This window comes from Artibeus jamaicensis, unplaced genomic scaffold, assembly GCF_021234435.1.
Source record: "Artibeus jamaicensis isolate MK-2021 breed Jamaican fruit bat unplaced genomic scaffold, CSHL_Jam_final scaffold_2375, whole genome shotgun sequence".
Taxonomy (NCBI): domain Eukaryota; kingdom Metazoa; phylum Chordata; class Mammalia; order Chiroptera; family Phyllostomidae; genus Artibeus; species Artibeus jamaicensis.
The window spans coordinates 520,647-664,825 of record NW_026522032.1 but is presented as its reverse complement, the minus strand read 5'-3'; the positions used below and the strand labels follow the sequence as shown (position 1 = coordinate 664,825).

The following is a 144,179-nucleotide window of genomic DNA, read 5'->3' as shown; positions in this document are numbered from 1 at the left end:
TCTATGAAAGCGAAGAAAAGTTTGGAAAGATCGCAAGTGAAGGAGAGAGAAGAAAACCAAGTTCAAGACTTTTCCTGCTGCCCTGCCCTCGCCGAATCCCTAGGAAACTGACGACTCTCGGACAGGCTCACAGTCGGGGCAGGACTCTCACCCATTCCCACACTAAAGGCTTCAGGGACGGGGAAGAAATCGTAAGTCAGCATGTCTGTAGCTAAACCCGTGGGCGATGCTTGCAACCAGGGAACGGGCCTGTACCGAAATCTCCACTCGCACGAGTGTTAAGGCACGATGCCTCCAAGTTTGGAGAATGGCCCTAAATTGAACAATTCGCAAACCTTCCCGCGTCTGCCCTCACAAACCCCTTTTCTAATTCAATGTAGTGCTGTGACACTGCTTCCCAAACTCACATGGGTTTGAAGAATAAAATCCAATAAAGGGCCCTAGCCGGTCTGCCTCGGTGGATTCAGTGCTGGCCTGTGCACCTCAGTCACGGGGCCTGTGCACCTCCGTGGTAAGCTTCCAAGCCTCAGACTCGGTCCTGGGTTGTGGGGCCAGGCCCCAGGCACAGACCATGTGACAGGCAGCCACATTTTCAGGTTTGTCTCCCTCTCTTTCCCCCTCCCATCCCCTCCCCTCTCTCTAAATATGAATACATAAATGAAATCTTTCAAAAGAATACCAAGGAAGCACCCTCCGCACACTGCATCGGCTCCTATGGCCCCGGGAACACCCTCTTTCTGTACCCATTGCCCAATTCTACCTATGCCCACCTCGGACCACACTCTCGTCTCCCCTCTCTCTACGTGTCTCATATATTTAATGTTATTTACCTATTTTCTCACTCATCCCTTCACCTTGCTTTATCCAGTCTTTTAAGCCTGAGGCACCTGGGTCAAGCCTTAGGTTGAGATGACAAAGAAGATGAAGCAGAGAGATTGTAACCTCGGTTCTGGGAACCCACAGACTTCCCTCCTGACCCTGAGAGCCTCAGAGGCAGGCAGTCACTCTTTATCATGGGAAAGATGGGGGTTTCTAAACATAATTTTCCTTCCCTCTCCAAAGTTTTCAGCCCCTCGGTCTCACAGCCCAGTGAGGAAAAAGGGAAAAACGGAGAAAGCCCTGCACTTAACGCCCCTTCCTTTGCACACGACAATAGGGTCCTCATTTCCACGGGGAAGGCCCAGTGGAGTGCCCCAGGAGCTCCCTGACTCTCCAGGCACCACATACTGTGCCTTCTGGTGCCAGCTAGCTCCTGAAGACTCTCAGCAGATCAATGTCCTCGTCCGTAAAGGGGGAATACAAGTGCTTCTAGGCTTGCGGTTCAATGCAATACTGCAAATTAAGCGCCTAGAACAGTGGCTGACACACAGCAGATACTTACCACGTGGTAGTTCCCGTCATCATTTCCTGGTTGGCAAACTCAGATACCCGACTTCCATCGTCCCTCCCAAGCCCTCTGCTTGGTGGATGAGCAGATGAACGAAAAGGGCAATAATTCAAGATTTCTTTGCTTTCATTTTACTTTTTTCGGAGAGAAGAGAAGGGAGGGAGAAAACGAGGGAGACAAACGTCGAAGGGGGAGAGGAACACTGATGGCTGCCTCTCAAAATGTCACCGACTGAGGAATGAGCTCCCAACCCAGACATGTGGCCAGACCGGGAATCGAACCGGGCAGTTTTCCCTTGGCGGGACGGCGCCCAACACACTGACGCGGACCAGTCCGCACCTTATGCCTTCTATAAGCCTTAAAAAAAAAAAAACCTGTCTTTTCCCCTCGTCCTTCACCTGACTGAGTCACCTACGGCAGTCCCCCATTTCACAAGCAGTGCCTCCGAGTGACTCAAAAAACTCCTAACTTAATGGCCAAGTCTCAGTCTAGCAACCCCACCCCCCCCACTCACGCGCGCATGGGTACCGCAAACTCCTGGACCCTTCGTATTGTAGTAAATCACTCACCGCCCGCAGCCGCAAGCCGCAAGCCCCGTCGCAGAACCTCCCCGCTAACAGTTGACCGCGTGCGCGCAACCACCCGCGCGCGCAGCGACCCGGGAATCCGCCTGGATACCAGGGCTTGGCAGCGCGCCCAGCCGCCTGGTGACCGCACCCCCGCCCCCCGCCAGGGCAGTGACGTCAGTCCAAGACCACGCCCACTCGCCATCTAAGGCCTCTGCCGCACCGCTAAACTTGGGCGCCAAGTTCTTAGCACGCTGGCCCTTAAGTCCGGGGGACGCGCTGCCCAGGGTCAGGGTGAGAAGCACTCAGATGAAGGCACTAGGGCGCATAATACAATTACAGGGGGAAGATGGCAGGCAGACAGGGTAACGGGAGAGAAGACGGCAGCCTGGCAAAAGAAAGAGAATGGACGGACGGATGGAGGGAAAGGAACGGAAGAGAGGAAAAGGTCTAAGCGATGTTGCCCACTGGTTATTCGAGAGTGGCAAAGGTTCGGCCCTGGCTGCTGTGGCTCGGTGGCTTGGTTTCATTTTACTTTTCTCGGAGAAAAGAAAGGGAGAAACGACGAGAGAAACACTAATGGCTTCCTCTTGCAAAATATTCAACAGTGGACAAAGCCCGATATCCAGGCAGGTGCCCACACAGGAAATGAACTGGAGAACTTTGGCCTGGTGGGACAGGCCGCAACCCACTGAGCCACACCAGTCAGCACCTCAAGTCTTACCTAAGTGAAAAAAAAAAGCACAAAAAACCTTGTCTTTGGCCATCTTCCGTCGCCTTAGAGTGAGTCAACTTCGGCAGTTCCCCAGTTCCAAACCATTGCCTAGGGGACTCTAAAAAGTGATCATGTAATGGCCAGGTCTCATGCTAGTTATAAACCTCCCTACTCACGCTCATCAGTACCGGACCCTCCTCTACCCTTCTTATTTTACTAAATCACTCACCTCTGCACAGGCTGCCCTCACGGAATCCTCTCCAACTGTCCACAGCTCACATGACCCGGGAATCCTTCTTAATACCAGGGGTCACTGTGCCCTTCTCAGTCTTGGGAGGTTCCTCCCAGGTGCACGGATGTCCATCAAACGCCACACCCACTTGCCCTTCAGTCACTACTGCATTGGCTAAACCTTAGAGTGAGGTCTGGCGCAATCCAGCCCTTAAATCCTGGGACTGCCTTGCAGAGGGTCAGGGTCAGAAGCACTCAGTGTAAGGAACTATGGCCCTTCATACAATTACAGGGGAAGATCGCAGGGGGCTAGAATAACAGGAGAAAAGACCTCAGGCTTTGAAAAGATAAAAAAAAAAAGGACAGAGAGATAGAGTAAAAGAAAATGAAGGGAGGAAAAGAAAATGAGCCAAGTGGCCCACTGCTTATTCGAGAGTGGCAAAGGGTCGGCCCTGGCTGCTGTGGCTCAGTGGCTTGGTTTCCTCCCGAGAAAGTAAAAAAGGTTGCCGGTTCCAATCCGCTCAGGGCATAAGCCTGCTTTGCCCTTTGGTCCCGTCGGGCGCGTGTGGCAGGCCACGGGACCCAGGTTGCTCTTGCACATTGACCTTTCTCTTCCTCTCTTTCTCACTCCATTCCCCCCTCTCTAAAAATAAAACAAATGAAACCCTTTTTCTATGAAAGCGAAGAAAAGTTTGGAAAGATCGCAAGTGAAGGAGAGAAGAAAACCAAGTTCAAGACTCTTCCTGCTGCCCTGCCCTCGCCGAATCCCTAGGAAACTGACAACTCTTGGACAGGCTCACAGTAGGGGCAGGACTCTCACCCATTCCCACACTAAAGGCTTCAGGGACGGGGAAGAAATCGTAAGTCAGCATGTCTGTCGCTAAACCCGTGGGCGATGCTTGCAACCAGGGAACGGGCCTGTACCGAAATCTCCACTCGCACGAGTGTTAAGGCACGATGCCTCCAAGTTTGGAGAATGGCTCTAATTGAACAATTCGCAAACCTTCCCGCGTCTGCCCTCACAAACCCCTTTTCTAATTCAATGTAGTGCTGTGACACTGCTTCCCAAACTCACATGGGTTTGAAGAATAAAATCCAATAAAGGGCCCTAGCCGGTCTGCCTCGGTGGATTCAGTGCTGGCCTGTGCACCTCAGTCACGGGGCCTGTGCACCTCCGTGGTAAGCTTCCAAGCCTCAGACACGGTCCTGGGTTGTGGGGCCAGGTCCCAGGCACAGGCCATGTGACAGGCAGCCACATTTTGAGGTTTGTCTCCCTCTCTTTCCCCCTCCCCTCCCCCTCTCTCTAAATATGAATACATAAATGAAATCTTTCAAAAGAATACCAATGAAGCACCCTCCGCACGCTGCATCGGCTCCTATGCCCCCGGGAACACCCTCTTTCTGTACCCATTGCCCAATTCTACCTATGCCCACCCCCTCTCCTCTGGCCACCACCACACTCTCGTCTCCCCCTCTCTACGTGTCTCATATATTTAATTTTATTTACCTATTTTCTCACTCGTCCCTTCACCTTGCTTTATCCAGGCTTTTAAGCCTGAGGCACCTCGGTCAAGCCATAGGTGGAGATGACTAAGAAGATGAAGCAGAGAGATTGTAACCTCGGTTCTGGGAACCCACAGACTTCCCTCCTGACCCTGAGAGCCCCAGAGGCAGGCAGTCACTCTTTATCATGGGAAAGATGGGGGTTTCTAAACATAATTTTCCTTCCCTCTCCAAAGTTTTCAGCCCCTCGGTCTCATAGCCCAGTGAGGAAAAAGGGAAAAACGGAGAAAGCCCTGCACTTATCGCCCCTTCCTTTGCACACGACAATAGGGTCCTCATTTCCACGGGGAAGGCCCAGTGGAGTCCCCCGGAGCTCCCTGACTCTCCAGGCACCACATACTGTGCCTTCTGGTGCCAGCTAGCTCCTGAAGACTCTCAGCAGATCAATGTCCTCGTCCGTAAAGGGGGAATACAAGTGCTTCTAGGCTTGCGGTTCAATGCAATACTGCAAATTAAGCGTCTAGAACAGTGGCTGACACACAGCAGATACTTACCTCGTGGTAGTTCCCGTCATCATTTCCTAGTTGGCAAACTCAGATACCAGACTTCCATCGTCCCTCCCAAGCCCTCTGCTTGGTGGATGAGCAGATGAACGAAAAGGGCAATAATTCAAGATTTCTTTGCTTTCATTTTACTTTTTTCGGAGAGAAGAGAAGGGAGGGAGCAAACGAGGGAGACAAACGTCGAAGGGGGAGAGGAACACTGATGGCTGCCTCTCAAAATGTCGCCGACCGAGGAACGAGCTCCCAACCCAGACATGTGGCCAGACCGAGAATCGAACCGGGCAGTTTTCTCTTTGCGGGACGGCGCCCAACACCCTGACGCGGACCAGTCCTCACCTTATGCCTTCTATAAGCCTTAAAAAAAAACAAACCTGTCTTTTCCCCTCGTCCTTCACCTGACTGAGTCACCTACGGCAGTCCCCCATTTCACAAGCAGTGCCTCCCAGTGACTCAAAAAACTCCTAACTTAATGGCCAAGTCTCAGTCTAGCAACCCCACCCCCTCCACTCACGCGCGCACCGGTACCGCAAACTCCTGGACCCTTCGTATTGTTATAAATCACTCACCGCCCCGCAAGCCGCAAGCCGCCTTCGCAGAACCTCCCCGCTAACAGTTGACCGCGTGCGCGCAACCACCCGCGCGCGCAGCGACCCGGGAATCCGCCTGGATACCAGGGCTTGGCAGCGCGCCCAGCCGCCTGGAGACCGCACCCCCGCCCCCGCCAGGGCAGTGACGTCAGTCCAAGACCACGCCCACTCGCCATCTAAGGCCTCTGCCGCACCGCTAAACTTGGGCGCCAAGTTCTTCGCACGCTGGCCCTTAAGTCCTGGGGACGCGCTGCCCAGGGTCAGGGTGAGAAGCACTCAGACGAAGGCACTAGGGCGCATAATACAATTACAGGGGGAGGATGGCAGGCAGACAGGGTAACGGGAGAGAAGATGGCAGCCTGGCAAAAGAAAGAGAATGGACGGACGGATGGAGGGAAAGGAAAGGAAGAGAGGAAAAGGCCTAAGCGATGTTGCCCACTGGTTATTCGAGAGTGGCAAAGGTTCGGCCCTGGCTGCTGTGGCGCGGTGGCTTGGTTTCATTTTACTTTTCTCAGAGAAAAGAAAGGGAGAAACGACGAGAGAAACACTAGTGGCTTCCTCTTGCAAAATATTCAACAGTGGACAAAGCCCGATATCCAGGCATGTGCCCACACAGGAAATGAACTGGAGAACTTTGGCCTGGTGGGACAGGCCCCAACCCACTGAGCCACACCAGTCAGCACCTCAAGTCTTACCTAAGTGAAAAAAAAAAGCACAAAAAACTTGTCTTTGGCCATCTTCCGTCACCTTAGAGTGAGTCAACTTCGGCAGTTCCCCAGTTCCAAACCATTGCCTAGGGGACTCTAAAAAGTGATCATGTAATGGCCAGGTCTCATGCTAGTTATAAGCCTCCCTGCTCACGCTCATCGGTGCCGGACCCTCCTCTACCCTTCTTATTTTACTAAATCACTCACCTCTGCACAGGCTGCCCTCACGGAATCCTCTCCAACTGTCCACAGCTCACATGACCCGGGAATCCTTCTTAATACCAGGGGTCACTGTGCCCTTCTCAGTCTTGGGAGGTTCCTCCCAGGTGCAGGGATGTCCATCAAACGCCACACCCACTTGCCCTTCAGTCACTACTGCTTTGGCTAAACCTTAGAGTGAGGTCTGGCGCAATCCAGCCCTTAAATCCTGGGACTGCCTTGCAGAGGGTCAGGGTCAGAAGCACTCAGTGTAAGGAACTATGGCCCTTCATACAATTACAGGGGAAGATTGCAGGGGGCTAGGATAACAGGAGAAAAGACCTCAGGCTTTGAAAAGATAAAAAAAAGGACAGAGAGATAGAGTAAAAGAAAATGAAGGGAGGAAAAGAAAATGAGCCAAGTGGCCCACTGCTTATTCCAGAGTGGCAAAGGGTCGGCCCTGGCTGCTGTGGCTCAGTGGCTTGGTTTCCTCCCGAGAAAGTAAAAAAGGTTGCCGGTTCCAATCCGCTCAGGGCACAAGCCTGCTTTGCCCTTTGGTCCCGTCGGGCGCGTGAGGCAGGCCAAGGGACCCAGGTTGCTCTTGCACATTGACCTTTCTCTCCCTCTCTTTCTCACTCCATTCCCCCCTCTCTAAAAATAAAACAAATGAAACCCTTTTTCTATGAAAGCGAAGAAAAGTTTGGAAAGATCGCAAGTGAAGGAGAGAGAAGAAAACCAAGTTCAAGACTTTTCCTGCTGCCCTGCCCTCGCCGAAGCCCTAGGAAACTGACGACTCTCGGGCAGGCTCACAGTCGGGGCAGGACTCTCACCCATTCCCACACTAAAGGCTTCGGGGACGGGGAAGAAATCGTAAGTCAGCATGTCTGTCGCTAAACCCGTGGGCGATGCTTGCAACCAGGGAACGGGCCTGTACCGAAATCTCCACTCGCACGAGTGTTAAGGCACGATGCCTCCAAGTTTGGAGAATGGCCCTAAATTGAACAATTCGCAAACCTTCCCGCGTCTGCCCTCACAAACCCCTTTTCTAATTCAATGTAGTGCTGTGACACTGCTTCCCAAACTCACATGGGTTTGAAGAATAAAATCCAATAAAGGGCCCTAGCCCGTCTGCCTCGGTGGATTCAGTGCTGGCCTGTGCACCTCAGTCACGGGGCCTGTGCACCTCCGTGGTAAGCTTCCAAGCCTCAGACTCGGTCCTGGGTTGTGGGGCCAGGTCCCAGGCACAGACCATGTGACAGGCAGCCACATTTTGAGGTTTGTCTCCCTCTCTTTCCCCCTCCCCTCCCCTCCCCTCTCTCTAAATATGAATACATAAATGAAATCTTTAAAAAGAATACCAATGAAGCACCCTCCGCACGCTTCATGGGCTCCTATGGCCCCGGGAACACCCTCTTTCTGTACCCATTGCCCAATTCTACCTATGCCCACCCCCTCTCCTCTGCCCACCACCACACTCTCGTCTCCCTCTCTCTACGTGTCTCATATATTTAATTTTATTTACCTATTTTCTCACTTGTCCCTTCACCTTGCTTTATCCAGTCTTTTAAGCCTGAGGCACCTCGGTCAAGCCATAGGTGGAGATGACTAAGAAGATGAAGCAGAGAGATTGTAACCTCGGTTCTGGGAACCCACAGACTTCCCTCCTGACCCTGAGAGCCTCAGAGGCAGGCAGTCACTCTTTATCATGGGAAAGATGGGGGTTTCTAAACATAATTTTCCTTCCCTCTCCAAAGTTTTCAGCCCCTCGGTCTCACAGCCCAGTGAGGAAAAAGGGAAAAACGGAGAAAGCCCTGCACTTATCGCCCCTTCCTTTGCACACGACAATAGGGTCCTCATTTCCACGGGGAAGGCCCAGTGGAGTGCCCCTGAGCTCCCTGACTCTCCAGGCACCACATACTGTGCCTTCTGGTGCCAGCTAGCTCCTGAAGAGTCTCAGCAGAGCAATGTCCTCGTCCGTAAAGGGGGAATACAAGTGCTTCTAGGCTTGCGGTTCAATGCAATACTGCAAATTAAGCGTCTAGAACAGTGGCTGACACACAGCAGATACTTACCACGTGGTAGTTCCCGTCATCATTTCCTGGTTGGCAAACTCAGATACCCGAATTCCATCGTCCCTCCCAAGCCCTCTGCTTGGTGGATGAACAGATGAACGAAAAGGGCAATAATTCAAGATTTCTTTGCTTTCATTTTACTTTTTTCGGAGAGAAGAGAAGGGAGGGAGCAAACGAGGGAGACAAACATCGAAGGGGGAGAGGAACACTGATGGCTGCCTCTCAAAATGTCGCCGACCGAGGAACGAGCTCCCAACCCAGACATGTGGCCAGACCGGGAATCGAACCGGGCAGTTTTCTCTTGCGGGACGGCGCCCAACACCCTGACGCGGACCAGTCCGCACCTTATGCCTTCTATAAGCCTTAAAAAAAAACAAACCTGTCTTTTCCCCTCGTCCTTCACCTGACTGAGTCACCTAAGGCAGTCCCCCATTTCACAAGCAGTGCCTCCGAGTGACTCAAAAAACTCCTAACTTAATGGCCAAGTCTCAGTCTAGCAACCCCACCCCCCCCACTCACGCGCGCATGGGTACCGCAAACTCCTGGACCCTTCGTATTGTAGTAAATCACTCACCGCCCTGCAAGCCACAAGCCGCCTTCACAGAACCTTCCCGCTAACAGTTGACCGCGTGCGCGCAACCACCCGCGCGCGCAGCGACCCGGGAATCCGCCTGGATACCAGGGCTTGGCAGCGCGCCCAGCCGCCTGGTGACCGCACCCCCGCCCCCCGCCTGTGCAGTGACCTCAGTCCAAGACCACGCCCACTCGTCATCTAAGGCCTCTGCCGCACCGCTAAACTTGGGCGCCAAGTTCTTCGCACGCTGGCCCTTAAGTCCTGGGGACGCGCTGCCCAGGGTCAGGGTGAGAAGCACTCAGAGGAAGGCACTAGGGCGCATAATACACTTACAGGGGGAAGATGGCAGGCAGACAGGGTAACGGGAGAGAAGACGGCAGCCTGGCAAAAGAAAGAGAATGGACGGACGGATGGAGGGAAAGGAACGGAAGAGAGGAAAAGGCCTAAGCCATGTTGCCCACTGGTTATTCGAGAGTGGCAAAGGTTCGGCCCTGGCTGCTGTGGCTCGGTGGCTTGGTTTCATTTTACTTTTCTGGGAGAAAAGAAAGGGGAGAAACGACGAGAGAAACACTAATGGCTTCCTCTCGCAAAATATTCAACAGTGGACAAAGCCCGATATCCCGGCATGTGCCCACACAGGAAATGAACTGGAGAACTTTGGCCTGGTGGGACAGGACCCAACCCACTGAGCCACACCAGTCAGCACCTCAAGTCTTACCTAAGTGAAAAAAAAAAGCACAAAAAACTTGTCTTTGGCCATCTTCCGTCGCCTTAGAGTGAGTCAACTTCGGCAGTTCCCCAGTTCCAAACCATTCATTGCCTAGGGGACTCTAAAAAGTGATCATGTAATGGCCAGGTCTCATGCTAGTTATAAGCCTCCCTACTCACGCTCATCGGTGCCGGACCCTCCTCTACCCTTCTTATTTTACTAAATCACTCACCTCTGCAGAAGCTGCCCTCACGGAATCCTCTCCAACTGTCCACAGCTCACATGACCCGGGAATCCTTCTTAATACCAGGGGTCACTGTGCCCTTCTCAGTCTTGGGAGGTATCTCCCAGGTGCACGGATGTCCATCAAACGCCACACCCACTTGCCCTTCAGTCACTACTGCATTGGCTAAACCTTAGAGTGAGGTCTGGCGCAATCCAGCCCTTAAATCCTGGGACTGCCTTGCAGAGGGTCAGGGTCAGAAGCACTCAGTGTAAGGAACTATGGCCCTTTATACAATTACAGGGGAAGATTGCAGGGGGCTAGGATAAAAGGAGAAAAGACCTCAGGCTTTGAAAAGATTAAAAAAAGGACAGAGAGATAGAGTAAAAGAAAATGAAGGGAGGAAAAGAAAATGAGCCAAGTGGCCCACTGCTTATTCGAGAGTGGCAAAGGGTCGGCCCTGGCTGCTGTGGCTCAGTGGCTTGGTTTCCTCCCGAGAAAGTAAAAAGGTTGCCGGTTCCAATCCGCTCAGGGCACAAGCCTGCTTTGCCCTTTGGTCCCGTCGGGCGCGTGTGGCAGGCCACGGGACCCAGGTTGCTCTTTCACATTGACCTTTCTCTCCCTCTCTTTCTCACTCCATTCCCCCTCTCTAAAAATAAAACAAATGAAACCCTTTTTCTATGAAAGCGAAGAAAAGTTTGGAAAGATAGCAAGTGAAGGAGAGAGAAGAAAACCAAGTTCAAGACTCTTCCTGCTGCCCTGCCCTCGACGAATCCCTAGGAAACTGACAACTCTCGGACAGGCTCACAGTCGGGGCAGGACTCTCACCCATTCCCACACTAAAGGCTTCAGGGACGGGGAAGAAATCGTAAGTCAGCATGTCTGTCGCTAAACCCGTGGGCGATGCTTGCAACCAGGGAGCGGGCCTGTACCGAAATCTCCACTCGCACGAGTGTTAAGGCACGATGCCTCCAAGTTTGGAGAATGGCCCTAAATTGAACAATTCGCAAACCTTCCCGCGTCTGCCCTCACAAACCCCTTTTCTAATTCAATGTAGTGCTGTGACACTGCTTCCCAAACTCACATGGGTTTGAAGAATAAAATCCAATAAAGGACCCTAGCCGGTCTGCCTCGGTGGATTCAGTGCTGGCCTGTGCACCTCAGTCACGGGGCCTGTGCACCTCCGTGGTAAGCTTCCAAGCCTCAGACCCGGTCCTGGGTTGTGGGGCCAGGTCCCAGGCACAGGCCATGTGACAGGCAGCCACATTTTCAGGATTGTCTCCCTCTCTTTCCCCCTCCCCTCCCCTCCCCTCTCTCTAAATATGAATACATAAATGAAATCTTTCAAAAGAATACCAATGAAGCACCCTCCGCACGCTGCATCGGCTCCTATGGCCCCAGGAACACCCTCTTTCTGTACCCATTGCCCAATTCTACCTATGCCCACCCCCTCTCCTCTGGCCACCACCACACTCTCGTCTCCCCCTCTCTACGTGTCTCATATATTTAATTTTATTTACCTATTTTCTCACTCGTCCCTTCACCTTGCTTTATCCAGTCTTTTAAGCCTGAGGCACCTGGGTCAAGCCATAGGTGGAGATGACTAAGAAGATGAAGTAGAGAGATTGTAACCTCGGTTCTGGGAACCCACAGACTTCCCTCCTGACCCTGAGAGCCTCAGAGGCAGGCAGTCACTCTTTATCATGGGAAAGATGGGGGTTTGTAAACATAATTTTCCTTCCCTCTCCAAAGTTTTCAGCCCCTCGGTCTCATAGCCCAGTGAGGAAAAAGGGAAAAACGGAGAAAGCCCTGCACTTAACGCCCCTTCCTTTGCGCACGACAATAGGGTCCTCATTTCCACGGGGAAGGCCCAGTGGAGTCCCCAGGAGCTCCCTGACTCTCCAGGCACCACATACTGTGCCTTCTGGTGCCAGCTAGCTCCTGAAGACTCTCAGCAGATCAATGTCCTCGTCCGTAAAGGGGGAATACAAGTGCTTCTAGGCTTGCGGTTCAATGCAATACTGCAAATTAAGCGTCTAGAACAGTGGCTGACACACAGCAGACACTTACCACGTGGTAGTTCCCGTCATCATTTCCTGGTTGGCAAACTCAGATACCCGACTTCCATCGTCCCTCCCAAGCCCCTCTGCTTGGTGGATGAGCAGATGAACGAAAAGGGCAATAATTCAAGATTTCTTTGCTTTCATTTTACGTTTTTTCGGAGAGAAGAGAAGGGAGGGAGAAAACGAGGGAGACAAACGTCGAAGAGGGAGAGGAACACTGATGGCTGCCTCTCAAAATGTCGCCGACCGAGGAACGAGCTCCCAACCCAGACATGTGGCCAGACCGGGAATCGAACCGGGCAGTTTTCCCTAGGCGGGACGGCGCCCAACACACTGACGCGGACCAGTCCGCACCTTATGCCTTCTATAAGCCTTAAAAAAAAAAAAAACCTGTCTTTTCCCCTCGTCCTTCACCTGACTGAGTCACCTACGGCAGTCCCCCATTTCACAAGCAGTGCCTCCGAGTGACTCAAAAAACTCCTAACTTAATGGCCAAGTCTCAGTCTAGCAACCCCACCCCCTCCACTCACGCGCGCACGGGTACCGCAAACCCCTGGACCGTTCGTATTGTAGTAAATCACTCACCGCCCTGCAAGCCGCAAGCCGCAAGCCGCCTTCGCAGAACCTCCCCGCTAACAGTTGACCGCGTGCGCGCAACCACCCGCGCGCGCAGCGACCCGGGAATCCGCCTGGATACCAGGGCTTGGCAGCGCGCCCAGCCGCCTGGTGACCGCACCCCCGCCCCCCGCCAGGGCACTGACGTCAGTCCAAGACCACGCCCACTCGCCATCTAAGGCCTCTGCCGCACCGCTAAACTTGGGCGCCAAGTTCTTCGCACTCTGGCCCTTAAGTCCTGGGGACGCGCTGCCCAGGGTCAGGGTGAGAAGCACTCAGACGAAGGGACTGGGGCGCATAATACAATTATAGGGGGAAGATGGCAGGCAGACAGGGTAACGGGAGAGAAGACGGCAGCCTGGCAAAAGAAAGAGAATGGACGGACGGATGGAGGGAAAGGAACGGAAGAGAGGAAAAGGCCTAAGCCATGTTGCCCACTGGTTATTCGAGAGTGGCAAAGGTTCGGCCCTGGCTGCTGTGGCTCGGTGGCTTGGTTTCATTTTACTTTTCTCGGAGAAAAGAAAGGGAGAAACGACGAGACAAACACTAATGGCTTCCTCTTGCAAAATATTCAACAGTGGACAAAGCCCGATATCCAGGCATGTGCCCACACAGGAAATGAACTGGAGAACTTTGGCCTGGTGGGACAGGACCCAACCCACTGAGCCGCACCAGTCAGCACCTCAAGTCTTACCTAAGTGAAAAAAAGAAAAAGCACAAAAAACTTGTCTTTGGCCATCTTCCGTCACCTTAGAGTGAGTCAACTTCGGCAGTTCCCCAGTTCCAAACCATTCATTGCCTAGGGGACTCTAAAAAGTGATCATGTAATGGCCAGGTCTCATGCTAGTTATAAGCCTCCCCACTCACGCTCATCGGTGCCGGACCCTCCTCTACCCTTCTTATTTTACTAAATCACTCACCTCTGCACAAGCTGCCCTCACGGAATCCTCTCCAACTGTCCACAGCTCACATGACCCTGGAATCCTTCTTAATACCAGGGGTCACTGTGCCCTTCTCAGTCTTGGGAGGTTCCTCCCAGGTTCAGGGATGTCCATCAAACGCCACACCCACTTGCCCTTCAGTCACTACTGCATTGGCTAAACCTTAGACTGAGGTCTGGCCCAATCCAGCCCTTAAATCCTGGGACTGCCTTGCAGAGGGTCAGGGTCAGAAGCACTCAGTGTAAGGAACTATGGCCCTTCATACAATTACAGGGGAAGATCGCAGGGGGCTAGGATAACAGGAGAAAAGACCTCAGGCTTTGAAAAGATAGAAAAAGGACAGACAGATAGAGTAAAAGAAAATGAAGGGAGGAAAAGAAAATGAGCCAAGTGGCCCACTGCTTATTCGAGAGTGGCAAAGGGTCAGCCCTGGCTGCTGTGGCTCAGTGGCTTGGTTTCCTCCCGAGAAAGTAAAAAAGGTTGCCGGTTCCAATCCGCTCAGGGCACAAGCCTGCTTTGCCCTTTGGTCCCGTCGGGCGCGTGAGGCAGGCCACGGGACCCAGGTTGCTCTTGCACATTGACCTTTCTCTCCCTCTCTTTCTCACTCCATTCCCCCTCTCTTAAAATAAAACAAATGAAACCTTTTTTCTATGAAAGCGAAGAAAAATTTGGAAAGGTCGCAAGTGAAGGAGAGAGAAGAAAACCAAGTCCAAGACTCTCCCTGCTGCCCTGCCCTCGACGAAGCCCTAGGAAACTGACGACTCTTGGACAGGCTCACAGTCGGGGCAGGACTCTCACCCATTCCCACACTAAAGGCTTCAGGGACGGGGAAGAAATCGTTAGTCAGCATGTCTGTCGCTAAACCCGTGGGCGATGCTTGCAACCAGGGAACGGGCCTGTACCGAAATCTCCACTCACACGAGTGTTAAGGCACGATGCCTCCAAGTTTGGAGAATGGCCCTAAATTGAACAATTCGCAAACCTTCCCGCGTCTTCCCTCACAAACCCCTTTTCTAATTCAATGTAGTGCTGTGACACTGCTTCCCAAACTCACATGGGTTTGAAGAATAAAATCCAATAAAGGGCCCTAGCCCGTCTGCCTCGGTGGATTCAGTGCTGGCCTGTGCACCTCAGTCACGGGGCCTGTGCACCTCCGTGGTAAGCTTCCAAGCCTCAGACACGGTCCTGGGTTGTGGGGCCAGGTCCCAGGCACAGGCCATGTGACAGGCAGCCACATTTTCAGGATTGTCTCCCTCTCTTTCCCCCTCCCATCCCCTCCCCTCCCCTCTCTCTAAATATGAATACATAAATGAAATCTTTCAAAAGAATACCAATGAAGCACCCTCCGCACGCTGCATCGGCTCCTATGCCCCCGGGAACACCCTCTTTCTGTACCCATTGCCCAATTCTACCTATGCCCACCCCCTCTCCTCTGGCCACCACCACACTCTCGTCTCCCCCTCTCTACGTGTCTCATATATTTAATTTTATTTACCTATTTTCTCACTCGTCCCTTCACCTTGCTTTATCCAGTCTTTTAAGCCTGAGGCACCTGGGTCAAGCCATAGGTGGAGATGACTAAGAAGATGAAGCAGAGAGATTGTAACCTCGGTTCTGGGAACCCACAGACTTCCCTCCTGACCCTGAGAGCCTCAGAGGCAGGCAGTCACTCTTTATCATGGGAAAGATGGGGGTTTCTAAACATAATTTTCCTTCCCTCTCCAAAGTTTTCAGCCCCTCGGTCTCACAGCCCAGTGAGGAAAAAGGGAAAAACGGAGAAAGCCCTGCACTTAACGCCCCTTCCTTTGCACACGACAATAGGGTCCTCATTTCCACGGGGAAGGCCCAGTGGAGTGCCCCTGAGCTCCCTGACTCTCCAGGCACCACATACTGTGCCTTCTGGTGCCAGCTAGCTCCTGAAGACTCTCAGCAGATCAATGTCCTCGTCCGTAAAGGGGGAATACAAGTGCTTCTAGGCTTGCGGTTCAATGCAATACTGCAAATTAAGCGTCTAGAACAGTGGCTGACACACAGCAGACACTTACCACGTGGTAGTTCCCGTCATCATTTCCTGGTTGGCAAACTCAGATACCCGACTTCCATCGTCCCTCCCAAGCCCTCTGCTTGGTGGATGAGCAGATGAATGAAAAGGGCAATAATTCAAGATTTCTTTGCTTTCATTTTACTTTTTTCGGAGAGAAGAGAAGGGAGGGAGAAAACGAGGGAGACAAACGTCGAAGGGGGAGAGGAACACTGATGGCTGCCTCTCAAAATGTCGCCGACCGAGGAACGAGCTCCCAACCCAGACATGTGGCCAGACCGGGAATCGAACCGGGCAGTTTTCTCTTGGCGGGACGGCGCCCAACACCCTGGCGCGGACCAGTCCGCACCTTATGCCTTCTATAAGCCTTAAAAAAAAAAAAAAAAAACCTGTCTTTTCCCCTCGTCCTTCACCTGACTGAGTCACCTACCGCAGTCCCCCATTTCACAAGCAGTGCCTCCGAGTGACTCAAAAAACTCCTAACTTAATGGCCAAGTCTCAGTCTAGCAACCCCATCCCCCCCACTCACGCGCGCACCGGTACCGCAAACCCCTGGACCCTTCGTATTGTAGTAAATCACTCACCGCCCTGCAAGCCGCAAGCCGCCGTCGCAGAACCTCCCCGCTAACAGTTGACCGCGTGAGCGCAACGACCCGCGCGCGCAGCGACCCGGGAATCCGCCTGGATACCAGGGCTTGGCAGCGCGCCCAGCCGCCTGGTGACCGCACCCCCGCCCCCCGCCAGGGCACTGACGTCAGTCCAAGACCACGCCCACTCGCCATCTAAGGCCTCTGCCGCACCGCTAAACTTGGGCGCCAAGTTCTTCGCACTCTGGCCCTTAAGTCCTGGGGACGCGCTGCCCAGGGTCAGGGTGAGAAGCACTCAGACGAAGGCACTAGGGCGCATAATACACTTACAGGAGGAAGATGGCAGGCAGACAGGGTAACGGGAGAGAAGACGGCAGCCTGGCAAAAGAAAGAGAATGGACGGACGGATGGAGGGAAAGGAACGGAAGAGAGGAAAAGGTCTAAGCGATGTTGCCCACTGGTTATTCGAGAGTGGCAAAGGTTCGGCCCTGGCTGCTGTGGCTCGGTGGCTTGGTTTCATTTTACTTTTCTCGGAGAAAAGAAAGGGGAGAAACGACAGAGAGAAACACTAATGGCTTCCTCTTGCAAAACATTCAACAGTGGACAAAGCCCGATATCCCGGCATGTGCCCACACAGGAAATGAACTGGAGAACTTTGGCCTGGTGGGACAGGACCCAACCCACTGAGCCACACCAGTCAGCACCTCAAGTCTTACCTAAGTGAAAAAAAGAAAAAGCACAAAAGACTTGTCTTTGGCCATCTTCCGTCGCCTTACAGTGAGTCAACTTCGGCAGTTCCCCAGTTCCAAACCATTGCCTAGGGGACTCTAAAAAGTGATCATGTAATGGCCAGGTCTCCTGCTAGTTATAAACCTCCCTACTCACGCTCATCGGTGCCGGACCCTCCTCTACCCTTCTTATTTTACTAAATCACTCACCTCTGCAGAAGCTGCCCTCACGGAATCCTCTCCAACTGTCCACAGCTCACATGACCCGGGAATCCTTCTTAATACCAGGGGTCACTGTGCCCTTCTCAGTCTTGGGAGGTATCTCCCAGGTGCACGGATGTCCATCAAACGCCACACCCACTTGCCCTTCAGTCACTACTGCATTGGCTAAACCTTAGACTGAGGTCTGGCGCAATCCAGCCCTTAAATCCTTGTACTGTCTTGCAGAGGGTCAGGGTCAGAAGCACTCAGTGTAAGGAACTATGGCCCTTCATACAATTACAGGGGAAGATCGCAGGGGGCTAGGATAACAGGAGAAAAGACCTCAGGCTTTGAAAAGATAAAAAAAAGGACAGAGAGATCGAGTAAAAGAAAATGAAGGGAGGAAAAGAAAATGAGCCAAGTGGCCCACTGCTTATTCGAGAGTGGCAAAGGGTCGGCCCTGGCTGCTGTGGCTCAGTGGCTTGGTTTCCTCCCGAGAAAGTAAAAAAGGTTGCCGGTTCCAATCCGCTCAGGGCACAAGCCTGTATTGCCCTTCGTTCCGGTCGGGCGGGTGTGGCAGGCCAGGGGACCCAGGTTGCTCTTGTACATTGACGTTTCTCTCCCTCTTTTTCTCACTCCCTTCCCCCTCTCTAAAAATAAAACAAATGAAACCTTTTTTTCTATGAAAGCGAAGAAAAGTTTGGAAAAATCGCAAGTGAAGGAGAGAGAAGAAAACCAAGTCCAAGACTCCTTCTGCTGCCCTGCCCTCGCTGAATCCATAGGAAATTGACGACTCTCAGACAGGCTCACAGTAGGGGCAGGAATCTCAGCCATTCCCACACTAAGGGCTTCAGGGTTGGGGAAGAAATAGTAAGTCAGCACGTCTGTAGCTAAACCTGTGGGCGATGCTTGCAACCAGGGAACTGGCCTGTACCGAAATCTCCTCTCAGACAAAGGTTAATTTGAGATGCTTCCAAATTTGGTGAATACCCTAAATAAGACAACAAGTCTTCCCACTTCTCTCAGAATCCCCATTTTTCACTGAATGTATTGGGGCAACACCGTTCACAAAGCCAGACAGGTTTTAGTAATTAAGTGAATAAAGCATTATCTGCATAGTGCATCGTGCTTAAGTCACGCCAAATAAACTCTCATTTTGTCCCTATTGCCTATTTCTACCTATCCCCACCCCCGTTTCTTCTGTCCATCACCAAGCACACTCTTGTCTGTGTCTATGTGTTTTGTTTTTTTTCATATCCTTTTTGCTTAATAGTTTCACCCCATTTCATCCATTGTTTTAAGCCTTAGGCACCTCGTGTAAAATGTGCCCAGACCAGTAATTATACTGGTCATCTTTCAGACTATGAAATGTATTCCAACCAAGCTGGTGTGCATTAGACCTCACTTTTCAAGCCATCATGGTCCTTTTCATGCATCTTACAGCTCTATGATGAATAATGTCTGTAGTAGAATGGATATTCTATTATCCAAGATTATAGTAGTCAGGGAGAAATCAAATGACTGTATTGATTAATGCCGATTTTAAATGTCACTGCAAAGTCAGGCTTACTGAGTCAACGCTATTACATTGAGAAGTCTAGTGAATAAATGCAAATATGCAGAAGAGGTGAAAACCCTAATGTTGTATGGGTATTTGCAATGTTTTTTTTTTTTTTTGCTCAATGCCCTCCCTAAATAGTACAAGTAAGTGAGAATAAAAGAGACCAGAAAAAGGAAAAAGAGGATAAAAGATGAAAGACGATAATAAAAGAAGCAGGTGCATATCGAGGAGGATATGCAAGAATGACTAGTACAACGCCATTAAGTGGCACTCAACATGCTGGAGATTATTTCCCCTTACCCTCACATAAACTACAAATGTTCTGCTCCTTCCTTTTAACAAATTGATGCAAAAATGGTGAAATACATAGTACATAAGGCATGGGAACAGCTTGGACTCTAATGAGAGCTTATTAAGACTCTCATTAATAGAATGGATTAAAACACAGTAAGCAACCAAGAATGCAGATTAGTTAATAAGGTAGCACTATACCTTGTTAAAAGAAGAAAAACTTTCAGAATAAATATGCAATTATAGTCAGAAAATTTCTAAAAAACGTACTAACAATGGAGTCAGGCAGAGGGGCCTGTTCTACCAGATTTTAAAACCATCATAAATAAAATTGTATGGTAATAAGGCAGATAAAGGGAAGAAGATAGAGTCCAGAAACAGACATATATATATATATAAATGATTCCAATTAGTGGGCCAAAGAATTATTCCAGAAAAAGTGGTGAAACAACTGAATAGCCATTTTAAGAAATAAAACTAGATCAATGCTCCACTTCATATACAAAAATGAATTCTGGATTAATCAAAGATTAAATTGAATCATTAAATTTTTAAAAGAAAATGTAGGTGAATATTTTATAAACTCAATCACAAGATTTAACCCTGATCTGAAAACCAGAATCAAAAGGGAAAAATAGTAAGTTTTACAACACAAAAATTGAAGTCTTCCGAATGGCACTAAAAGTATGGTTGAAAGACACACCACAGGGTAGAAACAAATCTTTTCAACATGTGTAATGGATAAAGAGTTAACACATGTAACATAGAAAGATCTCTTAACATTAAAACGAAAAAGACAAATGCTCTAACAAATAAATCCACAAAAGACATGATTGGACAATTTTCACAGGAAGAAATATAAATAGCCAATAAACACATGAAAAGATATTCAACCTCACTAGTTATCAAAGAAATGCAAATTACACCACAGTAAATGGGGTTTTTTTTTCATTTATCAGATTGGCAAAGGTTAAAAGATTAACAAAACCTCAAATTGGCAAGATACACAAAGCAGGCACTCTTGTACACTGTTGGTAGGAGTACCCATTATTGCGACTTTTCTGGAGGGCAGTCTGGCAATATGTAATCAAAATCTTAAATGTGTCTATCCTGTTACCCAACAATTCCTTTTCTAAGAACTCTCCGAAAGAAAAAATTGGAAAAATTTGCAAAGATAGGCTAACAGAAGCGTTCACTGAAGCACTGTAAACCATTTAAATGTTCACCTAGTTAAATGTGGACTAGTTATACAATTAGGATACATTGGTAACATACCGTGGAATACTTATGCAGCCTTTAAAAACTTTGCTGTGAACCCTGGCTGGTGTAGTTCAGTGGATTGAGCCTGGGAGGGCTGCAAACCAAAAGGTCACAGGTTCGATTCCCAGTCAGGGCACAAGCCTGGGTTCCAGGCCAAGTCCCCAGTGGGGGCCATGTGAAAGGTAACCACACATTGATGTTTCTCTCTCTCTCTCTCTTTGTACCTCTTTAAAAATAAGTAAAATCTTTTTTAAAGTGGCTTGAGAAGTTTCTTGGTACTATTAAAAAAAAACTTTGCCGTAAAAACAATCGAAAGGTATAAAACAGGGAAATGCCTATATTCGACCATTGGGTTTAAAAAGAAAAAAAGTTAGCAACTGTTCCAAAAGGTGTAATTATATAGTAATTTTTAAAAAACTCTTAGAATGGTTTCCACCTTCGTATGAGTAAAGAGTGATACAAATGGTTACAGGGACCAACTAATCCCACCAATATCCAAATTCTAAAAAAACAAAACAAATCAAAACATAGAAGCCCTGGCTGGTGTAGCTCAGTGGCTTGAGCGCAGGCCTGTGAACCACATGATCGTGGTTTGATTCCCAGTCAGGGCACATGCCTGGGTTGCAGGCCAGTTCCCAGCAGGGGACTCAGGAGAGGAAATCATACATCGGTATTTCTCTCCTTCTCTCCTTCCCTCCTCTCTAAAGATAAATAAATAAAATCTTTTTTAAAAACATGGAAAAAGAAGGTATATAATTGTGTTAAATTACATGCATATTTGGACAAAAATGGCTAGAAGATTATTTACTAAAATGGTAGTAATGTTTATCTTTGAGTAGTGGGGATTTTGGAAGATCTTCACTTCTTTTTCGTTTCTTTTTTTTTAAAGATGAAAGATATAAGGCAAGTTTTTTTTAAAGATTTTATTTATTTATCTTTAGAGGGGAAGGGTAGAGGAAGAGAAATATCAATGTATGGTTGCCTCTCGTGAGTCCCCTACCGGGAACCGGCCTGCAACCCAGGCATGTGCCCTTACTGGGAATCGAACCGCGATCCTCTGGTTCGCAGGCCCGCACTCAATCCACTGAGCTACACCAGCCAGGGCTACTTTTTTCTTTATATTTTTTGAGTTTTTCAGTTTCCTACAATGAACACATTTTTTATCATTGGGGGGAAAAAAGAGAACCTATTTTCTTTTTTAAAACATCCACAGGAAGAGGAGGGATTTTTTTTATCTGATGGGCATGTGTTTCTGCAATAAAGTATGAGGCAAAGTCAACAGCAGAGAGTAGGAGGGACAGATTTGGAGAACATGAATAAGGAGTTTCTCCTGCAAGCAGAAGAATCTGAGAAAAAGGGACTTCAGGCAGTGTTGAGGGTCTAGTGGAGGTTGATGATCTTTAGTTAACCTGCACAGCTATATGATTACCTCCACCAATCTTGAACCCACAAGTCAAAGTATGGAAATATCTGGATTCCTCTGGGTTGAGGGACAATAGTACTCTGGAGTATTGCCTACAGAAGTGAGGGTATTTGCAAGAGAGGTAATGGTAAGAAATTCAGGCATTAAAGTGGGAAAGTGAGCCAGCAAAGATTGGAGGAAAGTGACAGAAAGATGGAAAATATATGTGGGAGGGGGAAGAGTGAATTAGAGGATTCACGAGGTCAAGAAATTGTGGCTGTGGGATTACTTGAGCAAGTGAGCTTGGGGAAGCTTGGGAAGTTGTAGATAAGAGAACTTGAACTAGTGATTTCAGACATGTACATTTTTACAAGACCTGGGGTGTGACCACGTGACTAAGTAAGTGAGGTGTTAACAGATTGAACTAAGTCACAGAACCACTCTCTCCTTCACATATTATAACACTCTCAGCCACACACCTCTTGCCTGTTAGTTGCAGGCTCTGGAATTAACAGCCTTCAGGACGGATTGGAATCTACCTTTCCTGACTTATTTTTCCACTTCACCCCTTCCAAGTCCTAGGCTCTGGGCAAACTTAATTATAACTTCCCCATTTTTTACCTTTGCACACAAGGCCCCCTCTTCCTTTCTGAACTTAAACATTTTACCTATCCTTTAAGTACAGCTTAAAAGCCTTGACCTCCACTAAAGACTTCCCAGAAGTTCCTTGTGATTCTCATACTTCATGCATACCTCTTAGAACACATTATTTCCTACTTTGTCTTTATATATATTTTGGCCAATTTTATATGACTCCTTGAGATTAAGATTAGACCATGCCTAAAGCAATTTTCTCCTCCATTTTCAAGCATAGCGCCCTATAGATATTATTCATTATGTTAAATGCCTAAGTGTTTCCAAAATGTGGTGTATATATAATTATTTTGAGTGGTTCACAGCCAAACATTTAACAGTTGGATATTTCTTTTAATGTGTAGTAGGAAAATACTTTGTTTTCCATTTATTTTATTAATAAAATGTTTTGTCTTTAAAATGAATTTATTTGCCCTGGCTGGTGTGGCTCAGTGGATTGAGTGCCCACCTGCATACTGCAAACAAAGTGGCCAGTTCGATTGCCCGCCAGGGCAGGGCCAGATTCCCAGCTGGAGGTGTGTGAGAGGCAACCAATTGATGTATCTCTCACATATCGATGTTTCCCTCCTTCTCATTCTCTCTGCCTTCCCCTCTCTCTAAAAAATAAAATAAAGTAAAATAAAATATAATAAAATAAAATAAAATTGCATTTAAGTCGTGGCTGGTGTTGCTCAGTGGATTGAGCACGGGCTTGCGGACCAAAAGGTCACCAGTTTGATTCCCAAAAGGTCGCCAGTTTGGTTCCCAGTCCTAGGGCATAGGCCTGGGTTGCAGGCCAGGTCCCCTGTGGGGGTTTCGCCAGAGGCAACCACACAAGGATGTTTCTCTCCCTCTTTCTCCCTTCCTTCCCCTGTCTCTGTAAAAATAAATTAATCAAAAACTTAAATAAGTGCATTTAAGCTAAACAAAAAATTGTTTTAAAAATAGTATAGGAATTACACAAATAGAGAATTTATAAAGGTGGTATTAACCTGTCTGAGGCCTGGCAAGCAATGCACTAAATGAAAAAAAGACTAGAGAAGCAAATCTATAGAACTACTCCCTCCTTCACAAATGGTTTATTTAAACAGTAGTACCAGAATTTATCCACTCTCCTTTGATAATCTTTAAGCATATAAATACAAGAATTGCCCAGCTTTAAAAACAAAAAACCCTCCCTCAACTTCCTCCAGCTGTTGTTCTGAAATGCTTGCCTAAAGTCCATGTCCACTTCCTCATCCTCTACTCAACCCACTCGAACATGGCTCCTGCCCCCACCATTTGACCAAAACTGCTTTCGAAATGACCTATTACCTACTGACAAAATCAACGAGCCCTTTTCTGCTCTATTTCATGTAACCTGGCTCTCCAGGCAGTGCTGGACATTGTTGACTGCATCGGAAAAGTTCTTTCCTCCCTGGACTTCCACGCCACTCTCTTCACTCATTCCTTCTCCATCTCCTGCAGAGTCCTCCTTCACCATCCCTTAATATTCCCCCAATATTCTACTCTTATGATTATAAAAGGAATGAAAAAATAAAGTTTGTACCTGCTTTAAAAAAAACTGCAAAGGTACAGAAGAGAAACCAGAGACTACCAATTTGTCTATTTTTTGCAGAAAAAGAAGAACAAGTGAATATATCCTTTTTTATTCTTCCGCACAAATGTTTTGTATCTTGGGGTTTTGATTCCATTTTGTTGTTTCTAGTTAAGTGTGTCTTTCAGATGTTTCCATATTACCTCTTGGCACATATTAAGTCCATTTAGTTTTTTTAAAAGCTGTATAAATATTCCAATGAATCAATGTATTGTAACTTATTTAACTACTTCCTTCATGATGTCCATTAAGTAGCTTCCAAGTTTTGAGATTATAATGTCGAAGTAGATACTGATATTGAGATTTTTGAAATTTTTATTTATTTTTAGAGAGAGGGGAAGGGAGAGAAACATCAATGTGTGATTGCCTCACATGTCCCCTATCAAGGACCTGGCCTGCAACCCAGGCTTGTGCCCTGACTGGTAATTAAACCAGTAACTCTTTGCTTTGCAGTCTGGCCAGCACTCAATCCACTGAATTATACCAGCCAGGGCCTGATATTGAGATTTTTTTTCAAAAAGTCCTATAAGTGAAATTGTCAGATCAAAAGTAATGTTTTTAATTCTTGGGTCATCAAATTACTCTCCACAAGTTATGAGAACATGTATCCCCATCATGCATAATAAGCCTGCCTGCTCACCCTTACTTTTGCCCATGCCTAGTCTTTGAAATTTGTTTTTCCAGTCTATAAAGAACTGAGATCTCATGGTTCCTCTGATTTGCATTTCTTTAATGTGTGAGGTTGAGTATTTTTCTTACACTTGTGTTTTATATTCTCTTCCTGAAAACTATTTTACATCCTTTATTCCCTTTTTCTATTAGATATTAATTTCTTTCTTACTGATTTGTGAGTTTTTGCATAAAGGAAATTATGTAATTTGTACTCGTTTATTTTGTTTTCCTCCAAGGCAGGCTTTAGGCCCTCACACTTCTTCTGTCACATACATATACATCATCTGAGTTGATGACCCCAAAACCTAACCCTAGCCCAGACCTTTAGACCGGCTCTAAGTTCCAATTGGTGATTATATATCTTCACCAATATGTAGGCTAAACTCATGTGTGTTTATAAAGTCAGCATATCTGGAACTAAATTCATCTTTCCATAAATATGCCCTTCCTGCCCTAGCCTGAATAACTCACTGAATTGAGCACAGGTCTGCAAACCAAAGAGAGGGTCGCTGGTTTGATTCCCAGTCAGGGCACATGCCTGGGTTGCAGGCCAGGTCTCCAGTAGGGGGCGCGCAAGAGGCAGCTACACATGGATATTTCTTTTTTCTTTCCCTTTCTCCCTCCCTTCCCCTCACTCTAAAAATAAAAAATCTTTTAAAAAAGTTATAAATATGCTCTTCCTCTTATGCTCTCTATCTTGGCTAATAATTTGATCACTCACCCAAAAATCTTCTAAATCATGTTTTTTACTGTGTACATGCAACTGACTCAAAACCCTGAAATACTTTGCCCAAATGACTGCAGCGCCCTCCTAACTAAGGACTACTGAGCAATGTCACACTGTGGTTAAAGAGCACAAGCTGCAGCCAGATACAACTATGTGACCTAGAACATATTTCTTACCCACAACCTGTTCCCTCGACTGTAAAAGATAATTATCATGACATCATGTTTTAGTGCCCAATTATCATGCTTCACAGGGTTATTGCAAGAACTAAGTGAGCTTATATGTACACTATCGGGCATATAATACTCGATAAATGGTAGCTATTATTTCACTGCTCTAGCTTCCTCCACCCTCTTCCAATCCACCCTCTCTGCAGACAGACTAAGAAATCCAACCATCCCCTTGCTTGGAATCCTTCAGTGACTCCTCCCTTCACTCTATATACACACACTCCTTTTCAAAATAATTCCTTAGTAGGGTATACAAGGCCATTCCCATGGTCTGTTACTGTTCACCACAACCCATATGTGCTACCCTTCAACCACATTAAGCTACATGCTATCTCCTCAAATATAATATGATTTTTTAAAATATCCTCACCCAAGGATATGTTCCAATTGATTTTAGAGAGAAACATGAATGTGGAAGAGAAATATCAGATTGGTCACCTCCCATACTAGTCCTGGGCAGGAACTGAACTCACCACCTAGGTCTGTGCCCTGACTAGGGATTGAACCAGCAACCTTTTGGTGTATGGGACTATGCTCCAACCAACTCAGACACCGAACTAGCGTATTACAATGTGCTTTTCCACACTTCCATGGTTTGGGGCACACTTTTCACTGACAGAGAAGCCCTCCCCTCAGTCTACTTCATAAATTCGGATTCAAGATTCAGTCGAATATGTCCTTTATGCTCCTGTAGCACTCAGCACTTATCTCTTCCCTGCTATAAATCATACTGTGTCCTGTTGACCTGCTTGTTTCTCACACTGGACTGTGAATTCCTTGAGGCCAGGGATATTTTATTCACCCTTGTATTCCCAGCACCCAGCAAGGGACCTAGTTATTTTATAAGAGCGTGGCGTGTTTGTTGAACAGAATGAATGTTTGGTCTGAGCAGAGCTCTGACCTCTCCATTCCCTTATTACTTCCGTAGCAATCAACGTCTATACACATTCGTAATCCTTTACCAATCCCTACCAACTGTCCACTTTTTCCAGTGGTGCCAAACCCCCAGTCAAAATTTCTGTTACTCAGGCAGGCACAGGAGCCTGGGACTGGTCCAACTAGAAGAGATAGAATGAAAGACAGTGGTCTCCCCATGGGCCCTGACAAATGCCAGTACTGAGATCAGAGTCCACCCCAAACCCCGGAGATGAGTGTTGCTCTGTTACTTATTCAGAACCTTACCTTTGGTATAGCAAGGGGTAAACACATGTCAAGATCATTCCTTTAAAGTGTGACTAGACTGGATGGCAGCTTACACCACTCTCCTCAAACCCTGATCCAACAAGAAACACACGCAGGCACAACAGATACTTATGTGGTGACTGGAGCAAACAAAGTACGCTCATCTGGAGCTTTCCACACTGAACAGGCTTCACACCATCTCTAGCAAGCAAAAAAAAAAAAACAAGACATAATTTCTTTTCCTAGATTCTTTTAATATTCTTGAAAAGCCAATAAGCAGCTACAGATGCAATTAAAAAGTAGACGAGTTACAAAAAGGAGAAGAGAAACAGCAAAGACACATCCTTCATTCTAAGAAGCAGAGCTCTATTAGTGTTCCCCCACCAACACCCCAGTGGAGGCCTAGCTCCCGTGTGGTCAGGAGTTCCCTCCATTGTTATGTAGGGACACCAGACAGCATTCAGGTACCGCTGAGATCAAAGTCTACAGTTCGGGTCCTAGACTTGAGTGGGGGTTCGTCACTCTTAATCTGTTCCAGGCTGTGCTGGATTCCATAGCCGAAGTAGATAGCAAACCCTAGTGCGGAAAGGCAACCGTAAGGTAAGGAAATAGCGACCTGTGAAGGCTTAATAGGTACCCTGTATGAGACCAAGAGGAAAAGGAGTTGGGATGGGATACCCAAGAGGCCTATTTTTCCCAAGTGGATACCTACCAATCACCATCCAGACTCCGAATCGGGCCCAGGTGCCAGCTGTCATCTGCATCATGAGGTAAATGTTCACAAAGATGCTCATCAGTGGGAGAAGAGGCAAAGCAGGTACCTGGGAACAAAGCAAAACCTTTTCTTTTTCTGTACATACCACAAGGTGACCTAGAAAGAGATCCCTAACCTTAACCTACTCAGGCCAGGAGTGAGAGAGTGCAACTCCTACCCAATTGTGTATTTCAGTGCCCACTCATTTAGTGTACCTCATACAGGGCTGTAAGAATACTCAGAATTTGCCCTGGCTGGTGCGGCTCAGTGGATCGAGTGCCAGCCTGCGAACTGAAAGGTTGCTGGTTCAATTCCCAGTCAGGGCACACGCCTGGGTTGTGAGCCAGGTCCCCAGCAGTGGGGTACGCGAGAGGCAACCACACGCTGATGTTTCTCTTCCTCTCTTCCTCCCTTCCCTTCCCTTCTCTCTAAAAATAAATAAATCAAATCTTAAAAAAAAAAAGAGCCCTGGCTGGTATAGCTCAGTGGATTGAGCCCGGGCCTGCGAACCATGCAATCGCGGTTCGATTCCCAGTCAGGGCACATGCCTGGGTTGCAGGCCAGTTCCCAGTGGGGGACATATGAGAGGCAACCACGCACTGATGTTTCTCTCCCTCTCTTTCTCCTTCCCTTCCCCTCTCTCTGAAAATGAATAAATAAATTAAAAAAAAAAAAGAATACTCAGAATTTGAGAAAATGGAACTGGAAAGGAACTAAAGAGGGTCAGCAAAGAAGTCTTTGCTATAGGTATCTCCTGTAGCTTTCCTTTCTTGTCCAATTAAAGAATGCCTATGAACCTTATTAGACTGCAAGGTACCCAAAGCCTATTTTCTTTCAAGATGGGTTGGTAGGGGTAAAGAGAGAGGTCATTTACCTTAAAGTGAAGGGGAGTGGAGCTCTGTGGTTGCCTCCAGATGACCCCAGTGATCCCAATAATGAGCAGCAGCAGCAGCACAACCGCTGCGATCCACACCGGATCTCCAGAAAACAGCGGAACTGACCACTGGGCCAACACCAGGCAGAGGACACTCAGCAACACCGCTTGAAGAATCAAGGTGAGAAACATCAAAACCAACTCCTGAGACTAACACATGAAGACATTAGGCACCCCATTCCAAGGAGAGTCACCTTCTCTCTCTAGTGCTTCCCCAGCCACCAAATGCCACACACTTCTCCCTATATCCTGCTGACCCCAGCCGCCCTACCCCCACCAGAGGAAAATCCCACTGCTCACCTAGCAGGGAGGAACAAACATAGACAACTTGGCCTGAGAGTGGACTGGGGGTGGAGTGGTGTGGACAAAATAGTGCCTCTAAGGTCAGCTTTTGGGTTTCATGTGTCATCTCCTCCTGCAAATCCATTTCATCTTCCTCAATTCTCATCTCCTGGCCAGGCTGATACCTGAGGAAAGGGAAAGAAGAACAGATCTTGATCATTTTAAAATCTCTCAGGCAGCTTAATCTTCCCGGTCACCACGAAGGGCAGCTCTTTTTGGCAGATGGGGTTAGGGTTCTCCATACTCCTCAAAGAGAGTCAAGATGACGAGGGCAGAGGAGGAAGGAAGAGGAGTGGATCCCCAACATTGTCCCTCCAAGACTAAGAATCCAAATCTCAGTATGTCGGGGATGGGAATCTCACCTGAGAATGAGAACACAAATAGACACCAGGGAGTAAGCAAGCAGGGTCCCGATTGACATGAGGTCCACGAGATCGGCAAGCTCAAAGAGGAATGCCATTAATGCTGAAATCAATGGGCAGAAACCAAAAAACATAAGAAAAGAGCAAAGTTAAGGGAGTTAGTGAAACAACTAGAGGAAAGGCAAAAACGATTTTTCACCTGCAATAATGCCAGAGACCACAGTGGCTACAATGGGGGTGCGTGTGCTGCTGTGGATCCGGGCAAGGAAACGGAACAGGAGGCCATCTTCCGCCATTGCGTAGATCACCCGAGGCATGGGAAACATAGAGCCCAAAAGGCTGGAGAGAAGAATGTCCAGAGTGGCATGAGTTGGATGCCATTTCTCTCCTCCGAAGCCTGTGAGGTTAAGGAGTCTCCACCTTCTCCTCAAGGCCCCTTTTAAAGGGGTATTCTGTAGTACTGACTGCTATAACCTGAAACTGACAGTAGAGGGCGACACACGTTTGACACTGACCTGGTAGAAAGGGCACAGAGGGACCCAATAGCCACAACATAGCGGGCAGGGGCCCATCCAACATGGAGAAATGCCTCAGGCAAGGGACTCTCAGGCTGAAGCTGATAGTAAGGCATCATTAGCGTGAGCGCCGAAGAAACACCAAAATACGCCAAAAAGCAGACGGACAGTGAGATCACAATGCCCAGGGGGATGGAACGCTCGGGATTCTTGGCCTCTTCCCCTGCAGGAAGGGGCACAATGTTCTGAATCAGTAAAGCAGACTCACTCCTTCACCTCCGCCAATCTGCAGGCAGCCTGAGCACATACTGTGCCCCAGCCTCGGCCCCAGCCCCAGCCCCAGACAGAAGGGAATGGCCCTGTTACCAGTGGTAGCAATACAGTCGAAACCAACAAAGGCATAAAAACAGGTAGCTGCTCCACGGAGAATCCCCTCAATGCCGAAAGGCACAAATCCTCCAGAGCCCAGAGGGCCCAAGCTAAAGTAGAAGAAAGGATGGAAAACGTAAGGGTGTCCAGCCAACTCTACCTTTTCCCTGGTGCCAAACTACTTAGGTCTGCAAGGCCTAGGCTCCCATTCCTCCCACTCCCAACCCAGAATCCCTTAGCATGGAGGCCCCCTTCTCCCCCTATCATGTTCCCACCTCTGCATCTCCTGTGGATGAAATCTTCTAACCTTTGAGTATTATTAAGCCTACGCATGGTAAATTCGTAGTCCTCTTCTGTGAGCTTCCAGTTGTGCGAGTTCCCCTTAATGAAGCCAGAGATGATGACGAAACCAAGAACCAAAAGGTTCACCCCTGTAAACACTTTGGTAACGAAGGCCGACTCACTAGCCCCCAGAGCCAGCAATCCTGTGGGAAAGAAGTATTCAGAATTCTCTAGGAAAGTCCTCAGTCCACGTTTTGTTCCCTCCCCTCTGGGTGCAGACTGCTCCTTCCCAGCATCTTTTCTCAGACCATTCTCACCTATGCCCAAGCCCTTATCAGGGGTAGTCCCTCGGAGCCCCACCCCCATCCTTGTCCCCCGTCAGTCAGTCGTCCTCACCAGTGAGCAACAACACAAGGCCCAAAGCAAAAAAGTCTGGATACTCTGCGAGGACCTGGGGAAAATGCAGTGAGATGCTCCCCTGCAGGGTCTGAGAGATACGATTCCCAATCAGGTTGTCAAAAGCTAAGCTCCAGGCCCGGGCCACACTGGCGGTACCTGGTGGAGCAAAGAGAGAAACACGGGGTCAAGTTTCCTCCTCCCTCCCCCCCCTCCACCATAGCAGTCTCACAAGAATCCCTGCTGTTTTCACCTGCACTTACTTTTTAAAAACCAAAACTAGTCAATCTAAGAAAACCAGGTGCAAGTTAAGTAGAACACACAATTTCTCCACACCTTGAACCCTCCCAGCCCACTAGCAAACACGCACATTTAGAGTATTCCTGTGAGTGACTTCGCCATTCCACCCAGACTTCCTGACTCGAAAGTCCCTTCATGGGCTGTGCAGTTTCCTCCCCGCCCCAACATCTCACCGATGACATAGGAGAGGATGAGGTTCCAGCCAGTGGTGAAGGCCCAGAGTTCACCCACAGTGACATAGCTGTAGAGATATGCAGAACCAGACCGGGGAACCCGGGCACCAAACTCTGCATAGCACAGCCCAGCCAACACAGAAGATAGAGCGGCCACCAAAAAGCAGATCACAATGGATGGTCCTGCTTTATCTTTGGCCACCTCGCCAGCCAGGACATACACGCCTGCACCCAATGTGCTGCCCACACCCAGGGCCACTAAATCCAGAGTGCTCAGGCATCTGGAAAGGCGAGTCTCAGCCATGTCTGGCTCCAGTGTACGTCTGCGTGCCAGCTTATGACCAAATCTTCGAAGTTTCTGCAATGGCATTGTAGCTGGGATTGAAGAGGATGCTAGGATCTGGTGAAAAACAAGACAAAAGCTCTTAAGTAGGGTTCAATGTCCCCAGGCTTTAGGAATGAATTACAATAGCCACCCCACCAAGCACAGGTGCTGGGGGGGGGGGGACGGGGAGGAAGCTGTCGAAGAAACAAAGGCAAGTCACTACTCTATCCTCAGTTTCTTCCCACACAGGTGGAATAATACCTCACAGGTCCGTGGAAGGGCTAATTTCAGAAAAGGCATATGAAAGCCCCTTATACTAAGTACAGTGGCCTGGCACCTTGTAGATGCTCCTCAACATTAGCCTCCTATTTCTCTGGTGGGGAAACTACCGGGTTTATCCTAGACCCCAACCCAGGAACCATGGAGCTCAATATGTCTGTCTCCTGGCCTGTAGATTCTTGGGAATTAAACAGACCTTGACTCAGGAGGGGCAGCAACTCGGGGAGGAAGCTCAATACCTACAATCCTTCTCTTGCTCGCCCCCAGGGCCACTCAATAGGTGTGGTTCCCACACAGCCAGGAGGCAGGAGGAAAATGACCTGCGCTGCATATCAAAAGTGAGCAGAGCCTCAATCCATCCCTCCTTACCAAGCCCACACCGCAGAACTGCGTGGCCACGAATCAGGGGAGTAAGCAAATGTTCCCCCATTTCCTCCCGCCGGGCTAGGCTGACCAGCAAGCATCAACAGTGGGGCGGGGCTTCCACATCTAAAGACTCGGAGATACGCCTTGAGAGGGGGTCATGGGCAGCCCGAAATTGCTCACACCAGAGAGATGGGGCTCTGCACTAGGTCCCCCGACTCAGCTCCCAGATTCTTATGCCCCCATCTAGAAACAGTCTGGGGCTGAGGTGGAGATGAGAGCCTTGCTCCCGGGGCCGGGGTCTCGGTCTCGCTAGCAACAGGTCACGGCCGCGTTGATGCAACTGCAAGCCATGGTTACAGAGAATCCTAGGCATGCCCGGACCCTTGCCATCCCCCTCCGACGCACGTGTTTGCCCCCCCCCCCAGGCTTACCAGGGAGCGGTTAGTCTTGGGTCAGCTTCAGCGAGGCTGAGTTAAGCTGAGTTGGTTTGGAGATGCCGAGTTTGCTTGCTCAGGCTTCAAAGCTGCTGCTTGGGGTCGTTGCGCGCCAAGCACCCCTTATATACACCCAGAGGCGGGGCCGGTAACGTCATGGAATCCCGCCCCCAGCCCTCCTCCCTACACACAACACACACACACACAAACACGCACGCACACACACTCCTCCGCTATGCAAAAAGGATTGCGTGGGGCCTGAGACTGTTTCCCACTTGCAAACAGCAAGACCAGCATGGCCAGGAGACAGAAATGGGGGAGGGCAGCCTTCCCTCCTCGCTTACCTCCAAGCAGGACAATGAGAGGCTTCCAGGGGAGAGACCCCCTGGGGTTTTCTACCTTTGTGCCTTGATAGTCGGAATCAGTGATTGGCGGTGTGGGGGAGGGGATAGAGGTGGAGGGGAAATAACACCGCAGTCTCCAACTCTCCCTCGGTCTTCCTTAGATCTAGTTTCCACACGAGGTTCCCGCACCCCGAAAATTTTTCCCAAGGACCAGATTATGGACAACCATCTGACGCCGACCCCTCAGCTCTCACCCTCAACTGTAGGTGTTTCTTTTTATAATTTATTATTAATGTAGAGTTGATTATGTGGGTGTTTTTAATAGTCAGCAAGAGCATGGAAGATGATATTTTCAACCTCCACCTGTATGCATAACTAGTCCTATCTAGGTTTCCAGGCCCCAGTCTCACCATAGTGTATCTCCAGCTACCTCTAAAATGTTAAACTCTTAAATATGAAATTCTGACTATTAAAATATTGGAGGAAGGAGAGAACTCATTTAATTCCATTTTACCGACGAGTAAACTGAGGCTCAGAGGTATGACTTGCTTGACATCACGCTATAAATATTTGTTCACCACCTCCCTGACGAAACCTGGCCGGGCTGACTTAAATACTGGCCTCAGAAAAGTGCCATACCTCATTTAAAAGCGGGAGAAGAGGAGGTGTAGCCACAGGCAAAGCCAAACAGGCAGAAGTACCAGCTTGGAGACAGGCCTTTTTAGGCTAGGAGTTTCTGGAACACAGAAGAGGAGGTGAGGAATCAAAAAAATGATCACACCTGGTGTGAAACCCACAATGCCATCCAGCCCAATCAGTTCTTTGTCATAATGGAGCCACCAGGGTTGTGAAAGAGTGCTTCTTCCACAGCAAAGCACCTCAGGGGGTAAGGATACACTCAAGCATTCCTTGTTTCCTTTCAATAATCCATTATGGAGGGGGGAGGGGCTAATGGGGGAGGGGGAAGGAATTTCAATATTTCAGGGCCACATGGGAAGTATTCAAGAAAAACTTTGCTCATATTCAGAATAATAAATTTGTATATGTGATGAGGATTTGGTTGCTTAGAGTAGGTGATTGACTCAGTTATGACATTAATTGACAAATTGAATTCTTCGTTTTTATTATCAAACAACTTAGTAGTAACGCAAGCTTGCAGAAAAGTAACCCATAATTCCTAACAAACCAACTATGTGTTTTTGCGTATTCTGTTCATGGTCTTTGTTTATATATATGTATATACAGGGGTTGGCAAAAGTAGGTCTACAGTTGTAATATAAATAATACAATAATTGATTACACAAGAATAAACTGTGTTTTGCATGCTCACAACTGCAAATCTACTTCTGCCCACCCCTATACAGCATATATTAAATTATCATAATTGTACATTGTCCTTTTTTCATGATGAAATATTTTCTCAAATTACTACTAGAAGTATTAAAGATAAAAAAGATTGTTCAGTTTGAAAATGTAAATGTTGCTGTGGTCTATGGGGCTCAGTTAGTTGAAGCATTGTCCCATACACTGAAAGGTCTCAGCTTTGATTCCCAGTCAGGGCACATACCTAGGTTGAGGGTTCAATCCCCAGTCAGGGAACCTATGAGAGGCAACAAATAGATGTTTCTCTCTTTACATAGATGTCTTTCTCTCCCCTTCCTCTCTTACTAAAACCAATAAAAAAATGTCCTCAGATGTGGAATAAATAAATAAGTAAATAAATGTTTAATCATTCTGCAAAAATAAAATCAGTAGAACAAATGTGTATGAACAATCAGAAAATAAAAATGAAATCATTCATATGCTCATAGTGATCATTTTAAAAGGAAAGGAAAGCTGTTCTCTATAAAAGAATGCCAGCTAATAAATCTACGAGAAATGCTAGAATTATAAAATCACCATCTTGTACTCACCAAAGTAATAACTGATTCAGACAAGGATAATCAACAGATAAAGTGTTGGGAAACAGGATATTCACATGATCTCAAAGTACCGCCCCCAGTTACATATTAATTACAAAGGGAAAGGAACTTATATTAGTTTTCTATTTCTGCCATAATAAATCACTACAAACATCAGCTTAAAACACCACAAATTTATTATTACAGTTTATATGGGTCAGGTGTGTGGCACTGCATGGCTGGATTCTTTGCTCAGTGTCTCATGCAGATAAAATAAAAGTATCTGCATTCCATTTATTTTTGTAATTTTTTTAAATTTATTGATTTTAGAGTCTCTCTCTGAGGAAGGAAAGGAGAGAGAGAGAGAGAGAGAGAGAGAGAGAGAGAAACATCGATTTGTTGCTCCACTTATTTATGCATTCATTTATTGATTCCTGTATGTGCCCTGATGGGGAATCTAACCCACAACCTTGGCACCTTGGCTTATCTGGGGCGATGCCCTAACCAATCCAGCTACCCGACCAGGGCTGCATTTCTTTTTAGATGCTCTGGGGAAGAATGCACTTCCAAACTAATTCAAGTTGTTGTCAGAATTTCGTTCCATGCAGTTGGAGGACTGAGGTCCCCATTTCCTTAACATGTGGTCTTGTCCATCTCCAAGCCACAGTGCATCAAATCCTTCTCCTGCTTTGACTTTCTCTGACTCCCCATCTAGTACTTTTAAGGGTTCATGTGACCACATTGAACTCACTGAGATAATCCAAGACAATCTTCCTGTTTTAAGAATTGGTAAATTTCATTATATCTACAAAGTCCTTTTTGCCATGTAATGGCAAAAGGGGGAGAGATTTACTTTTAGAGAGAAGGGAAAGGAGGGAGAAAGAGAGGGAGAGAAATGTCACTGTGTGATTGCCTCTCTTCATGGGGAGAGAAGGGCGTAGGGATGAAAATTCTGCCTAAAACATAATGTTTATGGTAAAGAGATGTCAGGGGAACCACCTTAGCCAAATAACCAAATTTGGCATCACAAATAATGGGACAAACTGACATTATGTATTCTACTTGTGCTATAATAAGAAGTACATATTATACGTGACATATTCTTGTCAAAAAATTTTAACCTTAATCTATCAGGAAGAAATCATCAAAAAAAAAAATCCAGATTGTGAAACATCCTACAAGACAAATGACAACTAGCCAGAAACCTGCAAATGTCTTGAAAGACAAAAGAAAAAAATTTAGGAGAACTATTTTAGATCAATGGAGACTAAAGAGGCATCATAAAGTGCATAGTCTTCAATCAGAACTTGGAAATTAAAAAAACAGCTATAAAGGATATTATAGGGGGCTATTGAGGAAATTTGAATGTGTGTTTAGATGATAATATAATATGGACCACCCACATTGTATCAGTATTAATTTCTTGTGCATGATAACGGTATTGAGGTTATATAGGAGAATGTCCTTGTTCTTAGCAGATTTGTGCTGAGTAATCGGGGATGAAGAGTCAGGAGCTCACAAACTGTTCAGCCATTAATAATGTATGTGCATGTAGAGAGACAGAATTGCAAATGTGGCAAATGCTGGCAATTGGCAAATCTAAGTGAACATATATAGGTATTCATTATACTACTCAAATTATCCATAGGTTTGAATTTTTTTCATTAAAAGTTTAATAATGATCGCCATTTGGGGAATGTAAAGCATAGGAAATACAGTCAATAATATTGTAATAACTTGCATGGTGCCAGGCATAGTTATTTTGTAAAGTACATGACTGTTTAACTGCTATGCTGTACATCTAAAACTAATACAAAATAATGTGGAATGCAAACTATAATTGAAAAACAATTTCTTTTAGCCATGGCTGGTGTGGCTCAGTGGATTGACCACCGGCCTGTGAACGAGTCACTGGTTCAATTCCCAGTCAGGGCACGTGCCTGGTTGTGTGCGGGTCAGATCCCCAGTTGGGGCACACGACAGGCAATCACACAGTGCCATTTCTGTCCCTCTCTTTCTCCCTCCTTCCCCTTCTTTCTAAAAGTAAATAAATAAAGTCTTTTTAAAAAATAAAAACAATTTTTTTAATCCCCAAAAAATCATCACCATTTTATAGATGATATTTCACTTTTTTGAAATCACTAATCCATTTGGAATTCACTTTGGCTTTTCAAATATGATTTATATATATTACATGTGTATATAATGGATATATAGAAATGGGTATATATGACATATATTATATCAGTATATGACATATATAATATATAAATAACTTGAACCCTCAGAATACAAATCAGTCAGCCCAATAGAATGTATTAGTCACTTTTTTCTTGGCTGATGATCATACTATCACACAGTAAATTCTTAAATATACTAGTATATAGTTCTGGATTTTCTATTTTTCAATGAATTTATATCCACTTTTATGTCAGCACATTAAATTTAGTTTTAATTTAAAAATTATAAAAGCAAAACATGTTCACGAAAAAGTCAAAGCCCACTTCTATCCAATGCGATGATACTGTTAAGTGTCTTTTGCTTTCTTTCAGATTCTATGCCTATACAAGAAAAAAATATGTATAATACAAACACATGGATCATTTTTTTAAATATTTTATTTATTTATCTTTAGAGAGAAAGAGGAGGAGAGAAGGAGAGAAACATCAATGTATGGTTGCTTCTCGTGAGTCCCCTGCTGGGAACTGGCCTGCAACCCAGGCATGTGCCCTGACTGGGAATCGAACCGCGATCATGTGGTTCGCAGGCCCAAGCTCAATCCACTGAGCTACACCAGCCAGGGCCATTTTTAAAAGATTTTTATTTATTTACTTTTAGAGAGAAGGCAAGGGAGGGAGAAGGAGAGGGAAAGAAACATCGATCAGCTGCCTGTTGTATGTGCCCAAGGGACTGAACCCACAGCCTGGGCAAGTGTCCAGACTGGAAATCAAACCAAGGACCCCTCCCCTGCCTCATGGGACAACTCCCAACCAAGTGAGCCACACTGGTCAGGGCAACGCATATATATTTTTAAAAATATAAAATATGTTTACGCTGCACTTTTTTCTTCTTTTTACTTTTTTTATTAAAGTATATTTTGGACTGCTTTCCAGATCAGTACCGTGGACCCCCATTCATTCTTTTAAATGGCCTGTAGTGTTCCACAGAATGGATGGCCCGTGATTTCACCCATGTCCTGTTTAAGCACCTTTATGCAGTTTCCAGTTTGTTTTCCCAGCACAACATTTAAAAGCCTAGGTGCTTTACCATATTTTAACATTTGTTAAGGCAAGCCTTGTTCCTTTTGCAAAGTGGTACTCCAAGCAGTTTATTTTTCAAAGTGGAAGTTATTTTCCAGTCACTTCTGCTGTGATGTTTGTTTTGAAAATGAGAATTGGTTCCAAAGCAATGGATAGATACATCAGGCAACAATTAGAGCAGAATGTAGATTTTACCTTTCCTTATGTACAATTTCATCTGCAGGAGACAAATGCAGAAAACCACCCATTTAAACCAAGCTATGCAGCAATACACCTCACAAACACATTTGACTACATTGCACAAACACATTTTGTGTGCAATACACTGCACGAAGACATTTGCATACACCACAAACAGCTACCAGCTACATCAGCTCACGGGGTGTGTTATGAGTCACACCCATCCACATCTGGTGTTACAACTTTAGTAACATTCTCACCACCACTTTACAATAATTCACAAGCTAAAGACACTCAATGCCCACTTCCACAAGCAAACTTTAGGTCTTTTGCAAGATAAAATGTCCTATTTATTGTAGTGCTCATGTATTTCTCTTCGTTTAACACGTGTAAAACTGATAATGCTTTTTACTAACATCCTATTTTTTTCTTGTCACTAAGAGAGATTTTTAGTGTTGTGTCTCTGCAATAATTTGATTTATAGGAAATATTTAGTCATTCGAATAACATACATATATATATAGAGAGAGATATATCGATATCGATATCTATATCTATATCTATATCTATATCTATATATATGGTCTACCACAATTCCTTGCTCACAGCTTCCAAAATCCTTGGAATTTCTCAAGACTTGAGTGATAAAGGTGTCTTTTGTTATGTTAACAATATGACAGTTGGAAAGCTCCTAAGCTTGGGGGTTGCTTGCCAATGCAGCCCACTATATGATTAAAGGATTGAAACTTCCCGTACCACCCCCCACCTCCTCTGGTGAGAGGAGATGGGCAACAGCTTGAATCAATCTGCTAATGGCCAAAGTTTTAATCAATGATGACTTTGTAATGAAGCTTCCATAAAAAATTTTAAATGACAAGCTGCAGAGAGCTTCAGGGCTGGTGAACACGTGGACATGCGGGGAGACTGGTGCCTGAAGAGTGCGTGGAAGCTCTTATCCCATCCCACATACTTTGCCCTATGTACTTCTTCTATCTGGCTGTCCCTGAGTTAGCCTTTTTTTTTTTTTAACAGCAAACCAGAGATCTAGCCTGTTTCTCAGAGTTCTATGAGCCCCTCTAGCAAATTAATCAAAAGCAAGGAGGGAGTTTCGGGGAAGTTTTGTTTATAACAAATTGGTCCGAAGTGCAGGTGCCAACCCAGACTAGCAATTGGCATTCTGAGTTGCAGGGGGTCGTTACAACCTCTAATCTATACCCCTTGGTGAGAAGCACAATTAAGAAGTGCTTCCGCTAGACACTGGTGTCTGAAGCCTGCGGGGGTGGGGTGGAGGGATAGGGCAGTCTCGTAGGACTGAGCCCTCAACCTGTGGCATCTGATGCTATCTCCAGATAGATAGACTCAACATCCAAATTGTAGAGAATCTTTTATGAGCCACACAGAGGAGACACCTGGAAGCAAGATCTCAACCGACTGAGATAAATGCTTCCTAGAACAAAGAGCCTGCAGTTCCTTTCAAACATTTGAGATTAAGGAAGGAAGGTAAGGAAGATTACATGAAGATGAGAGAAAACAAGACAGGGATCAGATTACAGGTTAGTTAAGACTGTGCTTTCTTGAGGGTGTTTGCTTAACAAGGAGGGGTGTGAAAGGGCGCATTTCAAAAATGTGTTAACTTAGACGCACAGAAACAATGGAAGGGGCTTATTTAAGGCGAAGATAAGCCTTTTAGAAAAGAAGTTATATTCCTGGGACCTACCCTGTCCTTCACAGGTAAAAATTTACATTCAGATCACCCTGTGAGGTTACTTTCAATAAACCCCCCTTTTTTTCTGTCCACAACAGTGTCACATTGAATGAGTTTTGGACACCCTGCTGGTGACCAAGAATGGCTTGTTGGTGTGGGAACTCCCAATCAAGTCGGAACTGAATCTCAAAACACAATTTAGCCCCTAGCCCCATTTTACACATAAGCCATGTGGCTTTTATTGCACAATTTTGCATAGCTGGGTGATTTTTACAAATGCATATGTTGCTTATAGCAAAAATAACAGTACTGAGTTGCAAGAAAAATTGTGTTGAGGTTCTGAAGAGAATCACAATAAATTAATTCATTTTAAAACGTGGACAAAAAGGGGGTTCTATAGAAAGTAACCTCACAGGGTGATCTGATCATTAATTCCTAACTGGGCAGGTCAGGGTCGGTAGTCATGCCCATGACCTATAACTTCTTTATTGAAAGGTTTTAAACCATCCCTGTCCAACATTCTTGTGCATCTAAGTTAACACACCTTTAAAATGCCAGAAGTAATACCCTTGGTAGAGGGTAATAATCCGCAAGAAAGCACACAATCTTGTTAGCTATCCTGAAATCCAGTCCCTGCCTTGCTTTCTCCCATGTCCGTGTAATCTTCCTTATGTACCCTCCTTAATCTCAAATGAATAGAGAAACTGCAAAACTGTTATTCTCTGGAGCATTTGAGGTCTTGCTTCCTGGCATGTCGGTTTGGTGCACATAAACACTTATAAAAATTTTCTGCAGCTTTGGACATTTCTTAGGTCAACTAAAACTAATATATTTTTTAAAGATTTTATTTATTTTTAGAGAGAGGGGAAGGGAGGGAGAAAGAGAGGGAGAGAAAAATCGGATCTGTTGCCTCTTGCATGTGCCTAACCTGGGACCTGGCCCACTACTCACACGTGTGCCCTGACTGGGTATCAAACTGGCAACCTTTTGGCTTGTGGGACAACACCCAACCCACTGAACCACCCTGGCCAGGGCATAATGTAATATCCTTAATATTTCATTTTTCTATCCAGAAACAGAAGATGTCTCTTTATTAAAGGCATTTTATATTTCTCAGTTAAGTTTTGGAATTTTTCTTAGGTCATATATATATATATACCTTTCACTGAGTTTATTTTAAAATGTTTCTTGCTAGCATGCATAGGAAATCCTTTATTGTATTTTTAACTGGTTATGTATGGTATACAAGATTGCTACTGATTTTTGTATATTTCCCTTACCTGGGGAATACTTAGGCATATGACCACCTCATCTGCAAGTAATATTTTTGTCTCTTTTCAAATATTTTATTTATTTATTTATTTTTACAGAAGGGAAGGGAGGAAGAAAGAGGGAGAGAAACATCAGTGTGTGGTTGCCTTGTGCACGCCCCCAACTGGGGACCTGGCCCACAACCCAGGCATGTGCCCTGACTGGGAATTGAAGCAGAAACCCTTTGGTTTGCAGGCCGGCACTCAATCCACTGAGCCACACCAGCCAGGGCTCTTTACATATATTGGTTTTCTTACTTCTATTTCAAATCTTATTTCACTAGCCAGAACACCAAAGACCATATTAAATAATAATGACAATAACAGGCATCCTTATTTTATTTTCAATTTAAAGGGGACTAAGTATGGTCACTGTGGTTTGGGATCCTTTTTACCACATTAAGAACATGTCCTATTTCCATTTTTTAAAACTTTTTGATTAGAAATGTACGTTACACCGTTGTTTCAGGTAAGCTGTTTTCTTTTCTTTTTCCTTCTCTTTTGTCTGTCATTACGTTAACCACAACATCCCAAGCCTCTAGGCTTTTGCCCAAGCTGTGTCTCTTATCTGAAATGCCCATCCTTTCTCAGTGTCAAAATGCCAGCTCATGTTTTAAGGCTGTATTACACAGCTTTATTACGAGGGACATAAATCTTTTTTTTTAATTATTTTTCCTTCCTTCTCTCTCTCTTTTTTTTTAAGATTTTATTTATTTATCTTTAGAGGGGAAGGGGGGAAGGAGAGAGGGAGAGAATCATCAACGTATGGTTGCCTTAGTGCATCCCCTGCTGGGAACTGGCCTGCAACCCAGGCATGTGCCCTGACTGGGAATCGAACCGCGATTGTATGGTTCGCAGGCCCGCACTCAATCCACTGAGCTACACCAGCCAGGGCACGGGGGACAGAAATCTTATAAAACTAGTATAAGCAAAATAAGGGAACATTTTGGTTCCTATAACTGGGATGTGCAAGAAAAGATCTCGCTTTAAGAACCAGGTTCAAACTATGTCATCAGGGCTACGTCTCTGCAGGCCCTGTTTCTCGTTGCTTATCTCCTGCCATAGGTTCTCTTCATGTGGCAACGTTGTGAGAATGTGTGTGCATAGGTTCTTGAAAGAACCTATGTGTGTGTGTACGTATAACATCCTTACGACTGTGATCCAAAAAAGACCCTCAAGATCCCAGTGTCTTTGTCCAGATATCAATTTCTTTTTTTAATTTTTAAAAAAGATTTTATTTAGCCCTGGCTGGTGTAGCTCAGTGCATTGAGCGCGGGCTGCGAACCAAAGGGTCACCAGTTCAATTCCCAGTCAGGGCACATGCCTGGGTTGTGGGCCAGGTCCCCAGTGGGGGCCACATAAAAGGCAAGCACACATGGATGTTTCTCTCTCTCTTTCTCCCTCCCTTTCCCTCTCTCTAAAAATAAATAAATAAATAAATAAAATCTTTTAATTTTTTTTAATTTATTTACCTTTAGAGAGAGGGGAAGGGAGGAAGAAAGAGAGGGAAAGAAACATCAATGTGTGGTTGCTTCTCATGTGTCCCCAATTGGGGACCTAGCCTTGTCCTGACTGGGAATCGAACCTGTGACCCTTTGGTTCACAGGCCGGCACTCAATCCACTGAGCCACACCAGCCAGGGCCATATAGCAATTTCATATGATGAGTCTGTCTGTCCCTACTTAATACCTGCCCACCTCAGAGTTATGGGTACCATGAATGGTCAAACATGGATCATCTGCCCACTGCTGCACTCAGGGGTAGAGCGGAACGCTTATGTACCATCCCAAGCGAACCGTATATGACACAGAGGGGCAGGTATCCACAGGTCAGAGCAGGCGGATGTCTGCTGTTAGTGAACTTCTTTTCTCTTTCTGTCCCCTCACTACTCTGTAGGAAGAAAATTGAATAACTTGACTATGAGAGAAGTTACTAAGAATATATGGCTCGGGTCTTCCTGGGTCCCCATTTACAAAGCCACCCTGCCTGCAGAGAGGGTGCAGTCTAATTTGCACTCTGTGAGGGTCACATAGGTTGCTCAACTAGGCTCAGTCTCTCTAATCCAGGGTAGAGGGTATTTAAAAAGTCCACTTGGCCACAAAGCTAAAACTATTTCTGCTCAACAGCGTCATCAGTAAGAATGCTGATATTTTGATCTCTATTTCCTTACTTCCTATGCCTGATGTCTGAATTGGTTAGAAACTGTGAAGAGGGAGAAGCAAACATTGTCTACTGACTCCTTAAAACCTTAATATCTACCACAAAGTGCGGTCTCAGAGATCACTTCGGTGAAGCCTTCCTCCTATTCCTCAAATAGTGTTCATCTCTTGTTCTTCTGTTTATACATGTAACACAGTATTTCTTACATAAAAGAACAACCGTGTTCCCATTTTTTTGTTGTTTCCCCCTTAAGTAGGCCTTCTCAAATGTAGAGACTATTTTATTCTTCTTCTAACCCCAGCACTTAGTATTTTGCTAAGTTGCTGATGTTTATAAGGGAAAAAAAAAGCTCACTCTTCGTTCCATTATTTGTATTTTTCTCATAGAACGCCAACTTTCTGGGAACCTCAAACATTATAATACGGTTAAGTGAATTTGTTTTTTTTACAGTGGTTACATTCCAGATGTGAGGATTAGTCCTGGTCCCCTCCATTGGCTCTGAGAATTACTCTGTGCTCTTCTTTACATTAGGATACTCCGGTTTCCTTGATAAAAACTTGAGGGATGGCCATGTCTCATAATTAATATACAAAACTTCATCTTGAATCGATTCCTAACTGTTGGGGGTTCACTGTCCCAAAGCAGGAAACAAGCACGGGTATAGATTTGAGAAACAGGAGGAGCTGGCCAGGATCCCCCACCCTGTGAACTATATTTAGCCTATCGCACTTGTGACTCAGGTGCTCAGGCTCCATTTTCTTTATGCTCTGAGAGAGTCTCTGTGATATTGTGATTTGTAAGAAGAAATATATATAGTTGATCTTCATTTTTTTTCTGGCGCAGAGCTTCAAAAATTCTTGGAATTTCCTAAGTGATGAGAGTGATAAAGGTGTCTTTGTTATGTTAATGAGATGACTTTTGGATCTCACCTAAGCATGGGGATTGGTTGCCAGGAGAAGCAGCCATGTGTTTAGAAGGTTGGAATTTTCAGTCCTACCCCTTGACCTATGGGGGAGAGGAAAGGGCTGAGTGAAAGGTAAATCAATCAGCAACGGCCGATCATTTAATCAATCACACCTATATACTAAAGCCACCATAAAAACTCCAAACAACAGCTTTTAAAGAGCTTTCAGATTAGTGAACACGTGGAGATTTTGGGGAGAGCAGCACACATCCCAGGGGCATGGGAGCACCATGCCCTTCCCCTTATCATGCCCTGCGCATCTCTTCCATCTGGCTATCCCTGAGTCACAGCCCTTTATAATAAACCGGTGATCTAGTAAGTAAAGTGTTTCTCTGAGTTCTGTTATCTACTCTAGCAAATTAATTGAACTCAAGGAGAGGGTTGTTGGAACCTCCAGTCTAGGGCTGGTAGGTCAGAAGCACAAGTGCCTCCCTGGACTTGGAATTAGACCCTGAAAGGGCAAAGTGGGGCAGTCTCGTATGACTGGGCCTGTGAGATCTGATGCCATCTCCAGATAGACAGTGTTACAACGGTGTTAAACAGCTGGCATCCAAGAATTGCTTGGTGATGTGGGGACAATCCCACACACATTGTAATTGGGTGCAGAATAGTAGTATGGAACTATATGTACCTGTCACGAACAGGTAGGTCAGGGAAGGAGCCACTGTAAATTTCAATGGACATAGGAAGGTCTATGATCTATGCTCATGAGTCTATTCCTAAGTGAGCAAATATGGCCAAAACTCACCTCAAAAGGGGCTTGAATTTTTCATGGACACCTCAATCATATTTTCCTTAGACATCTACTGCTTGAGACTTCTGATGCATTTCTTGTTATTTCATTACCTTTTCTTCTTTTTAAAAGATTTTATTTATTTATTTTTTATTTTTATTTTGGTTTTTTGAAGGCTGAGGTGACCGTTTATTTTTTAATTTATTTAATTATTGTTCAAGTACAGTTTTCTGCCTTTTACTCCTGTCCCAGCCCATCCCCCCTAGTGCTCCCCACCTCCCTCCCATTTCCACCACTGTTAGTTTTTGTCCATGTGTCCTTTATACTTGTTCCTGTGAATCCTTCCCCTTTTCCCCTGAAAATCACTCCCCCCCTTTGGTCCTTGTTAGCCTGTTCTCTATTTCAGTGTCTTTGGTTATATTTTGCTTGCTTGTTTGTTTTGTTGTTTAGGTTCCTGTTAAAGGTGAGATCATATGGTTTTTGTCCTTGTCTATTTATTTATTTTTAAAGAGAGGGGAAAGGAAGAAAAAAGAGAGGGAGAGAAACATCCATGTGTGGTTGCCTCTTACGTGCCCCCTACTGGAGACCGGGCATGTGCCATAGTGTTATAAGAAAACGAAGCAACCAGACGCCGAGGGATTCTGGAGTACGAGGTTTATTAACATGTATGGGCCCAGAGGAGTCAGTCTCCAAATTCTGAGCCTAGAACAAAGGATTCTTGGGGTTTATACAGTCTATGGGGTCTTCCCGTCTATGTAGCAAAGCGAGATACAGAAGCGGAATGCGGTAATTAGTTCTATCTACCGGGCAGAAGCAGAGTACAAAGGCTAAATGTGAAAATTAGTTCTATCAGTGGGGGTGCTAGCCTCAGTCCTTGTGACTATCCTGCTGTTTGCTTTTCCCAGGGCACCTGGGGTTTTGGGTGAACAAAGGTTTTCTAAAGCTTCCCACATCAATAGACTGGGAATCAAACCAGCAATCCTTTGGTTGGAAACCTGCATTCAATCCACTGAGCTACACCAGCCAGGGCAGAAGGTGATTTTTTTTTTAATATTTTTTATTTATTTTTACAGAGAGGGGAAGTGAGGGAGAAAGAGAGGGAGAGAAATACCACTGTGTGGCTGCCTCTCATGTGCCCCCTACTGGGGACCTGGCCCACAACCCAGGCATGTGCCCTGACTGGGAAATCAAACCAGTAACTCTGGTTTGCTGGTGTGGCCCAATCCACTGAGCCATACCAGCCTGGGCAGAAGGTAAGATTTAATGGTAACATATATTTAAAAACTCATATATTCAGCCCTGGCTGGTGTGACTCAGTGAGTTGAGTGTCCTCCCGAAAACCAAAAGGTCTCCAGTTCAATTCCCTGTAAGAGCACATGCCTAACTTGTAAGCCAGAGCAAGGACCTGGTTGGGGGCATGCAAGAGGCAACCAATCGATGTTTCTCTTGCTCTCTTTCTCCCTCTCTTCTCTTTTCTCTAAAAGTAAAGAAATAAAATCTTTTTCAAAAAGTCATATGTGCCCTGGCTGGTATAGCTCAAGGATTGGGCACGGGCCTACAAACCGGAGGATTGAGGTTCGATTCCCAGTCAGGGCACATGCCTTGGTTGTGGGCCAGTTCCTGGCAGGGGACACACAAGAGACAACCATACATTGATATTTCTCTCTTTCTCTCCTTCCTTTCCTCTCTAAAGATAAATAAATAAAATCTTTAAAACAAAAGTCATATGTTAAGTTTAAAAAGCTGATCTCCAAGGGATAATATGGACTGAACTAACTTAAAATGATATGAAGTACATCTGGAAGTATTCTATTCACTGATAACAAGTTCTAAATGGGTCAACAATTGAAGTGTATTACCTTTCTATGGCTGTGTAACAAATTACCACAAGTTTAGCAACTTAAAACAATTCCATTTATTATCTCACAGTTTCTGTGGATCAGAAATCCCAGCACATATTAGCTAGGTCTTCTGCTTGGGATCTCACAATCAATGGCTAAAATCAAAGTAAAGGCCAGGGTTGGGGTCTCATCTAGAGTTCAGGATGCTCTTCGAAGGTCACATATTTGTCAGCAGAATCCAGTTTCCTGGTTGTAGGACCGAGACTCAGCTCCCAAGAGGCCATCAGCAGCTCCCTGACACATGGTCCTGTATACAGGCAGTTTATTGCATAGTAGTTTGCTTCTTCATGGCTAGCAGGAGCGTTTCTCTCATCATAGTCTGTTGAGATACAGTCTTATATCACCTAATGTAAGCATGAGAGTAATACACCATTACCTTTGCTATAGAGTATGGATTGCAAGTAAGTCACGGATTCTACTGTACTCGAGGAAGGGATTGTATAGGATGAGATAAACTGGGCATCATTTTAGGGTATGTCTACCACAGCAAGACAGGTGCTAAATATGATAAGAGAAGTAGAGTGTCCATATTGTTCATTCAAACAACATTACAGGTGACCTACAATGGACAAGGAACTATGTTAGGCATACAAAGGCGATACAAAGATAAAGAAAATATCATCCCAACCCTTGAGGACAAACGAGTGACTATCTAGAAATAAGTAAGTTGGATTCATAGATGAGTTGGATCTTACACCAAAATAAATTCCATGTGGATAAAAAAAATTCAATATAAAAAAATGAAACCGTAATTAATGGTACTAGGCAGAATAATGGAATTTTTTATTATTTCAGAGTAGGGAGGTGTGATGCCCTTCTAAGTATGACTTAAACCTAGAACTCATATAAGAAAATACTGAACCCTGGCTGGTGTGGCTCAATGGATTGAGCTCGGGCCTGGGAACCAAGCAACCATGGTTCGATTCCCAGTCAGGGCACATGCCTGGGTTGCAGGCCAGTTCCCAGCAGGGGACACATGAGAGGCAACCATACATTGATATTTCTCTCCCTCTCTCCTTCCCTTCCCCTCTAAAGATAAATTAATAAAAAATTTTTTTAAAAGAGACCTAAAAAAAACTTAAAGAAAAAGAAAATATTGATAAGTTTGGTCACATAAAAATAAATTTTAGCTCTGGCTGGTGTGGCTCACTGGATTGAGCGCTCACTGGCGAACCAAAAGGTTACCAGTTCAATTCCCAATCAGGGCTTGTGTCTGGGTTGCAGACCAGGTCCCCAAGTGGAGGCACATGAGAAGCAACCACATATTGATGTTTCTCTCCCTTACTTTCTCCCTGCACTCCCCTCTGTCTAAAAATAATAAATAACCCTGGCTGGTGTATCTCAGTGGATTGAGCGCAGGCCTGCAAACCAGTGTCGCTGGTTAGATTCCCAGTCAGGGCACATGCCTGGGTTGCAGGCCAGTTCCCAGCAGAGGACGCATGAGAGGCAACCATACATTGATATTTCTCTCATTCTCTTCTTCCTTTCTCCTCTAAAGATAAATAAATAAAATATTTAAAATTAAATAAATAAATATAATAAATAAATAAAATATTTTTTAAAAACTCTAAATGGCAAAATCCCCCCCCAAAATCACAGAACATACTGAAGGAAACAATTTTCAATTCATATGGCAAAGGTCTAATTTTACTAATAAAGAACACTTACAATTCAATAAAAAAAAGACTATCATCCCAATGTTAAAATGAATGAAAGATATAAATAGAGCAAAGGAAAGGGATGCTCATAAGCATATGAATGGTCTTTAATTTCACATATAGCATAAAAATATTAATTAAAACCACATTTAAAATCATTATAGAATTGTATACTTGAAACTTATACATTGGCACCTCAGTGCTTGTCGTCAATTCATTCTGGAACTCATAAGTGCTGAAACTAACAAGTCCTGAGCAAGCACTGAGCGTTAAAATTTTTGCTTATCAAAATGCAACGAGTACAGGGTTTGACAAGTTCTGAAGTTGACAAGTACCGAGGTATGACTGTATATGGTATTAATCAATGTCACCCCAATAAATTTAATAAAAAAGAAAAATAATTCCAAGTTATGGCCTCAAAATTGTGTACTGAAATCAATACATCTTTATTTTAGTCATTTATTGATATAGTGCAAAATGTTTTGATCAAAAATTCAAGAGCCCTGATCTTTTTAGCAGTGATCAATAGAAAATGCTAAGGACTTTTGCTATTATGTCTGTCTGAACTTATTGCTCTTCTTAAAAAAATATTGTAAAAAATTTTATCTTTCAATTACAGTTGACGTTCACTATTAGTTTCAAGTGTATAGTATAGTGGTTAGACATTTATATAGCTTACAAATAATCCCCCCAATAAGTCTAGTACCTCACATAGTTATTACAATATTATTCTTTAAAAGATTTTACTTATTCATTCCTAGACAGAAGGAAAGGGAGGGAGAAAGATAGGTAGAGAAACATTGATGTGTGAGAGAAACATCAATTGGTTGCTTCTCTCATGCCCTCAGCTGGGGGCCTGGCCCACACCCAGGCATGTGCCCTGACTGGAAATGTAACCAGCACCCCTTCAGTTTGCAGACCAGTGCTCAACCCACTGAATTACACTGGTGAGGGCTCATGTCAATCATTGTTGACCTACAAAGTTTCTGTTGAGAAATCACCTGACAGTCTTATCAAAGCTCCCTTGTAAATAACCAACTGCTTTCGTCTTGCTGTCATTTAAGATTCTCTCTTTGTCATAACCTTTGACATTTTAATTATGACATGAGTTGGTGTGGGCCTCTTTGAGTTGGTCTGTGGTTCCTAGATTTGTATGACTATTTCCCTTGCCAAGTGCGGAAGTTTTCAGTCTTTATTTTTTTAAAATAAGTTTTCAATTATTTTCTCTTTTCTCTTCCTGGTACCCCTATGATGTGAATGTTATTATGCTTAATGTTGTCCCAGAGGTCACTCAAACTGGCTTCATTTATTGATTCTTCTTTCTTTTTGCTGTTCTGATTGGGTGTTTTCTGCTTCCTTGTCTTCCACATCACTGATTTGATCCACTCCTTCATCTAATCTACTATTGATTCCATCTAGTATATTCTTCATTTTGGTTAATATATACTTCATTTCTGTCTGGTTCTTTTTATGGTCTCTATTTCCTTTTTTATATTTCCTATCTCTTTGTTGAAGTTCTCATTGAGTTCATCCATTCTTCTGTAAAGTTCATTGAGCCTGCTTGTAACTAGTGTTTTGAACTCTGCATCTGGTAGATTGCTTGCCTCTCTTTTGCTTAGTTCTTTTTCTGGACTTTTGTCCTATTTTTGCATTTAGACATGTTTATTTGTCTCCTCATTTTGGCTGCTTCCATATATTTCTTCCTCTATACTGGGTAGATTTTCTATGTCTCCCAGTCTTGGTGGGTGGCCTTCTGTAGTGGGTGGCCTTCTGTAGTAGTTGTCCTATGGGGGCTAGTGGTGCAGTCTCCTGGGTCACCTGACTGGGTGCTCCAGGGATACCCTTGTGTAGGCTGTGTGTGCCCTCCTGTTGTTGTTGAGCCTTGACTGCTGTAAGCATGTCAATGAGTGGGATTGACCCTCAGGCTAATGGGCTGTGAAGGCTGACCTTGACAGCAATGGATAAGCCATTGTGCAGGGACTGATCCCACGAAGCAGGGTTCACTTTAGTGGGGCTCTGTTACAGACTGCCAAGTCCACCTTTTGGGTGTGCTATTTGTGGTGCTGAGTATTGCTCTGGTGGACTGAAGCAAGCTCCCAGGTATGCTGTTCAGGAGCTTCTTGGGAGGGGCTCTGGTGCAGGCCCAGGGCAGCCACCCTCTTTGCCTATCCCAGGACCACCTGGTAGGAGTGATTGCTTCATAGCTGCCTATGCCAGGCTTGCAACCACTTAGCAAGAGGTAAGGTCAGTTGCTACTTATTTGGGTTTTGTGGACCTTTGACAGTTATTAGAAAGGTCCACAGCATTGTCTGAGTCCAGCTGTGTGTAAGGAACAGCCACTGAGAAAGGTTTGTGCTAGCGTGCAAGTTGGGTGGAGCAGGGTCTCAGTGAATTACCAGGGCAGGGTGAGTGCTGTTAGTCAAAGTAACAGAGAGCTCAGATTTGGTGCCTACCAGTACTTCTGTCCAGATGGAGACCTGCCTCCCCAGCCCTGGCCCTGAAGCCAGACAATTCCGTTCCTTCCTGTATGTCCTTGTCACTTTTTGAAGCTGCTGTCCCTTTGCTGAAGCCTAGGGCAAATGTTTGTGAGCAAGTGAGTCTGTGCTTGGGTCTTTAAGAGCTTACCTGCCTGGGTCCACAGCAGCCCTCCATCTCACGCCGACAGGATCCCCACTGATTTTCGCAATTTATTGTGGTGGACTCCTCTTCCTAGCACTGGGAGCCTTGGCTGGCAGGCCTGGTGTGTGGGTGCGACCCCTCGCACCTCAGGGGGACCTCCACAGCTAAGATATTCCTCCCAATACTTAACTGCCACATGTGGGTGTGGGACCAGCCTGTTCTGTACCTCTGCCCCTCCTACCCGTCTCGACATGGCTTCTTCTTTATATCCGTAGTTACAGAAGTTCTGTTTAGCTAGTCTTCATGTAGTTCCTAAGAGTGGTTATTGTATCATTTAGTTCTAATTTTGATGTGACTGTGGGAGGAGGTGTGCACAGCCTTTACCTATGCCACCATTAACACCGAAAGCTCACCATGTCCTTAAAGTGAGAAAACAAATCATGATTTTTTTTTATATTTTATTTATTTTTAGAGAGAGGGGAAGGGAAGGAGAAAGAGAGGGAGAGAAACATCAATGTGTGGTTGCCTCTCACATGCCCCCCACTGGGGACCCAGCCCACAACCCAGGCATGTGCCCTGACTGGGAATCAAACCAGCGACCCTTTGGTTCACAGCCCACACTCAATCCACTGAGCTACACCAGCCAGGGATAATTTTTTTAAAGATTTTATTTATTTACCTTTAGAGGGTAAGGGAAGGAGATAGGGAGAGAAATATCAATGTATGGTTGCCTCTTGTGAGTCCCCTGCTAGGAACTGGCCCACAACCCAGGCATGTGCCCTGACTGGGAATCAAACTGCAGTCCTTTGGTTTGCGGGTGCGCGCTCAATCCATTGAGCTACGCCAGCCAGCCAGGGCTAAATTTTTTTAAATGATTTTTCATGTAATAAGGTTAGCAAAGGACAAAAATCTTTATACTATCATGGCCAGAGTACAAATAAATAGGTGCTTCCTTATATTACTGGTAGAAGCCCTCAACAGAAAGCAAGTTGGCAATATCAAGCAAAGATATTTATATTCATATTATTCTACTAACAATTGATATTTATCTTACAGATATACTAGCACATATAATGGGTTATTAATTACAGCACCACTTTTAATGGTAAAGTATTGGAAATAACCTAGCCCCAGCTGGTGCGCCTGAGTGGACTGAGTGCCAGCCTTTGAACCAAAGAGTCACTGGTTTGATTCCTAGTCAGGGCACATGCCTGGGTTGTGGGCCAGGTCCCCAGGTGGGGGCGTGTGAGAGGTGACCACACATAGATGTTTCTCTCCCTCTCTTTCTCCCTCCCTTCCCCTCTGTTTAAAAATAAATTTAAAAAATTTTAAAGATAAATAAATAAATAAATAACCTAAATGTCAATCGTTATGGAACTGGTTGAATAAAGTGTGGTCCTTTCAGTGGACTACAAGATGGTTATATAAAAAATGAAAGAGGTTTCACACCAAATAGCAATATGGGAAGTTCTGCCAATACATTCCCAAATCAAACACCTATACCTGGTGAAATTCTGTTTTAAACACTCAACCATTTAAACTCTCTGGAAATTGTCCTAAGGGCATAATGCTTTAAAAAACATTCATTCAAGATCCCCTAAATCAGTAGGACCAGTACGAGCCCGTGACACTTGAGCAACAGCGCACAAGCTCCCCCACCCCTATTCAGCATGACTGAAGCTCCACTCCTGGCAGGTGTGGCCAAGAACACAGGACATTCTCTTCCATCAGGTGCCAAAGTTTATTGTACTTCCCAGGGTGGGGCAGGCCTCCAGCATTTCTCAACACCACTTGCTCTAGCAGCAGAAGCTGAATTCCCGGTGATTGAGGACAAGAGACTGAGGGCTCCCTTCTTCTATCCAGCCCACAATCATAGAAAGGACACTCTACTCAAGGTGTACCAGAAAAAAGATACTGCAGCCCTGAAGGCTCTTGCCCAGCTAACTCGTAGAACATAGATTTCACACTGGCAAGCTAAGACCAAAGGCTTCCAGACCTTTCTGGTGCTCTACTCATAAAACAAGGATGTTACTCAAAAGGCCACTGTCCTTGCCCCAATTTCCAGAGTAGAGGCTCAGAGTTAGCATAGGAGGAGAGGCAGTCTTCAAGAACTATAAAAAAATCCAGTTAACATCATACTTAATGGTGAAAAACTGAATGCTTTCCATCTGTGGTCATAAGACAAGGATGTTCATCCTTGTCACTTCTATTTAGCATTGGAAATTTGAGCTGGAATAATTAGTCAAGGAAAAACAATAAGTTGCACCCGGATTGGAAAGGAAGAACTAAATGATCTATACTTGCATATTACGTGATCTTGCATGTAGGAAATTCTAATAAATCCACTCACAACCTGAAGAACTAATAAGAAGTTCAGCCAGGTTACAGGATACGAAATCAGTACACAAAAATCAATTGTATTTCTATACAGGAGCAATAAATAAACTGAAAGTAAAAATTTTTTATTGTTGTTCAAGTACAGTTGTCTCCATTCCCCCCCCACTCCAGCCACAGCCACCTCCTTCCCCTGATCCCACCCCCATTGGTTTTGTCCATGTGTCCTTTATAGATGTTCCTGATAACCCTTCCCTTTTTCTCCCCATTACCCCCTCCCACCTCCCCTCTGGGTACTATCAGATTGTTCTTAATTTCAATGTCTCTGGTTCTATTTTGCTTGCTTGTTTCTTTTGTTGTTTAGGTTCCACCTAAAAGTGAGAGCATATGGTATTTGTCTTTCACCACCTGGCTTATTTGACTTAGCATAATGCTTTCCAGTTCCATCCATGCTGTTACAAAGGATAAGAGCTCCTTCTTTCTCTCTGCTATGTAGTATTCCATTGTGTAAATGTACCATAGTTTTTTGATCTATTCATGTACTGGTGGGCACTTAGGTTGCTTCCAGCACTTGGCTATTGTAAATTGTGCTGCTATGAACATTGGGGTGCATACGTTCTTTTGGATTGGTGGTTCAGGATCCTTAGGGTATAATCCCAGCAGTGAAATTGCCAGGTTAAAAGGCAGTTCCATTTTTAGTTTTCTGAGGAAATTCCATACTATTTTACACAGTGGCTGCACCAGTCTGCATTCCCACCAACAGTGCACCAGGGTTCCCTTTTCTCTACATCTTCTCCAACGCTTGTTTGTTGTTTATGATGGCCATTTTCACCAGTGTGAAGTGGTATCTCACTGTGGTTTTAATTTGCCTCTCTCTGATGGCTAGCGATACCGAGCATCTTTTTATATGTCTCTGGTTCTATATGTCTCTGGGCCCTCTGTATGTCCTTCTTGGACAAGTGTCTCTTCATGCAAAAAAATGAAACTCGAGCACCAACTTACCATACACAAAAATAAATTCAAGGTGGATGAAAGATTTAAATATAAGTTGTGACACCATAAAAGTCCTTCACGAGAACAGAGGCAGGAAAATCTAAGGTATTCCACACAGCAATATTTTCACTGATACGTCCCCTAGAGCAAGGGACATAAAGGAAAGACTAAACAAATGGGATACCATCAAAATAAAAAGCTTCCACACACCTAAAACAGTATTAAAATGAAAAGAGAACCAACCATATGGGAAAATATATTTGCCAGTGATATCTCGGACAAGGGCCAGATCTCAAAAATATATAAAGAACTCACATGACTCCACTCCAGGAAGACAAACAACCCAATGAAAAAATGGGCAAAGGACTTGAAAGTAAATATTTTTTTAATTGTATTTATAACAACACAGAAAATGAAATATTTAGGAATAAATTCATGAAAAGAGGTGCAAAACTTACACTCTGAGAACTACACAATATTATTTATTTATTTACTTATTTATTTATTTATTTTTACTTTTATTGATCATGCCATTACAGTTGTTCTATTTCCCCCCTTCATTCCCCTCCACCCTGCACCCCCCTCCCACCTGTCTATTTTCTACCTACCGTCTATGCTACTTATTTTCTGTACCTTCTCCCCCCTTCTCCTCCTCCCACTCTCCTGTTGCTAACCCTCCATGTGATCTCCATTTCTATGGTTCTGCTCCTGATCTAGCTGTCCTCTTAGATTGCTTTTGTTTTAGATGTGGTTGTTAATAACTGTGAGTTTGCTGTCCTTTCACTGTTCATATTTTTTTACCTTCTTTTTCTTAGAGAAGTCCCTTTAACATTTCATATACTAAGGGCTTGGTGATGATGAACTTCTTAAATTTGATCTTATCTGAAAAGCACTTTATCTGTCCTTCCATTCTAAATGAAAGTTTTGCTGGATAGAGCAATCTTGGTTGTAGGTCTTTGGATGTCATGATTTGGAATACTTTCCAGCCCCTTCTTGCCTGTAAGGTGTCTTTTGAGAAATCCACTGACATTCTGGTGGGAACTCCTTTGTAGGTGACTGTCCCCTTAGCTCTTGTTGCTTCTAGGATTCTCTCCTTCATTTTAATCTTGGCTAATGTAATGATGATGTGCCTTGGTGTGTTTCTCCTTGGGTCCAAATTCTTTGGGACTCTCTGTGCTCCCTGGATTTCCTGGAAGTCTATTTCCTTTGCCAGATTGGGGAAGTTCTCCTTTATTATTTGTTCGAATAAGTTTTCCACCCATGGCCGTTCCTCTTCCCCTTCTGGTACCCCTATAATTAGGATGTTGGAGCGTTTAAAGATGTCCTGGAGGTTCCTAAGCCTCTCTTCATTTTTTTGAATTCTTATTTCTTCATCCTTTTCTGTTTGGTCATTTTTTCTTCCTTCTGTTCCACTCCCTTGATTTGAGTCCCGGTTTCCTTTTCATCACTATTGGTTTCCTGTGCATTTCCCTTCATTTCACTTAGTTTAGCCTTCATACGTTCCTCTAATTTGTGACTAAAATTAACCAGTTCTGTGAGCATCCTAATCACCAGTGTTTTGAACTGTGCATCTGAAAGTTTGACTATTTCTTGGTCGCTTAGAGTTATGGACTCTGGGGCTTTGAGTCCTTCTTGAGCCATGTTTGGTCTGTTCACGCCTGTTACGTATGAGGGGCAGAGCCTTCATTGTTCACCAGGGCGGGGCCACCCAGTTGCTGGGTTGTGATGCTGTACGTGGGGGCAGGGTCAAAGGGGGGCAATAGAACTCCCCTCTGCTGCTTCCAGACGCTGGGGCCTGTGCAATCTGTCTCACTGTTAGCTCCTTTGCCTGGTTAACTGCACGCAAATGTGTGACCGTGGTCAGCCTGCCGCCTTGTGCCCTCACTGGGTCTGCCCATCGCAACCCCACACCTGGGATCTGCCAACGGCCACCTGCACGCACCTGGGGCCTGGGTCTGGGTTGATCTGACCGAGTTTTCCTGCGCAACCCTGCTCCACCAGTCGCTGGCTCCACCCCTCTTACCAGTCTGGCTGAAGGGTTCATTGTTGTCGGACTTCCATTTAGTTCAATTTCTGTTTTGGTTGCGTATTTTGTTACTAAAATTTTGTTGTCTTTAAACTTGCTTGTGCAAGAAGGTACTGTGTTTCCACCTACGCCTCCATCTTGGCAGAAGTCTGCAAAATATTTTTGAAAATAACTAAAAAAGGCCACAAAAATGGACAGGTATTCCATGTTTATGAATTAGATGGAATAAAATTGAGGGTCCAGAGATACACATAAAGCTTTACATTTATGTCAATTGATTTTTGGCAAGGTTGCCAAGATCATTCAATGAGACAGAATAATCTCTTCAACAAATTGTTGTTGAATACCTCGATATTCTAATGCAAAAGACTGTCTTCGGACTCCTACCCGACACTGTGTGCAAATTTAACTTGAAAATAGATCAAAGACCTACATGTAAGCACTAACAATACAAAACTCTGGCCCTGGCTGGTGTAGCTCAGTGGATTGAGCACGGGCATGCGAACCAGACAATCACGGTTCGATTCCCAGTCAGGGCACATGCCTGGGTTGCAGACCAGTTCCCTGCAGGCCAGTTCCCAGCAGGGGACGCAGGAAAGGCAACCATACATTGATGTTTCTCTCCCTCTCTCTTTCCCTTCCCCTCTAAAGATAAATAAATAAAATATTTAAAAAAAAAAAAACCTCTGATAAGAAAACATAGGCGTAGATGAGGTGGCAGACTGCACGTGCAGGGCTGGCTGAACAGGAAACTGATACCCAGAGCTGACTGTGCATTGTGGCAGGGGTTGCCTCTGTGGGGGAACTCCCAGTCTCACATGAGAGTTTGTTGGAAAGTGAGGCTACATTCAAGCAAGTGAGCTGCATTGTTCCCTGTCTGGCCACTCCCCACCCCACAGTCAGCACCCACAGGGCAGCAATGAGGATTGTCCTGCCCTGGCAAATACCTAAGGCCCCACCCCTTACAACTGAACAGGTGAGCCCAGACAAAGAAATATGGCCCAAATGAAAGAACAGATCAAAACTTCAGAGAGAGAGAGCTAGGTGGTTAAGGGATAGCCAACCTATCTGATGCAGAGTTTAAAACACTGGTAATTAGGATGTTCACAGAACTTATTGAGCTCAGTCACAAATGAAGGAACAAATGAAGGATAGATACCCCAAGTGAAACAAAGGAAAATATTCAGGGAACCACCAGTGACAAGAAGGAAACCAGGAGTGAAATCAATTATTTGGAACAAAAGAGAAAAATAAATATCTAACGGAAACAAAATGAAGAAACAAGAATTCAAAAAAATTATGAGAGGCTTAGGAAATTCTGGGACAACTTTAAACATTCCAATATCTGAATTACAGGGGTGCCAGGAGAAGAACGAGAGCAAGAAATTGAAAACTTATTTGAACAAATAATGAAGGAAAACTTTCCCAATCTGGTAAAGGAAATAGACTTCCAGGAAGTCCAGGAAATCCAGAGTCCCAAAGAAGTTGGACCCAGAGAGCAACATACCAAACCACATCGTAATTACATTACCCAAGATGAAAGAAAGATAGAGAATCCCAAAAGGAGCATGAGGAAAAGAGAGAGTTACCTACAAAGGAGTTCCCATCAGACTATCATCTGATTTCTCAAAAGAAACCTTACAGGGAAGAAGGGGCTAGAAAGAAGTATTTGAAGTCATGAAAGGCAAGGACTTACATCCAAGATGACTCTATTGACTCTATCCAGCAAGGCTATCATTTACAATGGAAGGGCAGATAAAGTACTTCCCAGATAAGATCAAGTTAAAGGAGTTCATCATCACCAAGCCCTCATTATATGGAATGTTAAAGGGATATATCTAGGAAATTGAAGATCAAAAACTATGAACAGTAAAATGACAACAAACTCACAACTATCAACAATTCAACCTAAAAAAATGAAAACAAATACTAAGCAAACAACTAGAACAGGAACAGAATCAGAGAAATGGAGATCACATGGAGGGTTATCAGTGGGGAGGTGGTGGGGGAAGAATAGGGGGGCAGGTACAGGGAGTAAGAAGCATAGTTGGTAGGCATAAAATAGATGGGGAGAGTTTTAAGAATAGTATGGGAACAGAGGACTCAAAGAACTTAAATGTACAACCCATGGACATGAACTAAGGGGGGGAATGCTAGGGGGTTAGGAGGTACAGGGCAAAGGGGGAAAAGGGGGGAAATAGATCCCTGGCTGGTGTGGCTGAATGGATTGAACTCTTCCCTGTGAACTAAATGGTTGCCAGTTTCATTCCCAGTCAGGGCATATGCCTGAGTTGCGGGCCAGATCCCTAGTAAGGGGCTGTGAGAGGCAACCACACATTGATGTTTCTCTCCCTCCCTTCCCCTCTGTCTAAAAATAAATAAATAAATAAATAAATAAATAAATAAATAAATAAATAAATAAAATTTAAAGGGGGGATTGGAAAAACTGTAAGAGCATAATCAATAAAATATACTAAAAAAACAGAAAACATAAGTGTAAATATTCATGACCTTGTATTTGGCAAAGGATTCTTTTTTTTTAATATTTTATTTATTTATCTTTAGAGGGGCAGGGAAGGAGAGAGAGAGAGAAACATCAATGTATGGTTGCCTTTCGTGCATCCCCTGCTGGGAACTGGCCTGCAGGGAACTGGTCTGCAACCCAGGCATGTGCCCTGACTGGGAATCGAACCTCGATTGTATGGTTCGCAGGCCCGCACTCAATCCACTGAGCTACACCAGCCAGGGCAAGGATTCTTAGATATCACACCAAAAGCATGAACAACAGATTTAGGAAGAATAGATGAATCAGCTGTTTTACTAGGGGCTCACCAAGATGGGGTGATATGCACCAAGACCATGAAGAAAGTGACCGGGTCAACACCAAGAAGTACTACATGTGCCTGGGCAAAGACTTCCACACCAACAAGCGCGTGTGCGAGGCTACGCCATTATCTCCAGAAGAAGCTCTGTAGCATGATAGCAGACTGTGTTATACATCTGATGAAGTGGATTCAGAGAGGCCCCATCAAGCTGCAGGAAGAGGAGAAAGAGAGGAGAGATAATTATATTTCTGAGGTCTCAGCCCTGATCAGATCTCTGCAGTTGTTTCTGACACTTTGGCAGCCTGTCCAACCCGTAGGTCACTCAGCCTACAGCTGGGATGAATTTCAAAACACCATATGGAGCCATTTGAATCTTTCTGCTGTGCTGTAATATTTTCAACAAACCATGGGCAACCTTTAAGAAAAAGAATAGATAAATTAGACTTCATCAAAATTAAAAACTTTTGTTCTTCAAATGATACCATCAAAAATGAAAAGACAATCTATAGGAGTAAATATTTCCAAGTCATTTATCTGATAAAATGGATATATAAAGTACTCTCACAATCCAATAATAAAAATAATAGTCTCTAGGATGACTATTATTAAAAACCCAAACTAGAAAATAACTTGTATTGGAAAGAATATGAAGAAATTGAAACATTTGTGCATTGCTGGTAGGAATGTAAAATGGTGTAGCCACCATGAAAAAAATATGGAGGCCCTGGCTGGTGTGGCTCAGTGGATTGAGTGCCAGCATGAGAACCAAAGGGTAGCTGGTTCAATGCCTTGTTAGGGTACATGCCTGGGTTTCAGGCTGGTTAGGAGCATGTGAGAGGGATTCAATTGATGTATCTCTCACACATTGATGTTTCTCTCCATCTCTTTCTCCCTCCCTTCCTCTCACTCTGAAAAGCAATAAAATCTTTAAAAAATATGTACTATATGACCTACTAAATCTATACCTAGATGTATACCCAAGAGAAATAAAAACATGTATCCATGAGCAAATTGTACACAAATGTTCAAATATTGGTAGCAGCATTAGTCATAATAGCCAAAAATAGAAACCACGCAAATTTCCATCCATTGATAAATAAATAAAATGTGGCATTTCCATATAATCAAATATTATTTACCAATATAAAGAAATGAAGTAGTGATATATGTCATAACATGAACCTTGAAAACTGCACTAAGTATAAGAAACCTGTCACAAAAGTTGTGTGGTTTCATTCATATGAAATATCCAAAGGAAGCAAATCTATACATATAGAAAGTAGATTTGTGGATGCCAGGGGCTGAGTGGGTTGAGAGAAAATGGGGAATAACTGCTAATGGGTACAGTGTTTCTTTTTTTATTATTGATTTTAGAGACAGGAAGGGAAAGAGAGAGGGGAGAGAGGGAGACATTGACTTGTTATTCCACTTACTTATGCATTCATTGGTTGCTTCTTTATTTTAAGATTTTATGTATTTATTTATAGACAGAGAGGAAAGGAAGGAGAGAAACAGAGGGAAAGAAACATTAATGTGTGGTTGCTTCTCACATGCCCTCTGCTGGGGACTTGGCCTGCAACCCAGGCATGTGCCCTGACTGGGAATCGAATCAAAGACCCCTTTGGTTTATACAGGCCAGTGCTCAATCCACTGAGCCACAGCAGCCAGGGCCATTGGTTGCTTCTTATATGTACCCTGACTGGGGTTCAAGCCCACAACCCTGGCATATCAGGATGATGCTCTAAGCAACTCAGCTACCTGGCAAGGTCCAATGCCCACAACCCAGACATGTGCCCCAACTGGGAATTGAACAAGCCACCCTTTGGTTCACAGGCTAGCATTCAATCTACTGAGCTACACCAGTCAAGACTAAAGTACACCAGTCAAGACTAAAGCTGTTATTTTAAAGATGCAGTTATTTTTTAAAGATTTTATTTATTTATCTTTAGAGGGGAAGGGAAGGAGAGAGGGAGAGAAACATCAATGTATGGTTGCCTTTCATGTGTCCCCTGCTGGGAATTGGCCTGCAGGGAACTGGTCTGCAACCCAGGCCTGTGACCTGACTGGGAATCGAACCGCGATTGTCTGGTTCGCAGGCCCGTGCTCAATCCACTGAGCTACACCAGCCAGGTAAAGATGCAGTTATTTTTTTTTAATAAGGGATCTCTTCAGGTTTGGAGATACATATATATATCTCCAATAGATAGGTGATAGTTGAAAGGAAGGAAAGAAGGAAAGGGGAAAGAAAGAAAAAGAAAGGAAGGAAGGAAGGAAGGAAGGAAGGAAGGAAGGAAGGAAGGAAGGAAGGAAGGAAGGAAGGAAGGAAGGGGAAAGAAAGAGAAGGAAGGAAGGAAAGAAAGAAAAGAAACAAAGAAGGAAGGAAAGAAAGAAGGAAAGGAGAGATGTAGATATATAAATAGATCTCCAATGCATATTGTTAAATGAATAAAAATACAAGGTGGTGGGTAAAATCACATAGTTTCTCTAAGAAAGAAGAAAATTTTATACATACACAGTTGCGTATATGTATATGTGTGTATGTATATATGTATACATATATGTATACATATATGTGTATATATACACACATATACATATATGCATGTATATCTCTACATCTTTCCTCAACCAGGGTTTAGAAATTAATGTTCTATGGAAAATTATTTGTGAGATTATTTTCTCAATTCTCCCAAGAATTGCACATAATTATGCCTCCCAGATGCATGGGTGATCAGTTTATTCATTACATCCAATGGATGCATTAGGGCACTAGGGCTTGGCTGTAAACAGATACACAAGACACTAGTTACCACTGGAATTGGGATGGGAGGGTAATTTTTCCTGGCATGCCCTTTTATAACTTTTGAATTTTGAACCGAAAAGAAATATTATTAAAAAAATTAAATGATGTTTAGCTATGAAAAAAGAAAGAAAATAAATTTAACTAAAGATGGGTGAGAAATTAATGAAGTAGACTTTTTTCCTCACAAAGCACTGGATACTAAATTATGCCTACTAGCCGAGAGTGAGAATCTGTAATGGATATAGAAAGGCTGAAGAAATAGGACTTCTGGCCAAGATGGAGGCGTAGGTGGAAACACAGTGCCTCCTCGCACAACCAAGTGTAAAGACAACAAAGTTTTAGTAACAAAAATGCAACCAAAACACAGAAAATTGAATGTATGGAAGTCCGACAACAAAAAACCATTCAGCCAGACCGGTAAGAGGGGCAGAGTCAGCGGCTGGCAGAGTGGGGTTGTGCAGGAAAAAGTGACCAGACCCACCCAGGAGCTCAGGCAGTGATTGGCAGATCCCAGGTGTGGGGTGGCAACAACCAGACCCAGTGGGGGTGCAAGGTGCAGCCACACTTTCACACTCAGATAAACCAGGCCAAGGAGCAAGCAGTGAGACAGACCTCGCAGGCTAGGGCCCTACCAATGGGAATTAAAGCCTAAAAGCACCAACTGGAAAAACTTTCGGGGTTGAGGAGCCGGGAGAAGCTCCCAGGCTCACAGAAAGTTTGTTGGAGAGACCCACAGGGTCCTGGAGGATGCACAGGCCCACACACCCCGGAGCCAGCACCAGGGGGGCCCAGTTTACTTGCAGGAAGCAGTGGAGGGGACCGAGATCCAAGAGAGGACTGAACAAGTGCCATTGCCCCTCTCTGACCCCGCCCCCACATACAGCATCACACCCAGCAACTGGGTGGCCCAGCCCTGGTGAACACCTAGGGCTCTGCCCCTCATATGTAATAGGCGGGAACAGACCAAAACATTATGGCTCAAGAAGAACAGCTCAAAGCCCCAGAGCCAATACTTCTAAGTGACCAAGAGATAGCCAACCTATCAGATGCACAGTTCAAAACACTGGTGATCAGGATGCTCACAGAACTGGTTGATTTTAGTCACAAATTAGAGGAACATATGAAGGCTGCACTAAGTGAAATGAAGGAAATGCACAGGAAAGCAATAGTGATGAAAAGGAAACTGGGACTCAAATCAAGGGAGTGGAACAGAAGGAAGAAAAAAATGACCAAACAGAAAAGGATGAAGAAACAAGAATTCAAAAAAAATGAGGAGAGGCTTAGGAACCTCCAGGACATCTTTAAACGCTCCAACATCCTAATTATAGGGTTACCAGAAGGGGAAGAGGAACGGCCATGGGTGGAAAACTTATTTGAACAAATAATAAAGGAGAACTTCCCCAATATGGCAAAGGCAATAGACTTCCAGGAGATCCAGGAAGCACAGAGAGTCCCAAAGAAGTTGGACCCAAGGAGAAACACACCAAGGCACATCATCATTACATTAGCCAAGATTAAAATGAAGGAGAGAATCCTAGAAGCAGCAAGAGATAAGGGGACAGTCACCTACAAAGGAGTTCCCATCAGACTGTCAGTAGATTTCTTAAAAGAGACCTTCCAGGCAAGAAGGGGCGGGAAAGAAGTATTCCAAATCATGAAATCCAAAGACCTACAACCAAGATTGCTCTATCCAGCAAAACTTTCATTTAGAATGGAAGGACAGATAAAGTGCTTTTCAGATAAGGTCAAGTTCAAGGAGTTCATCAGCACCAAGCCCTTATTTTATGAAATGTTAAAGAGACTTATCTAAGAAAAAGAAGGTAAAAAAATATGAACAGTGAAAGGACATCAAACTCATGGTTATTAAGAACCACACCTAAAATAAAAGCAAACTAAGAGGACAGCTAGATCAGGAGCAGAACCATAGAAATGGAGATCACATGGAGGGTTAGCAACAGAGGAGTGGGAGGAGGAAAAGGGGGGAGAAGGTACAGAAAATAAGTAGCATAGACGGTAGGTAGAAAATAGATAGGGGGGAGGGCAAGAATAGTATGGGAAATGTAGAAGCTAAAGAACTTGTGACACAGGAACATGAACTAAAGGGGGGAGAGGAGGGGGTGCAGGGTGGAGGGGAATGAAGGGGGAAATGGGACACCTGTAATGGCATAATCAATAAAACATATTAAAAAGGAAAAAAAGAAAGGTTGAAGAAATAAAAAAGAGAAGAAATAATAGTGGTCTCTCCAGGACCTTGTAGTGATGGGAGGATATAGGAGGACTCTGAGTACTGGAGGAAAGATGAACTTTTCACATTTGGAGGGAAACAGGAAAGGCTGGACAGAAATTTAAGTTGAAGTAGAGAAGCTGATGTTTGGCTCAGTTTTCTTTAAGAAGGGGAAGCAAGGGCATCTTCAGAATGGGAGGGAACACATGGGCTGCAAACCAAAGGTTGCTGTTTTGATTCCCAGTCAGGGCACATGCCTGGGTTGTGGGCCAGGTCCGAGTAGAGGGCATGTGAGAGGCAACCACACATTGATGTTTCTTTCCCTCTCTTTCTCCCCTCCTTCCCCTTTCTCTAAAAATCAATAAATAAAATCTTTAAAAAAATAAAGAATGGGAGGGAACTGGGACAAAGCCGGCAGTTCCAGGTGAAGGAAGGTTTGGAGCAGCATGTATGGGGAATGGGAACAAAAGCTGCCTAGTGACAGCAAAGGGAGGGCTATGTGTTGCGGTTCAACTGGATTTCATTGGGGGTGTCCTGCATTTCACTTGGAGCTCCACATGGGAGGACAGTCACCGCCAACTACAGTGTAAGTTCAGGTCTAGGCAATGAACACGGGAAGTTTTCTGGAGACCTTATCACATGACAGTGGGCTGAAAAAACTAAAACTATTGAACTTAAAATGAATCTTTTTAGGCAGACATGAAAAAGGAGCCACAGACAATAGGTCAAATATTTGATTGTTTGCCATCTAAATGGGCGCAGATTTAGGAACGCTTCTAGTTCTAAGGTTCTGAGATTTGTTCCTTAGCATTGTGATTTTCCCAAATGGACTATAAGCATTTGCTGATTGGTGAAAGAATCTGTAGGACTGAAAACGGACCACCACTGGAGTGTCGGCGGTATAAGGAGTGAACGAGAGGGGAGGAAAGGGAGGGAGTAGATCTAAAGGGCACGGTGAAAATATCTAATGCCATATTTGACTGATTCAAACATGCACATTTCTTCATGCTTTTAAGACTTCTGAAATCGAGAGGCATCTTACCAGGAATGCAACCTCAAAACTGCTCTTTGCCAGCAGCGGTGGTGATGTAGCTGTCATTGCCTGACACCTTGTGGTAAGATCAGGGAAGCGCACTTGCAGAACGGTTGTCGGCAACTTGGAAGAAAATCCTGGATTATAATAATACAACACTCCTCCCTCCACAGAAATACTGCATGAATACTGCCTTCATGACAAAGACAGTAATAGTATGTGCCAAATCTGGAACAGGTCGACTGAGCCAAAAGGTAGCTCGGAAGAGTCCGATTCTAAATCTAAAGATATCTTAGCAATACCTTAACCAATTTATTTCTATTCAGTGTCCTTTGTAAAGTATGCATGAGTGATATATGGCAAAAATTCATTTCTAAGTAGGTCTTAAAGAACATTCTCCATAGTAATAAAGTGTAAATTTTAAAAGCTAAAATAATGTTTGATCATTGAATGGGCAATATTTTGCTCTTAGTGGTGCATAAAATCAGGATATGTCTTATAGTCAGTCGATGATGTAGCAGATTAGATGAAATACAGTAATTGTACATGTGAACAATACCTACTAGAGTCCCATGTATTAGGTACAAAACATGTTCATCTACTGAGCATTAACTGATGTATTCATTCATTTATGCCACAAATATTTACTTAGAGTCCACAACATGCCAGGTACCAGATGCTGGGTGCACAATGGTAAATAGGACAGACAGAGCCTTCCCTCTCATGGAGCTTCATTACCAGACGAGGCAGTAGTTCCCAAACTGGTCCCTCAAAATTAGTTCCTCAAGATACTCCAGACAAAAGTTAGTTCTGTGGTCAGATTAGTTTGAGAAATGTTGTATACTAAAGTCATTTTGTCAGAATTTACATGATCTCATTAAAGCTTTTACTTTTATTCATTTTTTTAATATTTGTTTTTCATACCTGTTCTCTTTTTTTTTAAAGATTTTATTTATTTATCTTTAGAGGGGAAGGGAAGGAGAGAGGGAGAGAAACATCAATGTATGGTTGCCTTTTGTGTGTCCCCTGCTGGGAACTGGCCTACAGGGAACCAGCATGCAACCCAGGCATGTGCCCTGTATGGGAATCAAACTAGTGATCTTTGGTTTGCAGGTCAGTGCTCAGTCCACTGAGCCAAACCAGCCAGGGCACATTAAAGCTTTTTTAAATCCTGTGGTAAAGCAGCTTGCTTAATTTTGTGTCACTCTGCATATTCCAAACTTATAAATGATATAAAAAATACCCAGAGTCACAATTGTGATACTTAATACAAAAATAACTCTTACAAACCGGTTGGAAAAACACAAAACAATATGGGCAAAGGACATTAACAGGCGATTTACGGAAAAAATTACATCTAACAAATGCTCCACCTCACTCACATTTCAGAAATACAAATTAAAACAATGGGAGGGCAGACTTCTGTCGACCTGACTGGCAAAGACAGAAAAAGATTAATGATAGTGTTATGAAGATTTAGGGAAGGAGATGCTCCCATTTACTGCTGCAGTGGGAAGTGAGTCAATGCTTGAAGAGTACAACATGGCAACAGCTACCAATTTTGCTTCTATTAAAATACTTGCACAGGTGCCCAAGATGTGTGTACAAAGGCTGTCCACTCTAGCATTGTTTAAATAGTGAAAAACTGGGAAGAACCCAAATGTCCATCAATTGGGCATTTAACCAACTATACTACATCCACACAAAGGTCTACCATGAAGTCATTTTAAAGATAAGAGAGTTCTCATTGAGGATATCTGACTAAAGATGTGTGCTTATCTCCTTCCCTTTTGACATCCCATTAAAATGGTAATAAAGAAGTAAGCCCTTAACGGTGAATAAAATGGGTTTAACAAATTTCTGGAAGATTGGAAATATGTCGACTGATCAAACAGAATGGGACTAACCAATGTACCTGGCAGAATCTCAGAAAGGCTCCCATTTTAGAGCTGGCAAGTATTCAAGGTCAAAGTAAGAAGGGATTCTGAAAACTGGGAGTAAATTGGAAGCCTGTCTATGCAACCAATGTCCCCATTAGCTCTGCATGATTCCCCCAACCATCACCTCCATACTCAGCATAATTAACCCAATCTTTACTGAGTTAAGAAAAGAAACAGCTGTGGCTGGCATGGCTCAATGGATTGAATGCCAACCTTCGAACCAAAGGGTCTCCGGTCTGATTCCCAGTCAGGTCACATGCCTGCGTTGCAGGCCAGCTCCCCAGGTCCCCAGTTGGAGGCACATGAGAGGCAACCACACATTGATGTTTCTCTCCCTCTCTTTTGCCCTCCCTTCCCCTCTCTAAAAGTAAATTTTAAACAATCTTTAAAAATAAAAATAACAAATAAACCAAGAAAAGAAACAGAAAAAAAGAACAGGACTCGGTAGAAATAGAATAAATGCCAGGAGAAAATTAAAAAGTAGTATACGTATTGGTGCCCTACAGCAAATAAAAACTTAACTCTTTTATATCTGGCATTTGGAGTCGTGCAGCCCAAAGGCAGGTTCCAAACCCAAGTCTAAAGAGAAGGCTGCTAGTCACAAGCCCTGACCAGTTACATAGACAGTCTAACTCTGTATTCAGGGCAGAGATCTAGTGAGAAAATGCATCTACATACTTAAAGTAGAGGGACCTATATCAACGACCTATTCTTCCATTTATAAATATGAAGAAACAACCCAATACCATCAGAAATATGAAGAAACCCTCCCTGGTGTGGCTCAGTAGATTGAGTGTTGGCCTGCAAACCAAAGGGTCATTGGTTCAATTCCCAGTCAGGGCACATGCCTGGGTTGTGGGCCAGGTCTCCAGTAGGGGGTGCGCGAGAGGCAACCACACGTTGATGTTTCCCTCCCTCTCTTTCTCTCTTCCTTCCCCTGTGTCTAAAAATAATTAAATTAAATCTTTAAAAAAAGAAATAAAAAGAAAAACAGCATTGTGGGAGAAAAAAACAGACAAGATAAACAGAACTAACCCCAGAGGAATAGATAATTCAGAGAAGAGAAGATGTTAAGGGCTTACTAAGACCAAAGAGGGGAAAAAAAGGACAATACTTAGACACTATATCATTTTTATACTATCAGAAATAGAGAGGCCCTGTCCAGTGTGGATCAGTTGGTTGGCCATTGATCCGCAAAGCAAAAGGTCGCTGGTTCGATTTGCCATCAGGGCACATGCCTGGGCCACAGCCTGGTCCCCAGTTGGTCGGGGTGTGTCTGAGAAGCAACCGATCCCAATCGATGTTTCCCTCCCTCTCTTTTTCCCTCTCTTCTCCCTCTCTAGCAATTAATAAATAAAATCTTTTCAAAAGAAATAAAGAAAATTGTAGATGCTTGCATAAAGAAAAAGTAGATTACCCATAAAGAAACACAAATCAGATTTGTCACTAGCAATATTGGATGCTGGAATAACACTAATACTCTTAGAAAAAGTGATTCTGAACCTAGAATTTAAAACCTAGCCAAATCACTAATCAACTATGAGTACAAGAAGATATTTTTAGAAATGTAAGAACTCAAAATAATATCTCTTGCACAGCCTTTCTTAGTATATTACTTGGAGATATACTCCAACAAAACCAGGGTAAATCCAAGAAAGAAAACAACATGACAAACAAGAAACAGTACACTTAACTCATGAATCCAGTGACAAAAAAACTCCAGGATTAAAACTGTAAAGTAGGTCTGGAAAGCAATGAGTCCAATTTAGAAAAAGAAACCAGGGTGCTACAGAAAGAATATCTTCAAGAAGAATGAAAGAGGTTCCGAACAAAGCAACAAACAACAAATGTTGGAGAGGGTGTGGGGAAAAGGGGTCCTTAGTTCACTGTTGGTGGGATTGCAGACTGGTACAACCATTATGGAAAACAGTATGGAATTTTCTCAGAAAAATAAAAATTGACCTGCCTTTTGACCCAGCAATTCCACTGCTAGGATTATACCCCAAGAATCCTAAAACATCAATTTCAAAGAACCTATGCACCACAATGTTCATAGCAGCACAATTTACAATAGCCAAGAGTTGGAAGCAACCTAGGTGCCCATCAGTAAATGAATGGATCAAAAAATTGTGGTACATATACACCATGGAATTCTATGCAGCAGAGAGAAAGAAGGGAGCTACTACCTTTTGCAACAACATGGATGGAACTGGAAAGCATTATGCTGAGTGAAATAGGCCAGGCATTGAAGGACAAATACCATATGATCTCACCTTTGACAGGAAGCTAAAGAATAAAACAAACAAGCAAACAGAATAAAAACAAAGACGCTGAAATAGAGAACAAGTGGGCAGCGACCAGAGGGGAGAGGGAAGGGAAGTTAAGGGGAAAAAAGGGGGAGGGATTTTGAGGAACAAGTATGAAAGACACAGAGATGAGGACTGGGGGGGAATGGGAGGGAGGGGGAGACCGGGCGGGGGGGTGGGGTGGGATGGGAGAAATAGATAAAAAAAAATGTACTTGAAAAGTAACTAAATAAAATTTAATATTAAAAAAAAAGAAGCTGGAGCATATTTATGATTTCATTAAGTCGTTATTATAAAATATAAAAGGCAATTGGAAACTTCAGCAAGAGCAAACAAAAACTATACAAGAAAATAATGACAGAAATATGAAGCAAGATTTCCATTCCTGGTTCTATGGTGGACCAAGGATCTGAACCAGCTCTCCCACAGGAAAAAAAAAAACATTTAAAAGACTGGATAAAACATGCCTTGGCTGGCGTGACTCAGTGGATTGAGCACTTGACCTGTGAACCAAAGGGTCTCGGGTTCAATTCCTAGTCAGGGCACATGCCTAGGTTGCAGGCCAGGTTCCCAGTAGGGGACGCATGAGAGGCAACCACACATTGATATTTCTCTCCCTCTCTTTTTCCCTCACTTCCCCTCTCTGTAAAAATAAATCAATAAAATATTTTAAAAGGCCAGATAAAACATAAAACACCTATTAAAAGCATCAAAGAACTGGTAAGATAGGAAGAAATTATTATGATAAAATAAAAGGGAACCCAGAAAGGCATGTGGTGCACTGAAGCTGCCTTTGCCCTGGGAGTATTTGCAAAACCTAGTGACCTTCAGCTAAAATATTTGTGGACTCCTAGGTCCATCTAAGGTAGAAAGTACTGGGAGTGGGAAAGACCCTCTTTCTGCAGCCCTGGCTTTTAGCTGGGTCCTGAAAGGACTATAACCTCAAATAAGGGCAAATGAGAAAGCAGTCTCACCACACCCCACTTCCCCAGCTCCAGGGGACTGAAGGAAAAGTTGTTTTGCTGCTCTGAACAGAGTAGGGGAGAGAACCATGCCCCTGAGAAACTGAACCATCAATCACTTGGTCCTTGCTCAAATTACAGCTCAAATATACATCATCTAATGGTAAAAAAAAAAAAAAACCCACTGGACTTAAATGCCTAGCAGAAGGAAACAAATGCTTTCAGAAAGAATGCCCTTTTACTCAAAGCCTCAAAAAATTCGCACAAATAATTTTCTAAGGAAAATGAGCAGCTCACTACCAAAAAATACTTCAACATACTTCTGTCTCACCAGAAAGACAATTTAAAAAAATATTTTAAAATACCAATTTTTGACAAGGATGTGGCACAATCTGAAATTCTGGTAATCACTAATTGCAATGTACAACTGCTTTGGGAAACTATTTACCAGTATCTAATAAAGACAAACACACATTTACTCCAGGACCAGCAATTCCAATCCTAGGTAAACATTCAACAGAAATTTGTGCATGTAACAAGAATATTCATAGCATCTTTTTTGTAATAGTCAAACATTAAAATATGGCCCCAATGTCCATCCCCAGGAGAATAAATGAATAAATAGTGGCATATAGTCAGCATTAAAAGGGAACAAATTTTTTTTAAGATTTTATTTATTTATTTTTAGACAAAGGGGAAGGGAGGGAGGGAGAGAAGGAGAGAAATATCAATGTGTGGTTGCCTCTCACATGCCCCCCACCGGGGACTTGGCCTGCAACCCAGGCATGTATCCTGACTGGGAAGTGAACCAGCGACCCTTCGGTTTACAGGCTAGCACTCAATCCACCGAGCCTCACCAGCCAGGGCAAAAGGGAACAAACTTTTGATACTGGCAACAACATGAACGAATCTCAAAAACTATGCTAAGGAAAAGAATGCAGACAGAAGAAAAGTTCATTCATTTATCAAAACTCTTCAAACTGTACATGTAAAATAGGTACATTTTTTTAAAGATTTTATTTATTTATCTTTAGAGGGGAAGGGAAGCAGAGAGAGAGAAATATCAGTGTATGGTTGCCTCTCGTGCGTCCCCTGCTGGGAACTGACCTGCAATCCAGGCATGTGCCCTGACTGGGAATCAAACCGCGATTGCGTGGTTCGCAGGCTCAATTGACTGAGCTACACCAGCCAGGGCTTGTACATGTAAAATAGGTACATTTTTAAAAGATGATTAAGCCCTGGCTGGTGTGGCTCAGTTGGTCAGAGTATCGTCCTGTACATCAAAAGGTTAGGGGCTTGATCTCTGGTTGGGGAATGCATAGGAGGCAACCAATTGATGTCTCTCTCTTCCTTCCTCTCTCTCTCTTCCTCTCTCTCTAAAATCAATAAGCATATATTTTTTAAATATTTTCTTTATTTATTTTTCGAGAGAGGGGAAGGGAAGGAGAAAGAGAGGGAGAGAAACATCAATGTGTGGTTGCCTCTCATGTGTCCCCTGCCGGGAACTGGCCTGCAACCCAGGCATGTGCCCTGACTGGGAATCGAACCGCGATACTCTGGTTCACAGGCCTGCGCTCAATCCACTGAGCTACACCAGCCAGGGCTATAATAAACATATTTTTAAAATATGATTAAACTGGTTTTAAAGCCTATGAAAATGAGAAACAAAATAATTACAATAAAAATTTAATGGCCAAGATGATTCTTGGAAGGTGGTGAGGTGGCATAGCTTTTTAATATCCCACCCCCACAAATTCCTCTATAAAAACCAAGAAAATAGGATAGAAAAGCCAAAGGCCCATGGATAATATCTGCAATAAAACTAGGTATCAAGAAACGCCCTGGCTGGTGTGGCAGCATGGAATGAACACCGGCCTGCAAAGCAAAGGGTTGCTAGTTTGATTCCCAGTCAGTGCGCATGTCAGGGTTGTGGACCAGGACCCCAGTGGATGGTGCAAGAGGCAACCACATATTGATGTTTTTCTTCCTCTCATTCTCCCTCCCTTCCCCTCTGTCTAAAAATAAATAAATAAAATATTTATTAAAAATATATCTTCATGAGCCCTAAAATATGAAGAAGGGTGACAAATTACTAATAGCTAGAAGACATGAGTGAGATCAACAACTGTATAAAAGGAAGAAGAGAGGCGCTCACAGGTGTGGTGGAGGCGCTGGCAATACTGGAGCAGCATGGGCTCCATGGACACCACGAGATTCAAGGTGGCAGCCTCTAGCTCCAGAGGTGCCGGATCACATCTGTCACTGCCCTATGGAACTTCCTCAGAGACCACTGCTGCTGAGCAGCCAAAGAGCCTCACACCATGGAGACCTTCGATCTAGTACCTGGAGGTGCTAAGTGGATCAGAACTGGAAGCCTAGATGTGACTTCAGAGGCCTCTTGACTGTGGATGTGTTTGTATGTGTCTTTCACTACAGCTGGAACCTGGGGGTGGCCAGCAAACTTCTAGATCACAGGGGGCCTTTGGGTTTCTGCATGCTGTAGGACTTTAGTGACCCATTTGAAAGTGTCAAGACTATCTGCACAGTTCCGGGATGGGGGGTGGGGAGTGCCAGCCAGTTTCGCTGTGCAAGCCATGACACACTTCCCCAACAATAAATCCAATGCAGAAGATGAAAAGCACGAGGAAGAAACTGAGACCTCTGGCCTTCAGTACCAGGAGGCAGAAGGTTCAGTGAAAAATGGCTCAGGAGGAACAGGCAGAGACCAACTGACACACTCGGGACAGACCTGGAGGACACAGTGGCCTCGGTGCTAAGGGTCCACTCCCACACAGTGACTTTCCCATACAGGAGGGTGCTGAGTGTGCCTCATCCAAATAAATGGGGTCTCCCTCCCACGCTAGACCTGCCTCACATGCACTCTTGGGGACAGCTGTGTCAGGTCACTTGGATGTACAGGGGTAGGGGGCTGATATGACTATCTCTGGCCAGCATTCCATTCATAGCAAGAACCCAGCTCTCACTTTTCCTTCCCCTGGTGACTCACTCTGTTTCAGGGCATCCGTGCCTACCTTTGAGAAAAGATTCTTGGGCTGAGAGAAGCTTTGTGTCAACATGGGTTTCAGGTAGGACCAACTTTCACAGCACATTCAGCATAGTCACAGAGCCCAGCAAATGACCAACTACTCCAATAGAGATTAACAACCCATCCACACCTGTCATTTAACTTGAGACTCGTTGTTGAGTTATTTCTGCTTTACTAAAATCAGGGCTGATGTGTTTACTTAGTATCATTCTGGAAAAAAAGAAAAATAAACAAAACAGTGATTCTTGTAAAAATAATAGAAATAAAAAGATATGGATTTCTACAGGACAGTTAGAGATAAAAATGTACACTGGGTTGTCTAAAGGCTGTGCATATGAATGGAGAGAAGAACTTTAAGTTGGAGACTGCTTTGGTCTTGTTACATGACTAATACTGTTTTCTTTTTTTTTAAGATTTTCTTTATTTATCTTTAGAGGGGAAGGAAAGGAGAGAGGGTGAGAAACATCAATGTATGGTTGCCTCTCATGAGTTCCCTGCTGGAACTGGCCTGCAACCCAGGCATGTGCCCTTACTGGGAATGGAACTGCGATCCTCTGGTTTGCAAGCCCGTGCTCAATCCACTGAGCTACACCAGCCAGGGCCTATTTTCAATCAAAGTATCTAATGTAAAATTATTTTCACTGTTTTAATATTTGGATGGCCAAATCAGTGTATTCCTCAAGGTTTTTTTACTTAACTATCTTACATGCAGTGTCTTCCCATAACCGTACATTATATAATTTTTGACTTTTTTTATAAGATTTTATTTATTTATCTTTAGAGGGGAAGGAAAGGAGAGAGGGAGAGAAATATCAGTGTATGGTTGTCTCTCACGTGTCCCCTGCTGGGAACTGGCCAGCACCCCAGGCATGTGCCCTGACCAGGAATCGAACCGCGATCCTCTGGTTTGCAAGCCCGTGCTCAATCCACTGAGCTACACCAGCCAGGGCAATTTTTGACTTTTTAAAAAGATTGTATTTATTTACTTTTAGAGAGAGGGAAAGGGAGGGAGAAGGGGAGCAAGAGAAACATCAATGTGTAGTTGCCTCTCACCTGGCCCCCACTGGGGACCTGGCCTGTAACCCAGGCATGAGCCCTGACTAGGAATTGAACCGGCAACCCTTCAGTTTGCAGGCCGGTGCCCAACCCACTGAGCCACACCAGCCAGGGTTATAAGTTTCAACTTTAATTAAATATTTTGAAAGAAAAAAAAAGTAAGCAGACAAAAGCAATGGGTCATCTGACAAACCAAAGAATCCCCAAATAGCCAAAATTATTCACTGAGAAATTCAAAGGGCCAATTTGAGGACAGCAGCTAAAAGTGGGAGAGGTTTTGTATATTCCAGTAGCAGAGCAGTGGTAAGATGTAAAGGAGCTACAATAATCTGAGCCTGGGGCAGCATGAGTCCCATGAACTCTCAAAACTAACCAGTTAATGTTCCTTTCCAGGACAAAGTCCCACAATGAACAGAAACTACTGGGAGTAGAATCCAAACTAAGCTGTGCAGCAAGAGAACATCCAGGTCAAAGTAGGCGAGGGGAGCAGCACCAGGATATCATTTTTTTAATTTTATACAAATGCAACAGAAGAGGGAGCTCAAAAGCCATAAAATTGGAAAACCTACTCTAAATCCACCCTCCTAAAATTTAAAAGAAAACTTACATAAACATTAGTAACAGAAAAGGATCAAGGTTACATATATCATTATAAAAAAGAGAACAAGAATAACATTTCTTGACAATGAAAGCATGAACAAAATACAACACCACAAAAAGATGAAAATTACAACCTATTATTTTTAAAAAAGTAAAAAGACATTAAGAAAGAATAGAACCCTGGCTGGTGTGGCTCAGTGGATTGAGTGCCAGCCTGTGAACCAAAGTGTTGCTGGTTCAATTCCCAGCCAGGGCAGATGCCTGGGTTGTGGGCCAGATCCCCGGTAGGGGGTACATGAGAAGCAACCACACACTGATGTTTCTCTCCCTCTCTTCCCGTCTCTCTAAAAATAAATAAAATATTTTTTGAAAAAAGAAAAAAAGACAAGATATGAAATAATACAAATCAGAATTACAAAAACTCAAAAGTTCTAGCCCTGGCTGGTGTGGCTCAGTGGATTGAGTACCACCCTGCTAACCAAAACGGTAGCCAATTCAAGCCAAGGACAGAGGCCACAGAAGGAATCATACTGACTTTCTACAACAGAGGTTACAAACTATTGTCAACACGTAATCATTCAGGAAGATTGTTCTCATGATCCCTTCCTGAGGAATGTACTAGAGAATAAATTTTAGAAAACCAAAATAACTAGAAAGACATTGACATAAGCACCAGTAGTGAGCATTAAATAAATATGAACATACACACAAACTCATAGAACTTAGAATCACTGATGGTTCTGACTAAAAGACTATAGTGTACTGTTGCCATAAAGAGGGGGAGTGGAGAGAGGATATGCAAAATACATATTTTGGTATTTATAATCATACTGGTGGTGGCATTATTGTTGTTCTGAGACAGTTGTGCATGTGAGTGGGATAAAGCAAATGACTCATTACATGGTATTCTAATCCTACTGGGTTGGCCAACAAATCCTTTTAGTTTTCCCTGTAAAATAAGAGATACATGTTTCATTTTCATCAATAACTTTATTAATTTTGATATTTGGAGTATATCAGCTATCTCCCACATTCTGTAATGTTGATGTTCTCAGTTAAAGTCTCAATTTGATCACTGTGAACTTCAACTGGTCCACCTGACCGTGGGGCATTGTCCAGTGAGAACTCTCTGACACAAAACTTCACAAACCACTTCTGACACCTTTGATCATTCACAGCGCCTTCTCCATGCATTGTACAAATATTTTTTTTACATTTCAGCGGCATTTTTAGCTTTCCTGAAATAATAAAGCATAATATACCAAAATGTTCCATATTCTCTTCCATCTTCCATATTAAAATGGCTACAAAAATTCACCAATTTTGATAAATTTTTAAAAATGCATGCTGATATGACAGCTGTCACAAAACAATCTAACAAAATTGTTTTGAATGAAGTTAAAGACAACTAAGTGTTACTAGAGCCAACTTCTGGTGAAAAAATGAACTTTTTGGTCAACCCAATATTATCCCCTATATTTTCTGGAACTGTGATTCTTAAGTATAAAAGAAAGGAGATTCGGATGTAGGATAGAAGTTTAGGAAATCTCTGTAGGCTGAATGGCTGTAACTATGAGCATTGCTAGCATCCAAATTGTTGTCTTGAAATACCATTTCCCATTAAGAAGAATCCAGGGCTTTTTTGAAAAGTGGCTGATTCCAGATCTGGGGAAGGAAATGTACAAGATAAGTGTGAAATATCAAATGTGTTCAAATCTATGAGTTCACAATCTTTCAATCTTTGTTAAAAAATAAATAAAACTATACATATTAAGACTATGCAAAGGGTGTCTAAAATTATACAGCAAAGAGTTAACAGTTTATGTCTTGGGACTAGGATTATGGAGCATTTTTCTCTCAAAGTCGCAACTTTCTAGATTGTTTAGAATTAAATAAGTGTATGTGAATTTTGTAATTAGCAAAAATGGTGATTAAAAATCAAAAAGGGAGCCCTGGCTGGTGTGGCTCAAGTGGATTGAGTGCCAGCCTGAGAACCAAAGGGTCGCCAGTACGATTCCCAGTCAGGGCACATGCCTGGGTTGCGGGCCGGGTCCCCAGTAGGGGGCACATGAAAGACAACCATACACTGATGTTCCTCTCCCTCTTTTTCTCCTTCCCTTCTCCTCTCTCTACAAATAAATACATAAAATCTTTTTTAAAAATCAAAAAGATAAAGAACTGTGATAATAGCATAGTTCTCAAGAACAAGTTATAAAATGAGGCATTCTCATGGACTGAATCAAAATGGAGCAATGACTAACCCTAGACTTTGCTATATGATCAGAATAAAGTTTCCTGCCTTGGCTGGTATGGCTTGGTGGATTGTGCATGGGCCTGTGAAGCAGAAGGTCACAGGTTTGGTTCTCAGTCAGGGTGCAAGCCTGGGTTGCAGTCCAGGTCCCCAGTGGGGGACACATGGGAGGCAACCACACATTGGTGTTTCTCTCTTGCTCTTTCTCCTTCCCTTCCCCTCTCCCTAAAAATAAACAAATAAAATATTTAATTAAAAAATAATAAAGTTTCCTAAACTGACTTTGAGACTGGTTTTGAATTATTGCTCAAAATTCATTGTGTTGAATAGCTAGCAGGCTGTTATTAGTAATAAAACTTCATGTATCTCTACACATGGTTCAGTACATCAGAAAAAGAAGAGTAGAAGCATGTTTTAAGGTTGAGCCATTTTGTTGCCTTCTACTTTGGTGGGGTGCAAGGATCAGAGGGGAAGGCTTCACAGAGGGATCAGTCCGATGTTTCACCATTTAACCTTTAGGTCACGAATGTCCAGTGTGACTCCCAGAGGAGCATGGCAAACTCTCAGGCCCCATCCAGACCCATCAAATCGGCATCTCTGGGGGAAAGGGTCCAGCCATATGTGTTTCAGGAAAGCCTTCTAGGCAAGGTTGCCAGATAAAACACAGGATGCTCCAGTTAAATTTCAATTTCAGACAAATAACAAATGTTAGTGTAAGTATTTGCGATAATGGGACATACATTCAAATTCATGTTTCACTGGGCATCTAGGGGTTTTTCTCTGTTTTTAGCTGTGTGGGTTTTTTAATTTATTCTGTTTTTCATGAACCTGTCAACCTGCTGTCCAGGTTGATCTATGCTGAACTTCGTAAACAATGGGCGTAAAGGTTGAGAGGATGGCACCTTGATGGAGAGAGATCTAACTGCACAACATTTTAAAGCATGGATGGAATCCCACAGATATGACTGGCATCTCCATGTGACAAAGGAGATTGAGAGGCATGAGCCAAAGAGCCTAAGGGTGTAGAGTAAAGTTTGGTAGCAGAAAGGGCCTGTGTTTTCCCAGGAACTTCGAGCACATTGTGTGACTGCTACTCTAGTGCCCATGGGGTACTGTTCTGTGAGCCCCTGAAGCAGTGGTTCTCAACCAGGGGTAACTGCTACCCTGGCCATGTCTGGAGACATTGTGGTTGTCACAACATAGTGGACTACAGGAAGGTGGACTACTGAGTAGAGGATGGAGATACTGGTGAACATGATACAGAGCACAAGGCGGCCCCTCTCATCCCCACAATAAAGAATTATCTATCTGCAAACATCAAGTTCCAGGACTGAGAAACCCTGCTGGAAAGCACATCATTGTGGAGAAAGAATTTCTTCGCCATAGCCTCACCCTTAACCCCAACCCTGTGACTCTGCTCTTGAAGGAGGCCTTTGCATTGCATTGCAGAGATTTTATACCTAAACATTTCATAAGTCTGGACATGGCCATGCCACTAAATTCTCCAAGCTTTTATATCCTAACCTGTACAATTTGGGTAAAATTATGTACCTCCTGTGGTTATTGCAGGGATTTTTTTTTTAATTCTGGCTTTACAGATGTTATCTATTCATTTATTAGCAAGAGGGGAAGAGAGGGAGAGCAAGATAGATCTCTTGCCTCTTATATCTGGGACCAAACCCCCAACCCAGGCATGTGTTCTGACTGGGAATCAAACGTGACTTTTCGCTTTGTGGGATGATGCCCAGGCAAGTTGGTCACACGGGCCAGGGCTATTGCTGGAATTAGGTGAAGTAAATTTCACAGTTTAGATTCAAACATTTATTGAACACCTATACTCCTCTGTCTGCTGCTTAAATGCTTCATTTACAGGGGTTCTATTCAGCTCTTCTTTCACTTTACACTATTTTCAAGAATGATCCCATTTCTAGATTCCACGTAGATGATGCTGGCTATCATCTCTAAGTTGTTAACCCCCATTCCATCATCCCCTGACTTTAACTGTCCTTGGAACTAAGGCTCATATCTTGAGTTGCTTACTAGATGGGTCATCTAGATGCTCCTAGATACCCCAAACTTAACAAGTTCTGAATTCAATTCTAATTAAGGTGATCTACAGAAGAAATTCAAGTTGCTACAAACATATGAAAAGAAGCCCAAACTCGCTTAGCCATCAGGAAAATGCAACATTTCTCATAAAGGTTGGCAGGAATTAATGAGAAGGATAACATCCGGTATTGGTGAAGATTACAGTAAACAGTCACTTTGATACAATGGTGATACAAGTATGACTTGTTAGCCCCGCTGGTATGGCTCAGTGGATTGAGTGGCAGCCTGTGAACCAGAGGGTCACTGATTTGATTCCCAGTCAGGGCACATGCCTGGGTTGAGGGCCAGGTTCCTGGTAGGGGGTGCATGGGAGCAACCACACATGGATGTTTCCCTCTCTCCCTCCATTCCCCTCTGTAAAAAATAAATAAGTAAAATCTTTAAAAAAAGAAATATGACTTGTTATAACCTCTTAGGAAAGAAATGAGGCAATATCTATTAATATATAAAATACTTATATGTCCCCTATATGCCAAGGAATTTGCCACACAGGTCCATAGGGTGCATGTATAAGGATGTTTATCACATTGTTGTTTGTGTTAAAGTTGGAGGTAATCTGCTTACCTACCTCTGGAGAAATGGATGGGAACAATGTGGTAGTACTATGCAAAGACAGAGGAATGCCTTAGATGTATATACATAGCAACATAAATATTGGAATGGTTTTGATAATATGTAAAACATAGGAATGGTTTTTCCAACAGGGTGCTGCTGAGTGAAAAATAAGCCATTGGAATGTCTAACACAATGCAATTTATGTAATTTAGATAATACATGAATGAAACAACAATTTGCCTTTTATAAGAATACATTAGAACAGAAGGATATACATGAAGGAAGGGTTGACTGTGAGCTAAAGAGGGCATGGGAGTGGGGAATGGAGCTAAAAAATAATACACAAACAAACTAGTGGAAAATCTTACATGGGCCAATGGTGATAATGTGCTACACACTAAAGAATATGATTGACTCAACCCACAACTCGGAGGATCTCCCCCAAATTCATAATAACATATCGTGTGATCCTACGGTCTGTTCTCATCTTTTGCAACTAACAATAATGCTGCAATAAATATTCTTTATATGTATATTTTATATTGGTGATTATATTTTCATATCATACATTTTTAATTGTGATAGCTCCACATATAGAATATTATACAATTATTAGAAGGGATGGGTTACAAAGAAATCTGTGCCAAGACACATCATAATTAAACTTCTGAAAATGATAGAAAAAATGTTGAAGTCAGCCAAAGTGAAAAGATGCATTACTTATAGGGGAACATCGATTTGAATGATAGTAGATTTCTTTTTTTTTTTTAATCCTCACCTGAAGATATGTTTTTATTGATTTTAAAGAGAGAGGAAGGGAGAGAGAAAGAGAGAGAAACATCAATGTGAGAGAGAAACATCAATTGGCAGCCTCCCATAAGAACCCTGACTGGGTATTGAACCTGCAACCTAGGTATGTACCCTGACTGAAAGTCAAACCTGCAACCTTCTGGTGTACAGGACAACACCACAACCAATTGAGCCTCCTGGCCAGGGCAATAGCAGATTTCTTATATGAAACCATGCAGGCCAGAAAGAAGAGGCTCAATGTTATTCAAGTACAGAAAGAAATTAACTGTCAGATTAGGGCAGTGATATACAAGATGAGCCTGGATCTTCTGGTAGTGTCAGAAAGTAAGGAAGTGTTAAAAAGAAGGAAGGAAGGAAGGAAGGAAGGAAGGAAGGAAGGAAGGAAGGAAGGAAGGAAGGAAGGAAGGAGGGAGGGAGGGAGGGAGGGAGGGAGGGAGGGAGGGAGGGAGGGAGGGAGGGAGGGAAGGAAACCAGAAGGATGAGGGAAAGTCAAGGGGACACAGAGGCCAACTAAAAAGATTTCCTAATGGCCAAAGCTACAGCAATTTGAGCAACACAATAAAGTGATACGGGGTTATAACCTGAAATAGAAAATAAATATCCATGAGTCTATAGTGATATAAATAAATAATTGATTGGATAGGTATAACATTCATACAGATATACATGGGGGAAAAGAGACAAATTTTCCCCAGTGCAAAATTCTAAATAATTTTATATGGATACTTGGCTCTCAAGGAGGTAGAGCATAACTCTAGTCCTTAAATTTGGGTGCAGACAGTGATTTCTAAGAGTACAATACGGAAAAGGTATGGAATAAAGGAATAACTTTCCAGTGGAGAAACCTGACAAACACATCTCAACCAGGTGTTCAAGGTGAATATCAAAAGTTAACGTTGCAGCCTTATTTACAATCCCCAAGATATGGAAGCCGCCCAAATGTCCATCAGTACATGAGTGGATAAAACAACTATGGGATATTTACTCATTGGAATACCACTCAGACACTCAATAAAAAAGAAGAAAATTTTACCCTTTGCAACAGTATGGTTGGACCTGGAGAACATTATGCTAAGTGAAATAAGCCAGTCAGAGAAAGACAACTACCACATGCTCTCACTCATATGTGAATCTAATGAACAAAGTGGACTAACAAGGAAAATGGATACAAACTCATAGATGGAGAGCCGGGTGGTGGGGGGAGGTTAGGGGATGGAGGGATTGCACAAAAATGAAAAAAGACTCATGGATATGGACAGCAGTGTGGTGATTTCAGGGGAAGGGGAGGATAGGGAGGTCAAATAGTAATGGAAAAATACAATAATTTTTTTAAAGAGGTGCTGTCATTTTGATAGTATGTACCCTTGACATGATGTGATGAAAATGGTACTTTATCACTATGGTCTTCCTCCCTGAACCCCCTAATCCCAGTTTAATCATATCAGACAAATCCAATAGAGGGACATTTTATGAAATAGGTGACCAGTATCTCTCAAAACTATCAAGGTCATCAAAAGCAGTAAAAGTCTGACAAATAGCCTAAGGAGACATGATGACTAAATATAGTGTGATGTCTTGCATGATCCTGAAACTCACAAAAGACATTAGGTAAAAAGTAAGAAAACCTGAATAAAATATGGACGTTAATAATAAGGTGTCAGTATTACTTCATTAATTATAACAAACAATAGGGGAAAATGGGTGTGGGGTCTATGGGAACTCTGTACTTCTCAATTTTGCTGTCAATCTAAAACAGTTCTAAAAATAAAGATTAATTTTTTAAAACTGTGAACAACATATCCTATTTGGCAAGCTAGCCTTCAGATAGAGGAAAATTGAGAGAATTAGTTGCTAGCTAACCTGCTGTTAAAGAATGGTTAAAGCAAATTCTCTAACTAGAAAGAAAATGATATAAGAAGGCCTAGAACTTCAGAAAGGAAAGAACATCAGGATGAGCAAAAATACGTGTATAGCATCCTTTTCATGAGTTTCTTAAATCATATTTGATGGTTAAAGCAAAAATATACCTTCATCTGCCCTGGCCAGGTGGCTTGGTTGGTTGGAGTGTCATCTCATAGTCCAAAAAGACTCAATCCCTGGTCAGGGCACATACCTAGGTTGAGGGTTAGATCCCCAGTTGGAACACATTCTAGAGGCAACAGATCAATATTTCTGTCTCACTCTCTCCCCTTTCTTGTCTCTTTAAAATCAATAAACATGTTCTTGGGTGAGGATTAAAACAAATTATACCACCATCTGATGTGGTGGCTCAATATATGTAAATACTTAAGACTCTTGTTCTTAAAGTGGAGGAGGTAAAGGGATCTAAATAGAAGTAAGATCTCTATACTTCACTTGAAGTGGGATAACATCAATACCTGTAGATTGTAATAAGTAATATTTCTATGTTGTAATACCTCCCAGAGCAACTAAGAAAGTTATACAAATCAGTGTTCAAAACTACTATAAATAAATCAAGATATAGTCCTAAAATTGTTTAAGTAACCACAGGAAGAGAAGAAAAGAAAAAGAGAATAAGAAACAGAGGAAACAAACAGAAAACAAATAATAAAATGGCAGATTCAAGCCTTAACGTATCAGTAATTACTGTTATAGGGTGAATGCTCACCCCTCTAAAAGACATACTGAAGTCCTAACCTCTGGTAACCAGTAAATTGACCTTATTTGGAAATCGGGTTGTGTTAGTCAGCTCTGGCTGCTATTACAAAGTATTGTAAAGTGGGTGGCTTGTAAACAACAGAAATTTATTTCTCACATTTCAGGAGGCTAGAAGTCTAAGATCAGGGTGCCAATACAGTGGAGTTCTGTTCAGAGCCCTCGTCCAGGTTGCAGACTGCTGACTTCTCGTTGTGTCTTCACATGGCAGAAAGGGCAAGGAAGCTCTCTGGGGCCTGTTTTAAAAGGAAAAGGGACTTATGGGCATGGCAAGAGTGTAGTGATAGTGGGGGGAAGGGAGTATATAGGGGATAAATGGTAATGGAAAACAATACACTAGAAGGACGGATATAACCCATGTAGGCTGTATATCCAAAGGACATGGAAACAAAGAGAAAAAGCAAATGGCAATGTTGTTGCTCATTATTGTTATGACCGTTAGTATTAATATTAATCCTATTATTTAGTTTTATTATCACTCTGAAAAAAGGGGCACTAATCTCCCGCTCCCAATTCAAGAGGACTCTACCTCGCAAAGGCCCCACCTCCAAAAACCATCACATTAGAAACTAGATCTCACCATATGATGGGGTTAACACATTCAGTCTAGACCAACTGTCTTTGTAGCAATAAAGAATAGTCAAGGATAAGGCCATTAGGGCGGACTCTAACACAACATAACAGTATCCTTATAACGAGAGTGAAACATGGACACAGATACAAAGAGAAAGGAGAATACCATGACGCATAAACATAGACACAGAGGTAAGAGGGCCATGTGAAGACAGAAGCAGAGATTGGAATTATGCTACTACAAGCCAAGGGGTGCATGAGGCCACCAGGAGTCGGAAGAGGCAAAGAAGGATTCTTTTCTAGGGACTTTGGAGGGAGCACAGCCCTGCTAATACCTTGATTTCAGACTCCTTAACAAATTTGGGGGGCACATAAATGTTTATAACAGAAGCAAGTAAGATGTCTTGCAGTAAGTCAATGGCTAAACGATTCTGAAACCACTATACATGTAGACTGGAATTGAACAATTGAGGAGCCGGATGGTGGGTTGGAAAGCCAGGTTTCTCACTTTTGGAGGGGGAGGGTACATGTCAGCAAGGGGAAGAGGCCAAAATAATCCATGCAGTAGGAATGAAGAATTGGAGCATCAGTATATACTAATGTTTAGCTTAATACAGATATATTTATAAATATTTATACATATGTTGTTAAATTGAGTAAACAAGGAGGCCATTAGACTGCTGTGGCTTTAATGCGACGGTGGCCTATGGAAGCAGGCCAAAATCTAAGGCCATAAATGTGTCAATGTTATGAAATCACAATTCTAGGAACAAACAAGAACAAATAGCCAACTAGGCTTTAAGTTATACCAAGTAATTTCTTTACTTCCCTTCTGCCTTTTCTCCACAAAATCCCCTCCCACAGCTCCTGTTGTTGGTGGAGCCCCCCTAACCACCTCTAGTCTGGCACTACCTGATTGGAGTAGGGTTTTGTTCAAAAACAGCCACCCCAGGTTTTAATATGCCTTAGCTCATTTTCCAACAACAGCCAGGTGTGAGAAGAGGAAAGTGAGGGAGACCCCTACAGCTCCCAGGATCAAGGAGTGACCGGGCAAAGCCACCCACTGAGCCCCCTCGCTGCTTCCAGAGGTGGAGGGCAAGCCCTCCAACACACCTCAGCTCCTCAGCCTTTGTACTATGAACTTCCAGATTCCACCTGAACATTGATTTCTTCAGAGTAGGTATGAAACCAGCCAGAGTCAGGCTGAGTCTGACCTAGAAACCAGACTGGCATGAGAATTTTTTTGTGACAGCGCTCCCATAGCACCTCTATTATACAGTGCTTGTACTTCATAATATGGTGACTGTTTGCTCATATTTTTGTGTTCCCCATCACATTATGACCTCTTCCTGGACAGTAGAAAAATCTTACCCAACTTCTTATTTCACAAAATGCCTAGCATAAGTACTCATAAAATGTAAGTTCAGTGAAAACACTGAAGTCTGGAATCTAGACTCAAGGACTGCATTCCCCAAAGGCTAATCAGCTTTGCGTGTTACTGCAGCTTTCTGTCTTCTTTCAGACCCCACCCTGGTTACCTGGAAAATAACACAAAGGTCAGAGTCATGGAGGTTTCAGGGGTAGGAACAAAACAGAATAGAAAGGTTTAAGGTGAGGCCCAGGTTCCCCAATCTGGCACTAAGTTGACTATTCTGCCCAACCACTTCAGTCTCTGTGGAACAAGTCTTCCCATCTTCTCTGTCTATCTGGTTTCTGACTTGTTGGGGTGAGTAAACTGAAGAATTATGTCTTCAGCTTACTTCTGGGATCAGCAAAAAGTGTCCTGGGCATAAGGCAACAGAATGGACACTGCTCTGCTGAGGTTTCATTTCTCTGTTGGAGTTTGGAGGTCTCTAGACTGGTATTTCACTTCTAGATAAGGCACAGTAAGTTGTGAAAAGTTGTTCACAGTGGTGGGGGAAGAGATGTAGGTGAGGGCAGAGAAGAAGAACTAGACTGACTATCATCATATGAATCTAACATGGAAACTATTCAAACAATTTGGTTTAAGGTCAGCCCTAATGATAGTCATTTTCTTTAGGAATGCTCACTGGGCAGGCAGAGAGAACCAGAAAAAGGTTGCCAGTCCCTTATCTGACAGACTCAGAGCTTTCTCTCCATATTCCCTTTTCACTAAGGGAATATGTACTAAGTGCATAAAAGTTTAATGTTTCTAGCTCACTAGAGGCTCTGCGTCTTGGGAAACCCATGGCTACAGCTCCCACAATCCATGAATAGGTGATATGGCACTGATCTGCCATGAAACTGTTAAATAAAATGGTTTGTACTGAAAATTAGTTTTTGATTTTACTTATTGTTTGGGGAATGGGGAAATGGTGCCCATAAAGAAGCAGCAGATAAAAAGAGACCTGAAGTCCCTTTATTAAGCATTTCCTCCTTTAGCTACTTGATTCTGAAAGCCAGATAGGATTGGGCAGATACAGGGGCACTGGGGGAAGGCAAGATGGCTCATACAGAAAAGTAATGTAAAGGTATATGGTATGTAGAGGAAACCTGAGTTTCCTAAAGGAACCCGAGTTTACTAAAAATTGATATCTAACATTTTAAAAGATGTTTTCAATGTAAAATGATACATGTTTATGATGAAAATATGGAAAATGAAGTCTTCTAGGTGACTCTATCTGTATTCAATCCCTAAAGCAGGCTCTCTCACACATTCATGTGCATAATATCATGAGAAACTATAACAATGTAACATAGATACTGTTACAGTGTAAGTACCTAGATTCTAACCCAAGAAATAGATTAAGTAGATCTGGGAATCTGTATTTTAAATAAGCATACCAGGTAATGCAGAGAGTCCATACTTTGAGAACACGAGCCTTATTCTCAGTATATGGACCAATGATTCTTATTCCATCTTGCCTTCCTTTAGCAATCTTATCCGTTGATGTAAATAAACACAGTCTCACTTATGTGAACATTGCAACTACATCAATGGATAAGATTGCTAAAGGCTACTGAACATTTATTTCTACCCTCCACCTCTCTGGGTTTATAACTGCTTGCAAGGTACTGTGTGCCTTGCCAGCACCTCAAACTCAACATGTTCAGAACTGAAGTCATTAGTCATTCACAGAATAGTGACTTCTTACTGTGTACTTGTAAGTATGCTGAAGACCTGGGATAGAAACATGAATTAAAATACAGTTTTTGTCAGAGGGGAGGAGGGTTGAGGGGCTGGGTAAAAAAGGTGAAGGGATTAAGAAAAAACAAAAATACAAAATCTTAAAGACTTTACAAAAAACTGTTAGAACTGATAAACAAATTCAGTAAAGGTACAGGACACAAAATCAACAGATTTTGCAAAGTAAAAGTGCAGGATACAGAAATCAGTTGTGTTCCTACACACTAACAATGAAACATCTGAAAAGAAATAAAGATAACAATCCAATTCACAACAGCACTAAAAACAATAAAGTACTTATAGATAAATTTAATCAAGGAGATGAAAGATCTCTACATTAAAAACCACAAGATTTTGAAGAAATTGAAGACACAAACAAATGGAACGATATCACATATTCAAGGATCAGGAGAATTAATATTATTAAAATGTCTGTACTACCCAAAACCATCTATAAAATCAACACAATCCCTATGAAAATACCAATGACATTTATTGCAGAGATAGAAAAATATTAAAATTAGTATGACACTGCAAAAGATCTTGACTAGCCAAAGCGATCTTGAGAAAGAAGAACTAAGCTAGAAATTTCACATGCTCTCATTTCAAACTATACTACAGGGCTACAGTAATCAAAATGATATAGTATTGGTATAAAAATAAACACATAGAACAATGAAACAATACCAAAAATCCTGAATAAACCCCTACATATAGTCAATTGGGGTTGACTATATGTCAAGGGGCCAAGAAGACACAATGGGGAAATGATAGTCTCTTCAATAAACGGTGCTAGAAAAACTGGATACCCACATACAGAAAAATGAAATTGGACCTTTATCTTATACCAGTCACAAAAATCAATTCAAAGTCAATTAAGGTCTTAAGCATAAGACCTGAAACCATAAAACTCCTAGAAGAAAACATAGAGAAAAAGTTCCTTGACATTGGTCTTGGCGATCATTTCTTGGATATGACACCAAAAGCACAAACAACAAAAGCAAAAATTATTAAGTGGGACTACATAAGTGAACCCAAAAGGCTCTGCAGAACAAAAGAAACAATCAACAAAATAAAAAGTCAACCCCAACCTATCAAACGGGAGAGAATTTTTGCAAATCATATATTGGATAAGGGGATAAAACCTGAAAAACATAAAAAACTCATACAACTCCATAGTGAAACAAACGATTTTAAAAATGGTAAGAGTAACTGAATCTAATATACAGCATTTTTTTGAAAACCCTGAGTTTACAGCATTTTGATAATAGTTTATAATACTCTGTTATATAATTAAAAGTTCCTAAGACAGTAAGATCTTAAATATTATTACCACAAGAAAGGGTGGTAATTATGTGACATGTTAGCTATGAAAGTATTAGTTATCACTATAGTGGTGATCATTTTGCAAAATATACATGTATGAAATCAACACATTGTACACCTTAAACTTACACAAAGTTATATGGCAATAATATTTCAATAAAACTGGGAGGGGTAGTTACCAAGAACCTTCTATAACAAAGTAACAGAATTAAACAGACCCAGAGAGAGACCGATTGTACTTTATGATAAGTGTTCTCTAAAATATAAAAGGAAGTAATAAACAGGAGTCCAAGCTTTGTTCTCTGTGTCTCTCTCCCTCTTACCTCCTCTCTGGTTTTGTTGCACACTCTGAGCATCTTAAGTCAAATTGTATGTCGTAATCACCAGAAAAATCTATAAGGAAGATTGTCTCTCTAGACTCTGGCTCTATCAGTTATCCCCTTTCTCCTCTATTTTCAACATTTTCTTGTCTATCTATAGACTTAGCTCTCCACACTCTAAAACAAACTTAAAACATGTGTATCCACCCTATCTTCATTACAAACTTCCATCCTTTTATTTCCTCCTTCCTCTTCGGGAAGGATTAATCTACATCCACTGTCTGTACTTTCTGTTTTCCTTTTATTCAACTCACTACAGTCTGGCTTCTGCCATGATTTTGTGAAACTATAAAGGAAAGCTTCCTAGCTACTGGATTCACTGGCCTATATTCACATAGCTTAACCCTATTAATTGCTCTTATTTCTAAAAAGTTCCTCTTCTTGGCCTCTGGAATACTACTGTCTCCTAATTTTTCTTTTTTAAAAAGATTTTTAATTTATTCATTTGTAGAGGGGAAAGGAGGGAGAAGGAGAGGAAGAGAAACATTAATGTGTAGTTATCTCGTGTGTGCCCCCTACTGGGGACCTGGCCCACAACCAAGACATGTGCCCCAGTGGGGAATTGAACCAGACCCTTTGGCTCTCAGGCCAGCACTCAATGCACTGTCTCCTCATTCTTCTATCTTCCTTATCTTTATGTTAGAAGCTCCTCTTCTGTCCAGCCCTTATTTGTTGGGCTTCCCTAGGATTATGTGCTAGTCTCTCATATTTTCACACCACATGGGAAGTTTGTCTACTTAAGTATCTTCAACTATCACCTATAGTTGATAAATCCCAAACTTTTATTACTAGTCCCAAACTCCTGCTTAAGCTCAAGACCTCTATTTCTAAATTACTTTAAGCATCTCTCCCTACAGGTGACAAGGGTACCTTAGGCTCTATCTGCCTAACATTTTACCTGTTCTACTACCCCAGTCACACATAATCTATATTGGATTCTTGGATTATATTCTCATTCTCAATCATAAGCCAGATTCCCAAACTAGAAACTCTTCCTCTTGCCCTGACTACCTCTCCTCCCTAACCCTTTAATCAGTCAGGGTGCAATTCTATTGATTCTACTTCATAAATATCATTTGGTCAAATCCAGCCTTTCCTTTGCACTACCACGAGCTGGGCTCAAACTCTTAAAATATCAGTTAGCATTATTTACAATACTTGCTAACTAGTCCTGCCACCATTCTCTCCCCATTCCAGACTGTTGTAGCTTCTGAATGCTTTCAAAATGATGTTTATGCCCTGACCAGCACAGCTCGTTTTGTTGGAGTGTCATCCCATAACTGAAAGGGTGTGGGTACAATTCCTGGTCAGGGCACATACCTAGGTTGTGGGTTCAATCCCCAAACAGGGTGCATATGGGAGGCAATCAATTGATGTTTCTCTCTCTCCCTTCCTCTTTCTCTAAAAGCAATGAAAAAAATGTCCACAGGTAAGGATAAAACACACACATACACACAAGGTGATGTTTACAAAACAAAAGAAAAACCACTCTGACTCCCCAGTGCCTACGAGATGAAACTCAAAGTCCTTGGTGTAGCATATTAGGATCCAGTACAGCTTATGAGCCTCACTTTCTACCCTACCCCCTAACTCCTGCTTACTAAACTTCTCATCTTTCCACAAATGCACCAGGCCCTTTTATGTCTCCATGTCTTAACATAGTGTATTCCCTTTTTGGAATGTCCTTCTCTGTCTTTCTCACTTGACTATGTCCTAGATGTCTGAAAAGATGGCACTTGCCTTTTTTCCCCTATAGCATCCTCCACGTGTGTGACACATGGATTGAATAAGCCATGATTGAATAAGAGAGATTTCATCACTTAACCTCCCCCGATATTAGCCACACAATTTCAATCCTTATTATCTCCATTTCTTTGCACATACTGACTCTTCTAAATCTCAGGGGGAAACATACCTATGTGACTTCTCAGGAAAAAGAAACTAGCTATTATGTATTGAGCAGTTTTGCTAAGCAATTTATGTTCATTAGCTTATTGTAATCCTCAATCAATTCTATGAGGTAAGTACAATTATCATCATTTTACAGATTTAAAAAACCTTGAGATTTAGAGGGGTTAAATCACTTTTCCATCTTATAAATGGTGGGATTTAAATGCAGGTCTTCAAAGCCAGAACCTGTAACCACCGTGCCCAGACGATGTCTATTCCACACAAATGATGGTTGTGTCCTCTATGTTCCCAAAGCACTCTCTTCACTTCTCTGTAATGGCAGTTATCACAGGAGAATGCAATATTTATGTTTACAAATTATCCCCCACTAGACTATAAAATCCATAGTGATAACAACAAAGTCTCACGAATGTTTGTATCCCCCATGGGTTTAGCACATTCCGTGTTCAGTAAACGTTCATTGTATATATGAAATCCAAAACCTCTCTCTCACACTAGCCTTTTGGTTGCTGCCTTGATTTTCTTCTTGCTGTATCCTTTCACTATTCATTCAACTACAAGCACTAAACGCTGACAATTTGGCAGTATTTAAGAAGGAATGCTTTCCACATGCTAAGTGAATTTGTATGAAGTAATCAGCAGGGGAATAGATCAGGAGTGCTTCTTTATTTTGGGGGGAACTTTATTCTGTAGCATTATTGTCCATTTAATATTGTATTAAACCATTTCTTGTATTAGATAAGCATAGAACTCTAGATATGTACTATTTTAGGAATCAAGGTTTATAGTATAGCAGAAAAGGAAGTACAATCACAGAATCAAGAATTTAGGAACATCATTAAGCAAAACCGTTGAGCATGTTAATCATGTTGATACTAACTCTCTTATTGGTATCATGAAGAATATAGAAACTGTTAAAGATAGCATTTAGGAGACATTTTCTGACTCAAGAGGAATATTAGTAGAATAGACCTATAAGTCCTGAACTTGAGTCAGGTGAAATATCCAACATCCAACTGAATCTAGTTTTAAGGATCCTTAAGATTTATGAATATGAAAGAATTCACAATTCCATCAGGCCTTATGTCTTTAAAGAAAATGCCAGGGACATTACTATGGAACATCAAGTCTAAGAGTCTCTAGAGACCCCAACACTGATCAGAGCCTTCAGAGATTGGAGGTCTTCACAAAAGCCCCCATGACTTCCCTTTCCTAACCAGTGTTAGGAGATGTGACTTGCTAACAGCCCCTCTCTCACTGTAGCCTTTAGCACTTTGTTCCCTGTCCTATGTTAGAGCACTGAGCTCCACCCTTTTCTGAGAAAGTTGTGGACTGAAGACAGTTTAATTGTTTTAAATTATATATCTTTTTGTTTGATAAACTATATTTTGTACTTAACCAAATGTATTTTCACCCCAAGTAGGGGTATTCTTTTGTAAAAAACAAATAAAAATAAAGGTTTTTTAGTGGCAAAAAAAAGAGTCTCTAGAGATGTTTATGTATCTTTATTTATTAAGGTAAAGAAATGGACATATCTTAAGATATTTACATATATTTCTTAAGATTTCTTCTTTTAAAAATTTTTATTTATGTCCAGAGAGAGGGGGAGGGAGGGAGAAAGAGAGGGAGAGAAACATCCATGAGTGGTTGCCTCTCGTACGCCCCCTACTGGGGACCTGGCCTGCAACCCAGGCATGTGCCCTAGACTGCGAATAGAATGGGTGACCCTTTGGTTTTCAGGCTGGCACTCAATCCACTGAGCTGCACCAACCAGGGCTGTATCTTAAGATTTCAAAGCTCAATCAATTGATCAACTTGGATAGAAGCTGTAGACTTTTAGAGAGAAAAAATATATAATATGAAAATAGAATCCAAGGTGACAGCTGGGTGGGGGAAAGTTAGGGGGTGGAGGGATTAAGCAAAAAGGAAAAAGGACTCATGGACATGGGCAACACTGTGCTGATTGTTGGGTGAAGGGGGCTATAAGGGGACTAAATGGTAATTAAAAATGCAATAAAGATTAATTAAAAAGTAATGTGCTTTAGAAAAATGCAGGATCTTTATTACAGCATTTACAGAGTTAAATACAAATTGCCCTGATGAGTGTAATCACTGTATAAACCATGTGTAGTTTTAAAAAGCTTCACTAACTTGTTCAGTTTACCAGTGTTTTTCCTTAATGTCACAAATTTAATGTCCTATAAAGCAGGATCCTGCTGATTTTACACTACCAAGAAATATTCAGTTCATCCAATTATTTGTTCTTTCCAGTATTGGGGATCTAGGGAATTCACAAGAAAATTTAATCCATGGGGAACACAAACGTCTGCTTTAGCCAATAGTTTCAGTATCTTCCTCACAAAATCGTTTACAGATCTGCTGCAAGGCAGACAAATGTGAGCTTCACCTTGTCTCATTTGTACCTTCTAGTCATGGGGCTAATGAACTGTACAGCAGGTTCAGCTGAGCAGCAGCAGGGATAAGGAACAAAATGAACTTGGTAATAATCCATTTACATAATTGGACCTTGAAAAAACAATCAAGCTTAAATGGTCATTTTTGACAGCGTTGGTAGCCCTCAGCTTCCACAATGGGAAGACACAGTAAATTACATATTTATTTATAGTCAACTACCACCTCATTTTAAATAGAAATCTGCAAAATTGAACTAGATTGATGTCTTAATTAGAGTTATCTGTATAATGCCTAACTAAATCTGTCTACTTGGATCATCGGCAATGGCTCTTTTGGCCCTTATGAAAATGAAAGAAAAACATAGATTCCACACTGGGTGGTGTGGCTCAGTGGATTGAGTGCTGGCCTGTAAACCAAAGGGTCACCTGTTCATTTCCCAGTCAGAGCACATGCCTGGGTTGCGGGCTGGGTCCCCAGCTGGGGGCATGTGAGAGGCAACCATACACTGATGTTTTTCTCTCTCTTTCTCTCTCCGTTCCCCTCTCTAAAAATAAATAAATAAAACAAGGGAGGGAGATGGGGAGGGCTGGGGTGGTGGAAAAGGGTGGGGAGAAAAGGCAGAAAATTGTACTTGAACAACAATAAAAATGCTTTAAAAATTAATTAATTAATTAATTAATTAATTAAAAGAATAGAATCCAAGGAAATACACTAGGTGATCACTCCCCTATTTATATATGTAGGCATATATTGATATATTCCTTTTACTTTTTTTGTCTGGAGTATTTTAAAGACAATCCCAGATATCACATCATTTCACCCAGTTATTCCTCCCTTGAAGTGAGGGAATCATTAACATAATCATATACAGAGTTCAGTATGGCACATGGGGCTCCAAAACAAGATATCTCAGTCTCCCAACACCAGTGTCTGCTAGTAAACAGCTACAGTTAACTGGTATTGTAACTGCTTTATGAGCTGGGTAAGTGTCTTTTAACATAGGAAACTTTACAATAAGCACAGAAATATTTAAGAGACCCCTCCTATGAATATTTTTCATGTTAAAGGGTCACTGTGTATTTGATATTTTATATATTTATCACTTGAGCTATTCTGGTAAAATGACATCTTTGTAACCAATTTGAAATGTGTGAGCAATTTAAATTTTTACTTTAAGGTAAAATCTTACTAAATTATTCTTTTTTTAATTCAGCTTCATTGAAGTATGATTGACAAACTGTATATATTTAAAGTGTCCAACATGATAATTTGATATATGTATATTTTTTGAAATGCTTACTACTATCGGGTTAGTTAACACACCTAACACTTCATATAGTTGCCTTTTTAAAAAGAGTTATTTATTTATTTATTCTTATAGAGAGGGGAAGGAATGGAAAAAGAGAGAGAGAAACATGAATATGTGGTTGCCTCTCACATGCACCTTCTGTGGACCTGGCCCACAACCCAGGCATGTGCCCTGAGTGGGAATTGAACTGGTGACCCTTTGGTTCTCAGGCCAGCACTCCATCCACTGAGCCACACCAGCCAGGGCTGCCTTTTTGTTTTTGGTGCGGTGAGAACATTTAACATCTACTCTCAGCAAATTTCAAGTACACAATACAGTATTAATAACTATAATTACCACACTGGCTGTGTAGCTCAGTGGATTGAGCATGGACTGCAAACCAAGGGGTCACTGGTTTAATTCCCAGTCAGGGCACATGCCTGGGTTGTGGGCCAGGTCCCCAGTAGGAGGTGCACAAGAGGCAACCACACATTCATGTTTCTCTTTCTCTCTTTCTCCCTCCCTTCCTTCTCTCTAAAAATAAATAAAATCTTTAAAAAATAACTATACTTATCATGTTTTATATTAGATCCCCAGAACTTATTCATCTTATAACTGAATAACTGAAGGCTTGTACCCTTTGACCAACATCTCCCATCTCCTCCACCTCCCAGCCTCTGGTAACTACCATTCTGCTCTGTTTCTATGAGTTTGAGGGTGATTTTATTTTTTAACATTCCACATATATGTGAGATCCTACAGTATTTGTCTTTCTCTTGTCTGGACCATACTTAACATAATGTCACAAAAGGTAGAATTTCCTTTCTCATACCTGAATATTTCATTGTGTATGCGTATATCACATCTTTTTTATCCATTTATGTGTCAATGGATACTTGGGTTGTTACCATATCTTGGCTACTGTCAATATGGCTACAATGAACAGATATTTCTTTGGGAAACTGATTTCTCTTCCTTCACACATATACCCAGGAGAGGGATTTCTGGATCATATGATAGTTCCAATTTTTTTTTTTTTGCAGAAACTCCATATTGTTTTTTACAGTGGTTTACATTCCCATCAACAGTGTACAAGGGTTCCCTTTTCTTCACATCCTTGCCTATATTTATCTCTTGCTTTTTGAGAAAAGCCAGGAGTAATTATTGAATTAACTTTCTCTTTTAGCAGCCTAATCCACTGACACCTTCTCTTCAACTTATTAATGTTCTCAAGCTTTTACCTGTCTTAAAAAATTAGTGCTCTAGTCAAGAAAATCGGAATCATATCAAGCGTCTTCTCAGATCACAATGGCTTGAAACTAGAAACCAACCTCAAGGAAAAAACTAAAAAACAATTAAATCCATGGAGACTGAATAACATGTTATTAAACGATGAATAGCTACACAACAAGATCAAGGAAGAACCCCAAGTTTCTGGAAACAAATGAAAGTGAACACACAACAGCCCAGAACCTATGGGACTCAGTGAAGGCAGTCCGGAGAGGGAAGTTCAAAGCAATACAAGCCTACCTAAAGAAGATAAAAACATTTCAAATAAACAACCTAATCTGACATCTAGGAGAACTGGAGGAACAACAACAAACAAAGCCCAGAGCAGTAGAAGAAAGGAATAATCAAGATCAGAGGAGAATTAAATGATGCAGAGACTAAAAGAAGAATTCAAAGAATCAATAAACCTAGGAGCTGGTTCTTTGAAAAGATAAACAAAATTGACAACATTTAACAAGATTCATCAAGAAAAAAAGAGAGAGGAGACCCAAATAAACACAATCAGAAATGAAAGAGGAGAAATTACAACTGATACTACAGAAATAGAAGTGATTGTAAGAAATTACCACGAACAACTATATGCCAAGAGATTGGACAACCTGGACAAAATGAACATGCAGGCCGTGTGTGTCAATATTTTTCTGTCACATTGATGTCTCTCTCTCTCTCAAAGCAATGGAAAAATGTCCCCAGGTGAGGGAAAAAAAAGAAATAAATAAAACATTACTGCTACATATTAAGTATCATGTGTACCTATCATTTCCCCATTCCTCTTCCTACTTCCCCAGAGATAACCACTATTCAGACTTTGATATCTCTTATTTGTGCACATGTTTTGATATTTATACTACATATATGTTTCCCTAAAAATACACAGTCATGGGAAATGTGGGCTCAATAGCCCCTAGTGAATCATGTCTCCTTGAATCCACACCCATGGGTAGTCTCCTTCCACACTGACTCTGGCCTTGGCCATGTGATTTGTTTTGGCCAATGTAACATCTACAAAAGTGATACAGGCAGAAACTTGAAAAGCATTTGTACCTTGGCACTTGCCATCATCCAAACAGTTTCAAACCTTCTGGAGAGACCACATGGAAGAAAATCTAGGCACCCTGGCTGATAGCTTGCCAATTACCAGACATGAGTAAGGTCATCTTAAATCACCCAGCCCCCACCATACTGCCAGCTGACTGACACAACATGAGGCAGCCTAGGCAAGAGCAGCAGAAGAAATGCCCAACTAAGTCTAGTCCAAATTGTCTACAGATTTCTTTTTTTTAATATTTTATTTATTTATTTTTCGAGAGAGGGGAAGGGAAGGAGAAAGAGTGGGAGAGAAATATCAATGTATGGTTGCCTCTCATGCGTCCTCTGCTGGGAACTGGCCTGCAACCCAGGCATGTGCCCTGACTGGGAATTGAACCGCGATACTGTGGTTCGCAGGCCCGCGCTCAATCCACTGAGCTACGCCAGCCAGGTGTCTACAGATTTCTGAGCAAATTCATGTTTTAAGTGACAAAGTTTTGGGATGGTTTAGCTTTATGATGAAGGTATCGCATTATATGTGGCATATCAGAAGCACATATCACAATTTGCATTTTTGCTTCATCATATCGAGATTTTTTCATGTTTATACATATAGTTATAGTTCATTCAGTTTTAACTAACTTGAATAAATAATTCTTTTATATGAGTGTACCATAATTTACTTATCTATTCACTTACTCATGAACATTATACTTGTAGTTTTTCACTACTATCCACAGTACTGCAATGAACATTCTTGTATGAGTCTTTTTGTACTAGGGGTGGAATTACTGGTTGAAAGATGACATTTTCAACCTTACTGTATGAGGGGGGACCCAAAAGAAACAGAATTATCCTCTGGAGAGTGGTCCCTTGTAATACAGGCTTCACCCATTAGGTAAGTGTTCTAGGAACCCATCTGTACCAGTGTACCAGCTGGTGTTATTGTGAAAGGCTGTGTTCAGCTTCAGTGAATTTGGCTTGAAGACTCTTTCAACACATTTGCCCCTTTCATGATGGGTGATTTACGAGTGCACCTGCCCACACCACTGAGTGCTCAGCGGTTTTTGACCAAAAAATGGCATGACCCCTGTGCCCTACCCTCCGTATTCACCTGATCTTGATCAATTTTTTTTCCTGGATAAAAGAAAAAGTCCTCAAAGGGAAACATTTTGTCAATATGGAAGAGGTGAAACAAAAAACAGCAGAAGCACTAAAAGGCATCAAAATCGATGAGTTCAAAAACTGTTTTGAGCACTGGAAAAAACATCTCGATAGATGTATTAGATCAAATGGAAAGTACTTTGAAGGTGAATTAAGTTTAAACATGTAAGAATAAATACACATTTTTTAATAAATAAATTCCAGTTTTTGGCCTGGCTGGTGTGGCTCAGTGGGTTGAGTGTCAGCCTGCGAGCCAAAGGGTCGCTGCTTCGATTTCCAGTTAGGGCACAGGCCTGGGTTGCAGGCCAGGTCCCCAAGTAGGGGATGTGCAAGAGGCAACCACACATTGGTGTTTCTCTCCCTCTCTTTCTCCCTCCCTTCTCCTCTCTCTAAAAATAAATAAATAAAATCTTTTTAAACATTCCAGTTTTGGGAGGTCCCCCCTTGTATATCACCAAATTGCTTTCCAAAGAGGTTGTACAGGTGCTTAAACCCTTATCTATAATTTTTCAATAAAAATTCTATAAAAACAGAAGTATTTCTCATAAGTTGGCCTTTTCACTTTGTTCAGGATGTTTTAGTATGTTCTGTTATTTACAAGTGTTTCATTTGAATGTAGTCAAGGTTATCAATGATTTCCTTTGTGGTTGTCCTGTATCTCACTACTCAGCCCAAAACAGACTGGCTTCTCAACCGTACCACTCCAATAACACTGCTCAATAAGGTCACAAACTACAGTGAACCTTGGTTTTTAAACTTAATTCATTCTGGAAGGCTGTTCAAGACACGACTTGCTCAAAAACTGAATCACACCTGATAGATGCATGACTGATCATATATGTATCAGTATGAAAGGATTGTCAGGTGGGGGATCCAAAGTTTTGTTCCATAACTGGGACATCTCTTCCATGAACAACTTGGTTGAGAGCCAAATTGTTTGAGAGGGAAGATGTTTGAGAACTAATGTTCGACTGTATTTCTTGAAAGTCAAATCTCATGGACATTTTTTAATACAGCTGAATAAGTAGTTGACTTCTGCAGCCTTTGATATTCATCTTTTCTACCCAAGAAATTTCACCTCCCTTAGCTTCTTTCATACCACTATCTTCTTCTTATCTCTCTAAATCTCCCTCTCAACCAGCAGTCTATACACCTTTAGTGGGATACAGCAGTATGTAGTGGGACTCAGAGTTTTAATCAAAATTACCAGGAACCTGCCATGGCTGGTGTAGCTCAGTGGATTGAGCTCGAGCCTGTGAACCAAAGGATTGCGGTTCAATTCCCAGACAGGGCACATGCCTGGGCTGCAGGCCAGTTCCCGGCAGAGGACTCACGAGAGGCAACCATACATTGATATTTCTCACCCTCTCTCCTTTCCTTACCCTCTAAAGGTAAATAAGTAAAATCTTTTTAAAAATTACCAGGAACCTGAGTTCCCTTATGTGCATCCCTATAATTCGTGCTATGTATAGTAGGTGTGATTTATCACTAAAAAGTTACTGTGCAATAATGTTAATGAGTAGTTTCCAAATGGATTCTACACAACAGTGATGTTACATGAATGCCAATGAACCTAGGAGATAAATTAGGTATCTGCTTCCTAAAATTGTTACTTTTTTTCCTCCAAGACCCTAAATATTCCTTAGACTAGCATGGAGTTATCTGCTGATTAAGATGTACCTTCTCAAGAAGTTCAGCTTCATCATAGCAGTCACAGTATCAACGAGAAATAAAAGTCAGGTACTGAAGAAAAGACTTGTGCCATGGTTTAGGCAAGAATCATCAATGTTAAAACTAGGAAGTGAAAGTGTGATGAGAAACAAGATAGTTTCAAAATATCCCTCTATGAATTATTAGTTGAATAAGGAAGAATAGTGACTTTACAGTAGAGAAACCTGGCCAACTTGACTTTAACCAACTGATCAAAGTTAACATTACCAGTAATGGCACAAATGGATAGCATGTGTCATATGATATGATGTATGAAGGAAACAAATTACTTCTGTGGTATTCTTATCCAAAATGTGTAACTGGAATCTAATAATGTGGAAACACCAGAAAAATTCAAAACGAGGGGCATTATATGGAATAATTGGTCTGTACTCTTAAAAAAATACCAATGTTGCCCTGGCCAGGTTGCTCAGTTGGTTAGAGCATTGTCCTAACATACAAAGTTTGCATGTTCAATCCCCAGTCAGGGCACATACAGGAATCACCCAATGAAGACATAATCAAGTGGAATAACAAATCTCTCTCTCTCTCCTTTCCTCTCCACTTCCTCTCTCTCGTATCAATAAATTAAAAAATACCAATGATAAACTGTTCCAGATCAAAAAAAAAACTAAACTAGATGATCCCTCACAAATTTAAACCTAGAATTATTGTATGACCCAGCAAAAGCACTTCTAGATAAATAACCAAAAGAACTGAAAATAGGTATTCAAACAAAACATTGAGCACATATGCTCAAAGCAGCACTAGTCACAATAACTAAAAGATGGAAACAACCCAAATGTCCCTCAACAGATGAAAGAAAAACAAAATATGGTATATCCATACAATGCATTATTATTCAGCATAAAAAGGAATGAAGTACTGATATACGCTACGATGTGGATGGACCTTGAAAACATCATGCTAAAAAAAAAATCATAGTATGTGAAAGAAGCCAGACACAAAATTTTACATATTGTATGATTCCATTTGTATGAAATATCTGAAATAGGCAAATCCACAGAGACAGAAAGCAGACTGGTGTTTGTCAGGGGCTAATAAGCACTGGAAGTAGGGAAAAGATACTGCCTAAAGTATATGGAGTTTTACTTAGGGGAAATGACAATCTTTTGGAATTTTATAGAAGTGGTAGTTGCATAGCATTGTGAATATACTAAATGCCATTGGATCATTCACTTTAAAATAGTGTTATGTGAATTGTACCTCAATTCTTTTTTTTTTAAAATGATTTTTTTTAATATTTATTTATTTATTTATCTTTAGAGGAGAAGGAGAGAGGGAGAGAAACATCAATGTATGGTTGCCTCTAATGCATCCCCTGCTGGGAGCTGGCCTGCAGGGAACTTGCTTGCAACCCAGGCATGTGCCCTGACTGGGAATTGAACTGCGATCCTCTGGTTCGCAGGCCAGTGCTCAATCCACTGAGCTATACCAGCTAGGGCGTACCTCAATTCTTAAAAAGGCAACCAAATGAGAAATGTAAACTCAGTGCAACCTATTATCCTGAACTAGACATTTTGTTGTTTTCTATAAAGGGCATTAGTATAATAAGTGGTAAATTTTGAATAAGACCTGTTGGTTAAATAGTAATATTGCATTGATGTTAATTTCCTGATTTTGACCATCGTACTGTAGTTATATAAGAGAATGTCGTTGTTTTTAGAAAAAAATATTCTGTAATATTTAGGGGTAGAAGGGCATTATGTCTACAATTTGTGTGATTCAGAAATAAATGGAGAGAAGGAAGGAGAGAAGAGAGAAGGAAAAAAAGAGGAAGAGGAGAATGGGGGATAATAAAGCAAATGTGGTAAATAAAATTTTGCATTTAGGAAATTTGGGTGAAAATATAAGGTAATTACATCTACAGACAATCCCTGACTTACAATGGTTCAACTTACAATTTTTTGATTTTACAAGGAGTGAAAGTGATATGCATGATAATTTACATGAGATACTCAATATTTTATTATGAAATAGGCTCTATGTTAGATGATTTTGCCCAAATGTAGGCTAATATAAGTGTCCTGAGCACATTTAAGGTAGGCTAGGCTAAGCTATGATTTTGGTAGGTTAAGTGTATTAAATGGCATTCACTGACATTGCACAGATTCAAGCTCAGGAAATATTTTTAACTGAATTACTCTAACTGATTTTCATGCTTCCAGTTTTGTCTCTTCTACCAATCTAGCTTTCACATGGCCACCAGAGTGAATTCTCTAAAGAGAAAATTTGACCATGAGTGCTCTACTTAAGATCTAACTGATCTCCTTGCCTTGACTTATTTCTTTCCAATCCATTTTCTACACTGCCACCAGGATAGCACTTTCTAAAATATACATGTAGCCCTAGCTGGTGTAGCTCAGTGGATTGAGCATGGGCTGTGAAAAAAGGGGTCGCAAGTACGATTCCCAGTCAGGGTACATGCCTGGGTTGCAGGTCAGGTCCCTGGTACAGGGAGCACAAGAGGCAACCAAACATTGATGATCCTCTCCCTCTCATTCTCCTTCCCTTCCCCTTTCTCAAAAAATAAATAAATAAAATATTTTAAAAAATAAGAAATATCTCTCTAAATCTATCACTTCCTCTCATTTGTCCAGACATCATTTCTCCCTTGAGACATTTCCACAGTCTTCTAAACTAGTCTCTCTTCTATTGGTCTTTTCCTCTACCAGCCTATTCTTCATGCTGTAATCAGATGTTTAAACACAGTTCACTTTCTCCTTTAAAACTCTTCAGTGGCTACCCATCATACAACATGGTCTGGCATGCAAGGCCTGTTTGTGCTCTGACTCCTGCCTACCTATCCAACTTTATCCTATATCAGTTATAGTTCAGCTATACCAGTCTATTTTCAGTCAAGAATGGGTCATACTATTTGACCACAGCATGCCTGGGTAATTTAATATTTTCCTGGAATGCTCTTCATAACCTTGATCACTTAGTAAATGCTTATTCATTCTCTGTCTCTATTTAATTTCCTTCTCTGTAAAGATATCACTAATCTCACTCTCCTTTCTTATACTTTAGTACATATTCATTAAAAATATATTGCATTTTTCCCATTACCCTTTAGCTCTTTTGCCTGCCTCCCAATCACTACTCTGTTGTCCATGTCCACAAGTTCTTTATCCTTTGTGCTTGATCCCTCCACACCATCTCCTCCCCCCAACTAGCTGTCATCCTGCTCTCCATCTATGAGTCTGTCCCCATTTTGCTTGTTAGTTCAGTTTGTTCTTTAGATTCCACATCTGAGTAAAAATGTATGGTATTTGTCTTTCTCTGACTGACTTATTTCACTTATTCACTTACCATAATGTTCTTCAGGTCCATCTATACTATGGCAAAGGGTAAAATTTTCTTCTTTTTTTATGGCAGAGTAGTATTCAATTCTGTAAATGTCCTATACTTGTCCTATCCACTCATCTACTGATGGACACTTGGGCTGCTTCCATATTTTGGCAACTGTAAATAATGCTGCAATGAACATAGGGATGCTTATATCCTTTTGAATTAGTGTTTTGGGCTACTTTGGATACATTTCCAGAAATGGGACTGCTGGGTCAAAAAGCAGATCCATTTTTAGTTTTCTGAGGAAATTCCATACTGTTTCCCACAGGGGCTGCACCAGTCCGTATTCCCACCAACAGTGCACTAGAGTTCCTCTTTCTCCCAATCCCTACCAGCACTTGTTTGTTGATTTACTAATGATAGCCATTCTGATAAGTGTGAGGTGATATCTCATTGTGGACTTAATTTGCATTTCTCTGATGATTAGTGACACTGAGCATCTTTTCATATGTCCATTAGCCATCTGTATGTCCTCTTTGGAGAAGTGTCTATTCAGGTCCTTTGCTCATTTTTAAACTAGGTTATTTGTTATTTTTAATGTTGAGCTTTATAAGTTCCTTATAAGTTTTGTATATTAACCCCATTCAGATGCTTTAGTAAATATGTTCTCCCTTCCATGAATTGTCTTTTTATTTTGTTGATGGGTTTTTTTGGTGTGCATAAACTTTTTAGTTTGATGTAGTCTCATTTATTTATTTTTTATTTTGTTTCCCTTGCCTGGAGAGATATGTCAAGTTAAATTTTGCTATGAGTAAAGTCCAAGATTTTACTGCCTATGTTTTCTTCTAGGACTTTTATAGTTTTGGATCCAACATTTAAGTCCTTAATCCATTTTGAGTTTATTCTTGTCTGTGGTGTAAGGAGGTGGTCTAGTTTCATTTTCTGCATGCACCTGTCCAATTTTCCCAATACCATTTATTGAATAAACTATCTTTAGCCCATTGCAGGTACTTGCTTCCTCTGTCAAATATTAATTGACTATAAAAGTGTGGGGTTATTTTTGAACTCTCTACTATCACATTTTCTCTGTTTTTATTTCCCCTACTACTAGAATATCTTTATTCCTTAAAAGCAGAAGCCACATCTTGTTCATATTTTTATTCTCAATGTGTCACATAGTGTCTAGTACATGTAGTAAGAGGGCAATAGCTATTTAATGATGAAATAAACCTCTTCTCTAGCCATACTTCCTACTATCCTGCCAGTCCTATCAATACACATTGCACTTCCTAGCCTCCTTCCCTTGCTTCTGCCAATCTCTGTTCTGTGCCTGCAGTGTTTACCATCTTATCTCAGCCCACTGAAAACTTACCTATCTGCCAAGGGCCGGATCATTTTCATCTCCTGTTGCTACCTTTCCTCATCACCATGGCTGGAAAGGATCCCTTTCTTGTCCTGTTCTTTATTATAACATGAGATTTTAGGATCAATAAGATTCAAAGATTAATGAGATCCACTCTTGCCCTTAATAAATTTCTGTTGCCTGAGGGGGTCCTTAACCTAGGACAGTGGTTCTCAAAGTCTGGTTAATAAAAGTATCATCTAGGGGGATTTTTCAAATTATTTGGGATTCACCTCCAAAGACCCTGATTCAATAACTGGGAGTAGGATCAGAAAATTGGCTTTTGAAACAAGCAGTCCAGGTGATTCTAATGCATATGTGTGGGTCTATACCTGCCTCTTAGGAGGTTCTGGACCCCATGAAATTACATGAAAATTGTATAAGTATATGCATATATGCATTTGCCTAGAAAGAATCCATGATTTGTATTATATCATCTATGACCTCCAAAAACAAGTTTAAAACCCACTGATCAAATGGGAAACGGATATACTAACTGACTAGTTACAAAACAATTAAGCTAAATGCTGGAACAGAAATATAAATAAAATGATATGGGAGCATAGACCAAGGAGCAAGTAAGTGTACCTGGGGTAGCTAGGGAAAGCTTTGCTTGAGGATAACATTTTAGCAGGAACTTCCAAAATGAAAACAAGTTTGCTAAGTGGAATAGAATAATACTAGTATTCTAGGCAGAGGGGAGACCCTGTGTAAAGACACAGGGATACAAAAGGGAAGCTGTATATTCAATATGTTTAGAATATTTGTGAGAGGAAGTGTATGCATGTTATGAGACTAGAGATCTTGTATGCCAAACTAAAGAATTTGAACTTTATCTTGTAAATAACAGAGAAACAACAGTTTTTTTTCATTGAAGTAAAATTCACAAAAGATACAATTTACCATTGTAGCCAACTTAAGGTGTACAGTTCAGTGGCTTCCAGTACATTCACGTTGTTGTGCAACCATACCGGCTCTCTAATTTCAGAACACTTAATCACTCAAAAAAGAAACCATGTGCCCATTAAGCAGTCGCTCACAAGCCCCAGGCAACCACTAATCTGCTTTCTACCTCTAAGGATTTGTCCACTCTGGACGTTTCATATAAATAGAATCATACAGTATGATGCTTTTTCTGCCTGGCATCTTTCACTTAGAATTATGTTCCGTTCACCCATGTTGTGGCATGCATCAGCACTTCATTCGTCCTCGTTTTGCTTAATAGTATTCCATAGTATGGATATACCACATTTTGTTTAACCAGTCACCAGTTGATGGGCATTTGGGTTGCTTCCACTTTTGGGCTCTTATGAATAATGCTGCTATGAACATTCCTGTATGAGTTTCCATTTGAAAATCTGCTTTTAATTGTCTTGGATGTATACCTAGGAGTGTAAGTGTTGAGTCATGCGGTCATTCTGAGTTTAACTTTTACGGGAACCCCAACAGAGACATTTAAGCAAAGAAATGATCGGTAGGATATTAACTACAGCAAAGTGTAGGAGAAAACTGGAATAGGGAAGAGACAGGAGGCAGGAAGATCACAGAAGGGGCTATTGTAATAGTGTAAGAGTACATACGGGTTTAAATCAAAAAGAGGCTAGAGAAGAGGCAAAATAAGTGTGTGTAATATTCAGGACCAAAAATAGGATATCAAGGAATTGTGTAGATATAAATGCCTATATTTAAAAAAAGAAAGATCTGCCCTGGCTGGTATGGCTCAGTAGATTGAGCACCGGTCTGCGAACCAAAGTGTCACTGGTTCGATTCCCAGCAAGGGCACATGCCTGGGTTGCTGGCCAGGTCCCCAGTATGGGGTATATTTGAGGCAACCACACATTGATGTTTCTCTCCCTCCTTCTCTCTTCCTTCCCCTCTCTCTAAAAATAAATAAGTAAAATCTTTTTAAAAAGAAAGAAAGATCTCACCCTGCCTAGTATGGCTCAGTGGGTTGGAGCGTCATCCTATAACCGAAAAGTTGTGAGTTCAATTCCTGGTTCAGGGCACATGCCTCAGTTGCAGGATTGATGCCCAGTCAGGGCATACATGGAAGGCAATTGATTGATGTTTCTCTCTCTCCTTTCCTCTCTCTCTAAAAGCAATGAAAAAAATGTCCTTCAGGATTCTTAGGGTATTTCTTCAAATTTGTGGTATATCAAGACCTGAGCCACACTTATAAAAAGGCAATTCAGTGAGGAACTTTTTTTTTTAGTGAGGAACTATTTTTAAAGCACAAAAGTTTACTTGGAAAAAAAGAAAAATAAGATAAGTTAAAAAAAGAAAAAAATTTTCTTTGGGGAGCAGAATTCAGAGGACAATTTATTTAGAAAATTATTTGCACCCTGGTTGGTGTAGCTCAGTGGATTGAGCACAGGCCTGTGAAGCTAAGTGTTGCTGGTTCTATTCCCAGTCAAGGTACATGCCTGGGTTGCAGGCCAGGTCCCCAGTAGGGGACACATGAGAGGCAAACACACATTCATGTTTCTCTCCCTCTCTTTCTCCTTCCCTTCCCATCTCTCTAAAAATAAATAAATAAAATACTTAAAAAAAAAAGAAAATTATTTGTGGTTTATTTTCTGCATTCTAAACTAGTGGCCACACCACGTGTCCAGAACCTAGGCTCCCTAACCCAAGGACCTTAATGACTGTTACGTGACAGAATCTAAAGTAAAAAGTTACCAAACACTTGAAAGACAAAAAAACCCAGTTCCTGTTATAAGATCTTGTTTACGAGATGGTAGCACATCAGCAAGTGTTGGTATTGAAAGTGTTTCAAGGATACAGGAGGAAAGTGACTCAAACTTGGAAGAGATAGTTGAGCTTCACTAGGACAGTGAGGAAAGAAGGTACTAGACTTCCAGGGAGTAAGAAAAAAAAAAAGAAACTAAAAAACCAACTCATAGGATGGGAGAAAATATTGTAATATATGTTAAGGGACTTGTATTTAAAATATATAAATTCTTACAACTTGATAATAAGACAAATGATCCAATTTAAAAATGGACAAAGGACACTTCTAGTTTCCTGTCCATCATATAAGGAGCTTAGAAGTTACCAATTCAGCCTAACAAGTAAAAAGCCTAACAAATTGAAAAATCAACACTACTTCCTAGGTTTGTCAGAGAAGTGAAGTCACAAGGCAAACCTCTGTTCCCAAAACTGGAGAGACAGCCAGGCAGATACAGATAATCACATTACTAGAGCAGAAAACCACAAGCACACATCTCCACCAGAATCAGTACCAGGGCAGAAAAACCTGAACTGTAATTGACAAAATGCTAGAGGTTCAGGGTGGACAAGTCTGAGAGAGTAAAAATCCAGGGAGACCCAGTCATGGGGGAGCTCCACACTTTTGTGAGTTTCACCTCCAGGTTATTACAGAGAAGACTGATTTTAAAAATCCTCCTCAGAATTCTAGTAGGAAGAGGGGAAAGTGATCATTTTGAAATATGTCAGACCATTCTGTTCTACCCAACAAGCCATCCCCAAGAGAAAGTATTTTACCAGAGCCTAACCTATTGGGACTTTATAGGAGCCTAACCAACCTGGGGGAAGGAAAACACTCTAACCCTACCCCTTCTAGCCGCACTGAACCAGCTAAGGGGAGAGAGAAAAAGCTGAGAGATGCTTTTGAAGTTCATAGCCTAGGGTCATAGGCTCACTAAACTAATACGTAATCATATAAAAGGCTTCCCCTCTTGCCAGACTTTACCAGTACATTATTATACGCCAATTTATCAAAATCCCTTTTACCTAGCACATCATATCTGGTTTCCATGAAAATACTACAAGGCATACTGCCCTGGCCAGTGTAGCTCAGTTGGTTGGAGTGTCATTGGCTGAAAGTTTGGTTCCTGGTCAGGGCACATACTTAGGTTGCGGGTTCAATTCCTGGTCTGGGTGCATACAATCCCTAGTGTGGGCACATACAGGGGGTAACCAATAGATGCATAATGCTTCTCTCTTGCAGTGATGTTTCTCTCTCTCCCTTCCTCTCTCTCTAAAAGCAATGAAAAAAAAAATGTCCTTAGGTGTGAATTAAAAAAAACACTATGAGGCATACCAAAAGACAAAAAAATACAGTTTAAAGAGGTAATGCAAACATCAGAACCAGAACCAGATATGCCAGATGTTGGAATTATCAGACCATGAGTTTAAAACAACTATGATTGCCCTGGCTGGTATGGCTCAGTTGGTTGGAGCATCTTCTTGTACCCAAAGGATTGTGGGTTCAATTCCCAGTCAAGGCATATACCTAGGTTGTGGGTTAAATCTCTGGTCTGGGGATGGGCACATGCAACTGCCTCCCACCCCATCCAGGTGCAGATCCACAATCTAGGCGTGTATAGGAGGCAACCAATTGATGCTTTTCTCTCCCATGGATGTTTTTCTCTCTCTTCCTTCTTCTCATTCTAAAAGCAATGAAAAAATGTCCTCAAGTGAGGATAAAAAAATAAAACAACTATAATTAACATGTTAGGGGTTCTAACGTAAAAAAGTAGATAATATGCCCCTGGCTAGTGTAGCTCAGTGGATTGAGCACGGGCCTTCAAACCAGACAATCGTGGTTCGATTCCCAGTCAGGGCACATGCCTGGGTTGCAGGCCGGTTCCCTGCAGGCCAGTTCCCAGCAGGGGACACACGAAAGGCAACCATACATTGATGTTTCTCTCCTTCTCTCCTTCCCCTCCCCTCTAAAGATAAATAAATAAATAAATAAATAAATAATATTTTTTAAAAAGGTAGATAATATGCAAGAACAGATGAATAATTTAATAAGAGACATGGAGATTCTAAGAAAGAATAAAAAAAATTACTAGAGATAAAAAAAAAACAGTAACAAATTAAGAATGCCTTTGACAGGCTCACTAGTACACTGGACATTGGTAAGGAAAGAATCTCTCGCCTTAAAGAAATATCAATAGATACCTCAAAAAAATTAAAAGCAAAGTGGAAAAGACTGAAAAAACAAGCCATAACAGCCTATGGAATAACTGTGGGTCAAAAAATGTGTAATATATGCATAATGGAAATACCAGAAGAAGAAAAAGGAACAGAAGAATTTTTTTTATTTTTGAATGTACTAAAAATATTTTTATTGTTGTTCAATTACAGTGGTCCCCAGTTTCCCCATTGGTCTCCCCTGCCCCCACCTCCCACCCTCCATCCTTCCCCCCTGTTGTCTTTGTCCACGGGTCTTTTATACACGTTCCTTGACTTGACCCTTCCACTCCTTTCCCCCGTTACTCCCAGTAATGTCACCTATAAGTGCAACCTAATCAACAAAACAAGTAAGCAAAATAGAACCAGAGACATGGAAATAAAGAAATTTTTCTTATTTTTAGTTGAGCTAACAGATAAGAATTTGTTCAAGATACAAATACAGCAACAATGTATTCAATTATGTACGCTTCTGTGTGTGTATGTATGGATGCGAAATGAATGACAGAAGGGAGGAGTTAGGACTATTTTGTTATTATAAGGCACTCATACTACCTGGGAAGCAGTATAGTTTTATCTGAAAAGTGGACTTGGATTAGCTGTAAGTGTATATTGAAAACCACTAGAAAAACACCAAAAAAGGTGTTTTCACCTTTAATCAATATGCTAAGAAAGAGACAAAATGGAATCACATAAAGCTCAATTAAAACCACAAAAGACAGATATTCCAGGAAGGCTCTTGGTCAGTGGGCTCAGCTGTGTACTCACAGCAGTAATATGGTAGAGCACACCTGTTCACAGCGCCTGTCAGGGGATGGAGGCGAGGCCAGGTAGCGTGAGCCTGGGTGCAGCAGTGGATGCTGGGCATCTTCCAGGCAGGTAGGGATGAGAAGGACTCCTGGCCAGGAGACTCCCCACACCTGGCCTGGCCTGTGGAAAACAAATGAGGAGCACCCCACCCTGACTAGTATGATTCAAGCGCCAACCCAGCTCCCCCAAACCAAAAGGTCTCAGGTAAGATCCCCCAGTCAGGGCATATGCCTGTGTTGCAGGCAGGTTCCCAGTTGGGGGCGCACAAGAGGTTACCCATCAATATTTCACACATCGATGTTTCTCTTCCTCTCTTTCTCCCTCCCTTCCCCCTCTCTAAAAAGAAATAAAATTATTTTTAAAAAAACAAATGAGCACCCTATGGAGGTGATAGGCACCAATGGGCATAAGGATCCCCAATGAGGAAGGGAGATAAGTGACTATCCATGCAGGTGACCAGAAAGGTGCCAAGGGCAACCAGATCAACACCAGGAACAACATGAGAGGACACAGAAAAAATATTCTTTTTTTTTTTTAGAAAAAATATTCTTGGTTGGCCTGAGCTGGGTTACCAGTACAAAGGACCTAAGGGATTATTTTGCCAAATTTGGAGAGGTCATTGACTGTACAATAAATCCCAACACTGGCCCATCAAGAGGGTTTGGGTTTACCCTGTTCAAAGATGCAGCCAGTGTGGAGAAGATCCTAGACCAGAAGGAGCACAGGCTGGATGGCCGTGTCATTGACCACAAAAAGGCCATGACCATGAAGAAGGACCTAGTAAAGACAATTTCTGTCTGTGGTGTCTGAATCTGAAAGCCACTGAGAGGATCAGAGAATATTTGGCTCACTTTGGGGAGATGAAGGCCATTGAGCTTCCAATGGATCTAAAGTCAAACAAAACACAAGACTTTGTTTTCTTCACCTTTAAAGAAGAGGAACCTGTGAAGAAGGCACTAGAGAAAAAGTTCCATGACATCAGTGGAGATAAGTATGACATGAAAGTGCCCGAGGACAAAGAGGTCTATCAAGAGCAGCAGTGTGTCTCTAGAGACTGCAGGAGCTGCAACTGGGGGAACAGAGGTAGCAGTGCTAGGCACCAAAGTGGAGGAGGTGAGAGTCAGAGTTGGAATCAAGGCTTCTACTCCTCAGGAGGACAATAGCGGCTATGACTATTCACCCTGTGGCTATCATGGCTATAGTTCGGGCTACAAGTACAGTCAGGGTAGCACGAATTTCTGGGAAAAGCCAGCAACATGGTGGCCATTACAATAACTACAAGTACCACACTGAGGGAGTCCTGGACTGAGCACATATACTTTGTCTGGATAGCGAGTGAACACACACAGACAATTATGTAGCGAATTTAACTTGGTATACTTTCTTTTTTTTAATATTTTATTATTTATTTATCTTTAGAGGGGAAGGGGGGGAAGGAGAGAGGGAGAGAAACATCAATGTATGGTTGCCTTTTGTGCATCCCCTGCTGGGAACTGGCCTGCAGGGAACCGGCCTGCAACCCAGGCATGTGCCCTGACTGGGAATCGAACCACAATCGTGTGGTTCGCAGGCCCGCACTCAATCCACTGAGCTACACCAGCCAGGGCTACTTTCTTTTTTTAAATAAAGATTTTATTTATTTATTTTTAGAGATGGGAAGGGAAGCAGAAAGAGAGGGAGAGAAACATCCATGTGTGGTTGCCTCCCATGCATCCCCCACTGGGAACCTGGCCCACAACCCAGGCATGTGCCCTGACTGGGAGTAGAACTAGCAACCCTTTGGTTGGTAGGCCAGCACTCAATCCACTGAGCCACACCAGCTAGAGTTCACTTGGTATACTTTCTATGAACTGTCCCAAATGCATTTATTTACCCCCAACCCCAGAAATCACTCCTTTGTTTACTATTTCCAGAGCTCTGATTCTTTTAGGCAACATGTGATATCTCAGCAGCCAGAGCAGCACTGTGAGCTGATTTCATTATGGGGTTACCCAGAACCAGATGGGAAGGTCTGCTTTTCGCTGCCTCCTTGCAGACTGGACCTGTGGACCCTGGTTGTAAAGAGATCTATCTTAAAAAATCAGTGTCAATTTTTTTCCACCTTTTACTTTTATATTGTCTGTGTCATACATCTCTTATAATAGAAGAAGTGTTAATTTTACTTTACTTTGTTGTACCTTTGGGAATTTAATGTATTGTAAGGTATCTGGGTTTTGCCACAACATGGATAACACTAATTTGAAAGAATATATGCACCCCATATGGTCACTGCAGCATAATTTACAACAGTTAAGATATAGAAGGAACCCAAGTGCCCATCAGTAAATGAGTGGATAAAAAGCTGTGGCACATTTACACAATGGAATATTACTCAACCATAAAAAGAATGAAATCTTACCATTTGTGACAGCGTAGATAGACCTAGATGGTATTATGCTCAGTGAGATAAATCACATAATTTGATGCTTTGCTTTAGGCATGCACATGTTAAGTATTATTATGTCTTCTTGGAGAAGTGACCCTTCTATCATTACGGAATGCTCTTCTTTATCCTTGATAACTTTCTTTGCTTTGAATTCTGCATAGAGAAATAGATGAATCCAGTATCTTAGCTGGAGACTTCAACATGAGTCTATCCAAAATGGAGATATCCAGCAGTCAGAAACCAGTAAGAAGCCCTGGCTGGTGTGGCTCAGTGGATCGAGTGCTGGCCTGAAAACCAAGGGGTTAGCAATTTAATTCCCAGTCAGGGCACATGCCTGGGTTGTGGGCCAGGTCCCTGGTAGGGGGTGTGCAACAGGCAACCACATACTGATTTCTCTCCCTCTCTTTCTCCCTCCCTTCCCCTTCTATAAAAATAAAAAAAGATTTTTTAAAGAAATAAAACCAGTAAGTTCATAGTTGAATTTAACATCAACTGGATGTAATTGACATCTATAGTTTACTTCATCTAACCATAGCAAAAATACAGATTCTTCTCAAGCTCACATGGAACATTCATTAGAAATGATAAAATGCTGGGCCATAAAACATACCTTGACAATACTATTTTAAACAACAGAAATGAACCCTGGCCAGTGTGGCACAGTTGCTTGGAGCATTGTCCCAAAAACCAAAAGGTTGTGGGTTCAATTCTTGATCAAGGCATATGCCTACATTGCAGGTTTGGCCCTCAGTTGGAGCACAAACAAGAGGCAACCAATTGATCGATATTCCTCTCTCACATCAAGGTTGCTCTCCCTTTCTCTCTCCCTCCTTTCCCTTCTCTCTAAAATCAATAAGCATGCCCTCAGGTGAGCATTAAAAAAAGAAAAAAAGAAAAAAAGAAATGCCCTAGCTGGTTCGATTTCTGGGTCAGGCCACATGCCTGGGTTGTAGGCCAGTACAAGAGTCATCCACACATTGATATTTCTCTCCCTCTCTTTTTCCCTCCCTTTTCCTCTGTCTATAAATAAATATATAAAATATTTTTTAAAGATGTGAAAAAGAAATGATACAATTTCTGCTCTCAGACCACAGTGAAATTAAACCAGAAATCAATAGCAAACAGATAACTGGAAAATCTCAAAATATATGATGGCGAAACAACACACTTCTAAATAACACACATGTCAAGGAAGAAATCTCAAGAGAAATTTAAAAAAATTAAACATTTTGACTAAACAAAAATGGTAATGGAACTTCTCAAAAATTTTGGGGGTGCAGCAGAAGCACTGTTTAGAGGGAGGTTAATAGCATTGAATGCTTACGTTAGAAAAGAAGACCTAAAATAACCTAAGTTTCCACCTTAGAAAACAAGAAAAAACGAGCAAATTAAATCCAAAGTAAGTGGAAGAAATATACAATCCTACTAACCAATATCCTCCAAATAAATTTAACTTAAAAATTTAATAAAAATAATAAGAATTAAAGCAGAAATCAGTGAAACTGAAAACAGGAAATTGGTAGAGAAAAAACAATGAAACCAAAACCTGCTTCCTTGAGAAGATCAATATATTGAATTATACAATTGAATTGTACACTTTAAATGGGTGAATTGTGTGGTGTGTGAATTACACTTCAATAAATCTGTTTTTAAAAATCAGATCACAACGATATTAACAGTAAAACGATCAGTGGCTGCTAGGGGCTAGGGATTAGAGGCGGATAAGTAGGCAAAGCACAGAAGATTTTTAGGGTGGTGAAATTATTCTGTGTGATACTATAATAGTGGATACTATAATGGTGAATGTCATTATACATTCATAAAAACCTGTAGAATGTACACCACCAATAGTGACCCCTAATGTAAACTCTGGATTTTGGGTGATTATGATCTGTTGATATAGGCTCATTGGTTATATCAAATGTACAGGATGGTGCAGGATTTTGATCGTGGGGGAGGCTGTGCATGTGTGGGGTCAATGCGTGTACCAGAACACTATGTACTTTCTGTTCAATTTTGCTGTGAACTGCTTTAAAAAATAAAGTATTTAAAAGGAAAAAACATGTCTTAAATCAGAGACTCTTCGAGCAGAATATGAAATAACAACAACAAAAAGTCCTGTACCTTTAACCTTTTTCTTCTATGGCTCCTTTTAAAGCCTAACAAAACTAGGTCCATATAAAAAGCTATCTTGACTGAGAAGCTTATCTCCTCCTCCTTAACTTAAATAGGTGGGCCAGAGAGCCTCATTAAGACCTCTATTTTAGGATCCCTGTGACACTTCAACTGCAGGCATTCTGCTTCCCTCTACCCAGACAAAGGACCTAAATGAATTAGATCCAAAAGGTGATCTGCACTATGGAAAATTCTTTATCTTTTATCCTCTTACCATCCTCTATTTTCACCTAGCAGGGCTGGTCTACCTGAACTGTCCATCATTTTGCCATCTTCTCCAACAAAATTCAAGATCCAAGTTAAAGGAATGAAAATATCATAGACACTCATGGTAACTCAAACTACAAATACTAATGTTAAAAGCATTATTCTGGCCATGCCACCAGCTGGGGCGAGCGAGAGGCAACCAATTGATTTTTCTCTCTCGCATCGAAGTGTGTCCCCCTCTCTTTCTCCTCCCTTCTCTGCTTTCTAAAAATAAATAAATAAAATCTTTAAAAAGCATTATTCTGGCAGGAAAGTGTATAGAAAGACCTAATTTGTTACAAACTCAGGGAGCAATGGAAATTACCCTCCTTCAAAATGGCCTAATTAGCACTCATTGTAGCCCAATCTCCAAGAGGTTCTAATCCCGAAACTCTGAGCTGCAAGCTGCTCTGACAAGAAATAGCTAATTGCATACCTACCTGTGAAGAATAATCCATCACATTATTGAACATCCATCTCATTAACTCTCCCTTCCACCACCTAATAATAGTGACTATATATTGAGCTCCAAGTATATGCCAGGCATCATGCTATATACTTTAGAGTTTTTTCATTCAATTCTTATAATAACCATATAAGTCTCATTAATTTATTTGATGGGTAAAGAAACAGGTTTGGGGCAGATAAGTAATTTCCCCATTGATCACACAGCTAGTAAGTGAAAGCCAGTGTTCATTCTCTTAACTATTAAATATTAAAGAAATATTTAAAATATGACCATCATCTAGATATAGGTAATATTTCATTTGTAAAAGATACTTCATTACACTTAAATTTCTATCTATTTTAACTTCAAAGCATACTTCCTTCCTTTTAATCTTGCCTTCACAGATATTTTTATTGCAGTTCAGTCTAAGTTTCTTCATTCTTGAAGTCAAGCCAGGTCACAAAACAGACTTCATTCTTCCAGTGTTTATATTTCATGGATACCACTCTACTGAGATTTAATGTAACCTCTGAGGTTCTCTTCACCCCCATTTTGCTGCTTAAGGCTCGAGCCTGAACTCCTCCTTAGTGTCTAAGAATCATATCTATATTTTTCTGTTTTTCATATCTATATTTTTCTATATTCACCTTCTTTGCTTGTTTTCCTTTCTTGTTCTTTTGTAGAGAACAAGAAACTAGTCCATAGGGACTACTTACCTGGCCAGACCAGAATGATACAGATTGCTCCATGAACTGGAATTCTAACAGCCTAAGAGCTCAATATCCCATGTCACAAAGGATTTAGAGGACTATACAAGCATAGTTTTTGTGTGATCTCTTTTCTGATGGCTGCTAGAATGCCAAAAAAAGAAATATTACATTTATAAGAGTAGCCACTAAGCACATTCATATTATTACAGTAGAAATCAATATAAGTCCCCAGAGTGATCACAAGTATTTTTCTGCTGTTATCAACCAATACCAAAAAGACAGCATTAATATAAAAACTGCTAGCTCTAAGGCTCTTTGCCAGCTAATCAACTTCCTACTTCCATCCCATTGCCAGCACTTATGCACCTCTGTATCCAATTAGGCCAATGTTCTTTCAGTTTACAATAAATGATAGCTAGAACTGAAAATGTGCCATATTACTGTCACAGCAGTTAATCTTCAGGTTTTTAAGACAGAGCTTTACATCTCTAATTCAGGCTCATTTCTGCTTTACCTTTCCTCTTCTATTCTTCTAGCTACATATCTTACTTACACATAGAATCATGTCAAATAGAGTCAGGGTGACTGAGATCAAAACCCTCATACTGAAGCAGATCCTAGGCAGTCCTCTATATATTGTAGATTGCAGGTGGTTTTGGAAAAGAGTAGAAAAATATTATTCCCAAAAGTCAATAGATTTTTAAAGCTCCAATTTTCTAATTACAGAAAGGCCAAAATTCATCCCGTCTACTGAATACATCCCCATCAAAATGGTGATCTATACATAACTTCAATCCCAATGGTATCATTAATAACATACTAATTATACACCAATCTCACATTTGTCATAGTCAAAGTATTCCAAAACTGTCAAATTGTTTCCCAGTTACCAATACCAGTTCCAAAATTTCCCTAATGTCTAAACAAAATCAGTTCAGTTTCCTTAGCATATCATCTAACAAAATTTTAAAAATAATAGCTCTAGTTATATTCCAGTTTCAAACTAACCACATAGATTCCAATAACCTATTATACCTCTACTTGCACCCTATGCTTAAGTGAAAAAAAAAACACCTATCCACCATTTCCTAAAACTTTCCTGCTTTTGGTATTGCTCATCCATTCAGCCACTATCACCTCTCCTCACCTCTCCTTAACACTGCATGTCCCAAACTCTACTGTTTCCTTTGCAGAGCTCTTAATTGGTGTTTGTTTATTTCCTTTACTCAGCTCTCCCCATAAATCAAAATTAGGTTAGCATCTTCTTCATTGGATTCTCCAAGTATTATTTTACTATCTTCCCTCAACAGCCTGCCTTTTTTCAAAGTTCATGCTACACAATTTCATCACCCACTCAGTGTTACTCGTCAATTTCTTCCCTACCTTCACTGAAGACTTGGGAACAACTGTTTGCCTTTCTTCTTTCATCCTGAAAGCCTTCATCATCCCCCTTGATGATCTACCACCCAAATCTCACAGCTCCTTGACAAATCTGATTTGAATTTTTAAAATTTATTTAATTATTGTTCAGTACAGTTTTCTGTTTTTTACTCCCATCCCAGCCTACCCCTCCCAGTGCTCCCCACCTCCCTCCCATTGCCACCCCTCTTAGTTGTTGTCCATGTGTCCTTTATACTAGTTCCTGTAAATCCTTCCCCCTTTTTCCCCTGAAATTCCCTCCCCTCTCCCCGCTGGTCACTGATTTGAATTTCAACTCAGCTCCATTTCAACTGTCCCTTTCTGTAGTGACAACTGTAATGGCTCTACCTCCAAAACCAAACACAGAATCCACTCTCTGAATTCCTAGTCTTTCTACATCTCCTGCACCTTATGTTCCTTGAATTTTCCCTTCAACTTCCTCAAGGCCTTGAATTTATCAAGCCTCTCACCTATGTCCCAAGAACACCATGTCCCTGTTGCCTTTACCTCTTCCTCTACCCAGGAAAAGTTCCATGGACAGTGAGACTTCAATGACAGTAGCCAGCACCCTTCATTCTCCTATCCCCTTGATTTTCTGTCATCTTTGTACTGCCAATCCCACCTGCAAATCAACCCAACTCTTTCTATTTTTCCACTCCTATTTATAAATTACAAAGCACTACTGAGTAAAATCCTACACTACTGACCACCAGTTTCCCCTCCACCCAACTGATCTTCCACTGCTACCAGAATAATATTTTAAAACATAAATTAAGCAGCACTTTAGGAAGGGCAGAGTGAGGGTCTCAGTAAGTCCTCTCCCCCAAAACAAAATGATATAACTGCATAATACTGTCAAAAACAACCATTTCAGGACTATGGAAATAAGCCAAAATTAAACAATGCAGTAAGTAGTGTTTAAGAAAACCTACTGAACTTTGGGTAAGAACAGTGGGAATCTATGGTGTTTTAGCTTGGGGCTGTTCATGTCCCTTCTGAATTCACGTCCACTGGAGCTGATTTTACAAGGACAGGGCAGGGCAAAGTCCTAAAAACCAACAACTTGGCTGCTGGACTGGAATTACTTGTTTAGGAATGAGCACAAAAAGTCCCATGCCCAGGGGTGTTGAAAATAATAGCAAACTCCTTAGATCAGGGAAAATCAACATCAGTTACCTGAGGTCACAATAATGCTCAGGGCAGGCAACAGAACAAGCCTGTTAAAATTCAGCAGAGAGATCAAGAAAATAAGACAGGTCTAGGGGGACTTGATCAGCTCCATCCTTATTCTTGGTGGTCTAGAAGACTCTGCATACATGCAAGGCTGCAGTCAATCACAGGGTACTCGAGAGTGCCCTAGCCACCTCCATTTTCCTGGCTGAATGTAAAGACCTACACAGATATAGAGGAGACATGAGAAGGCCTAGCAGAAAGTAAAAATAAGGAGAAACTTGTAAACTCCCTGAACTTTTTGAATATGCTTCCCAACTCACACACAATTCCATCGGCAAAGGATGGAAGACAACACTGGCCGAAGGTGTCCCTTAAAGGATAACCTCTACCAAATGACTGACTGCTCACTGAGCTATCCTGACCCAGGTGTGACACCTAGGAAGCAAGGCTTCCCAGAAATTAAAAGAATTTGTGAAAAGCAAAGCAGAAACTTCAATGGGCTACACACTGAAGAAGAGACAGAATCTACAGAATTAATCCAGGCAAGTCACTAAACAAATTTAGAAAAGCAAGAAAACTACAAAAATCTCTGGGGATAGGAGGGTGGGGATCAGTTGAACTTAACCTTCTTCCCCCCACAAATTTGGGTATCATCCTTGCACAGGGACCATGCTAATCTTCTCTGTATTGTCTCAATTTTAGTACATGTGCTGCCAAAGCAAGCACCTGAGCTTAACCTTTTGAGGAACTACTGTTTTCCAAAGTGGTATACCCACTAGGATGGCTATGATTAAAAAAGACATTAGACAGTAAACAAGTGTTGACAAAGGTGTGGAGAAAACGAGAACCCTCACCCACTTCTGGAGGGAATGTAAAATGGTGCGGCTGCTTTGGAAAACAGCGTGACAGTTTCTCAAAAGGTTAAACACAGACTTAACTACCATATCACTATAAACAAAAAAGGGGGTTCTATAATAAATCTAACCACAAGTAACCTCACAGAACGATTGAATCATAAATTCCTAACTGGATGGGTCATGGTGGATAGTCAAGTCCCAGGTACATGAAAAGTTTATCTTTAACATAAGCAAACCCTATCCATTGTTTTTGTGCACTAGGTTAACACATCTTTGAAATTCCTCTTTTCAGACCCCTTGGAAGGGTAACCACCCTCAAGATAGCACATACTGTTGTTACTTATCCTGTAATACGACCATAGAGCTTTTCCTGCCTAGCTTTCTCCCATGCTCATCTTTCTTAAGGTCCATCCTTAATTCCAAAGGTATAAAAGTGTCATTCTTCAAAATGCTCAATATCGTTAGCTATCGGAGAGATGCAAATTAAAACCACAATGAGATACCACTTTATACCAGTCAGGATGGCTATCATAAACAAAGCAACCAACAACAAATGTTGGAGAGGTTGTGGGGAAAGGGGGACCTTAGTTCACTATTGGTGGGATTGCAGACTGGTACAACCATTATGGAAAACAGTATGGAATTTTCTCAGAAAAATAAAAATCAACCTGCCTTTTGATCCAGCAATTCCACTGCTAGGATTATATCCTAAGAACCCCAAAACATCAATTTCAAAGAATCTATGCACCACAATGTTCATAGCAGCACAATTTACAATAGCCAAGAGCTGGAAGTAACCTAGGTGCCCGTCAGTAAATGAATGGATCAAAAAATTATGGTACATATACACAATAGAATTCTATGCAGCAGAGAGAAAGAAGGAACTACTACCCTTTGCAACAACATGGATGGAACTAGAAAGCATTATTCTGAGTGAAATAAGCCAGGGGTTGAAAGACAAATACCATATTATCTCACCTTTAACAGGAAGCTAAACAACAAAATACACAAGCAAGCAAAATAAAAACAAATATACTGAAATAGAGAACAGGGGAACAGCGACCAGAGGGGAGAGGGGAGCGAATTTAAGGGGAAAAAGGGGGAGGGATTTTGAGGAACAAGTATAAAGGACACAGGGACAATAACTAAGGGGGGTGGAAATGGGAGGGAGGTGGGGCGCATGGGGGAGGGGTGGGCTGGGATGGGAGAAATAAACAGAAAACTGTACTTGAAAATTAACTAAATAAAAATTTTTAAAAAGTGTCATTCTTCAGAACATTCAAGAGTTTGCTTACTGTAATGTTATCAATTTAACTCAAATAAACTCATAAAAATCATCTACAGCTTTGAACTTTTCTTATATTGACATTACCCCGAAAGTCAAAACAATCCAAAATGTCAATCGACTGATGAATGGATAAACAAAATATGGTATATTCATATAATGGAATACTACTCAGACATAAAAAGGAATGAACTAAGTATTGACACATGCTATAACATGGATGAACCTTGAAAACAGTGTGCTAAGTGAAGAAGCCAGACCAAAAGTTCATATGCTGTATGATTCCATTTATATGAAATGTACAGAGTGTGCAAATTCATAAGGAAAGAAGGTAGATTATTGGTTGCCAGGGTCTTGGTGGGGCAGGGGGGTGGAAGGGAAGGGAAGTGACTGTCAACCAGTAGAGTTTCTTTCTGGTGTGATGAAAATATTTGGGAATCAGATAGTGGTGATGGTTGAGCAACTTTGTGAATATACTAAACACCACTGATATACTTTGAAATGGTGAATTTTATGGTATGTGAATTATATCTCAATTAAAAATAAAAAACAATGGGAGGGAGGTGGGGAGACAGGGCGGGGGGGCTGGGATGGGAGAAATTGACAAAAAAACTGTACTTGAAAAATAACTAAATAAATTAAAAATAAATGAAAGATAAATAAAAAACAATGCTAAGAGAAAGCAGCTAGATGCAAAGGCTATAGAGTATATGATTCCATTTACATGAAATCTCTAGAAAAGGCAAATCTACAGAGGTCAAAAGCAGATGCAGGTTAGTGGTTACCTGGGGCTAGGGGAGGGTACAAGAGATCTTGTAGTCTCATGGAAAGGTTCTAAAATCAGATGGTGGCCATGGCTGCACAACTATATAAATCTACTAAAAATCATTAAATTGCATACTTTAAATAGTTGAATTTTATACTGTGTAAATTATACTGCAATAAAAGTATTGTTAAAAAAAGAAAATGGGCTCACTTTCTGTCCCAGAAACACACCTGAGCCTTTCTCCTCTCCCTCTTCTTCCCCCCAGGTTCATGACCTTTGCTTTTCTCTCTCCTAAGCTCCAAGGGCCCTACTTCTGCCTCTGTAACTTTTGAAATACACTTTCTCGCCCTGGCCAGTATGGCTTAGTTGGTTAGAGCATTGTCCTGTAACCAAAAAGTCGCTGTTTCAATTCCCAGTCAGGGCATATGTCTGGGTGGTGGGTTTGATTCCCCAGTTGTGGTGCATACAGGAGGAAACTGATCGATGTTTCTCTGTCTCTCCCTTCCCCTCTCTCTTGAATGAGAATAAATTAAGCCTTTTAAAACTTTCATATATATATATATATATATATATATATATATATATATATATATATATATATATATGTGTGTGTGTGTGTGTGTATATATATAGTGTGTGTGTATATATATATATATATATATATATATATATATATAGCACCTTAGAGAAACAGCAGGTGTGGGGAAGGAAATATAAGCTTTATGCCAGCAATCAAGCAAGCTATGGAACCTCAATGAGTAGTGTCAGAGGGATATGGGAGGCAACACTTCAGTAAAAGATGGGACAATCTGAGCATTAACAAGAATGGTAAAAGCAATTAACTGAAACCCATTGAGTACATTTTTTAATATGATTTCATGATAGAGAGAGAACAAACACATACAATTCATTGGCTATCACTGGAAGTAACTAGGGTACCAACTCTTTATTGTGAAAATTGGTAATCAAGTCCAAGATCAAGAATTAAGCATCTCTCCTGCCTTCCTTGTACAGGTAACCCAATAGTCCTAGTTGATGAGGGAAAGTTTACTTTCAGAAGAATTTCAGCTAATTAATGTAAAAGATAAAATTAGGAAATCACCATCTTGAAACTCCTAGTAAAATAATTCTGCCAATGATCATCAAAAAATTATACCATTAGATGAAAAGTTGAATAAATCTGTTACCTGTTCACTTAAGGTGGACTAGACATGAGCCTCCAAATGTGACTCAAAGTGAATTACATGGCAACCATTGTGAAGTATTCTGCACCCCCCAAAAAAAGTTGAACCTGATTATCATTCAGCCTCTAAAGTTAATTTCCATTATTAAAAAATATGGGGTTGGAGTGTAGAGGAATAAAGTAAATGACAACACAAGACAGAAAACAGACAAATCCAAAATGTGGGATTCTCCATAGGACAACCGGTCCACTTTCTACAACAAGCCAATGGCTTGAAAAAGAAAAAGTGAGGTACATACTGCTCTAGATTGAGAGATAATAACCATTTTGTATAACTGAAACTTTGTATCCCTTGACCAACATTTCTACCTCTTTCCCCCCTTGATTGTGGTAAATACTTCACAAAGTACACCTATATCAAATCATCAAGTCATATCCAATTTTTAATTGTCATTTACACCTTGTCTTAGTCTATCTGGGCTGCTTTAAAAAATGCTGTACACTACATGGCTTGTAAACAACAGAAATGTATTTCTAACAGCTCTAGAGGCAGGAAAGTGCAAGATGAAGGCACTGGCAGATGAAGTGTCTGTTGAGAGCCTTCTTGCTAGTACATAGCCTGCCCTCTTTTCACTGTGTCCTCACATTGTGGAATGGGAAAGGGACCTGTCTGGGGTCCCTTTCATAAGGGCACTAATGCGATTCATGAAGGTTCTGCCTTCCTAAAGCAATCCCCTCCCAAAGGGCTCACCTCCAAATACCATCACATTGAGAGTTAGGTTTCAACATATTAATTTTTTTTGGGGGGGGCACAAACATTTAGTCTATAGCAACCTCAATAAAGATGGAAAAAAGAGATAATCAAATGTAATGTAGAATCCTTGTTTGGATCCTTATATGAACAAACCAACTGTTGGACAATCAGATAATCTGAGAAATTTTATAATGGGCTGGGTATTAGATACTATTAAGGAATTATTAATGTTGTAGATAGCATAATGACAGCATGGTTATAGAAGAAAGTATCTGTAATTTTTAGACACGCCTACGGAAGATACATAGGGGTGAAACAGCATGATATCTGGAATTGGCTTTAAAATATTTCACTAAATTTTTTTTATTTTATTAGGTTTATTATTCTTTTATTTATTTATTTTTTGAGAGAGGGGAAGGGAAGGAGAAAGAGTAGGAGAGAAACATCAATGTATGGTTGCCTCTCATGCATCCCCTGCCGGGAACTGGCCTGCAACCCAGGCATGTGCCCTGACTGGGAATCGAACCGCGATACTCTGGTTCACAGGCCCGCGCTCAATTCACTGAGCTACGCCAGCCAGGGCTCTAAAATATTTCACTAAATTTTTTAAAAGAATGGAAAGAGGAAGAAAAAAGATAACTGAAATAAAACTGGTGAAATCTTGATAATTGAAGGTGCTTTGTGGGTATATGAGGGTTCATTATATTACTTACTTATGAATACATTTCAAAATATTTAATAATTTTTTAGAGAAAGGGAAAAGGAGGGAGAAAGAGAAGGAGAGAAACATCAATGTGAGAGAAAAATATTGACTAGTTGCCTCTCATACGCTCTGCAACCAGGAACCAAACCTGTAATCTAGATATATGCTCTGACTGGGAATCAAACTGGTGACCTTTTGCTTTGTGCAAAGATGTCCAGCCAATTGAGCCACACCAGTCAGGGCATATTTAATAATTTCTAAATTCACAAATCTGACCAGATAATTTCCAACCCTAAAATACCTTCAATTGGTTCCCCAAGATCCACAGAAGTAAAGTTGAAATCTATGGCATGGTGTGTGTATTGCAGCCCTCCATAACATGTTTTCCAACCTCATCTCTGACCATGCCCTAAATTCCAGCCACTAAAGCAATCACACCTCCATGCTTCTGCATCTGCTGTTTCCTCTGTCTTTGTTATCACACTTCACTCCACACTTCTCTGGCCTGAGAAGAGTTTTATAATTCCATTACAGGTCTCCTCTCTGAAGCCTTTTTTGGTTTCCCATATTCAGTCCACTTTGGTTTTAAGCCTTAGTTTCCTATCACATAATATCTGGGTTCTTATCTGCAGCCTTAGAGTTTTGCTTAGATTTGAACTCCTGTACCTAGGACCTCTGATACTAGGATTCCTAGAGCCTTAATATATAGTCCTTTCATGGATCTCACTGCTCTGTTTCTGGCTGACAGACCTCAGAGTTACTGCCCCAGGACACAGCACTTAAAGAGGCACTCATTCTCTGGGTCAAGAAAGACTATTCAGCACTACAGGCACCTCATTTGCCTGACCCTAGTCCTGACCCCCATCCTTCCTCAGACATTAAAGTCCTAACATTAAAGTACTTCCTATTATCTTTTACTATTCTCAACTCAGTTTCAGTCACCCACATCAAACTCTATAATTCATCTCTAATGCTTGTCATATTGAAAGATGTGTCTCTCTCCATTTGTGAACTGAAAATTTGCCCTGAGAGTGGGCCCTGGTTGCTGAGTATAAGAGCAGTGTTGGTATTACACCAGTCACAGAAATGGAAATTGCTTAAATCCTTAGTGAAATTAAACATCAGATCCAGTGCCAACAAATTCTAAAAGCTCTTGAAAGTACTCAGGAGATCCCTTCAAATCACCATAAGTATCCATCTACATTTTCTTCCTCTAATTAAGATTGCCTTTCTCTCAAGTAGTAGCACTCAAGTTAAACTTTAAAAATTCATTCATTTTTTTGTTTAATAACTAATATTACAAAAATATTTTTTATTTTCCATTGCTTATGTGTAATGTTTCATTTATACTTAAGTAGGCTTTTATCTGCTATTCTGGAAACATAGCCACTACTTATAAATGGCTCCTCTGATAAAACTGTCCAAAATTCCAAATTGCTTATTTAAATAAACTTTTAAAAACTACAATCGTAAAAGAATTAAATATTTACCTTGCCAATCATGTACAAACTGTATTTTAGGATGCCAAATAGACCTAGTGGGTAAGGGGAAATTCTTCACAAAAGAATTCCAGCTAATACATGTAGAAGGAATGACAGAACTGGAAAAAAAAAACACCAGTTTGAAACCTTATGAAGTAACTGATTCACATAATAATCATCAATGGATTCTAAAAGCAACAGGAGAAAGACAAATGAGGAACTTTACAATACAAGGATCAAGCTGTCACCAATCCACACTTGCTATTCAATCACAGCATCACAAAAAGTGGAACCACCAGACACTGGAGGAACACGTGTAAAGTTTTGGGTTCTACAAAAAGAGAACATGACATTCTCTAAGAATGGAAAATGGAGCTTAGAATGACAGATACAGAGTTTGAGATGGGGAGTTTCGATAAATGAAGCTGATGTAGGAGCAAGATATAGGGCTTTGTAAGCTACTCAAAGAATTTTGGACTTTCTCTTAAGGGGACTAGGAAGTCACTGAAGGGTTGTATTTTAGAAAGTATTCTCTGGCTGTAAAGTAGAGAATAATTTGGAAGTAAGAAGAAGTGGCGGCAGGTGAATAATTAGGAGACAGTTGCAAAAGTTCAGGTGAGAGGTGATGGTGGCCTGCACCAGGCTAGTGGCAGGCAGTAGGAATAGAGAGAAGAATATGGATACGATGGACATTTGACAAATAGACCTGAAGGGATTTGGTGGTAGAATAACTAGAGGGAGTGTGGTATGAAGGTTCTAGGCTTGGGCACCTGATTTGATGGTAGTGCCACTCACTGAAATAAGGGGCACAAGAGCAGGAACAGGTTTAGACAGAGTACAAGAAATAGTGACTTGGAGATGCCTATCCATGTGTGCAGATGAATACATGGGATCCATGTATCTAAATCTCAGGAACAAGGTCTGGGTTATACATACATTTGTGTGAAGTGAGTGTGTAGTAAGAAGCTAAAGCCAAGAGAATGGATAAAATGACCCAAACAAACAAACATACAAAAACCCACAAAAAAAACAAAGGATAACACAGGTCCCCATAGTGCCATATCTTCCACTTCTCACAATTCCAGGCCAATGGCAGAAGAGAAGTCAGATCAGTAAATTGAAAAGTAGGAGGTGAGGAAATAAAAGGTGAATGAAGGGGAAGAAAAAGAGAGGAGAGGAACTGAAGAATGTGACTTTGTATACCACTCATTTATGCTGTCTGGTTAACCCTTTACTATATATATAAATTGTCTTCTTCAAGAAATGCCTCACATGTATGCCTAGTCTACCGGTAAAACTATAGACTCCTAATGAAGCTGTTTTCCCTTTGTATCTCCCACTGTACACACAGAGATCAAAGCACTGTTTAACATCAGGAGGCTTAGTTGCTAACTATGGAAGAATGACCTCTAGGTATGCATATCTTTGTGGCATCACAGTGGTCAAGGGTATGGTGCTTGGCAAGCCAAACTAGCCAATCCCACAATTAGCTGGATTATATGCTAATGTATTTTTAAATTTTATTTATTTATTTATTTTTAGAGAGAGGGGAAGGGAAGGAGAAAGAGTGGGAGAGAAACATCAGCGGGGGGGGGGGGGGTGGGAGAAATAGATTAAAAAAATGTACTTGAAAAGTAACTAAATAAAAAAAATTAAATTAAAAAAAAAAGAAACATCAATGTGTGGTTGACTCCCATGTGTCCCCTACTGGGGACCTGGCCTGCAACCCAGGCATGTGCCCTGACTGGGAATCGAACCAGTGACCCTTTGGTTAACAGTCCAGTGCTCAATCCACTGAGCTACACCAGCCAGGGCGAATTATATGCTAATGTATTGATTAACAAAGGGAAACAGATTTATCTCAAGAACCAGGACCTGGTAAGACGCAGTTCCTCTAGAGGGGTAAGCATATTTAGCAAGCCAGACTGTATATTTTTTAAATATTTATTTATTTATCTATTTATTTATTTATTTATCTTTAGAGGGGAAGGGGAGAGGGAGAGAAACATCAATGTGTGGTTGCCTCTAGTGCGTCCCCTGCTGGGAACTGGCCTGCAGGGAACTGGCTTGCAACCCAGGCATATGCCCTGACTGGGAATTGAACTGTGATACTCTGGTTCACAGGCCTGCGCTCAATCCACTGAGTTACACCAGCCAGGGCCCAGACTGTCTATTAAAAGGTGGATTTGAGCCCTGACTGGTATAGCACAGTGGACTGAGCACAGGCCTGTGAACCAGAGGATTGCGGTTCAATTCCAAGTCAGGGCATATGCCTGGGTTGCAGGCCAGTTCCCAGCAGGGGACACGTGAGAGACAACCATACATTGATATTTATTACCCTCTCTTCTTCCCTTCCCCTCTAAAGATAAATAAATAAAAAATCTTAAAAAAAAACCCTACTGGTAATCAGGATGCTTACAAAATTGATTGAGCTCAGTTACAAAATGAAGGAAGAAATGAAGGCTATACAAAATAAAATAAAGGAAAAAATGTAGGGAACGAACAGTGAATGGAAGGAAACTGAGACTCAAATCAATGATTTGGAACAAAAGGAAGAAATAAACATCCAACTAGAACAGAATGAAGAAACAAGAATTCCAAAAAATGAGGAGAGGCTTAGGAACCTTTGGGACAACTTTAAGCACTCCAACATCTGAATCATAGGGGTGCCAGAAGGAGAAGAAGAAGAACAAGAAATTGAAAACTTATTTGAACAAATAATGAAGGAGAACTTCACCAATCTGGTGAAAGAAATAGACTTTCAGGAAGTCCAAGAAGCACAGAGAATCTCAAAAGAAATTGGACTCAAGGAGGAACACAGCAAGACGCATAATTAAGTTACCTAAGATTAAAGAGAAGGAAAGAATCTTAAAAGCAGCAAGAAGAAAGGAGAGAGTTACCTACAAAGGAATTCCAATATGACTATCAACTGATTTCTCAGAAGAAACCTTACAGGCAAGAAGGGGCTGTAAAGAAGTATTTGAAGCCATCAAAGGCAAGGACACATACCTAAGGTTACTCTATCTAGCAAAGCTATCATTTAGAATGAAAGGGCAGATAAAGTGGTTTCAAGATAAAGTCAAGTTAAAGGAGTTCATTGTTACCAAGCTCTTATTATGTGAAATGTTAAAGAAATTTCTCTAAGAAAAAGAAGATAAAAAACCAAGAACAGTAAAATGACAACAAACTCTCAACAACTCAACTTAAAAACAAAAAACAAAAAAATTAAGCAAACAACCAGAACAGGAACAGATTCACAGAAATGAAGATAACACAGGGGGTTATCCGTGGGGAGGGGGAGAATGGGGGGAAGGTACAAGGAGTAAGAAACATAATTAGTAGGCTTAAAATAGACAGGAGGATGTTAAGAATGGTATAGGAAATGGAGAAGCCAAAGAACTTAAATGTACAACCCATGGACATGAACTAAGGGGGGGAGCAATGCTGGAGGATAGAGGGGTGCAGGGCAGAGGGAGCATAAAGGGGAGAAAAAAATTGGGACAACTGTAATAGCATAATCAATAAAGTATACTTAAAAAAGAAAAGATGAAATATTGCCATTTGCGACAACACAGATGGATCTTGACTATATCATGCCAAGCAAAATAAATCACACAGAAAAAGTTAAGAACCATATGATTTCACTCATGTGTGGGATATTAAACTGAAAGTAACAAATAAACTAACACAAAAAAACAAATAAAAACTCATAGACACAAGCAACAATATGGTGGTTACCGGAGAGAAAGGGGTTGGAGGAAGTAGTAGTAAAAGGTAAAGAGGGTCAAATATATTGTGACAGAAGGAGATTTGGCTTTGGATAGTGAAACCACAATGCAATATACAGATGACATATTACAAAATTGTACATGTGAAACATATAACTTTATTAACTAACCAATGTCACCCTAATAAATTTAATTAAAAAATGTAAAGCCTATTTAACCAGAACTGGGGGCAAGACAACTGATGAAAGAAACTTATTCTTACCTGCAATGTTTTAATATTTTTATATGAAATATTCATATATTACCTCAGTAATAAAAAATAAATAAAAAGAACCCCCAGAAAAGGCTAAAGAAACAAAATATCATTCTTCCACTTTCCAGGCTCCTTGCAGACAACTGCTCTTCATACTTTCATTCACAGAACACTATCTTAGATGGCCAAGTTACAATGCAGTTATGTAAGTGAGGATTTCTTTGCATTATTACATTTTATTCTCTTCTTCCTGAGACTATACTCTGGACTTTCATGGAAACTTGAAAAATAGCCTAGTCTCATTACAAGAAAACTTAGATGCTCTTGCTTAAGGTAGGTTAATTCTGTTGATGTATGCTTTCAGATAGCTACTTTTATCCATTATATTCAATTTTACTTCCTTTTAAGACAAAGACCTTCCTCACCCTTATTTGAAATTCTGAGAACACCCTTCATTAAGGCAACTTTCCTTTTTTTATAAGTAAGGTGTATAAGTACTTATTGACTGGTACAGCAGATTTAAAAAGAAGAGCACATCAATAGGAGGTTTTAGTCAAATTTCAGAAGCTTGAACTAGATGACCCCTAAAATTTCTTAGATGATCTGATTTAGGTGGGAATGCCCTGGTTCCCTGAAACATTTCTCTTTGCCCTCTGGTACCAATGAAGACAAAGACTAAGCCAGACCAGGCCAATTTCCACTCAAGAATAAGTTGGACTATGAGCAAGGTACCTACTTTACAATAAACAAGCCTTCTTATCACCTTGAAGCACTGACCCTATGAGAAAAAGTAGACACAAGCGCCCCTACGTTCATTGCAGTGTTATTTACAATCACCAAGGTATGGAATCAGCCCAAGTGCCCATCAGTAGATGAGTGGATAAAACAACTATGGTACATTCACACAATGGAATACTATGCAACAGAAAAAAAAGAAGGGAATCTTACCCTTTGAAAAGCATGGATGGACCTGGAGAACATTATGTTAAGTGAAATAAGCCAGTCAGAGAAAGACAAGTACCATATGATCTCACTCATATGTGGGATCTAATGAACAAACTGAACTAACAAGGAAAACGAGGGCAGATTCATAGATGGAGAGCAGGATGACAGCTATCCACGGCAGGGGAGGTTAAGAGGTAGAAGGACTGAGGAAAAAGGACTCATGGACATGGATAACAGTGTGGTGACTGCGGGGGGGAGAGGGGTATAAGGTATAAGGAGACCAAAATATAATGGAAAAATACAACAAAGATTACATTTTTTAAAAATCTACCCATAATAAATAAATAAATAAATATTTAAAAATTAAGAACACTAAAAATCAGACCTGTTTTGTGTATTGCAACAGATCTGTTGCCTCAGATCCTATACACGACAGCAGCTAAAGGTAGATAAACAGCAACAGCCTTTATCTGATGGACTGATTTTAACATAAGAGAAAGTCTCTAGTCAGGCTGAAAAGACGTGAGTTCTACCCTGCCCTTCTTGATATTTTTAAATAGTTACTTGTCTGACAAAACTAATGGCATACTAATCAAGTTTGCAGATGATAAGCTGTAAGACATAGGTAGTACAATTGGATGGCATTTAAAGCTCAAAATAAGCTTGACAAGCAGGAATAACAGGCCAAATTTAACAAGCTGAAAAGAAAGAAATCAACTTAAAGACTTCTACTATGTCCTAAAATACAACTGTGCAAGTACAAAATGGAGGAACACAGCAGCAGAGTTTAAGTATTAGGGATTTCAACTACCTATATAATATATAGGCTCAACATAAGTCAACAGAGTGATTACTGCAGCTGTCAAGAAGGAAGGAAAGAAGGAACAAAAGAAGAGGAAAGAAGGGAAGGGGGAGAGAGGGAGGGAGGAAAGAAGGAAGGAAGGAAGGAAGTTAATCTTGATCTAAATTAATCTTGATCTAAATTAATCTTGATCCCCATGAATAGTAGTAGCATGAGGTCTAGAATAGTAATTGAGCCACTCCTCCGTATCTGGAATAATACATTTCATTCTAGATGCCAATCTTTAAAAAGAGATATTAATGAACTGAAGTATGAACAGAACAGAATAACCAGAATGATGACAATGCAATAAAGGAACTGAAGATGTTTAGCACAGAGAAGACAAAACTTAGCAGAGGAAACCAGTAACCACTGTTTTCAAATATATCAAGTATCAGAGCTGCCCAATAATGGAAAAGGCTGTCTTTGGAGAAATGTTCTCAAATAATGAAGTATTCCAGCACAGACCTTGATAATCACTTGGTGGAGATATTGAGAGAGATTCAAAAACCTGGGATAACTCCTAGGTCTGTCTCTCTACTTAAAAAGTCCAAAAGGTATGATACTCTAGTAGCAATAAGTATATGTACCACCCAGATCTTGGTTTCTAAATATTGACTCCTCACTTAAGGGAGCCAGTGCTCCTCGGGGAAATAGTTGGTTCCAGGGCTAGGGGAGAGAAAATACAAGATAACTCTGAAATAATCTTATTGTCCCAGAAAATAAAGAAGTGCTAAGGAATGGTAGGGACATGTCAATGGACACAGAAATCAACTTAAAAGGGCTCCCACTGTCCAAATCTGGGCCATTTTAAATATTAAACTGAATGATGACAGTAAAACATTACAACCCAGGCAGTAAATAAGAATGCATGTGTCCATACTGATAATCAATCAATGAATGCATGGGGTAAAAGAAAAGCTCTTCATTATAGTAGAATGCAACTAATGAGTGTAGAACAAGAAATGTACTTAGAAAATCACTATCTCTCAAATATCATAGCAATAACTGATTCAGGCAAGAATCATCAATGAATGTTAATGACTATTGGGTGAATACACAAAAGTTAACTCAAAATGGATCAAAGCCCCAAATATAAGATTTGAAACATAAATTACATAAATGAAAACATTGGTACTAAACTTACAAAAACATTGGTTTTAGAGGATTTTATGAATGTGACCACAAAGGCAAGGAATGTAAAAGCAAAAATAAATGAAGGGATCTATAACAAAATAAATAGCTTCTGCACAGCAAAAGAAACCATCAACAAAACATGTTCTTTCCCTGATTCCTTCCCCTCATTTCTGAACTGCAGGAGACTGAGCCCCCTTGGGCATTGGTGACCTCCATTACTGGGGACTGTTTACTTGATGGTTGATTTTGCTGTGCTGGGTACTTCCATTTGCTATGTATCATTTTGTAATACACATGCTGACTTTTTCCCTTCTCCTCTTTTTCCAGGGAAAATAAAATGAATGAATAAAGAGTTCTTCATAAAAAATAAAAGGGCAACCAACAAAATGAGAAAAGATATCTGCAAAAAACACCTCCACTAAGGGGTTAATATCCAAAATATATAAAGAACTCATAAACTCAACAACAAAAAAAATCAATGTAATTAAAAAAAATGGCAGAGGCCTTGGCTGGTGTGGCTCAGTGAATTGGGTTCTGGCCTGACTAGGAATCAAACCAGCGACTCTTTGGTTCTCAGGCCGGCACTCAATCCACTGAGCCATGCCAGCCAGGGCAAATTAAAAATGTTTTTAAACTATTAGGTGCAAGTTTGGTAAGGAACAAGACATTTATACAGTCTGAAAGTATCCCCTCACAAATTGTGTATTAATTATAAGAGGAAAAACTGTAAACTTACAATGGAGAAACCTAGTGGACCCCATTTTAATCAAATAGTCAAATTCAACATCACAGATTGTGGGACAACTAGCATCATGCACCTCCTATTCTGGTGCACTGAGAACATATAGCTTCTATGGTATCCCTACAAAAATGCAAAACCTGAAGCTAATAAACATCAGAAAAACCAAAACTAAGGGACACTCTACAAAATAACTGACCTGTACTCCTCAAAAGTGCCAACATCATGAAAGAAAAGAAGATTGAGGAACTATACCAGATCAAGGAAGACTAAAGTGACAAGACAAATGAATTCAACATATATATAACCCTGGAAGGTATTCTGGACTGGGGAATCTAAAGAACAAAATAAACCAACAAACAAAATGGAAACGAACTCCTTGACACAGACTGACAGTTGACAGAAAGGACAGGGATTGGGGGACTGAGTGGAAGAGGTGAAGGGATTGAGAAGTACAACTTGGTAGTTAGAAAACAGTCATGGGGATGTAAAGTGCAGCACAGGGAATACAGTCAATAATATTGTAATAACTATGTATGGTGCCACGTAGGTACTGGAAATACCAGGGGGAACACTTTGTAAAATCTGACTGTCTAACCATGACCCTGTACATCTGAAACTAATACAGAGTAAAATTAAATGTCAACTGTAGTTGAAGAATAAAAAAAAAAAGAATGAGTCATTTACAGAAAATATGCAGTATGGTAAGTAAAGAAGGAAGAGGTGTTGTGCTGTACCAGAAAGCACAGGTGCTGTGAACATACAGAGAGAGGCACCTAACCCCAGCCTGGGAAAAACAAGGAAGGCTTCCCAGAGGAAGTGGAAAGGAAAGCCTGAAATGAGTTTTGAAAGGCAAGTAGAAATTAGCCAAGAAAAATGTGAGTGGGAACAAACAGATGAAGAGCATATTGCAGGCAGAGGGAGAGGGAATTGTACGTGCGAAGGCAACATTGCTTTCTTATGAAAGAACATTGCTTTCTCTGGGAACTGGAACTCATTCACCAGGGTTGAAGCACAGAATTAATAAAGATGAAACAATAGGGGATGTTTAAAGCTTAGAGGAGTCACCTGTAAGATTTAGAAAGATTACTCGAGCTGCTGTGCAGAAAATTGATTGGACAGTAGTTGTGGGCATAAAAGGCCACTTTGAAAGCTACTTTAGAACTCCACAAGAGAAATGATAAAAAGGGGACAAGCAAGAAACAACAGAAGGGTTTTCTAAAAATGTTTTAATTTTTCAATTACACTTGACAGTAAATATTATATTAGTTTCAGGTGTATAGCATAGTGGTTAGACATTATATAACTTACAAAGTGTTCTTCCTGATAAGTCTAGTATCCACCTGACACCATAAGTAATTACAATATTATTGACTATATTCCCATACTGTATTTCACATCCTTGTGACTATTCTGTAACAACCAATCTGTACTTCTTAATCCCTTCACCTTTTTCACCCAGCCCCCATCCCACCTCCCATCTGGCAACCATTGGACATTTTAAGTTTGAGAAGGATTTCCAGGTGGATGTGTTCAATAGAGAGTTGGCTTACACAGGTCTGGGACTTGGGAGAGAGCTCTGATTAGAACCACAGATTTAAGAAACAGGTTACTGTACCCCTGGAAATTCAAAGTTTCTTCTGTATCATAAACCTAACCCTGTCAACTGGCTTCTTTCCGTCATCATTTAAGTAGACTCAAGTCTCTCTCAATTTTAAGGGGGAAAAAATCTTTCCTTAACTCCATCCTGCCATTCTCTACTCCTTCATAGAAAACTTTTGAAAATTCTTGAATGACCTGTGTACTCAGGGCTCTTCCCACTTCCCATCAACCCACAAAAATAGCTATTGCAAAGGTAACTAAATCTAACAGATGCCTGTCAGTCCTCAGCTGACTTTGGTCCCTCTCAGCAGTATTTTTTTTTTTTAGCCAAGATAAACTTTTAATGGTACTTTTCCCAATGTTATGGATAGATTAAACAAACTTTCTCTGCCAAAGAGCAAGCATGGTAGATAAAGTGTTTGTTCAATTTAAGATTTCTGATAGTCACATAAATCGTAGCTGTCACAATACACACATCTACACATCTGGCAAATGTGAAATGCTGTAAATGCTACGATTTTTAGTTAGTGCATGAAAAATGCAGAATCTGATTTTCTCTTTTTCGGAAGGAGAACAGCCCTTTAAAAGCACAAATAGCTGGGCTCACAGTGCAGTGGCGAGTGCTGCCAGGGCGCATCCCTGCACCTGGCCCCTTGTAGGGATCGTGTGATTGGCTCTGCTGGTCTATGGTCTTTTCAGGAAACAGAAGGATGCATAGCCTTTTACTTTAATATCTAATTCACTAGTTTTAAAAGACATATCAAGAAGGTATTTTCTTTTATTCATTCTTTTTTAATTGATAGGTAAATATATTATTTTTTTAATTTTATTTAGTTATTTTTCAAGTACACTTTTTTTGTCTATTTCTCCCATCCCAGCCCCCCCACCCCGTGCTCCCCACCTCCCTCTTATCAGCAGTATTTAATATAATATTAAATGTACTCCTTCCTTCCTTCTGTTAATACTCTGTTCCCTTGGCTTTCATGATGCCTCACCCATCTGATTTTCCTCCTACATCTCTTCCTATTCCTCAACTTCCTTTATGAGCTTCTCTTCTACCTCCAACTGCCTGTATATCTAACCAAAGTCAGATAGAATGTTTCGAACATTACAATGGAAGGGCTACAAATTCTATTACAGACAATCCTGCAAGCCTAAAATACCTTTAAACATAGGTATTTCTCTTCCTACTATAAATCAGTATCAAATAAGCATAGTCTTCTGCTAAAGTAACTCAGTGTGGCAAGCCAAATAGCAAAAATTATCCATGCCCTAATCCTCAGAACCTATGAATATTTTACCTTATATGCTAAAAGGGACTTTGCAGAGAAAAAAAATTTTTGAAGATGTGATTAAGTGAAATACTTTGAAATAAGGAGATTTTCCTAGATTATTCTGGTGGCCTTAACATAATCACAAGGGTCCTTATAAGTGAAAGAGAGGCAGGTGAGTCAGAGAAGGAGATGTGAAAACAGAGGTAGAAGTTGGAATGGAGATTTTTGGCTTTGAAAGCTGGAAGGGGACCACGAGCAAAGAAATGCAGAGAACCTCTAGAAGCTGGAAAAGGCAAGGCATAGATTCACCCCTAGAGGCTCCAGAAGGAACACAGCCCCAGCAATGCATTGATTTTAGTCCCATAAGACCTATTTCGGCCCTGGCTGGTGTAGCTCAGTGGACTGAGCGCTGGACTGCAAACCAAGGGGTCACCCATTTTTAATTCCCAGTCTAGGGCACATGCCTGGGTTGCGGGCCAGGTTCCCAGTGGGAGGGCATGTGAAAGGCAACCACACATTGATTTTCCTCACCCTCTCTTTCTCCCTCCCTTCTTCTCTCTCTAAAAAACAAATAAATAAAATATTTTTTTAAAAAACAAGACCTATTTTGACCATCTTGTGCCTGGTGAGACCTGAAGGGGTTATATCAGCATCAGCCATACAAAGTATACAGACAGCCTTCATGAGTTGTAACAATATTGCAGAGCTCGTTTTTCCTTAAAAGTAGTTGATTCAATCAATGAATGAGCCAAAGCTCATAAATTTAAATTTGAATAGTAAGTTAAAAGCCACGTGAAAAGCACAAGCAATATATTATAACGAAAAAAAAGACTTACTTTAAACTTCTGACCTCAGAGCTATAGATAATAAATCTGTGCTGTTTTAAGCCACTAAGTTTGTGGTAATTTGTTTCAGCAGCAACAGGAAATTAACATACTCATTTTAAAAGGAAAAAATTGGGGAACAAACTGGATTCTAAGGAAAAGGTGGTCAGCCCCAACAAAATTCTTAGGACTTCACATTATGACAAGAAAAGGCTGAAAGAACCTCTTCTCCAGAGTAAGTCGAGAGATCACCTGGTAATTTTTCTGCTATCCTGCTTATCCTGCTTTCAGGGCTGTTTGTCTGGGCCAGGCAACTCCTCCACTTCCACCCTCCAGAAGATACCTGGAACTAGGCCTTCCCTTCCCCTTGGTCAACCTAGATGGGGAAAAGAAACCAAACAAACAAATCCAGATGAGGATTTCTCTAGGGAGATATTAAGTTCACATACAGGGTATGGCAGAAGTAATACCTGCTTGAGCGTGGTTTGGTAGGATAGTAATATGGGTGTAATAATGTATAGTTTAAACTTGAACATTTCACCTAAAATGTCATAGGATGTGCCTGAGTGTGATATTGTTATGTTACAGAATTCCATGCTTATGATTTTGTAATAAAAATGGGCAGTATTTGTGCTGGACCCTGTATATGCCACCTCTTCCCAGCATTAGGAGGTAGGTCAGGAAAGAGCCAGAGCCACATAGGAAGTTCTCGCTGACTAGTGGATTAGAGCTGGGTGTGGTGATGCTTGGCACTGAATGAGATCCTTCTTTATTGGAAATGCCACTCCCCATCAGATGTGTCCTACAGAATGCAACCAACCACTGAGTTTGGAGCACATTGTAGACAAGACTTCAAATGAGGAGTCCTGGAGATTCGAAGTTCTAAGATCCCTCCATTCTTGGCCATGTTCCAAGACAGACAGTTCTTTGGAAACAAAGGACAAAAACATATAGGTTTCTCATGCCATCTGCAAAAATAAATCCTAGGTGGATTCAAGATGTAAGCAAGCACACAGAAATCATTATACGAGTATTAGAAAACACAGAAGAATATTTATGACCTTGGCATATGGAAGACCTTATTAAGCAAAACACAAAAATCAAAAGCCAGGAAAGAGTGATAAATCTGACCTCAAAATTTAATACTTCTAGTCAATAACAGATTCCATAAACAAAGTTAAAATGCAAGCTACCAACTGGGAGAAAATATTACTTGTTTGTATGTGTGTATGTGTGTGTGTGTGTGTGTGTGTGTGTGTGTGTGTCAAAGCACTAATGTTTTTCTTTATTCTGGGTAAAAAGACAGAGAACAGAGAAAAGCAGGTAAAGGATATGAGCAGGTATATCACAGAAAAAAATACAACTAAAAATTAAACAATGAAATTCTATTTTCTACTTATCATACTGGCAAAATTTAGTTTTATAATATTCGGTGTTGAACAGAATAAGGAGAAATGACACCTCTTATACTCTGCTAGGGAGAGCATCAACTGGCAGAGCCATGCTGGGAGGCATTTGGCAGTAACTACTAAGATGACAAATGCACATCATTTACAATACTACTCCTAGGCCTAGAGAAGACATTCAGATGTTCTCAAACTGCAGTCCATAGATCCCGGGGGGGTTCCAAGACCCTTTCAGGGACTCTATGAGATGTAAAACTATTTTCATAATAATATTAAGACATCATTTGCCCTTTTTACTGTGTTGGCATCTGCACTCTTGGTGAAAAAGCAAAGGTGGAAGGAAAAGAAAAAGTGAAAGTACGTAAAACTGCTGGTTCCTTAGTGCTCATTAAGGCAGTGGCAGCGGCAACAAACTGTACTAGCAGTCACTGTCTTTTCACCATTGCACACTTCAGAATGCCCTTAATGAAGCAGTAAATATTATTAAATCTCTGTCCTTGAGCACATGGCTTTCCAATATTCTCCATAATGAAACAGGAAGTACAGATAAAGCATTTCTGTTGCATACTGAAATACAATAATTGTCCCAAAGAAAAGCATGTGTAAGATGGAGTTGTGAGCTGTACTAGTTGCTTTTTTTCATGGAACAGGATCTTTCTTGAAATGATGACGGACATAAACTATGGCTATTCAGATTTGGGTATTTGGCTGGCATTTTCTTGAAAATGGACAAAGTGAGACTGTCACTTCAGGAAACCAATTGACAGTATCTGGCTCCAATCATAAAATCTGAGCTTTCCCTATCATTAGGCTTGACACATAGAAGATGCTAAATATGTTATCTTTGGTAGTTCTTAATGACTTATGGACAATATTTATAACTTCATTAAAGTTGTAGATCATTTAAAAATGTTTAGCATTCAAGCAAAAATTAGAATTATGGAAAACTTGTACCTCTACCATAGCCTTGGGAGCTTTCAGACACTTTTTAAGACCCCTGATGAGAGCAGTGGTGACATTAATGAATGCAATTTTTTGACATCATATAATGAACTGCGTCAACATCTGAAAGACCCAAATAACTCAGTAAACCAGTATTTTCCAAATTGTCAATGCATGATGTTATAAAATCATGCACAGGCAAAAGATCTGTTAAAATACAGGATAGACCAATGGATTTTAATGTAACAAAATATGAAATGGTTGATATGGTTTCAAAATCCACACTGAATCATCTTTAAGAGGCTCCAGCTGCATAGCTCAGTTGCTTGCAGTGTCTTCCCAATGTTCCAAGGTTGTGGGTTTGATCCCCAGCAGCACATGTAGGAGTCAACCAGTGAGCGCATAAATAGGTGGAACAGCAGCCCTGACTGGTATGTTACAGTTGGTTGGGCATCGACCTACTGAGCAAAGGGTTGCCAGTTTGATTACTGGTCAAAGGTGCATGCCTGGGTGGTGGGGATGCATACAACGGGCAACCAATCGATGTTTCTCTCTCACATCAATGTTTCTCTCCCTTTCCCTCTCTAAAAATAAATAAGTAAAATCTGTTTTAAAAATATGTGGAAAAATAAATTGATGCTTTTTTTCTCTCTCTAAAATACACACACACACACACACACACACACACACACACTAGCTGGCTGGTGTGGCTCAGTGGAATGAATGCAGGCCTATGAATCAAAAGGTCACCAGTTCAATCCCCAGTCAGGGCACATGCCTGGTGTGCAGACCAGGTCCCTAGTTGGGGGCACGAGAGGCAACCACACATTGATGTTTCTCTCCCTCTGTTTCTCCCTCTCTTCCACTCTTTCTCTAAAAATAAATAAGTAAAATCTTTAAAAAAACAAAAACAAAAAGCAAACCTTCATAGGAAAGAAAAAGCTAGAGTCCATCACCACCAAGCCAGTATTAAAAGAAATGTTAAAGAAAGTTCTTTAACAGGAAGGAAAAATGTTTAAAAATATGAATAATGAACTTCCAGTCAAGATGGCTATGTAGGCAGGCACGGCTCACCTCTTCACACAACCACATCAAAGTTACAACTATAATATAGAACAACCATCACTCACAAATGGCAGAAAGTGAGTTGAATGGAACTCTGACCATTATGGAATTAAAGAAACAACATCCATCCACACTGGTAGGAGAAGCATAGATGCGAAATAGGCTGGTCCCATACCCACTTGTGGTGGATGAAAATTCAGGAGGAATATCTCAGAAGCAAGGAGTCCCAGCCCCACACCAGCCCCCCCAGCTCAGGGTTCCAGTGCCATGGAGATTAGTCCCCACAACTTCTGGCTGCAAAAACCAGTGGGGATTGGGTCAATGGAAGAAACTGCTGGAGCCCCAAACAGTTCCTCTTAAAGAACCCACACATGGCCTCACCTACTCAGACTCACTCCCTCTGAGGTCCATGAGGTGATGCCAGGGTAGTAGCTTGAAAGGCACCAGTGGCATATTGGGAGGGACTGAAGTGTCTGGCATCAGGACCAGCAGAGGCCACTGCCCCTTTTCTAACTATCCCCCCACAGCAGAGTGGGCAAGTTGGTGCCATAGCTGAAACTCCATCAACTTAGCTAAAACTCTGATCCCCCTTGGAGATCCCCAGAGACTCTGACCCATCCAAATTACGAGCCCCCCAAGTGGCTTTTCCATATAAATGGCTGGTCTTGGCTCATGCTGTACAACTTCCTAAATCCTCTCAGACTAGCAACAGCTGGCTTCAGGGAGCCCCAGGCCTGGCACTAGCACCAGACAGCCTAAATTCAAAGCTTGGCTTTACCTGGGAACCTCCAAGTCCAGCACAAGTAGCAACCATCTTAGAGCTCAAGCAAGGTGGCCCTGGGGCAAAACACAGGTAGGGAATGACCTTGGCCTGCACTATCCAAGAAACCCCAGGGTCAGTGAACCCAGTAGACAGTTACAGACCACGTCAGAGCACCACCACCCTGCCACTGTACAGCTGATCTTCCATTGATGGTGGACATTGGTGGTAAGTGGTCACAGCCGATCTTTGACCCTGACTGGCCTGGGTAAGTCCCTCCCGTGGATCTGCCAACAGCAACCAAGACTCAACTACAAGAGGAGGGTGTACTCAGCCCACAAGAAGGGTACATCCTAAGTACCTGGCTTGGTGATAGGTTAGGCTGTGTCACTGGACCCTATAGGACACCTACTATAATAGGGCACACTACCAAAATACAGAGTCAAAGCAGCTCTACCTAATACATAGAAACAAACAGGGAGACTGCCAAAACAAGAAGACAAAGGAACTTGGCCCAAATGAAAGAACAGATCAAAACTCCAGAAAAGAACTATAAATGGAGATAAGCAATCTATCGGATGAAGAGTTCAAAACACTAGTTATAAGGATGCTCAAGGAACTTAGTGAGGACCTCAACAACACAGAAAACATCCAGTTAGAAATGAAAAATAGACTTATTGAAATAAAGAACAATTTATAGGGAAACAACAGTAGACCTGATGAAACCAAGAGCCAAATCAACGATTTGGAACATAAGGAACAAAAAACAACCAATCAGAACAAAAAGAGGAAAAAGAGAATACCAAAAAATGAAGATAGTATAAGCAGCCTCTGGAACAACTTCAAGAGGTCCAACATTCACATCCTAGGGAAGCCAGAAGGAGAAGAGAAAGAGCAACATATTGGAAATCTGTTTGAAAAAATAATCAAAGAAAACTTCCCTAATTTGGTGAAGGAAATAGACATGCAAGTCCAGGAAGCACAGAGAGTCCCAAACAAGATGGATGTAAAGAGGCTCACTCTAAGACACATCATAATTAGAATGCCAAAAATTAAAGATAAAGAGAGAATCTTAAAAGCAGCAAGAGATGAGAAGTTAGGGGAGTTCCCATAAGACTGTCAGCTGATTTCTCAAAACAAACTTTGCAGGCCAGAAGGGACTGGCAAGAGTTATTCAAAGTCATGAATAGCAGGGACCTACAACCAAGATTGCTCTATCCAACAATGCTATCATTTAGAATGGAAGGGCAGATAAAGAACTTCCCAGACAAGAAAAAACTAAAGGAGTTCATCAACAAACCATAATTTTTTTAAAGATTTTATTTATTTACTTTTAGAGAGAGGGGAAGGAAGGGAGAAAGAGAGGGAGAGAAACATCATTGTGTGGTTGCCTCTCACAAGATCCCCAGCCAGGGACCTGGTCTGCAACACAGGCATGTGCCCTAACTGGGAATTGAACCAGCAACCTTTCAGTTAACAGGCCAGTGCTCAACCCACTGAGCCACACCAGCCAGGGTAACCAAACCATTATTATATGAAATGTTAAAGTGGCTTATTTAAGAAAAAGAAGATAAAAAGTATGAACAACAAAATGGCAAAAATACATATGTATCAATAGTTGATTCTAAAAAACAAACTAAGCAAACTAAGAATCATGGATATGGAGGGCATTTTGATGGTTGCCACATGGGAAGGGGGTATGGGGGAAAGGGGCTAGAGGTGAAGGGATTAATAAGCAGAAATAGTTGCCTTTGTGTTGCCCGTTCACTTTTGGAAACTAGTGAATGTGGTGTCAAGAAAGGCATAAACTAAACACTTTGCAGTCCTTTCCTGCCCTTGAATATATCTTTGGTGTAGGAGCTGCATAAGTAACAGTGTAAAAAAAAAAAGAAGCAGAAATAGGTAATTACAGAATAGCCACGGGGCTGTAAAGTACAGTATAGAAGTAGCTGTACAGTAAAGTACAGAAATGGAGTAGCCAAAGAACTTATACACATGACCCATGGACATGAACAATGGTGGGGGGATTGTCTGAGGGAAGGGGGGTGCCGGATGGAGGAAGGCAAAGGGGAAAAAATCAGGACAACTGTAATAGCATAATCAATAAAATATATTAAAAATAAAATAAAATATGAATAATCAAATGGCAATAACTATGCAAGCATCTCTATCAATAATTACTTAAAATGTAAATGTATTAAATGATCCAATCAAAAGACATAGGGTGGCTGAATGGATATGTAAACAAGATCCTTACATAAGCTACATACAACAGACCTACCTCACAATGAAAGACAAACACAGAGTGAAAGTAAAGGAATGTAAAAAGGTATTTCATGAAAATAGAAATTGGGGTGGGTGGGGAGCTGGGGTAGCAGTACTTATACCAGACAAAATAGACTTTAAAACAAAGGCTGTGACAAGAGACAAAGAAGGACCCAGAAGACTCAGCAATTCC

The 144,179-nt window shown here is 41.7% G+C and overlaps 1 protein-coding gene, 2 non-coding genes and 2 pseudogenes across 3 annotated transcripts; 3 read left to right on the top strand and 2 right to left on the bottom strand.

The window, feature by feature from the left end:
* Positions 1 to 27,049: 27,049 nt before the first annotated feature.
* On the bottom strand, positions 27,050 to 32,680 carry SLC7A3 (solute carrier family 7 member 3). The gene is made up of 12 exons (XM_037126712.2): positions 32,595 to 32,680; positions 31,194 to 31,593; positions 30,721 to 30,879; positions 30,350 to 30,527; positions 30,040 to 30,152; positions 29,674 to 29,896; positions 29,358 to 29,497; positions 29,159 to 29,261; positions 28,755 to 28,921; positions 28,395 to 28,561; positions 27,479 to 27,587; positions 27,050 to 27,342 (listed from the first exon to the last, which is right to left on the bottom strand). Exons 2-12 carry the CDS (start codon positions 31,561 to 31,563, stop codon positions 27,227 to 27,229), a joined length of 1,845 nt encoding a protein of 614 aa, XP_036982607.1. The 5' UTR covers positions 31,564 to 31,593; positions 32,595 to 32,680; the 3' UTR covers positions 27,050 to 27,226.
* A 26,851-nt stretch (positions 32,681 to 59,531) lies between these two features.
* On the top strand, positions 59,532 to 59,881 carry LOC119035386 (40S ribosomal protein S17-like; annotated as a pseudogene).
* Positions 59,882 to 73,372: 13,491 nt separating this feature from the next.
* On the top strand, positions 73,373 to 111,889 carry LOC119035374 (heterogeneous nuclear ribonucleoprotein A/B-like; annotated as a pseudogene).
* A 7,906-nt stretch (positions 111,890 to 119,795) lies between these two features.
* LOC119035402 (U6 spliceosomal RNA) lies at positions 119,796 to 119,902 on the bottom strand. Its single transcript, XR_005079788.1, has one exon. It is a non-coding gene; the product is annotated as a U6 spliceosomal RNA (small nuclear RNA).
* Positions 119,903 to 143,467: 23,565 nt separating this feature from the next.
* Positions 143,468 to 143,598, top strand: LOC119035403 (small nucleolar RNA SNORA13). The gene has a single exon (XR_005079789.1). It is a non-coding gene; the product is annotated as a small nucleolar RNA SNORA13 (small nucleolar RNA).
* Positions 143,599 to 144,179: the final 581 nt, after the last annotated feature.

Excerpts from the sequence above, each read along its gene's own strand:
- SLC7A3 (XM_037126712.2), bottom strand. The coding sequence starts at position 31,563 with ATGCCATTGCAGAAACTTCGAAGATTTGGTCATAAGCTGGCACGCAGA. Across the intron at positions 30,153-30,349 it reads AGGCTTAATAATACTCAAAG|CTTGGGCCCTCTGGGCTCTG; the intron begins GTTAGAAGATTT and ends CTTCTACTTTAG. Across the intron at positions 29,498-29,673 it reads CTCTGTGCCCTTTCTACCAG|CCTTTTGGGCTCTATGTTTC; the intron begins GTCAGTGTCAAA and ends TCTTCTCTCCAG.